The 115,831-nt window shown below is 39.3% G+C and overlaps 4 protein-coding genes across 4 annotated transcripts; 1 reads left to right on the forward strand and 3 right to left on the reverse strand.

The window, feature by feature from the left end:
• Positions 1 to 773: 773 nt before the first annotated feature.
• On the reverse strand, positions 774 to 63,123 carry iqgap1 (IQ motif containing GTPase activating protein 1). The gene is made up of 37 exons (XM_036584359.1): positions 62,825 to 63,123; positions 59,351 to 59,453; positions 38,165 to 38,321; positions 37,972 to 38,049; positions 36,426 to 36,502; positions 31,866 to 31,933; positions 30,620 to 30,733; positions 29,875 to 30,053; positions 29,073 to 29,160; positions 28,811 to 28,983; positions 27,966 to 28,050; positions 27,639 to 27,802; positions 26,917 to 27,077; positions 25,677 to 25,801; positions 24,309 to 24,472; positions 19,083 to 19,173; positions 18,062 to 18,229; positions 17,702 to 17,844; positions 16,260 to 16,430; positions 15,011 to 15,094; positions 14,816 to 14,887; positions 13,485 to 13,554; positions 12,901 to 13,265; positions 12,517 to 12,680; positions 12,173 to 12,397; positions 10,952 to 11,092; positions 8,537 to 8,621; positions 7,179 to 7,411; positions 5,963 to 6,095; positions 5,758 to 5,860; positions 5,535 to 5,670; positions 4,686 to 4,773; positions 4,384 to 4,593; positions 3,246 to 3,412; positions 2,996 to 3,118; positions 2,452 to 2,560; positions 774 to 2,237 (listed from the first exon to the last, which is right to left on the reverse strand). The coding sequence occupies exons 1-37, from the start codon at positions 62,868 to 62,870 to the stop codon at positions 2,124 to 2,126; spliced, it is 4,977 nt and encodes a 1,658-aa protein (XP_036440252.1). The 5' UTR covers positions 62,871 to 63,123; the 3' UTR covers positions 774 to 2,123.
• Positions 63,124 to 67,160: 4,037 nt separating this feature from the next.
• cartl (cocaine- and amphetamine-regulated transcript-like) lies at positions 67,161 to 68,927 on the forward strand. The gene is made up of 3 exons (XM_036584049.1): positions 67,161 to 67,368; positions 67,717 to 67,791; positions 68,224 to 68,927. The coding sequence occupies exons 1-3, from the start codon at positions 67,237 to 67,239 to the stop codon at positions 68,329 to 68,331; spliced, it is 315 nt and encodes a 104-aa protein (XP_036439942.1). The 5' UTR covers positions 67,161 to 67,236; the 3' UTR covers positions 68,332 to 68,927.
• A 16,763-nt stretch (positions 68,928 to 85,690) lies between these two features.
• LOC118817318 (serine/threonine-protein kinase pim-2-like) lies at positions 85,691 to 88,544 on the reverse strand. Its single transcript, XM_036583885.1, has 8 exons — positions 88,358 to 88,544; positions 87,833 to 88,000; positions 87,330 to 87,497; positions 87,047 to 87,141; positions 86,862 to 86,912; positions 86,376 to 86,754; positions 86,052 to 86,228; positions 85,691 to 85,797 (listed from the first exon to the last, which is right to left on the reverse strand). Exons 1-8 carry the CDS (start codon positions 88,542 to 88,544, stop codon positions 85,691 to 85,693), a joined length of 1,332 nt encoding a protein of 443 aa, XP_036439778.1.
• Positions 88,545 to 99,484: 10,940 nt separating this feature from the next.
• Positions 99,485 to 101,797, reverse strand: LOC118817319 (serine/threonine-protein kinase pim-2-like). Its single transcript, XM_036583886.1, has 7 exons — positions 101,611 to 101,797; positions 101,085 to 101,198; positions 100,802 to 100,896; positions 100,616 to 100,666; positions 100,130 to 100,508; positions 99,806 to 99,982; positions 99,485 to 99,591 (listed from the first exon to the last, which is right to left on the reverse strand). The coding sequence occupies exons 1-7, from the start codon at positions 101,795 to 101,797 to the stop codon at positions 99,485 to 99,487; spliced, it is 1,110 nt and encodes a 369-aa protein (XP_036439779.1).
• Positions 101,798 to 115,831: the final 14,034 nt, after the last annotated feature.

Here is a 115,831-nt window from a genome sequence, read left to right on the forward strand (position 1 = left end):
AGAGAGAGGAGAAAATCAAGCTGCTTCAGATCTGGAAACATCCACAGGTGTTTCTGTCCATCCTTCCACTGTGAGAAGACGACTCAGCGCTATGAGTCTGAAAGGATGTGTAGCTGTCAAGAAGCCCTCACTGAAGAGTGGTCTCTGAATTTTGAACAGTCCTGTATATATAAAAACTATAAATCACTTAATATTATAATTTATTTTAACATAGCTTCAAGCTATTTCCAGTTCAGGTTGAACCTCAGTCTTAAAATGAATATATAGAGTTCTTGTTTTTTGTGTCCGTCTGCTTTGGTGATCATGTAAATATAGTTGTGCAAGCACTTAAATGTTGACCTGACAACAAAAAGCCTCCTACCAAATGGTTGTCGTTGTTTCTGGTCGTCCATTCCAACTACTTGATTTTGCTCATTTTTCACTGGGCTGGGCTTCTAAGACTGAGTATAAGATGCAGAGCAACCTGGACAATTATCAGTAGTTTAGCTGCAGTGAGATGCCCCATGTTGTCCACTACCTTTCTTTATTATTAGATATTACTGGTTTCAATAAGGCTTGCTGGCAGCAGCTGTAGGCTTACATGTGCACTCTGACAACAAGGTGCTCAAGTTCCCACTGTTTGAGGCAGTAACACTACAGTATGAATCACTAATGAAAAACATGTCTTACTATTATATAAGATGTTGTAAATTGGCAAGCGTGTCATCTCATGGGAAAAGAATTGGAGATCCAGATTCTGGAAAATAACAATAAAGAATCAGAAACATGAAGCAAAAGTGGCTAAATTATTTTCCTGTTTATTTGTTTTCAATGTATTTAGTTTTATTCATGATTGTGTTGCTCCTGGGGCCATTTAACATAAGGTATTTGGAAAAATGGCAGCATACTGTTAGGTAAAAAAGTAAGCATTTAAGTGTGCACATTTAAGTGTGCACGTTTAAGTGTGCACTTCAGCATTCAAGTTCTGTTCAAGAATGACAATATACAGCAAATGCATGTGAAAGGGCAACATATGTCAAAAGGTGGCATCGGTTCTTAAAAGTAACAGTAAAAATAGGACTACAAAACGACACCAATCAGATGGCAGAGTAGTCAGATGCCACTATATACTACAAACACCATGAACAGACACATCATGTAGAAGTTAACTGAAGAAGCCTTTGAATTGTACAGCCCTTTTATTATCTTAATTTATTCATGTGACCAACCTGCATTTAGGTAAGAACAGCTAAGCTGATCCTCATGCTTGCGCAAGATTTATGCCTCTATGCAACTTCCCTTCCATTTCCAGCAGTAACTGGATTTGTTTCAAAGACGCAGAGTAAAAAAGCACTGTATGACTGTGACAGGACTGTCCTCATTTGGCTAACATACATCAGTAGAAATGTAAGAGCCCCCTTAAGATTAAACGATCACTTCTTTCACCCAACAATTTATTCAAGTTAAGGCAATATAAAAGAAAAATCAGGAAAAAAAAGGTTTTTCAGGACAAGCTAATAGGAAATTAGAAGGACGTAAACGTAAAATCCATCCAGCATAAAGCGTCTGAGAGCTGGGAGAGAAATATCTACTTTTTTTTTCCCAATAAATTACAATTTGACAAGATAATACAACCCAGGTCTGCGTTACAACACTTTGAGTAAGGTTTGTGACAAAGATTCCTCCGATAAACATTTTAACTGCCTAATGGGACTGAATGGTTGAATTCTCCACCTGAAAACGTCCTATATAGGACAGGGATACTAAGAAGCATGTTCTGTTCTCCCAAAGTATAAAATTTATAGGTAACAAAAACACTCTTTACATATACATAGTATTGAAAACTCAGGCAAGCACAGTTGCAAGAGAGCAAAAGCTAACTAGGGTAGATCTATTTAAATGCTGACTGAAACAAATGGAATAATGAAAAACAATACATTTCCAGAAACTGTGGAATGGTCCTCAACGATGCATTCATGAACATACATCAAAGGAAATATCCTAAGAGAGCAAGGCACATACAGGTATACAGGCATATTCCAAGTAGTGCAGAAAAGACAAATTATAGTACTGCAGGAACAGGCGTTGTGTTGTGGGCATAATGTCATATGCAAAAGTCCGTAAAGCCCTTCTCGAAGCCTCTTCTATTTGCCATAAAACTTCTTATTAAGCAGGAAAATGAGCAGGTTGACGTTTACGGTGGCTCGGTCAAAGAGTTTCATGACTGCCACTCCCTCATATTGTAACTGCAGAAGATCCTGCAATTAAAAGAACAACAAATGCATTTTACATTTGTATTGGGAAAGGAGAAGTATCTTCACAACAGCAAAAACATTTAGCAGAAAATGTTATAGGTTCATTAAATTAGCAGAAAATACAAATAAATAACACGAATGCTTGTGAAGTAAAGGATATGAGAGAAAAGTACAGCATATAAAAGAATAAATTTTAATAAACAGAATAAAATTTTACCTGGTATTCTAACATTAGCGTCTCCAAATGTACTCCCATAAACTTGGCTTTTATTTCAAACACTCCTACAACCTCAGATGGGGAGATCTCAAAATGCACATTCTTAAATCTGTGAAAAATTGGAAAAAGCAGATATGCATTAATATAATGTAAATTTTAGGGGCATCAAGACTGCTCAATAAAATATTTAGAAATCAATGTTTCAAACTTACTTTCATTATGAATCGCCAATGATTTTGCATAATGATAATGCATTATTTTTAAATCTCCTGCTAGCCTGTCTTAGACTAAGAGTCTGATGGACACAACCAATTTTATGCAGTTTTTGCAACATATTAAAAGTATTTAGGAATTTTTGAAAGGCTATGCAATTAATAACTGTTTTCAGTTAAGTCCATCTTCATTATTCGGGTTTTTTCATAAAACAGCTGATCTACGATACATCCTATGATTTTCATGGATTATTCAATTACTAATAAAGTTGATAGTAACAGCCCTAAAATATTTGAAACAAAAAAAGAAGACAATGCTGATGGAAACACACTGATTTGTCTGAAGATCCTCGATCTCGATCAGCACTCCCTTCTCATGCAGCCGCGCTGCCGTGTACTTCTGTGATGCCTGCTTGGTCTTCTTGGCCTTGTTGTCTCCAGGCTTCTTCGACACTCTGAGTAGAAAAAAAAGTCCATACACTCTGAATAAGCTCTGAATAGTTAACCCTCTAAATTACAATGACAACGACTAATCATACAGAACAATCATGCATAAAACAAGCAGATGGAATTCTCACTTACTTGCCCTTGCTGGCTAGATTGTCCATGCAGGTCTTGATGTATTGGTTGTAGTAGTCAATTTGCACATTATAGAAACTGGTCTTGGAGTTGAGGGCAGCATTGGTCTGCTGAAGCTTCACCAACTCGGCCTTCCTTCTCTGACGATACCTCCTCTGGTTTCTGATATCCTGCACAAATAAGACGAGAGTTTTCATATTTACAAAAAGTTACATTACAGCGGTGGTCATACCCAATACCTGGTTTGGCTAATCAATACTTCATTAAGTCAAGTGTGCCAATTGTGGATTTGAATACATCTATGCAATGGCTAGGAGAAATGCACTGGGGAGAAATCTGGAACCAAACACATTCTTCTGACTGCACTAGTGGGATCAAGACAAAAGTGCAAATGTACTAGTGGGGATATTGGCCATTATACACTATATGGACAAAAGTATTGGGACACCCCTCCTAATTATTGAGTTCAAGTGTTTTAGCTACCCCCATTGCTAACAGGTGGATATAATTAAGCACATAGCCATGCAGTCTCGATAGACAACACTGGCAGTATAATGTGTCATACAGATGAGTGACTTTAAACATGGCACTTTCATAGGATGCCACCTCTGCCACAGGTCAGTTTGTGAAATTTCTGTCTTGCTAGATCTGCCCCTGTCAACTGTAAGTGCTATGATTGTGAAATGGAAGCACCTACAACAGCTCAGCCACGAAGCGGGACCACGCAAACTCATAGAGTGGGACCACCGAGTGCTGAAGCGCACAGCGCCTATCCTCCGTTGAATCATTCACTGAAGAGTTGCCTCTGGAAGCAACATCAGCCAAAGAACTACACACAAGCCTAAACTCAAAATGCAAATGTCTATGGATTTAGAATGGGATGTTGAAAAAAGCTCCTGTAGGTGTAATGTGTTGGCGTCCCAATACTTTTGTCCATATAGTGTATATTACACAATAAGTACAAAAATAAATAATAAATATAAACCAGAGATTATACAACTAGAAGAATCCTGTTTCTCACTGTATATCAATCGAGTAGACCATTAAATATCTCAGCAGTAATGTTAATCTGGCATCTCCACTACGAATGCGCCTTAAATTCTACAACAAAAACACACGCCAAACACACTTGACACAGTACCTTAGCAATGTCATTGATAAGATCCTGGTATCTGTTCTCTGGATGGACTTTGCCCAGCTCTGCCAGTCTCTGGAGGTTGCTCTTGATCTTGTCCTTCTTGCCCTGCAAAGTGAGGCTGTCGTCCACCACTGGTTTGGCCTGCTTCATCTTTTCTGGGGTTTTAGCATCGCGAATGGCTCGCCGCTGCATGGCGCGCTGATACTCCACCTCCTGTAGTCCACACACAAATTCAGTCATCAATAAAAGAAGTGTCCAGCTGATTATCCTAGTTGCATACTTACATGTTCACTTTTGTTGTTTACCTGTTCTTGGGTTGCAGCAGTTTCCAGGATTTCAGAGAGTGTTTCCCCTGGCTGGAACCTGATCACATCCACAATGAGCCTCTTGGTGCTGAAAGGTGAATTATTTATTGTTACTATTGTTATAGTACACCAATGAGCAATAAAGAATGCTGACTGGTAGCGTAGCCACAGGTGTAGAGGTTAGTACATACAAACATGACATTCAGTTTCCTAGCAGTAATATTAGCTGCCTGGCTTCCTTTTGCATTAGTCAACTAACAGAAAGAAAAAAAAAAAACATTTCATACAGGTCTTGTCTCAAATATCCACATATCTGAATATCTAGGCACGTTTACAGGTGCAGTAATGGTGAAATTTGTAATTTTGGCCTGTGTGCCCTACTCAAGCTACTTTTGCTTGGTGAAGTACTATAACTCATAAGTGATGAGGCCTGTGATTTTAATTTAAATGTTCATTTCCAGAGTGAATTGCTTTCTGTAATGTGCTGCTCCCTCAGTAATAACAGTCATGCTTTAATTGAACTCCCAGTAGTATCGGGCAGTATGACAAAAAAAAAGGTATACTATATATATATATATATATATATATATATATATATATATATATATATATATACACATACATACACACACACACACACATAAATACACAAATATAAACCCTACAATCTGAAAGTATCTGCTGCACCATTTAAGGTGGAAGCAGCATTTCTAATACAAAACCACTTATTTTGGCAAATTACACAAGCGCTTTTATCCCATTTTAATTGTCCAATCAAATCCCACCTCTCTGAAAAACCAATCTAACACAAACACTGCTTTAACAGAAAGAATGAAAAGCAGAACACACTTCAGAAGAAGAGTCTTTGCATCCATTTCAGCATTGGCTTCACCAGGGACATCAAACTTGTTGGTGAGGGTGAGAGAGACCTCGGTTTTGCCCATCATCTCCTTATTAGGGTCATCAGGGGGCAGTGGATTCTCACCTGCAATTGTAGCATTGTAGCAGCTCATCCCAGCAAAGTAAATGACTCTTTAGTTACTATGTTCTGGATCTTTCCTTAGTAACTCACCTATCAGACTCTCGATGGTAGGCACCTCTCCCAAATCCTCCAGCAGCTCATGAATGGGGTCATTGTGCTCCGGAGCGATGGCATCCTGGTGATCTAGCAAGAGCTGTGAGAGATAAGGCACAGGAAAAAATATCCATTGAGTCATGAAAACAGATCACACTGGCGGGCAGGAGTGTGACTACTGTCACGTGATTCACGCACATACCGTGTGAGTATTGATGATTTCTCCGATGGAGATATAAATAACTGGCTTGGACACAGTGACCAGGTCTGAGTACTGATCCACATTAAATTTCTCCTCCAGTGACGGGACGTCACAAGCTGCCAAAAAGAAGCGTCTGTGGAGAACAAACAGGAGAATAAATTAACATAAAAAAAAATAATCAGATCTCATTTTGAATCGGATTGGCTGAGCTACATTTAAAGCCATTGTAAAATATGAAGTAAATTATGTATTACTGCAATAAGCTATTAGATTAGATTAATCTACTCTTAATAGACTACAATAATTAGTATTAGTTTCCAATTATTAATTAAAAGTATATGGGCATCAAACAGATGATGGATGTGTCAAATATTTGATGATGTATTTATCTGGAAAAGCAGAGTTTAGGTGATCCTGGGCCTCTGTGCTAGAATGAATAAAATGCAGATCATTTATTACATTTGCAAGCCTACAGACTCTTCTCTGTAATGCTGATCTAGTTAGATGTCTTTCAAATTTCTACATTTTATAAATGTTTCTGTATTGACATCAGCAGCAGAAACGTAAAAGAAAAATATCAGATATCGGCCCACCATGCCCAAATCAATGCATTTCTATCAATTACCATATTTGATGAATACTTGTGCATTTTATGATTCTATTCTGCCACTGTTTTGTAAAAGCAAAACCCACTCATGGCTTATTCCTTTAAGGCAGATCCAAAAATATGGTTATTTCTGTTTTCGGTTTTATCTACTCTTTCCTGTTAATGCAATTTCTGATTGCTGCTGTTATGTTTATCTGAACACGATCTAACAAAGCTGAAAACGGTGGGTTCTTATTCGGTGTGTTTCACAAGCTACTAACTACCATTTTCAACAAGAAAACATGTATAGAAATGTAAGGCACACATCAGTGCCATTTTGTCATTACTCTGCTTAAACAAACCAATAAGTGCTCATGGATCCGAATTCTGTACTGGAGAAGCTCACATGCTTTGATAAATACACTGTGGTACAAAGAAAGCTCTGGTTTTACACGCTGAAACTGCTAAAATAATTTTGCTGTCACCAAAGGGGACATGCATGCAGCATAACTCCTCTGGCAGTAGATTTAAACATGAGGTCTTTTTTTTTTTTATCCAGTTCATGTAGTTAACAGTAAAAAGAGAACAAACATACTGAGAGGTGATACAAAAAGAACACAAAGCCTCTACCTGAATTTCTGGTAGGAATTGGTGAGGTACTCATTAATAGGGTTGAGATGGGCGTTGTCCCCGAGGAACATCTTGTTTGAGGCAGCGTGCTGCAGCATTTTGGCGATGGAACCCAGGTTCCGACGCTGGTCAGTGGTCAGCTGACCTCCAGCTGAGAGATCGATGATATCAAAAGCATCGGGGGCCACAATGGCAGGGTTCATATAGCGGTAATATAGCAGGTTTCCAACAATCTGGAAATAGACAAAGACAATAAGACCGACTGGCAAACAAAGTTAAATTTAGTTGAAATGGAGTCTAACTGGCATTCTCAGGTGACCTATTCCAGATACATCATGGAGAGTCAGTAAGGTTCTCTTGGGTAACAAGAATGGATGTCCCAATATTCAGAGTTCACTTTACACCAAGGCAGTCTTACATGTTATGATTAAAGAAATAAAATAACCTTTATTTCCAAGGCAAATCCACGTAAAAATATTAAAGCGGCTGGTTTTAACATTTTTACATGGATTTGCCCTGAAAATAAATAGGCTGGTTTTAACATTTTTACATGGATTTGCCCTGAAAATAAAGGCCATTTTATTTCTTCAACCATAACATGTAAGAGTGCCTTGGTGTGAAATAATATACGTTATATTTTTTATTACTGTAGAAAGGATGTACACATTTGAATCAAGCAAATTCACTGGATTACCGCTTTCATTGCGTGCAGCATGTCTATCTTTCGCAACCAATGCAATATTACAATTTGCCTAGGCAAACACAAATAAGGATGTCCATTTTTAATCTGTTCCTAATAAGGTTTGCAGGGCAGAGCAGGAAACAGGAGAGAGAGCACGAAAGAGTGAGACAGGGGTGTGGCTCACCTTGTATGGGCAGGCACAGAGGAGCAGAGGCCTCCAGAGAGCAGCGAAGGCAAGGCAAAGAGGGCAGCTGGAGCCAGGAGAGAGACAGAGAGGGGCCACAAGGACAGAGACAGAGGCAGCATTGACAGGAGCCAGGAGCACCACAGCAGATTAGAAGTAGTAGCAAGTTTCCCACAAGGATTTCAATGGGGAATCCCCATTCACAATGTAACTCAGTCCACAAACAGACTTAATCTGCGTGTGGAATACCACAGAATATCGCATAGAGATTAGGTCTATTCTTGGACAGATTGCCATTAGAATAGCACACAGAAAGGAGTGTTCGAGGCCACTTTTGTGCATGCAAAACGAAAAACAGGTCTGGGCCAGGAACTGGTGATGTTTTAAGTGTCCCAGGACGTCCGTAGAAAACGAATGTGCAAAGAAATGCATTTGATTTTGTACAAGAATGTACTGATGGCACAGCCCATGATGCTTTAGGGGGCGACAAACCTTTAAAAGCTCATCTTCAGTGGCGTCAGGGAACTTTTCATGAAGTGTATCCTTCAGCACTTTGGCAATGAAACGCATCCCGTACCTGCAGATGAACATAATCAGCCCCTGTCAGACAGTCTGTCAGTGACACTGAGAGCCTGAACAAAGACACAGGTCATATAACAGGTCTGTTTGAATATTCAAATATGAACATGCCAGTGGTCATTTTCATACATTAGGGGATGATTTACAGTAGGTGACAGATAAAGGCAGACACAGAGTGTAGATGAGGGCTGCTCAAAGTGTGGCCCCTGGTATAACGTATGGCCTGTAAAGACATTTCATTTGGCCTGCCAGAAAGTTACCCTAACTCCCGCCCCCCATCCAAATAGAGAACAAACATAATTTTATGCTATATACAACTCATCACATTCTTAGTTTCCTTTAGAAATTATATAAAGCAATGTAGTAATAAAATGTGTATAAAATACATTTTAAAATTTTTATTTGGAACCTTTCTACCTTCTTTATTTGTATATTGTTTGATCTTTTCGGCCTTTGGACCATCACAAATATTGAATTTCAGCCCCCCAAGACAAAAAGCTTGGGCATCCCTGGTGCAGACAGATCTCACATATAAACGCATCCAGTCATATGTAAAAGGGCACCCCTAGTCAAGTTATACATCCTCTACAGGGAACAAACACACTTCTGTACATTTTAATGCATATTTACTTTTTTACATATTTGCTGAAATTAACATATTGGAGGAAAAAAAAGTTTGTACTATGCAAATGTTATGGCACATTTTATATTTTAGGTTTTATTTTGGCATATTTAGATGTGTTCTCTGTAGGGGTGTAAGAAAATAGTTGTGATCGATATTTTATTAACAAGCAAACGCAAAAAAAAAAGAGAAAAACACGGGAACTATGTTCAAAAAGCCCAGGACATGCCCATAGAGCTTCCCACAACAAACATAGTACAGAGTCAACAATCATCGCTAGACATCAAAGACCGGCAACACCGGCGACGACAGCATTGATGGTCAGTGGCACACCCACACAAGAGGAAAAGACATACACACCAAAGCAAAAGACATATAAACAAATGAATACTTAAATAGACAAATGAATAAACTCAGTATACTGAAATTTCCACCCTCATATCAGTTAGCAAAGATTGCTATGCTCTCATTGCCTTTAACAATTTTCTCAGTATTTGACCAGGACACAACTGCTCTTATTTTGGCCTTATTTATTCTGGCTGTCGTACAGGGGTGTAAGAAAATATTGATGCACCTGAGTACTGCGATATTGTTTTGTGATACTGAATTGATTCTCAAAACCACAGGATCAATTTTTAGGTAATAGTTCACATGCAAAGATTCATGGCAGACCATAGTTCACTTTGTGTTGTGTTTAAACCCCCGACCATCACATGGTCCTACCTACTGAGTGTGCATGCCTATACCGTTACTATAGCATAATAACTTACATTTTTAATGTTAAATCAGACTTACTTCAAGTTTACAGTATATTGTATTATCCAGCTTAATATTCCTACTTTAGGCTATCAAAATATCTTACTTATTCTTTTAATGCTGGTAACATTTTCTGATAAGGAGATGTATTCGAGGCTAAAGTCAGATACCTATTTGCCAGCTTCTTGTTTGAATTTTCCTGTTCCACCTTAAATGGTGTAGCAGTTACATCCTGGTACCTAAGGCGTTGTAATAATAACTGCTGCACCATTTAAGGTGGAACAGGAAAATTCAAACAAAAAGCTGGCAAATAGGAAGCTGACTTTAGCTTCGTGTGATTTAGCCTTCAAAATGTCCTACCTATGGTTTTATGTGGGGAGGTACCTGTATTTATGCCCTATTAGCACAGTGTGTTAGAACAAGGCTTTTGTAATATGGTGAATACAACGGAGCCTCTTTACACCAGACCCTCCCTGACGCATCATTGTGTTCAAGTTGTACAAGAAGGTAAAAGCATACTTTTTTTATCAATATAGATAAATATTAATTCCTTTGTTCAGACTGCATAAAAAGTAGTGCTATGATGTTGGATGTTACAGGGATCGTGATAAATGAATTGCAGATCGCTGTTCTGACAGCATATGAACTGAACCTTTTCTTTTCCCCAGATTTTTGGCATATAGAGGTATGTTTTTATACCATGACAGTTTTCCTGACATTACATTTTTTAAAAAATATATTAACTCATAATCGAATCCCTGAATCACGATGCGCACCGTATCGCCAGGTTCTTGCTAATACACAGACCTAGTTCTCTGAAGAGGATGTGCTAATGCATTTTACTTAGAAAATCAACAAAGCATGTCATTTGACTAGGGGTGTTCAAATGTTTGCATACAACTCTACACACACATATAAGATCAGGATGCATCTAGGAGGCGGATACTTACGGGATTTTGTCAATAGAGACTACAATGGCCGACAGGAACTTGTCCGTGACTGTACGCATGTTCTTAATGGACGCCTCCAGGCGGTTGCGAACCTCCTCATGGCTCATTGCCTGCTCTGGTGTGACGTCATAAGGCAGTTTGCTGTATGGGGCAGAAGAGGAGTCCACTTTTAAATAAAAATAAATTATCCATCTGTGTCAATGCATATTAGCTAAGAGTCCATTTTACAGATCTATGGCATGTCCATCTGCTTCATGTGACAAATTCTGATTTTGCTGCTAGCTGCATACTGTTTTTTTGTTTTTTTTTATAGTGGAGAATCCTCAGGGCCTTCAAAGGCCTAATGGAATCTGGGAACTAAAACCACATGTCTAATTTTAGTTAATGTAATATAATTATTGTGCTTGCTGCATTGTAAACTCTACAAGTATTGCAGTAATACTCTTATTTCATTGTTAAATTGGGCACAAAAGGGTTAAAATCTTGAAACGTCTAACGTCAGGATTCTCGGTAGTATCTAGGTATATACAGCCAAGTGAGCTCTCCCATTGTTAAGACCTTAGGAGCCAGACTGAAAGTCTTATATGTTAGAGTTTTTACCAACATAATTAGGAGCTGACAGATAACTGGCAAGAACTAACAGATTTACAAAGGGTTGGACCAGTTTTGTGATGGGGGGGAGGTTTCTCTAGATCTTGGACTGGAAGTCCTAGAAATGTCACTAACTGCAAATACAAGCTGTAATCAAGTTTCAGTCAGTTGTTAGAAATGGAAAGCAGCAGCTGCAGCACTATGCCAGAGCTCTTTATTGGTAAAGTCACTGTAAAAGTGCAATATGTGTCAGTAATAAACTTCAAATGAAACATGGAATGCCTTTTACAATATCTATGTTTAATCTGCTATTAGACGCTAAAAATGTTTATTGTTAGTTTCTATTGGTATGCTAGTGCCAATATAACATATCAGAAGGCCCATAGGGATGCTCTCCACTGTTATTATTTAATTACTTATACTTTTCAAATACAGAGAGAATTCTTTCTCTCAACCCTCTTTAAATCCAGGGCTATTATTTCATTATTAAACTTCAGACTCTCAGTAACTGGTAAATATTAAGGCTTAATGGGTAAAAATGTGGTCCATTTCATTTAAATCTTGTATAGTGTCATCATTAATCGCTGTCTAAAAAGATTGCCTAAATATATACGGTAAAATAATTCTAACCTGGCTTCTCCTGTTTGAGACTCCATTTGGTTCACCCAGCTCTTGTAAATGTCCACTGGGTCGGTTTTGATGTTTAGCGTCTTGTCGTCCATGATTTCTTTTACGACGGGAGCCAGAATCTGCCTCAGGGCATTCTGACCCCGAGCTCCTCTGTTGAAGCTCACCACCATCTTGATGACTGTGGGGTTTCCAGTTACAATCTCCTGGATCTGGTCCACTTTTGATCTGTTCAAACAGGGCAAACGTTAGTCGTGATCTAGTGACTCACCCCCTAATGAAAACAATAAAATTCTCATGAATTTTCCCACATGTTCAAACATAGTTACACAGCCTGTGAGCCTTACTTGATTTCCTCTTGCAGCGCTGTTTTGAAAAGTTTGAGCAGCAGGTACTCCTCACGCTGGTTGGAGGCGTAGTTGTATAACGTGAAAATCACAGAGTCCATGAACTTGGTGGACTTGTTCTGGGGCATCTGGAAGATCAGCTTGGCCAGGTAGGTGGGATTGGTCTGGGAAAAGGTTGGAAAGGTTGCGAAAGGCGTTTGCATTTCAGCTTTTCAAAAGAATAAATCTGCAACATCTGAATCATTCACAATGAGCCCATTTGGAAAATTATAGGTCATTATAGATACAATGTGTTGGCTTATTTCCTATAACTGTCACTGTCAACAACTAATCAGATTTTATTAACTAATCACTGCAGCCCCACCTGGAAGAGGTGCAACATACCTGCAACAGGTAGAAAAGGTACTGATAGGCCTCCAGCTTCTCTCTCTTCTCTTTGCTGAGAGCCTTCAATCCTCCCTTCTGCTTGTTCATCATCATAAGATTGGACAGCTCTCCCTTGTTTTTCTTGGTCAGCTTCTTGCTGTGGGAGACCACCTCCTGCAGGGTGATCTTGTTCTTCACCAGCAGGCCGATCTTGATGTCCATCAGGTTGAGGTCGTTCTCCAGCTGCTGGTTGGAACGGATGTTGGTGATCACTTCCTCTCTCAGGCGCATTAGATCTAATTCTTCCTGGAAGTCCTGGTCACTGTGGTCCAGCAGGTGCACAAATTTACGGACAACCGCCATCGGAGGATCATCCGCGTTGACTGTATAGGAAGATTTGTCATTTTAAATATTAAAAATAAATAATACTGCAGCTTGGAAGTTCATTTTTATTAAAACGTTCTCAGGAAGACCTTTAATTGCATGTATGTATGTACATCACATCCTTCACCTATATACACACATATATGTATGATAAATCCTTTGCTAACATGGCCTGATTTGCATCCAGATAATAGAATGGTACGGAAGATCATCCTTACTGAGTGTCTTGTAGTCATCCCTCGCTTTATTGGCTCGGATGAAAGCTTGAATCTTCACCACATCATCAATCTATGATTTCAAAACAAATGCAAAGAAAAACATTTCAGCTGAAACACGACTCTGCAAGGACAAATAAACAAATAAACAAATATACAAGCACTTTCTGCAAATGCAAATCTAGAATCAGTTTCTGCAAATGCAAATGTGAATATAGAAAGCATATGGCCACTGTCCAAAAAACAAACAAACAAACAAAAACACCCAAAAAAACACATCTCCTTTGTTCTATGCAACAGTTACAATGGTTTTTTAGGGCCACTGTTAAAAAAAATGAGATAAAAAGTTGTACGGCATGATATTTTGAGAATAAAGTTGTAATATTTCGAGAAAATAGTTGTACAGTATGATACTTCGAGAATAAAGTCGTAATATTTTTGAGAATAAAATCAATAATGTCAATAAACGACATTAAAGTGGGATATTACCAGGAAAAGTTGCAATATTGTGGCCAAAGCCTTTGCAAAGGAAAGGCAGCACCTCCTTGTGTTAAAATGAGGGGCAGTGAGGAGGTGGTGGAGTTATACTTTCATATTGATTTCACCCATAAAGATGTCTCTCCTGGCACATCAGCACCAGCCTGTTATTAGTATAAGAAACAGCTGAATGAAACAGAGTTTATTTAGATGAAAGAACCAGACTGACTCGAAGAAAACTGTCTGTTTGTTGAAGAAGAACTCGCAGGCAGTGGCTACTGGTAGCCTTGTAGACAGCCATGCAATTCGAGGAGGGCATGTAGTTTCACAGGAGACAATGAGAATGATAATCAAAATGACTGATCCCGAAGGAGTGGAACTCTAGCGGCTCGCGTCTTCGTCGTCGCCAGTATGGCAACCGAGATCCCGACGCGTTATGGCAGCCCCCCCCTACAATTAGCCTACTTTATTATCAAAACATCACGAGTTAATTCTTGTAATTTTACAACTGTATTCTTGAAATATTATACTGTATGACGTTTTTATCTTGAAACACTTCTCAAAGTCTACTATTTTTATTTTTTTTAACAGCGGCCCTTCAACGCCATCGTACAACAGCTGCCTTTTACACCGTGTCAGCCGTTCATGAGGACCAGATCAATAGAAATGTTCCAAAACTTCTTAAAATCTTTTGACTTTATCTTATATTAAAAGTAAATACTTTTGCCTTTTCCTGAAATGCTCTAAATAAATCATCAGGTCCTTTTTTTCAAAAGCGATAATATGCTTTTTATTACGACAAACAGGGGTATAAAAATCATAAGATTCAAACACAGATGCTGAGGGAAGAGACTCACATGGTCTTTGAAATACTGCAGCCGGTCTCTGTACTTTTTGCGAGCCTGGTGCATCCTAACCATCGACTGGATCTGAGGAAGTTAACACAAACATAAAAATGAGCTCAGTCTGTTAAAGAATAATCACACTATTATCACTCAAACGAAACATCCTTCAGTGTCTTCTGCTTCATTCAACAGTTCATGGCTACATACCTTGACAGCATCTTCAGTGTGATCTTTCAAGTACTGCTTTCTGTCTTTGAATGCCTTCCTCTCTTTGTAACCCTTCCAGTGGGCCTGCAGATCACATTGAGGCAGAAGAGAAATTACAAAGACTGTTCGTCATCAATGATTAAGGAACTTGTGAAGGAGCCAGTGGTATTATTACTAACAAAAACTGGTACAATGAAGACTAGCAGAGAAAAAAAAATGTCAAAAAATAAATAAAAACATATAAACAGTTTTCAAAAAGAGGAAAACCAACTGTCCACTGCAACAGGAATCTAGAAAGCATTATGGAGGGGAAAACAATTTGCTGTTATTGGAAGAAAACCTCTTATCTCCAAAATGGTAACTTTACAGGAGAAGGAAAAAACCTACTTGACTTTTATTGTAAGTCAATGAAATCAGCATTTTTTTCCACGTCATTTTAAGCCGTTTCTTTTGGTCCATTCATCGTGAAATTTACACACAATGTAAAGCAAAACAGGGATTTTCAAATTATGTCAAAAACATTATGTGAAAAACAACAAAAATGAAGATACAAGGTTTTCTTCCGACAGCAACGAATTGTTTTCACTGTAGGAGGGATGGTCTAGAAGATGATTCATGTAATGATTAATGTAATGACAACGCCTTTGTCTTTGGAGGTGTCTTCACCTCTCTAAGGTGTTAGCCTATGTTTTTGATAATCAGGATTAACAGTAAACAAACACTTTATTACATAGAGTATTGTATATCACTTCTTTCAGCAAAGACGGGGATATTTGAACGCTGTAGACTCAAATGTGTCAGGCAACTGTATGAAAAGAAAAGGCAGTGAAAGCCGGAAACTCAAAACTGTTTTTCATGTTATGATATTGTTTTCACAATGGAACATGAAACCTTACACTTCTGAGTCATGAAATGCCTTCCGGGTATTTTATTTACAAACGAAACATCACACCCTCCAGAAAAGGCTCCTCAGAAAATGCTGCATGTGCACACAGTGCTTTCCAAAAAACCCAGACAATTAAAAACAAAAACAGTATTTCATCACAGAACAGTAAAAGCTATAAGCTGATTTGGAATCGTGATTTTCATTTTCTGGAAAGCCGTGGATCTGCGCACCAAAACATAATTTACAGCATCTCTTTATTGAGTTATTAAGGAAAGTGTGAGGCAAGCAACCTATCTGAGCATCATTCTAGACTCTCAGTGAATGTGTTTCTATAGTGCCAATAGGTTAAAGGGTGAGACCCACCTGAATGCATTTAATGGCTGGGTCCTGGCCTTTCAGGAAGTCAAGACGCTGTTTTAGACCTCGTCTCACCAGGTAACCACGGCAACGTGCCTGTAACTTGGCAATCAGGCTCTCATTGGCCAACCACAGCTGCTCACGGTTATAGGCAGCAGTTACTCCAGAAACAACAGACTGAAAAAGACAGAGAAAGGCATGAGGTGAAGCTGAGAGATAAAGCGATTCTACAAACTGATAGCTGCACATGACAATACCCACATTTCACTCTCAGGGCTGGGCGATATCTAATAACAACTATCATGATTTTCTTGATTAAAATATACAAACAAACAGAAAAAAACAACAAAAAAAAACCCATATCTGATCTTATTCACTACATCACCACCTATCCAAATGATCACTTAAGCCAAGGGTTACACTACACGACCTTTAGCCTGATTTTAGCCCCGATTCTCAGTCTGGCCGAGTCTGTGCTTGGTTGGCTCAAGTCTGCAGATTTTTGAGTCAGTCGGAGTCGACAGTTGGAGAGAGAGTCGAGTCGTGTGTGAGGAGCGCAGGCTCAGATTTTTTTGGCCTCTCAATTGGATTTCAGACCAGTCAGATTATCGTTATATCAAAAATGTTTAATTTTTTTCGACCCCGACTCTGGAAAGCGTGATCTAGCGAAAACTGAGAGTACAAAAGAACAAAAAAGAGCAAGTAAACAAAGAAAAAAGGGCGAAGTCACTCACATGTGGAGCAAAGCTTTTTAAAGAGCTGAGTTTAAGGCACAAGCACAATCGAGTTTTTATGCATTTAAAACTAAAAAAATGCCACACTGATCACATTTTTAAACCAATGAGCCTCACTTTAAATCCATGAGACTCACTTAAACATGTTTACCTGCTGCTTATTTACTGTGTCGGTGCAAACGGCAGAGAAAACAGCAGCAGCAATGAGCAGCTCCACATTTGTTTATATAACTTGAGAGTTAGTGTGAGTTCAAATGAGCTCTTGTGAGTTCGTGTGAGTTCAGTGAATTCCGTTCGGTTGCACAACAGCTTAAAAGGTGTGTAGTGTGTGATCCCTACATGTTTAGTGTGTGATCCCCAATATTTCGGTCACCCCAAAACCAATCATATAGTGTGAGATTTCCAGTCTTTTTATAATCTGTTAAGACTTTAAAAGTCACGTAGTGAACTCAAATCTTTAGACTACTGAAAATGCTTAGAATTTTCAGTGGACAGTTTGTAGCAATTTGGGAAACTCACAGCTGAAAGAATAATAATAAAAGGGAATAAAACATTACACTGAACCATTATTTAATATGCTCTGTTAAGATGTTACAAATTAAATTATGTATAACTCTATCAATTCTATTGGCAATTATCGTCTGTCAAAGATCAGCATCAGGTTACTTATCACTGTTGATATCCAATTACATCACCTCATCACCCAGTCCTCACCTGGATTTCATCCTTGTTTAGCTGTGTGTTGTTCTGCACAAAGTCAGCAGGCTCATCCCAAGTGCCCTCTTTAGTCTTCAGGTTGTAGTAATAGTTATGACCTCCTTTCACCCAGTGCTTCATCCACTCACTGCCATTATCACCTGAGAAATGCAGGCAATGTTTATGTCCAGTGCCATCTAATCACAGTGGTCTTTCTACAGATATAGACTATAATGATGCAATGAAATGAAATCATAATTGAGACAAGACAGCCAATGAAAATCCCCAAAACAAGCCAATGGACAGCGTCATCACTGAAACCTGTATATCAGTTCTACATCCAAACTCACATTCATCAAGCACACATCTCACTCTTACCCTCGTTCTTTTTGTCCTCCTTGATCTTGGTCAGGTCTTGCTGGTAGGTCTGGGCACACTCCGGGGTCACCCCGTACAGACTGGCACCAGGAGCACGCAGGGCAGCCAGCGTCTGGGCTGAATCCCCACTGTCCACAGCCTCGTTAATGGCCTGGATTGCCTGAGAGACTGTGGGTGACCATAACAAATATATTTTTCAATATATATTCAATGTATTATTATGGTGAGACACTACAGGTCAAAAGGGAACTTTTTAAAACAGAAGATATCACAATCTTTGCCAGGTGATTATTGTAGCTGTAACTCTTACAAATATTTTTTTGTATTAGAAGTTTTACAAAAAATACCTTTAAATGCACAAATGAGATGTTATCTACTTAATAATGCATACATTTGTAAATTTTGTACATTTTTCAACACCAAAAATCTAGTCTTTAGATGAGGACAGAATTAAATGTTTATTGCATTTTGAAGAGACGTATTATAAAATATTTTTCAGGCAATTCTGTAGTATAAAATCTTATTTTTTTATATAAATCCAGCTATGAGTAATAAACTAGGGATTCCTTCTGGAATATCTTTCAGAATATGGTTAGGAATGAACAGGGAATGCAAGTATTCTGGATCCTAGAGACTGTTTGTTCTGAATGTAGAGAAAAGCTTTTTCTGCATGACTTTATTGAGATAAACATATTTGGAAAGCAGAAAACAAGCTTTTCAATGACATACGACACAATGTGGCTGTACCAAGTTAATATTTGGAAAATACTGTTAGACTCAAGTCGATGCGAATACACCAAATCTGCTGAAATACACAAATTGTTGAGATTTTGCAATTTAAGAAAATGCTTGATGAGATTTCAACCTGTAAGGTAACAGCCATACAGCATTGTGTCACGTAATGCAACCACTTTTTCAAATATTCTATACTTCAAATATTAGTAAAAATAAAAAAGGCATTAACAGATATTAAAAAAAGAAAATGATTAGTTAGAAACAACTAGTTTTAAAGCATTCTTACACTGCACTGCCTCCTCTGTGTCTTTGTTGGCCCTGAGGATGGCCTCCTGAATCTCATCCAGCCAGAGGACAGCTGATGGGTCCCGGGTCTCCTACATCAACCAAAGGAAAATACATTGTTATCTCTCTGTCTCAGGTTCAAACTGTGACTTATTAGGTCAAAATAATGACATATTTTCTCAAGATTTTGATGACAAGTCAACAAAAATGAGTTATTACTCATTAAGAAAGGACGTGATTATTTCAACAAGTACTTATTTTAAGAAAATAAACATGAATGCAAATTAGAGTGCAACATATTAGTTTACAGGAAGTCCATCAGACATCTTTTCTCTTCAAAACAAGCTAAAGTGAAAGAAAAATTCTATTTACTAAAGTAATGCTACACTGAGACCACTAGAGGGTGAACGTTCATTCCCTCTTCAAGCACATTCAGTTTATACCCATCCATAACTGCTGTCAACAAAAATGAATTTGCTGAATCAGATATCTTTGATCAAAGACATTTTCAAAGTGAAAGACAAGGCCCTGTGATACCAATAAACTCCTAAGACTGAAGACACTGAGCTGTTATTAAATTAAACTCAACTGTGCATTAGAGCCACATGATGTCAGTCTGCATGACTGCTTCTGGCAAAGCGTGCAAACAACATGGAGCGATCGATGCACCAGATAAACTCTCCCTGGACGGAAAGCGAAGAGCCATAAATAAGAAAAGACTAAACGGGCTGATGTCAGTTTAGATAAAGCATGTTTGTCTGGCTGCCGTGTTCACTGTGGCACATTTCTACCACCAGGTGGCACTCTTTCTCTCCAACAGCCGCAGCCCACATGCTGAGCGTCGTTTCCGGAGTGCGCTGCTCTGTGCTAATTGGCTGAGAGCACAGGCCCCTCTTTGTACCTCTCCCTGCTGCTGGAGCCCGACACTAAACCTGAGGGTGTGGTGCTTTTAAATACAGAGAAACGTTGTCTTCTTGGAGATTGCAACAGGTCTTCGCATAAATAAGCCTGTAATTGGCTACTCTAACTACGCATTCACGCTTAGTCTGAGGGACAATGATGGGTTATTGTACAAATAGGGCTGTAGGCAGAGATAAGATGTGTTCAATGGGCTGTAACCAAAAAAAAACTAAAAAAATAAAAAATAAGGTTATCAGCACTTCTGACTGTTAATCACAATTGAGGAAGTGAAACAGGGTGTGGTGAAACGTCCGAGATTGCGTTTCTGCCTCTCCAGGGCCTGCCACAGTATGATATCACAACAATAAAGGAACTTACTATATCCCAAAGCTAATGGTTGTAAATGTATACTTAAACGTGGCTGTAACTAGCTGGCCTGAGGTAACACAGTCTATGAACAGCATTATGACTCACTTGCGTAAATGTATATAATGTATTTAAAATAAATTGCCATTTTCATGACAAGACACTGTTAGGCACAATTAAGCCCATCACAACTATGAAAGCTGGTAATTAGCTGACAATTAACTGACAACTGAACTGTCTCTTTTGTTCATTGTATGTAACTACTAAAGTACAAGCCTTTACTCACTGCTGCCCTCTACAGGTGCTACAGCACCAAGTCAGAAGTTAGAATTTTTGTATTTTTCATTAAACTTGCGATGTGTTATTTGTATTACTTACATGAGGGGTGTCAAACTCAAATTACCTGGGGGCCATTAGACAGGTGCTCTTCCCCAAAGGGCAAGGGCCGGTTGAAAAAATCAAGGGGAAAAAAAAGACCTAAGTATCTCCATTTTTGTAATTTTTCATTTTTTGACATATTTGAAAATGCCTGTTGTCCTTTACACTGTGTGCAAATTTCATGATGAATGGACCAAAAGAAACAGCCCAAAATTGCTTGGACAAAAAGTCTGGTTCTATTAACTTACATTAAAAGTAAAATATGATTTTTCTTCTCCTGTAAAATGATCATTTTGGAGATACAAGTTTTTGTTCAAATAGCAGTGATACACTCATTTATACACATCTTAATCAATATTTATTAGCAATTCTTCTGTCATCACAAATCACAACTACTACTACTACTGCTAATAATAGATGTAGTAGCACCAGTATAAATATATAGTGTTTGATACATATTTTAGTGTTCAATTAAATCAAGCACACATATTTAACAGTACAATTCTAGAGGACTCTTATTATGAAAACATTGATGTTTCAGCGAGTCTCGTGACGTTAATCTGCGTTTTCAGTGGTTTCATCCGATAATTCTATTTTTCCTTAATTTTGACAAGCTGAAAAGAAATTAAATGAATCCATGAAGGCAAATTTAACTATCAGTCTAAATTAGAATAATAGCTAAGTTAGCTGTGGCTAAATTACAGCCATGTCCACTCAGTGTGCAGCGCTTATGCTGTGTCAGGTTTTTGTTTAAATGGTTCCTCTTGCATACAACAATTTATTCTTGCCCTTTAACAACATAAAATCAGCTTAGGCTGTTGCTTTGGGTCAGTTAGCCTATGTTAGGTATTTTTGGGTCAGATTTAAGGATGAATTATAAGTGTACGCTGGGCTGTATAAAGCTGTCTCTGGGCCAGATGTGGTCCGTGGGCTGGTAGTTTGAAACCCCTGATTTACATGCATATCATCGCTGTATAATAAGAATCTGTAAACTGGTAACTTTACAGAAGAGGGCAAAACTGCTTTTACTTTTAGTGTAACTTAATGTAAATAAATTTTATTCTAAGTAATTTGCGAAAATTTCTATTGGTCCATTCATCAAGAAATTTTCACACAATGTAAAGAGCTGCTGCTGTGCTCAAATGATGTAGACAAACAAAAACCAAAAAAAGGTTATACTTGTTTTTTTGTTTTAACCAGATGATTTGCCTCAACTGAACAGATGAACATGGACCCAGTTCACATTCTATATTGCTACATAAACATAAACTGAAAGCTAAAAACTGGTGAAAATAACTGCAGTCAGCTCAAATCATTGCAGTCAGGCAATTATAGCATAACTGTGGCAGACCTACTCACAATAATCAGACACCAGAAAAAGAAGCAATGACTTCTTATGGCATTTCTAATTTTATATTAGAATGGAGCAAGTGCCAGACGATGGTCTGCTCTCCACCTGTTCCTGCCTGACTGTCTGAGTAAATCTCTCATGTCTCCTCACTTCCACCAGCTGCACTGCACATGACTTTGCAGAAATTTTTAGAAAAAAAAAGAACCACTTCCTCTGCCACTAGCAGATTTGGAGACATCTATGTAAGCCTCACACCCAGGAATCACCACTGAGAGTGAGCTCAGGGTCTAAAAACATGCTGCTCCAGGGTGGACGGCCAGAGTTTTGCCCTTTTAAGGCAGTGATGGAGTCATTGGCCCGTTATTTCCTACTGTTGTGAAAAGCGTCGCATAAAGGAAGACTTTGTTTTCATAGCCATTTTGAGTCTAGCGTGATTCAGAAATGGGGCATGGCAACAATTAAGGCTCGAATTTCAGGAACATGTACACAAAAGATAGATATCAGAGTTGAAAGCTGATCCAGTGCTGACCATGGATGAGGCCAATGAGAGTAGAAAATATACAATAACTTAAAAAATGCATGCAAAGAATATTAGATTCTGATTTACTTACAGCCAAAAGTGAGCTGACCATTTAAACTAAATGAACTTTATGTGTTCTGATCATGCTACTGAATGTTCTGATGTTCTGATTACCACTACTGAATACATCATACATTGAGTTTTTAAAAATGATTGACCAAATATGCTGATTGGGATAGTGACTGGAAGCAAGCAGCCATCAACCTGCATCATTACATTTTTTTAAACCTTAACAAAACCCTAATATGTGGCTGCTCAATGTCATTTATTGTTAGCAATGCTGGCTTTTCCCCTCACTGAACTTACTTTAAAAAAAAAAGCACTGATAGAAAGATTAACATGTCACCCAACAGCTGACACATCACTCTTACATCTCTATACATTCAGATAAGGTGGCAACTTGATCTCTAAGGAAACGACTTCTGTTCTAAACTCTCACCTGCATGGCAGCACTTTCAATTTCACTGGAGGGGGTGGCTGAACAGTGATTTCGTGCGGAACGTGGCATGAAAAGCTACCATACTGCCCACTAACCTTTCTCACGGGGCAGCTGGCTTATGAAAATCAGTCTGGGACAATTTAGCACTGAAGTGTTTTGTTTTGTCTCACTCATGAATGACATGTTTTTGGGGCAGTTCATACAACACTGCGCCAAAAGTTAGGACACCCTCCATTTTTCCTTTTTATCTACAGCTGGAACACCCTGGGGCTATTTCACAAGAGTATTTCTCAGTAAACTGGATAACTTAAGCAGAAGTTGATGATTGCCCAATAGGAATGTTCTAAGCTCTTCTCATCCTTTCCCTGTGAGAAGACAACTCAATGCTTTGGGGGAAAGGATGTGTGGCTATCAAGAAGCCCTTCCTGAGAAAAGGAAATAGGCAAGAAAAGAAAATTGCAAATCAAACAAAGAAGCTGCTGGTGTTCTCCAGTCCAGACCTCAACATCAATGAATGTTTTTGGGATTCCTTGGACGGTGAGAAACAAAGAAATACAACTTTAAGACTGGACTTTGGAGGTTTTTACAACAAGCATGGAAAAATATCCCTGCAAACAGTGAAAAAGTTGATATTATATTTAACTGTTGAGGCTTCTGTGTAATTTGCTGTTAAATATTTGTATATATAAAAGTGATTAACTTGTACTTAATGGCAATTTTGACTAAAAGTTAAATGAATAAATGAATGAAGGGAGATTTTTGTCCATAGTCCTGTATATAGCTGAAATGAATAATACTCTGACCAAAAGGACAGTCCATTTTAGGTGATTTAGGCAGATGGGAAACGGAAAAGCAAGGCTACAACAATGAGACTACACTAGAGGCGAGGGGGCGGGGGATGAGACAGAGCATGAGACAGAGTGAGTGTTAATGATGTCATCTGGCTGAAGTCATGGGGTACTGAATCACATGAAATGCAGCGTTCAGAGACAGCAGTGCTTCAGTGCTTCAACTGCTGGGGAAACCGACCAACCACAGGGACTGTCAAACTGAAACTATAAATATCGGAGATACTGATCTCTCAATTAGATGCAAACATCATTACTTTAAGGCGGAATGCAAAACTTCTTGCTGGTAGAATGGTAGAGTGATTTCGAGGAAGGCTATAATGCATATTGTACACTGTACAACTAGAACTTTGACGAGGACATACGTGAGCTTTCTCCCTGCGAGCCTCCAGGAGTTTGTCGAAATAATGCTGAGCGATTGATGGATCCACGTCCGTTAGCTTGGCTGCAGGGTGCTGCAAAGCTTCCAGAGTCTTCTTTGGGTCTCCCTCATCCAAGGCCTCGTTGATCAGACCGATAGCAGCAATTCCTGAATGCATGAGACAGCAGTAAGTTGTTAGAAATTATCTCAGTTCAAATCTGAGCGTTATCAGCTCAAAGGCTACATTCGTTCAGCCTTCTTGCTCAATTCGGACTTTTTGCTAAGATCCAATATCACTCTTTCTTGTCGGTCCACATTCATGTTTGTTAGTGACCCATCTCTGGCATTAGTGTATGTAGATGCGCTGTGAAAGGTCCCGCATGACCATGTTTTATTGTCAAGTTAAGGCCACTGCTAAAACGCTGCCCACAGTGATGTGCGAACACATGGTATATTGTGACGTCTGTATCAGAAAAAGCACTGCTGAGGCTGGCAACTTCAGTCATATCAGTAACACTATCACTTGAAGATGCCTTCAGTAGACTAGCCTGAACTATGAATAAATCAACAAACAACAAACTAACAAAAGCAACAGCAAAAATAGCTGTAGTTCCCCTCATTACATAGCGGTATGAGAGCGAGAGGGCTACAACTGAGGAGGAGCTGGATCGTGCAGTCAGTGTTGCGCCAACTGGACGTTGGTCATAAATACTGGAAGCTACATTCACTTTGCTTTCAAGTGATGTTCATGTGGTTCATGTGGAATTTTTGAAAGTAAAGTACTGCTTTTCAAATGGAGCAAATATGTCTTGACTAAAATTGAAACCAATAAAACATTGTTATTATTACAATTAACTATACAAACTAATGCAATAGCAATTATTTTAATTGCTTAACAGCTCTAACTATTTAATAAAAAACTATTTTTTTATTAATTCTATTCTGCTCACATTTCTTTTGTGATTGATCCCAATTAACTACATAAACTAACATGATTAATTACAAATAATTATTTAAATCACTTGACAGCTCTATGAATTCCAATTTGATCCCATTACCGTCACATGGCCAGATGACAGACATGCATCTAATCTAACACACAAGAGAGACTCAAACCAGATTTGAAAAGATCAGATTTCTTTTGCGACTAATCTGCGAATTAACTACTCAAACTAATGCAGTTTATCATTCATTATCTTAATCCCTTGACAGCCCTAAAAAATGACCACATAACAGACATGTATCAGATCTACACGCGCATATAAAAGACTTTTCATCTGATACGATTTTCATGTTAGATAAAAATCGCATTTATGGAACTTCAGTTCTATAACAAGAACGTAGTCATAGGTTTGTCATGTGTCTGACTCACTCTCATGCTCCTCTTGGACGGTGCTGTTGACCTGGTCCACACAGGCCTGGATGTCGTTCCAGGTCAGATAATCGCTGCCCTCTTCTCTTGCTGCAGCCTTGAGACGCATCAGCTCGTCCATATACCTGTATATGAAACCATATTAGCAAGGTCATGCATGTACTGGCACAACGACCAGACAAACAACCAACACAAAATTTTCTTTTTTTTTGGTAAAATATATTAAAGCAAGAAAGAAAGAAAGAAATAGATAAATAAATAAATCTAGCTTTCATTGTCTATATTCCAGTCTAGCACGCATCAATTATGCTCTCTTTGCAAAGATAAACGCAATTGGTCAGTGTTCTTTAAGTACTGATGATATCCACATGCTCAGAAAGCATTCTGTGACACAATTTATAATGATGATGATGAAATATTATACTCTCCAGCACTAATTCAGTGTATTATTTTAAAAAATGGATCACACTCAAATAACAAGGCATTTAATTTTTACCAAATGAATCCTAATTGAACGGAATTATTGTGAGCTCAGAGATCAGCACATCTAATTTGTCTATATTTCCTCTCCACCCTTGGTTTCTTCAAGTCTCTCTCCATCTCTCACTCTTCCTTCTTTCTGATCAGGAAAGTGTGACAGATGTCAGTTTTGCATGTGTTTCCTGAATCAAACGGTTACACTGAGGCAACATGGTTCCTGAAGTTGCAAATTTACTTTAAATAAGTCATTAGACTAGTTTAAAACATCAAAAGCAGACATGTTAATTTGCCTTGGTTGGGGGACGCTGTTCCTGTCTCACCTGCATGTGACCAACCTGACACTGTCGGTGATCCATGACAGCTAATGGCCTCAATGTTTATCTTAACAGCACAGTGTTTCACCTCGAGCAGTGTTATGACATGGCCTGTCATGAATTTGAATGTCTTAACTACATATTTCTGTAAAGATGTATAATAACCATGACCCCTGACCCTCACAGATGTTCAGCATCGACATGGGGACTCATGTCACACTTAATCATCAGAAAAGGGCACTTAGGCTTGTTTGGGCTTCTGCACAAAGTCCTGCACAAATGCAGTTGACTGTAATATTTTAAGTCGTGTATTTATATTATTCTGTCATGCACTCGTATTATTTCTTCCTGGCAGGCTTGAGGCTTCACTTGAGACTGTCTCTCAAGCACTTGACTTGTAACTGTTTTAAGTGACTTGTGTGTCTGTCTGGCTCCATGTGTCTCACCTCTGGGCGTACTCGTCCTCCACGTTGCTGAGGCCAGTGACGGAGCTGCTGAGCTGTTTCCACACAGCCGCTCGGTCTCCCACATTCAGAGCCTCGTTTATTAGGACCACCGATGACAGCATCTCCACGGCAACCAGCAGCTCCGGGTGCGTGAGTGAGCCCTGTTCAACCAGCCACAACACAGCAGTCAGTCCAACAGAACTAAATCCTACTGTGAGTCTAAGTGTATGTGGAGCATGTGGAGTTTTGGAGTTGAAAGAGCAAAAGCCACGATGATAAAACTGATTATGTATAGGGTGAGGTTCAGAAAATTCTGATTACATATAGGTGGTTACATATCATCACCGTTGGAACAAAACTTTGTATCCCCAAAATGTATGTAGAGATATAAAACAATAAAAAAAATGGAGATACAATGTTTTTCAGTTTTTGACGTAATTTGAAAATAACTGTTACTCTTTACATTGTATGTAAATTTCATGATGAATGGACTAAAAGAACTGACTCAAAATGACTTGGAAGAAAGTCTGGTTCCATTAAAAGTAAAGTAGGTTTTTCCCTTCTCCTGTAAAGTTACCATTTTGGAGATAAGAGGTTTTCTCCTGACAACAGTGATATACATAGTTACATTAGATTAGATTAGATTAGATTAGATTAGGGGCATATACATCACACAACATCCTGACATTGTACAAAAACAACCCAACTGAGCACTTTCTGACCTCGGCGCTTTGCTGTTGCAGGCTCAACAGTTCTCTCTGGTAGAGTTCTGCAGCAGTTGGGTAGACTTGCGGTAGCTGAGCCTCAGGGTTCATCAGCTCGTTCACTGTGTCCTCAGCCACACCCTTTCTAATGGCCGCATTTATCCTGTCTACAGCCCGCAGCACTGAGAAACACAACAAAAATATTTTCTTTCACAAAGCAGTAAAACACTGTAGGTGTAATAAACAGGCTGATGTAATGCAGGAAATTCTTCAGAATGATTTAAGTGGCATGATAAGGTGCAGCAACTGATGAATTTCCTTCTGATGAACTGATGAAGTTCATACTTTTCAGATAGCCTTCAGCAATGCCATTGGCCACATCCACCCCACTCTGCAGCTCTTCTTTGGTCAGTGCCTCTCCTGTTGTATTCTGAGTGAAATATGAAAGCACAAAATATCTAAAAATATAGAAACATTCAGCAGATAAACAAAAGTAAATTAATGAGTCACAACTGTACCTCATGAAACAGTAACTTCTGTTATTTACGAATCTACCCATCGATCTATCTATCCATCCATCATCCATTCTTCTATCAGTTTATCTATCAATTTATCTATTCATCTATCTAATCATCCATCCATTTATCTATTCATTTAACATCTCTCTTTATCAATATTTCTTTATTTATCTACACATCCATCCATCAATCTGTTCATACATCTTTATATAGATACATCAATCTATTTATCTATCCATCTGTTTTTTTGTACTGATGTATCTATCCATCCATCTCTGTCCAACCATCTATCCTTTAATTTATCTAGTGTATCTATCTATCATCTATCCATCTATTAATCTATCATCCATCCATTCATCATCCATCTGTCCATCTATATATCAGTCTATTTATCTGTCCTTCTGTCTGTCTCTCTGTCTGTCTATCCATTCATCCATCCACTCAAATGTAAATGTATCAGTTTGGCCAACAGGCTAATTGTTATCTACTATTTCAGATGCGTGATGTAATCCAAAAACAAAGCAGCAGAAAATTTACATACAGGTAAAACTAATCCTGTAACAACACACCAAAAAACAAACACAGATGGTGACAATTTACATGCACATACAAGCACACAAGACAGATCATGGCACAAAGAAAGAAAAATGAAGTAATATGTCCTTATCTGACCTCCATCACCTGCTCCTTAGCCTCACGATCAGCCATCAACTGTTTCAGGTACCATTCCTTGTTCTTTGCCTGCAAGGACTGCAGGCCCAAAGCCGGGGAGGAGAGGGCCTCAAAAAGCCTGTCTTGGTCACCGCTGAGTAGGGCCTGCTCTGTCGAACTCAAGGCATTGGCCACTAGAAAACATGAGGCAAAGATCTCAGGCAGGATAGCAAATAAAAAGATACAGAAATATCTCATAAATGGAGACTTGCAGGGAACCTACAGTTCACTTTGTTGACATTTCCCTGAATTTCAGCCTGTGTGAGCAGCTCCTCATAGACGTCCCTCTCTGCATCTGCGTTCTCCCCAATCTACAACAAACACAGATTATATAATACAGCTACATAGAGAGTATTCCACAGAATACGATCACTGGTCACTTTGTTAGAAACTCCTACATCGTAGGTCCACCTTGCCGACGTACAGTTAGAGACAGCAACCCACTTGTTACGATGAACAGTGTGTTCAATAACCTCTAGCCCTTCATCGGCGATCAATTGTCAACCACAGATCTGTTCTTGGCTGTGGGTGGGGAACCACTGTAGTTTTTAAGCCTGATATCCTTAGGTGTTTGCCGTCAGGTTTGTTTTTCTCGTAGCCCTGCTTTGAAAATCATCTGCTGTTTATTATTGGCTATTCTGCACGTGCATGAGCATAGCAGACAGCCATGATCAGGACAAAATGCACCAGATCGGTGTTGTAGTCGGGCGTATATGCACGTACATGCCATATCCTGACTTCTAATGATGCAGTTTTGCACATACCCACATGTATCAAGTCGCATCACAAATCAGCAACAACAAAAACATCAGCTTTGATTGGAGAGTTTCATATGGTGATTAATAAACCATTCTGACTGGTTTGTTTTCATCTGTTTCTAAGGATACCACCATAATGTTAAACTCTTCATCCAGCAGTCGGTCACAGATTTGCTGATACAATGTTAGGTAAAAATAGACAGACTGTGAATGAATTTGCCTCTAAATATTGTTCTGGATAAATAAAAGATCTTGAGACGTTCATACCCTCTTTCTGGAGTTGGCCACTTTCTCAGCCTTGGCCTGGAACAGTGTGTCCTGGTAGTGCTGGGCAGAGCTCTCGTCCAGGTTCAGCAACATAGCGTTGGGGTTCCTCATGGCTGCCAGTGTGCCCTGGGGTTCTCCATGGTCAATGGCATCATTGATGGCAATCACTGCAGCATGCACTGAATCAATGCAATAAAAGAAAATGATGACTCACTGCTCATGAAGAACGGGGGGACCTTCTTAACTTTACTATGCTGTTAATTTTGTGGCACTATACTGTAAAGCTACAGCAAAAAATTATGGTCTGCTATTATTATTACTGGTCATAGGAAAATGGAAAAAACAAGTCCCTTCAATTCATCTATGAACAGTCTATTCTCAGAGGGGCACAGAAAATAGCAGCTCACCCACTCCCATGTTCTTTATTCTGAATATTAGCTAATATTTTCTAGTAGAAGGTACAGGTTGCCAAGCTGTATGCTCAATCAATTTAAGTACTTTAAGTACTAAAGCCAAGTACAATTTAAGTATTTTTGCCAGCTTCAAAAAGCCTAGGCAACTGTGCAATACTGTCTGTGCTGTTGAGACCGTGCAATATAGTGATCACTGAAATTCAGGTAGGCAGACTGTGTAACTGCAGCTTTATCTTATCATACTTACATACATACTTATCGAACTCTTATATACTTTCACTATTATAAAAATATCATCATAGTTCAAAGAAGAACATGTAAACTGCTCTCACAAGCTGCCTCGTCCACAGAAAGCTCATTGGCCAGGATGCCACCAATCTTGCTGAACGCTGGCATCTGAATGTTGTACTTCTCCAGCTCACTCTTCATGTTGTTAATCTCCTCCTCTGTGAGACAGGGATTAGGCATGTACAGATTAAACATGACAACATGACACTAATAGCCAAAACATAAGGATTACTAGGATAGAAGGAACTTTTCAGAACTTATTATTTGTTTACACAAAGCTTTGCTTAAAAGCACTTGTGTAAACGTGTCATATCTGAGCTTCAGTAAGGGATGTTGGCCATTAATCGAGTAGGTCACGTTCTAATCTTTTTTTCAGTGTTTTTTCCTGGGCCTGGAGCTGAAGTGCTGGACATTGTTCTCAGCACGACTGTTAAATACCATTCCCCTGGCCATGAGCTTGGCAGTAAGAGAGGACTGGCCAAAATGACAGGAAACGCACACAATCACTAATGGCTTCCACACTGGGGGCAGCTCCCAAGCACCAGAAAGCACCAGAAAGTTCTGGAGCCTTATCACTGCTGATGAAAACAACTATAGAGGATCAGGAAAGCGGGCAGCTTTAAAAAAAGAAATATTTCAGGAAAAAAAAACAACAACACAACTTTCCACTTTCCACCCTAGATGTAGTCAATCAGCCAAGACATGTTCGGGGTCCAAAATTTGTTTGTTTAGTTTAGAACTGAAGTTTGTTAGCCTAACACTGCTAACAAACACTAGAACTCAATAGTCACCCAAATAGCCATAATCGTTTTTCTAAAAATACCTCCCCAAAACTTCTCACAGCCTGTTTGAACTGCATTTAGATCTTAATTAAGGTCACACAGACTAGTTGATGTGTTTTAGGACACAGTATGACTTGCTGTGAACTATAAAAATGAATGAATGAACGAATGAACGAACGAATGAATGAACGAATGCTAAAGGGCAATTATTTAACAAAACACCAGAACTGATATTCACAAAGCAGTTGCAAATTAGAGGAATTACAATAGTAAATCAGAGTCAAATTTGAGCAGTTGTTAATTAAGACCTGGATGCAGTTTGATTGGGTTGAGAGAAGTTTTGGGCTGTTTGATTGACTATTGTGTTTAAGTGTTCATCATCAATCTTAGCCTCACAGCTCCAGTTCTAAACTAAAGAATCAAACTCTGCACCATATCTAGGGTGAGAATATTGTGTAAATCATAAATTTCACTGAGCTTTTTCTCCCACTGACATCAGTGCACTCACCTGTGAAGGCGACCTTGCCATAGAGGTCTGTGATCTGGGGGGCAAGACCGAGCTTGAACAGGTAAAGGCTGAAAAGGAAAGGGGGAAAAAACAAGCTTTAGGGAAAAAGAGACTGAACTCCCTCAGCCATCCACCCCTGCATGGCTTTCAGTTTAACACACCTGATAAACATGTTTGTGCTGCATCTGTGTTCCACAGGGGGCCGTAAAAAAAGGAACAACTACACACCCAGCTAAAGGCCCCAAACACCCACTCAGCTTCTCTCGGCCCACGGTAGACCCCTGCCAACCTCTCGCCCCAGCTGGACTGTGTGACTTCCTGCTTCTGCAAGGCCAGATTTATGGCCTGTGGGCTGCACATACACTCTGTACAGGCCTGGAATGCACTGTTAAAACAGCCTTTGCGTCTGCTTCAGCTTTTCCACCATGGCGCTAAATACCACTGCAAGAGGTTTCCCCATCACTTAAGACTTAATTCCAAAACAGATCCCCAGCATTTCCCTGATTTTTCACATATTTGAGGCTGATAAGATATCCAGATGGCTGCATACCTTCACATCTCAAGTCTGGACTTTGTATGTATTGACTCTATATGGAAAAAGCAGCTGGCTCTTAGCCAATTAAAGTTTGCATTCAAAAGAAATGGTTCAGGTAAAATTACACAACTTTCACATTAGCCTAAATATAGTTGATCAGCCAAGAAACAGACGGTGTCCAAACTTTGCTTCGTTTTGCACTGGAACTACAAGGCTAATGAAGCTAACAAGTAATAAAAGCATATTGCTGCTGTTGGAAGAGAACCTCGTTTACACATTTTCGACGTTTTTCAGTTTTTGACATAATTTGAAAATGCCTGTTGCCCTTTACATTATGTGTAAATTTCATGATGAATGGACCAAAAGAAACAACCCAAAATGACTTGGAAAAAAATCTGGTTCCATTGACTCACATTAAAAGTACAGTATGTTTTTTCCTTCTCCTGTAAAGTTACCATTTTGGAGATACAAGGTTTTCTTCCGACAACAGCGATATGCAACACTGCACAAGCAACACGCATGCCTAATACCAGCCTCACACCACACGACTTTTCAAGCGATTTCACTGCTGCAGACAAATTTCCAATGTCGGAATAACATCATGAGAGTCTTGCTAAAGACTCTAGAGTTGCATTGCACTCGCGTCACCTCGATCGTTTAGTGTAAGGTGTTCAGGACGGCAGTCGGTCTTTTTCTCGTCTTGACGCTATGACAAAATCAACGATGTTTAATATTGTTATAAGTTTTAAGTCTTGGCTCATGCAAATAGCGACGTGCCATAGGTGTGCATGAGAGTGAGTGAGAGAGAGAGTTCAAGGGAGAAAATGCATGCATGAGTACCGGAATTCTCTGTTAAAAAAAAAAAAGAAGGGAAATCTGCTCCACTTTAAAACAAAAATCATATCAACTTAAAAACGTAAACTGGCTGTTTTAATATTTCAGCTTCACTGAGTGTAACAGTGATGTAAGGAAACGTGCAGAGGACTTTAAGAATGGCTTTGTTAAAGAATCATCAATGTGTTTTTTCTTTTGCTTTCTGTTAGTGATTTCTTATTTTATTTGTTTGTTTTTATGGTTTAGTTCTTAACATCCAGTCAACAACACTGAAACGATGATGTTTTGTTGATGTGTAAATCTTTATATTAAGTAAAAAAGTAACTGCACATTTTACATGTTAATTAAAACAATTCTGGGTGATGATTGGCCAGAATATACAGTTCTACAGTGAACTGAGCTGAGCCCCGGAGCTTTACATGTCCAGCTAACGTATCTTCTCATCTGTACCACTACAGAGTGGAGAAGGAAAAAGGTTTCTCTGTTTGTACATTTCCACCAGGTGCAATAATCAGAACAATCTAGTTGCAGTCTTGCAAATAGTGCCCCTGCAAGATCCCCAGTCTTTGCAAAATCATAGTCTGTGACTAAAAACAGTGACATTGTCTTTAGATGTGAGAGGGTGTCAGACTTCAGTCTTTCAAAAGTCTTTTCAAAGTCTTCTAGTGTATGGTTAGCTTAAATCATCACAAAGACCACATAGGCCCACTCTTATGCAGCTTTTAGAAAACTTGAATTCTCAGAAACAAGAAGATTTTCCCCTTTTTAATCTCTGGGTTCAGCAAGCTTAGCAAGCTCAAATCAGTCAAGTAATCTCAACAGACTAACTTATGTGGTTTCTGACACTGTAGTGTACACACTGTTAGCTATATTAGATAAAATTATGTCACATAGTTAAAACAGCAGTAGCTGCCATTCTGATTCCTAATGCTTTTGTCTAATTTATATTGTTGAACAACCACATGGAGTTATCCAATTAAGCTTCCATTACTTGTTATCTAAAATCAAGTTGTAGCTCCAGAACAAAACTACACAACCAAGGATACCATGTTTTTTATTTGATTAACTACATCTGGGGTATACGGAGCCCCGGAAGAGACGGCGGTAAAAAAAAATTGTGCAAACGTTTTGCAGTTCGTACACACATTTTATTTTATTTGTGGTAACGATTTCTTAAATCGTTCCCTCATTTTCTTTTAATCATGCGCACGTTTTCTTTACTTCGTGAGTACGTTTTCGTTTTCTTTCAATCGTTGTCATGTTTCATTTTTAACTGAACGCACGTTATTTTTTTGATTGGTGCACAAAATCAATGTAGTAGTAACTAACAGCTCCCTGAGACTGTCTGACGGGTTTTGATGAGTTAGACTGATGAGATAATGAACAGAAGTGCTCATCAGGTCTGATTTTGATTTGGGGGTTTTGAGGAAAGTGCAGCTCCTCTTCACAGAAAACGGCCCACAGATTCATTAGTGCAGCTGCAGTTTGGTGGTGAAATGAAGGAAGACAATAAACTACAATCACAATCTTCACTAAACTGCACTTTCTAATGATCACACTTAACAGAGATATAGACGCTTAGCGCTGTTTCTGCTCCTGCGACAAGCTGCGGTGTTAGAGATCATCACACAATTACAGGAAGAAATGGTCGGCGTCAATTTGTTTCAACAAACTCAAATTAAACACACACAGAAACATTAATGTGGGATGAGGTCAAATGGCGAGAGAGTTTAATAGATCTGTGGATTAGATGTAGATATGTTAATGTGAGGATGTTGAAACGCTGATCATTTCGTCCTGTAATTCTGTGATGGTCTCTAACGCCGCAGCTTGACCGGGAGCAGAAACACAGTGGGCCGTTTGCTGTGAAGAGGACCTACAGTTTCCTCATAACCCCCAAATCAAAATCAGACCTGATGAGCACCTCTGTTCATTTTCTTCATTATCAATCTAACACATCAAAACCCATCAGACGGTCTCAGGGAGCTGTTATCAAAATACAAACAACGTGCATTCAGTTCAAAATAAAACATGACCATGATTAAAAGAAAACGAGGGAACGAATTAGAAAATTGTGATCACGAATTAAAAAAAACGTACCCACGAAGTAAAGAAAACGTGCACACGATTACAAGAACACGAGGGAATGATTTAAGAAATCGTGACCATGAATAAAATAAAATGTGTGTACAAAATGCAAAACATTCGCTCAAATGATTTTTTTTGAGCGAATGTTTTGCACCTCCTTCCCCTCCGGGGGTCCGTAGGGGTAAGTACACAACCGTATAAATGAGATTTTTCTATGAACCACTGCTTTAACATGAATTCCAGCACAGACGGAGACTCTTGATCTGATTTATTATACATCTGAAGCTGTCATTTTGGATGTAAACCCATAATCCATGATCCAGATTGTTTCATATCTTCATATGTCAAACTTCGGATTTGTTAACAATATCACATGGAAAAAGCAGCTGGCTCTGGGTTTTCTACAGCTTGTATTTCAGCATGTGTACTGTCACAGTTAAGTAGTTATTAGCGCCTAAAGGGGACTTTTTTTTGTAATTTTTACATAATTCAATGGTGGAGATATGAAGATGTAGTGTAATATCATCCATCGTGATTTGATTGTCCACTGTAGAGAAACTTACTGACTCAGATTTCTTTACAGTGATGATGAGAGGAACCCAATGTCTACAACTCAAATATACTGCACTTATTTTCTATTTAAAACGACCAGTGAACCTACATGTGTATTTGAAATGTTTATGTAATGTTGATAATGTTGGTAAAATAGGGGTAAATCTAAAAAAATAAGTTTTCTTTGGGTGCCATTTGACCTTTCAACACCCTGCACATACCTCTCCACCATGAACTGACTTTTTAGGCCAAAACCGCCATCTCAGACATCAGGCAGCATATTTGTAATACTATTATGTGAGAGAATTATTGCAGACATTAAATTCTTCAGATGTCTGGTTCCTATGACTACCACTGTAAACAATTCTCACTCAGTACGTTTCTATAGAATGGGGCATTTTGCATCAAACCTCTCAAAATGACTCTTCATTAGGCAGAAATTTTGAAAAATCAGTGGAATTCCCCTTTATGCTCGGAAGACATTCTATTGGGGCTCAAATTTTGCAAAGTGGAAAGAGTCTGAGAGGCACATAAACAGAGACACTGTGTACCTGAGTGCATGGATGCAGTAAATGCAGCGAGGCATGTTCTTCCTGTCGTAGATGTCTGTAGTCTCAGGATAGAAAATCTGAGGAGGGGGAGGAGAGACAAGCAGGTTGGAGTGAGCGCTTTGATGAGGTTACACTGAGAGTGCTCTATTGTTAGAACACAATCAGCGTCTGGGCAAGTTGTATCACGTCTCAGGAGGCGAAATTCAGGCTACGGAGAGACATTTGTTTGGCTCACTGAACTGAAACCAATTCCTCTGCCTAAAAGCTAAATGTAACCTTTACTACACATCATCACTGTCATAAAAGAAAAGACTTACATCTCCAAAATGGTATCTTTATAGGAGAAGGGAAAACATCGCTGAGGTGTAATTATGACAACAAAACCAGTTTATTTTTACAGGACCATTTCCCATCATCTTTTATCTCTCAGAATTAAACAGGTTGTATATTACTACTGCGCCCTTAAGGCTAAATGACTTCTGTTCTGATTGGCTGCCCTGGTACTGCGCCTCATTCAAAGGGCTTAAGCTGAAACACTTCTTATAGCTTCAAAGTGAATGAGCAGAGCTAAACTGATGCAGACTGAACGGAAGGGCAGACTGAACGGAAGGAAGGATATACACTAGAGTTCAGAAGTTTGGAATCAGCATTTTTAAACATATGAACATTTTATTGCAAGTACATGTGTAAAATGATTCTAATATAATGCTATATATATATATATATATATCTATACTATATACTATATATATATATATATATATATATATATACACACACACACACACACACACACACACATACATATATATATATACACATGTGTATATGTATATGTGTGTGTATATATATGTATGTATATATATATACACACACACACACACACACACACACACACACACACACACACACACACACACAGTAGGAAGCTGTGATGCACTATAGATGTTTCCATAATTGAGAAAATTGAATATAATTGAGAGTCAATTTATAATAATTATATTATTAATATTAATACTTAATATCCAGAATGCATCATATTTTAAAATCTTGCTGATCAAACACCTATTCATAGTTCTCAATGTCAATTAATGACTAAAAAAGGATAATTACAGTTCATCATTATTAATCATTTTTACTATGTAACTAACTTCTTATTCCCAAAATACTCTAAAGCATAAATAAACCACCGGTTTACATTTTGGTGTCTAGTTTACCCACTTCTACCAAAACTAATAAGAACAGAAACACCTAAACTAAAATATAATGGGAGAAAAAAGGAAGCATATGCCTCTTCCACAGGGTTGCACAATTAATCATTTTCATATCAAAATTACAATTGGAAAGACTACAATTTTGACACTGCTGGAGATGCTATTTAATTATATCCTGCTTACACATTCCAAAAGGGCCTGGAGGTTCAATTATAGAAAATAACTGCATTTAAATCAAATTATTCAGCAGAAAAAATTGCAAACAGATATTTTCCCCAAATTGTACAGCCCTCTTGCACTCTTCATATCTAGATTTGAGTAAGACTGCTCACCTTGGGAAGGCCTTTATCAGCCATTGCATTCAGCCACTGGATGACATTGTCTGTGTGTCTGAAGTGGAGCCCAGTGGCCTGCAAGAAGTGCACAAAAACAATAAAAAACAGAACAAGGCCATGAATTCTTTGCACATGACAAAAACAGCACACCGCCCCTCGAGCAGAATACATTTTGAATCCGCTCTCTTACCTTGTAGCGCGTTTGCTCACGGTCATAGATCCTCTTCACAGACACGATGTGGGGGGCGAAGAAGTTGCCAAGCTTGGCCAGGTAGACGCCGTTCCGCAGGCCCTCCTCCAGCTCTGTGGTGGGCGGCAGCTCCTCATTCAGACAAGCCTCCATCCACCTGCAAAGCACAGAGATATAAGAGATTGAGCAAGATACAAGGAGATTAAGCTCTGGGGAAAAATCCCACTGTAAAACCAGTTTTCTAATAGCCAGATAAGATTTGGCATTAAAATAACTATGCAAATAAGAGCACTGAAAGACCACAGCTGGGATAGTTAAACTGAGTGTTGGTTTACAAAGATCACATCATTACAATGTGTTTGTAGAACCTACTACCCAATACGTTGTCCGATGATTTTAGCAACACCTTTGAATATCTTAACAAAGCTGGTAAAAACACCACCCACACCTACAAAGAGGCCAACTTCAATCGGCTTATCCTATCAATGCATCCTTATGCCAAATGGCCTTCATACCTTCAGCATCTAAATGATAATAAACTGGTGACAGCATATGCCACTCTTAATTGTACCACTCTCTTATTTATCCTTGAACGTCACTGGTTCGTCTGTTTCCATGAGTTAAAACAACATGCCAGCTGGTTATTTCACTTGCACAAGTTCTTCAAATTCTTGTAAACACTTCAAACCACTAAACTCACACATTTCAAAATATTCCCTGAAGGCCTGCAAGAGGTGGATCAGCTGCACAGCAACTCTTCTGTTCAATGTGGAGAGAAGTTAAGGACATTTCATCATAGAGTCAAAGTCAAGTGTTGAGTGAGGAGCGAAATATAGGTTCTCCAAAACACAGAGCTACTTTTAAGAGTAGAGCAGCAAACAACAAAAGACAGTTAATACAATAAATACAGGCAACACAAACACTAAACAAACACTCTTCTACACAATAAACAATAACTATACAACCATTAAGCACAGCACAGGAGAGGCTAGACAGTGTACAATGGGGTTGGGGAAAGAAATAGGCCAGCTGTAAATCCACAGCAGCAAAGATTGCTGTGCATGTATTATTATCAGTCCACTGATAGTTAGTAATAGTCCTTAGCAGCATAACCACAATTAGGCTACTTAGTTTGCTGTAATTGTGCATGAATTGTCTGCAGGTTTGCAGCTGAAACTTACAGTGCATTATATTCATATCTATATTACTATCAGAGTTTCCACAAGTAATTCTGATGCCAGTCACAAAAGGGTAAAATTTTGATATTGGTGTTATTGTTGCGCAAAGCCTACACTGTGTTATAACACAATATGACAGGCTAGTCCAAACATCCGCATTTTCATACATGGCTTTTGCCGACTTAACATCAAATGTACCTTAAGTTCAACAGTTTGATATGCATACGATTTAACCAGCACTCCTGAAGCCAGTTTCAAACTGGAGGGTCGCAGCACAAACAGCAAACTAAAGAGGCTTTATGAGCCTACTTTTCTAAGAGTGCATGTATCAGTCTGACTTTTCTGTGTTTTAGAGCAAAGGACAAAATGCAAATGTCTTTATTGACTGTCAAATCAGTGACCTTCTAAACATCATACTCCTATGATCAAATAAGCTTTAATACTCCTATGATCAAATAAGCTTTAATACTCCTATGATCAAATAAGGTTTAATACTCCTATGATCAAATAAGCTTTAATACTCCTATGATCAAATAAGCTTTAATACTCCTATGATCAAATAAGCTTTAATACTCCTATGATCAAATAAGGTTTAATACTCCTATGATCAAATAAGCTTTAATACTCATATGATCGAATAAACACAGCAACAGTTACATTCCATTGGGGTATCTTCCCTAAATGCAGAACAGCAGAGGGAGGGTTCACCGCAAGATTTCATTTGCTTTTAACGTAATATGGCGTTTTTAAATCGGCCAAATGCCTGTATTTACCATAAAAATGATTGCCATTTACCATATGTTGGTAATGTTGGTAAAATGTTTGTTTTTATGCTTCTCAGACGTTTGGTTTAAAAGGGCTGAAGCGACAGCCGGGTAAAAAATGTAGCAGATCAGCAAAGATATGTCTGGTGTCTGAAGTTTATTTCTTGCATTTTACACTGGAGCTACAAATCTAATGTTCTCACAAGTAATGGAACCTTCTACCCCACCGATTAGCATTACAGATTCATAGATAACAGTGTGTCATACAGTTTTAGAAACCACATAAGCAGGTCTATTACAGATTACTTAACAACTCCTCAAGGCAAATGTGCGATGATCTGGGTATGCGTATCTGCACAATGCTAGTTGGTGCGACATCTCCGTTATATATTAGCTGCCTTGCAGCTCTAGTGCAAAATATGAAGCAAACTTCAGACACCAATGTCTTGGTGTTTTTTAAGGAAATAAGTCCTGAAAAGTTGTATTTTTTGAGTAGGTCCTGCATCAGCATTGCGAAGCGCAACAGTGTAACTTCTATCTGGAGCATAAAATAAGTCACTCAATCTCTAGAAATGCAAAGTATTCTGTTTCTTCTCTGCTGAGAGGGGATCCTCCCCTCCCTAGCTGTGAGCACAACACTACTGAAGCTTGTCTGGGCAGTTACAGCAACTATATAACAGTTACAGCAACTGTGTAATAGAATTTCTCAATAGACTAATGTAAGAAAAACCACTGCTAGTGCACATGGCTAACAAGTACAACTCGCAAACAAACAGGCTGTCTCTCACACACACACACACACACTTTACACAAAACATAGTATTATACTGAGCCCCACCTTGGCCCCCAGGCCCCCACCCAGGAAGTGCCCATGCACTGTAGCCCCACACAAACTCCACATTGAGAGGGATAGTGGCCAGCCTTACAGCTTCAGGGGAACACGGTGAGACACAGTCGTCCTTTCACTCTCTCACACTGACATTCACTCACTAATAGCTCTTTATCAGGGACACGCCCGGCTGCGCACACACCAGGTCCACACCCACCAATTAGTCACCGCTGTGAGCGGGACTGGAGAACGTCCACAGTTAAATTCCAGCACGAGGACACGTGTCGGGGGTCAGAACCAAAGCTGGGTCATACGCAAATGTTTCTAAAGTGTGTCTGAGGTTTGGACAACACGGTATAATATAAAAGACATTTTCACACCGAAATGAGATCAGCTTCTCCTACTCACTTATTAATGTACTCATCTACAACAGGAATTCCACAGATTGTTCAAAAGTTCTGCATAATTCAAATGTTAAAATGTGAACAGTCATTCAGAATGTTTACAGTGGAGTTGATGGGAACCAGGGGTTGCAATGTCTCCAACACAAATGCAGCCATTTTATGTACTAACCAACACTGTTTTATACGTAAATGTTGATAAAGGTGAAATTGTGCTAGATCTGAAGAAAATAGGTTTTCTTTGAGGACTACTTTGTCTTAGAACAGCCTACGTGTAGCCTACTCTCCACCACAATGACTTCAGAAAATGTGTTTTAGGCTAAAGATTTCTCTCAAAACTATTATCAAACAATTTCTCAGGCATCAGGCAGCGTATTCAATATCATTTCATGTAGTATCTTTGAGGGACCTTTTAGAGGCATTAAATGATTCAGATGTCTGGTTCCCATCACCACCACTGTGAACAATTCTGACCCGTTAAGTTTCTGCAGAACAAAGCATTTCATATCAAACCACTCGGAATGACTGTTTACAGTTTTAATTAATTATAATAAAATGTGAGCCAATTTCAATTAAAGCAGTTGTAGCCAAAACATGGTCCATCGGCCTCGACATGTGGGTCTCTTAAGTTTGCCTTATTAGTTTTACACTGGAGCTATGAGGCTAATGTTGCTAACAGGTAACGTAAGCATACACCCCACCAATTAGCAGTTGTTTGGAGGTCTGAGGAGAATAAATACAATGCCCCAGGCAAGCCACATTTAAAAACTGCAATCAAAACAGGACTCTGCATTCATACGGCATTATAAACATGATTATAAACATTTATAAAAATGAATTACACTAATTAAATGAATTATAAATGAATGAATTATAGCTATGTTTGTAATACATTATGAATTGTTAATATAATGCATTATAAGTAGTGTCGATAACATGTTATACTATCAGTGTCAATGAAGTCAGTCCCAGCTTGGAGAGCGTAAAGTAAAGACAAATACCAAGCTAACGGTGGTGTACACTGACTTTCCCACATTGGGTAAAACACTGATGGCAGCACTAGTGTAAACTCTGACATTTGAAGCCTGTAATGTGCTTTACTGTGTATGTTTTAGTGTTTCAGTAAATCCTTCAGTAAATACTTCAACTCAAAGCCTCACCCTTAACACTGGAGGAGGCTTTGGTACAGTATGCTTCACTTTACTTAGAGCGGACAAATACGACTTATGAGCTCTTATAATTTGTTATGATCAGTACTTATAATGTATTATGTTAACAATTCATAACGCATAAAAAGCATGGCTATAACGTGTAGTGCATTTTTATAAATATTTATAGCCATGTTTATAATGCCTTATGAATGCATTGTAACATGTTATGAACGTGTTTATAGATGATTACAAAGGTGACATTCATAGAAAGTGTTACCCTCTCGTCATTGCCAGGATTCAAACTTGCAATCTTTTGCCACTTATTTTAATGAAACATACAGTTGGTCAGTGCTGTTAAAGTATTAAAAGCACCAACAATATACTCAGAAAGGCTTCTCATGATGTAATGTATTGTGATAATCCCATATCACCGTAATGCTATCACCCACGTATGAAACCGGAGGTGAATGTGTGAATAGGGGCAGTAAAAGAATAACCAAGCAGGCAGGCTTTCTTTTCATATGACAGGAAGCCACAAGCCATGAAGTTCGGAGGTCACTCCAATAGGAAGAGGCCAGCGCGAGACCAGTGTCTGCAGAGGAAGAAACATAGAGCCATTCTCCTTATTCATCACAGCGTCCAGCGCACACAGAGACAAAGCTCTATCAGCAACACTCCCTATCAGCACAGACTCAGTCCAGATGCTAGGACTGCAGGTCAAGCCCTAAGGATCTCAACGCATACAAACGTAAACACAACGCGCGGCCTGCACATTTTTCCCATTCAGTTCTAGAGCCTTCCACAGCTGCCGACCACAAACAGCCATTTCCGTGCTTACACAAGGACTTCAAAGTATCTGCTGCTCACTCCACCAATCAGAACATGGCTGTGAGTGAGGGGGCGGAGAACCGAGAGAAAGTCCATAAACGCAACTGCTTATTATGCACTCACAGGGAAAGTGTGATGAAACGGCTGAATACGCACCTCAACAAAGAGTTTGTTTTATCGATGTAAGTCTCTCGCCTCATTATGAGTCAATTACACTATGAGTCATCATGAAATCGGTAGATTCCTTCGGCACAAACTGGAATGCATGGAATACAGTGGCATTGAAAATAAAAAGAGACCATCTTTCATTTATTTAATCCAGGGAAAAATAGCAATTAAGTACAAGTTATTCATTTTTAGGATTTATTTCTGAGGACATTAGATATAAGATAGGAAATCCACTTGCTTAAGGAAGGAGAAAGGAAGCCAGAAAGCTTCTATAATTAGACGGAAACTATGTGGAGTATGTCTTAATGGACTGATGAGTCTAAACAGAAAATGCAACCAACTTCTAAGACTGAACTTAATGTCCTGAAATAACCCTGCAGATGTCTTTGAAAAACTGAAAGCAAGCTTTCTGAAAACTTTTCATTCTTCTGAAAAGAATGAAATCAAAGGGTGGACACACTAAACACTGAAACATCTGTTATAATATGTAATTTTTTGGGTTTTTGTGTAATTTTCTGTTACATATATGCTTTCTGGTTCTGAAACATGAAGCTTATACTGGCCCCTTTGACTGGAAATGAAGTAAATGTAAGTAAAAGGTTGGTCTCTGCTTTTCTCTTAGTACTGTATAGAAATGCGACTGAAGAACTATTCACACGGTAGTAGATTATAGAAAATAAAAGTATTTTAAGAGTATTTTATTATTGCTTTTGACCCTTGAAAATAGACTGAGAATCAATTCTAACACTGGAACAGCTGAATCACCTCAGATTAATACATTATAATGCAATGATGCACCTTAACATCCCCAGTTTGTGTGGCTGTGTGTGTCTGTCTGTCGGCCAGTGTTTCTAGGAGTGTCCATGTTTACCTTAGTGCTAAACTGTGAGGAGAGGCAAATGTGTGGTGAACGTTATCAGCCTACAGTGAAATGTGGAGGTAAAAGGCACACCTGTCCTTGTGGCTCTGGCTCTTTTTCTCTCTCTCTCCTGTGCCTCCTTTGTCTCAGCCCAGCAGTTCAGCTCGGCTCTGGAGTGACACTGAGACCGGGCTGAAAAGGTCCGTATTGTGTGTGAGCGACCGAGTGGAAACGAATGGGAGAGAGATGAGAACGAATTACCACAAAATTGCCCTGACAATTCACAAAGGCTCTTCCTCAATTCCCTGTCATAACACTCTGCAGGAAAACATCAGCGAGAGAACAATGAGAAAAAGAGAGAGTGAGAGGGTAAAAAAAAATAAATAAATAAAGCCGAGGCACAAAAGAGAAACTGGAAAAATAAATGTGTGAAAGTTTGAGAGTGACGTGATCAAGTGCTCCACAGCGTGCCAAACTCTGGTAGGGGAATTCAGGAGCTCATTCTGACGCCTGTGGTAACACTATCCCCCTTTGATCCTTCACTGACACTGGACTGAGTTTTCCTCGCAGTTTTGCAGTGTATAGATTCACTTTATTACGGTTCTTTAGGAAACAAGTACACGGAAAGGGCAATTTCACCAATTTTTCTAAATTTCTACATTATGAAATCATTGAGATGAAAACAGTCATTTAGATTTATTTAAACTGAAATGTGCTGTTATAAAGGAACATACTGAGTCAGAATTGTTCCCAGTAATGGTTCTAGGAGGCAGCACCTTTTCAAAACCTAATGTATTAAAACAGAGCAATAAAATAAAAAGCCTGGAGATGAGACGGGGTGTGTGGAGTCAAAACACCTTCGAAGATATCATTTCAATGGATTATGGTACAATTTGTCCCCTGACTAAAGGTACTGAGCTGTACCCTTGATGGTCCCACCCCAGTGACAAGAGGGGCACAACCCCAGTGACAGCTTCAGACCTTTTTTTCTGAGAGTGTATGGCAAAATAGCACCTAAAGAAAACTTCCCCGTTTACCGTTATCAACATTACATATACAAACTCACATACTGACATAAAAACTCATATGTAGACATATGCTTATAAAGACACATAGATTCATTGGTTCTTCTGGATAGTAAATAATAGCTATTTGTATTGCAGACATCACAGCGGAGAGGTGCTGAAAGACAAAACAGTCCCCAAAGAGAATTTATTTTCAGAGTAACGCTATTTTGCCATCATCAAAAATGACATGTAAACACTTAGAAGACACCCATAGATTCACTGGTCACTGGTAATAGTAAATAAAATGGATATAGTTGTGTTGTAGGTATTGTGACTCCTGGTTCCTATCATCACCACTGCAAAGAGTGGGCAAGTTTCTCTACAGTGCATCATTTCACATCAAACCGCTCAATGATTACGATTAGACGAAATTGTGTGAAATTATAACAAATCCCCTTGCATAACCAAATGTGACTGGAGGAAATACAGAGAAATGGAATAAACAATTAAAACATTATATTTGAATTATGAAAGTAGCCAGAGAAATATATTTTAAATATGTTTAAAAAAACGAGCGCATACTTTACTGAATATTACTGAAACATTACAAAATTGATGAGGCTGAAACATCATGTTCAGAACAATGCAACACAATGCATCAAAGCATTTTACAACCCTCCTTCTCAGAGCTACCAATCAACGAAATGAGTTTATGGGGTTATTAACTGATGGGTTTATGGTGGTATAAAGCTGCAGAGCGCATAGGAAACAGTACAGCGTCACTGGGATATTCCCCACTCATCTGGAATTGTGCATCCTGCCTATAACAGACTCAGTGTGTGCTCTTCACATTGATAACACAGCTGTGTGGTCAGCAGAGCATGCTCACTTCCTCTGCATGACACCCGAGGAGCAAAAAGAGCCATTCACTGGATCATAGGCGACATCATTACACGCCTACATGCCGTCAATAGTTAAAACGAATGGTAAACCAACAACCAGTTGACCCCTGAGGCCAGGGCAAGCAGGTCATGGGGACAGGGCAGCCCACGGATGAGTAACTTCACCAGTTTAAGCCAGAGACATTACTGGAGACACTTCAGTGGTTGAAATATCAGTGGAATAGCACAGGCTTTGATAGTTTGATGGAGCTGGGCGATATACCGCCTACATCAATATACTGATATACCGGCATCTGTATCGCACAACAATTTTAGTTGCAGCAATGTTGATAGACAACTAATATTATATCCATTATTTCACAAAATAGTAGTGTGGACGTTTGTTTTTTGCTTTTTAAAATTGTGTTTTGTGTATGTGTTCTAACAAATAGTCACCATTACCTGATAATTACGTGCAATTCATATAATTTGCTGCATCACAGATTATTGTACTGAATGTTTTTGTTACAGTAACTAGTGTGTTAGCTGTGGCTAGTGTTGGGGTGGGTGATGCGATGAAAATGTTGTCTCACATTTACACAACATACAATACGTATCAATATTTTGACACACAACGTACTAATAAAGCAACATCTAAAAACTTATCAAAAACTATTTTATTCAGAGTACAAAGCTTTTTAATTAACATTTCAAAGATGATAATATCCAAGATTTGTTCATAAAAGAGAACAAAAAAAATGTCATAGTCCCCATCGCAAGCTAGCGTGCCAGATCAGGACACTATAAAGCACAACTTTTGTTTCAAATATTGTTCTTTTGTAATGTTGAATGCTCTAATGTACTGAATACTGAAATATAAATTATCAATTGTTAATTATCAATCATTAATGTAAAGCACATTTTCAGCCACTCTATTTCTATTATATGGAAAAAAACATCAAATTGAGACACTACTGTACTGTATTAAACTGAATTCTGAATTTCATGAACGTTTACACCACTACGTTGAAGAAACAGCAAGTTTCCTTTCTGGAAATGTTTTCTGAGTAGTTAACATTTACAATACAAGGTTTCCTGTAAAGGCGAAACTTTAAGAAAGGCAGAACAGAAAAAAACAAAGCTATGTCAGGATTCTAGGACATTACTTTAGCATAGTATAGCATGAGTTAAATAACTTGTGCTGTATTACAGTAAGTCCCGCCCTTTAATAAAAAGAGCCAATAACCTTGTCTGTAAAGGCGGAACCAGGAAAAAGCCAGACATATTCTTACACTGACGCAAGAACAGATTTAAGCTATTGCTGTGTTTGGCTTTTGACTAATTTTAACACAGTGCTTACACATCACTGAGGAGAAATCATCAACACAGCAATAAAGAAAGCCCACCCCACCTGTGTTGTGGAGATGCATGTGTATATGTGCCATTTTTGCCAGATCTGGCCAAAATCTGTAACATCAGATGGGGCTTTATATCTTTCCTCATTCACATAGATCAGAACCTGGTCATGTTTGAGTGGAAGAGAGTGCTTGGGGGCTCAGAGCAGACAGACTTGCCTATAAAGGACTTTGTCTGAGCTCAGAGTCTGGCCTGCCTATTTCTGCACGACCTTTCAATCGAGGTCAGGAGGAGGCAGTCCCAGGGCCTGTCAGTGCAGTAGTAGGCAGGGAGGGAAGGAAAGTGAGCGAAAAAAGAGGGATGAAGGGAGGGGAAGACAAACAACAGGGCGTGTGCCCTTTCCTGCCCAAACAAGGCAGAGGCTTGGGGGGAAAGAACAAGTAAGCAGCAAAGCAAAGGAGACACTGACACTGCAGCAGAAAGTTACTACAGACTCTCGCATGGTAAACCACCAGCGTAGCTTCCCCCAGGTACAACAACCAAGCAAGTTCCTCAGCCCACACCCTCTACCATCAGCTGACCACATAATGTGCTGTCACGCAATGCTGTTCTGATCTCTTAAAATCGGCTATTTGCAAGTGAAGGTCAGTAATACGGCAAACAAATAGCATCAGGACATTTTCAACTTGTTTTCTGGGGTACAGTTAGAACAGACAGTTCAGCACCAGTACCACTACATTCAATTATGCAGGGCTAGATATGCTCTCTTGCAGGACTAAGACCATTTCTCGATTTATCAATAATCACTGATAACTGCCACAAAATTGCTAAGTAGGATTTATTTGTTTATTTGTTCCAGCCCAACTCAACATCGTCCAGATTCAAGCACACAGCCTCCCAAACATCTTTGCCAGATACGTCACATAGGAGCTCCATCTAAATGTCTTTTTAATGAATCCTGTTCCTCAAACTTGTTCTTTCCATCAAAACCTCAATTCTACAGAAGTACAAGAGGGAGTGACATTTCATTGTTTCTGTGCAGTGCTGTTCAGATAGTGCACCAACCACCACCACCACCACCACCACCGCTCCCATGAGGGAGCCAGGCCAAAGCTTTACGCATTCAAAGTGATTCTCTATTGACATTCACTGCCCGAGTTAAAAGCAGTGAGCTGAAGCGTAAGGTTAGAATTGTTCTATACAAATAATGTCTGCTTTCTCATTGTGGACATGTTCACATGCTGTGGCACGACCTGAAGCAGGCAGATCAAACAAGACATCATATTACACATGATATAGTTCTATATAGAGGAATTCACTGTTGTAAAATCAGCTTACAGTGTAGGATGCGTTTATGCAGAAATCCAGATCATTTCTAATTCTTCTCAGAAATATACCTAATTCATAATAAAGGGCCCATATCTTATATTTTTGAAGTTATAAGTGTGTGGTATGCCCAAAAATACATGTCATGGTGTAATTTAAATTTCTGAAGGTTATTGTTTATGGTTCTGATGGTGCATGGCATTTATCACCGCATTTATAAATAAAACATTTTAAATACTTGAGAAAACCAATTTTTGCAGGTCAATAATGCCTTGTTATTCTAAGATATCCCTTCACATTTTAATAAGAACAATTTTTAACAACCAAAGAAAAACTGAAATATTTTTATTGTGCAAAATAGTAAAAACAGTAGCCCTGCAGGCCTAGCAAAAAAAAATGCTAAATGTTGAGTCATGTCTGAACTTCTACAAAGCCGGCTTCTTATTTGGCAGCTTTCTGCTTCATATTTTCTGTTCCACCTTTATGGGGCACCTGCACAGGCACTTGAATGTAACTGCTGTACCGTTTAAGGTGGAATGGGAAATTTGAATAAGAAGCCAACTTTAGCTTCAATGAACTTCAGGTCATTTCATTCATACATGCGTCCCGTATACATGTGCCTCTGACCGTCAGACACTACTGGAATTTGGAAACTGTTACAGTCATGTCATTATCAGTACCAGCTGATCCAAGACTTGTTGCATAGACAAGGCCAAGAGGCTGTCTGGTGCAGCTGACCGAGTCAGGCAGCTCCTCAGCCAGGCCTCATCAATCTGGTGTCCATGTTAGGCTAAAGCGAACCCCAAAGATGTGTGATTTCTATATGTCCGCTGCCTCAAAAACAAAGAGCACTACTTCAAACTGTTTTCGTTTTCATTTGAAACGTGACAAACATTCCTGGATCAGCCAGGCAGCAAAATGGGATAACGTTTGCGTGGTTTGCTTTGTTTGTACTTGTGTTGTCTGCGCTTGTTTGTGGTATACTGGTATAACAGTTCCGATGAAACTCACACCTGTGTAGGAATTTCCATTTTGTATATCAAAAACAGTAACAGTTCATTTTTCATGAGCAACCTCACTTTATCTCTTAGAATTAAACAGGTGGATTTTTTGTTACTGTGCCTTTAAGGCCGATCTATATAAATCAGTATCTGTTCTGACTGGTGGGCCTGCACTGTACTAGATTAAAAAAGCAGTCCAGACAGATACGTTCCTTACTTATGTAAATACATTGGTTTTTGTGAACACAAAACATTTAACTAAAAACAGAACTTTTTGAGGCTTAGTTGCCATTAAAGGACTACATGGACTGAGGAGCGACTGTTTACAGACTGCATCAAACTTATTTAAAAAAAAAGAATAAGTTTCTGTTATATGGGCCCTTTAAATTGCAAGTATTTAGCCTATTAACAAAATCTACAGTATGAATAGGAAAGTGACACTGACATTGAGTTGAGGTACAAACATGGGAAAAGGGCAGCGCACTATAGAGCCTACAGCGCCTGCATTGTTATCCACAGAACCCTACTCCCCATAGACTGCCAGTGAGATGAGGGTTCGGCTGCAAAGCCTGTCTCACAGCACAACAGGAAATTACATAAAAATGGTCTTGCAATAGGAACAACCATGGGCAATGGTTTCACCAGACGACAGAAAAGAGAGAGAAAACAGGCAGCTCAACACCGAAACTCTTTATTTATAACATTAATAAATAGTTGTGCTTGGGAGTTGAATTCCTCTCTTATCAGACATCATCAGATGGTCTGCTTCAGCTCGACTCTCTCGGGAGAATAATCTAGTCTGCGGCGGCTCAAATATTTTCAAATCTCATTTCAGCATTTTGTGTTTATAGCTTGCAAAAACGCGCAAGAGCTTCAATACATCAGTAAATTGTCTCTCCTGCATCAGTAAAGCTAACTATGGCTCATTTTCTGACTCAGGAAGGTCATCGTGAAGAATTATGAGCCATTATTGCTCATTTATAATGTCACCCGATGGTGTGTTATGTCTGCAGAGCCTTTGGAAAATACGACACATAACCACGTTATTTTTTCCCCCTGTCTTGATGGTATGCGTGAGGGTATTGCATTTTTTCCCCGAGCACAGCTCTGAGGCCTATGCTCCAGTCTTTGCAATACTCAAGTTCTTCTGTGAAAACCCATCACTGAATAAAACCACTGCGAAGTTAAGTCTGTGGTAAAGGCCTACATCTGAGTGATGAAAGAGAGTGGTTCTCCCTTATCGCTAGACTGGATTAGTTTTGAGCGGCTGTGCCTGCTGCTACACCTGCACATAAGTTTCCACAATATGGAAAAAACACCATGATTCCATTACACTGCTTCATATTGAGATATGCCTTGTAATGTACAACAAAATCATGTGGCTACAGGGGGATTCCATTGTATTTCCAAAGCTTCAACATAATTAAATCATTAAGATGTAAACAAAGTCATTCAGAGTGGTCTGAAGTGAAGTGCTCTGTTCTAGGGAAACTTATCGTGTCAGAATTGTTTACAGTGGTGGTGATGGGAACCAGACGTCTGAAGAGTTTAATGCTTCTGAAAGCTCCCTCACAGAAAGATATTACATTAAATGGTTATGGAGAGAGGTTCTTGTTGCAAAGTCCACAAAAGTGCAGTCATTTTTTTTTTTTTGCATTTTACCACTATCAACATTGCACATGAAGACACTTGTAGGTTCACTAGTTGTTTTGTATAGTAAATAAAATAGCTATATATTGTTGTACACATCTGGTATTCCCATTTAAAGGGCCATCATGATGGAAAACCAAATATCCACTCATTCAGTCCACAGCAGTTTAACTCCACCCATTCGTGTTTAAGTCATAAGAACTGTTTCAGCCCGCACTGCTTTTTGAATGAGGTACAATGTAGGGCAGCCAATCAGATTGGAGACCGTCTTACATACATATTTAAGGTATAATAAACAACAACAAAAGCCTGTTCAAAATACGTTGATTTTGTACATAAACCACAAAAACGTTATAAACGGATTTCAAGGAGTCCTTCAAAGACCGGCCTGCACTATTTTGACCGCATTTACTCATGTTTTTGATGGACCATCTGAATGCCTTTATTTATCCATTAACACCTGTGAGGATCAGGATCATTTAGCACACATTTAGCTCTACAGGCTTCAGTTCTCATTCCCTTCAGTTCTCATTCCCATGCCTCTGTGTCTATACCCTCTCCTCTACTCCACACTTACCGCAGGCAAACCTGCAATCAACACGGGGCAAATGAGAGGTTTAGAGTAATACTCTGACGAGCAGCAGTGGGTGGCCTGATAGGAGAGGCCACACACTGCATGCTGTGTTCACAAACTAGCTAACATAAACTTCTCAACATGTTTCACACTTCACTGGCAAATGATGTGCCCAAGAAGAAGCCATTGCATCAACGCTCAGAGTACATGACGAGTGCATAAAAGGAAGTCACACTACTGCACGCTACAACGAAACAATCCACAGAGCTGATGTTACAATGCACAAAGAAAAGGGCCAGACAGAACAGTTAGATGACCACGATGACACAGTGACTGAAATGTCTACCGGCCAGGAGTCCGTTGTTTAAAAGAAAAACAAGTATGGACACATCTACTCACAGGGTTCATAATAAAATAAGGGTTTTCCTTATTTTAGTCCCACCAAATACATTTGTTTTTAAATTGAACCTTCTTGTTTTAGAAATAATCTATCAGCATCACTGGTGTTATTTGTATTAAAAACTAATTCCAAGACTTAAGCATAAGTAGTTAGATTCAAATGTCTTTAATCTAATGAAAAAAGGATTTTCAGCTAGGTGTGTCTAAACTTTTGACTTGGGATGTGCACAGGTACTAGAGTACTTGGCTAAGCATTAGAATACTAAAATCACTCTTTGGGTGTTCAAAAAAACTGAGAAAATAAACAAATATTACAGTGAAACACTAATGTTATGCTTTAAAGACGCATTATGTATTTCTTTCAGTTAAAACTGAAAGTCATAGCATTAATGAGTCAGAAGCAAAAACACTGTAAAATATGTGCGTGCGCTGCTACGAGTCGACCTGTAAAGTCTCAAATAATAATTTTAATGTTAGGCGTGTTGAGATGGATTTCGAAGGAGTTTGTCACATCTTTATGCATAAATGTCACACGCACAGACTCAAAAAGAAGATCCAGTATGATGCTTAAGTCTCAAATGCAAATTCAACATTATAATGATGAAGATATGATGACAATAGCAGATAACTGACTTACATGCTCAGAAGACACACCCTGCGCCCTGCAAGCTTTGACTGAGTTCTCTTTGAATACTCTTTCAACTCTCTAGCAATAGATTCATCCACTCGCGGGGGTCGAAAGTACAACTGACGAAACAAAATTTTTCTTTGCACACTCCACACAATTACACATTTCCACCAGAGAGGTCTCCAAATCCCCAAATGTGCTTTAAATCTCCAAATGTGCTTTAACAGGACTGTTTCGTATTTGTGAGTAAGTATGTTTCGTAATACTTTTATATTACTACCTGTAAGTACTCATCAGAATCCTGTGTTGTGCTGGTTAGCTCTGTTAGCCCATTAGCTCCTATGAAGAATAGCCTCCTTTAGTCACCCAACACAAAAACCTACTGACTTTCCCTTGGCCATTTTCGAACAATCAAACATATTTTAAAATATGTTCCTCTTCGTACTGCGGCAACAGAGCTGCCAGAAAAAAAGTGAGCCTACAGCTCTGAATTAATGTTGGCCAAAGTCCTTTTGTCCTTGTTTTTTTTCCTTCCCTGTGGTTAACTGATTTTCCGTTCATCAAGCCTTGCCGATTAGTCGGAACGCACATTCCTGTTTTTGACTTGTACTAGGGGTGGGCAATATGACAATATTTTATTGTTGTCATGATAAGTAACATCACAATATGTTTCTCTGAGCATATTGTGGATATCGTCAGTACTTAAAGAAAGGCCAACTGCATATTTCATTACAAAGAGAGCATTATTCAGTATGTATCAGTGGATTAAGTGTGGTACAGTCTGAAATACTGAATAAAAATCGTTGTATTTATAGTTCTTATAGTAATTTTTTAACAGCTCTGGTCATGTTTTCTGATCCAACCCATCAAACTCTAAAAACTCAAAATTTAAATATTGTTGTAAATAGTGTATATTGTGAAAATGTCTCCAAATATCATGATATTATATTTTTGCCATATCGCCCATCCCTAACTGGTACTGTATATAGCCTGTGTGTAATATCAACTTACACACATTATTTTCCAGTTTTATGTACAACTATGTTAAAGTGAAACCTATCAATAATAGTTAAGAGTATATTTAGAGGTGTATTTCTACAAGATCAACACACTGTGAAGCTTGTAAGATGAGAGAAGGTTTCCAACAGACTGTAAAGACACACACCTTTCTATATGTGCCTCAAGTGTAGTGCCACAGTTGAAGTCATTCACACCGGCTGTCCCAAAATAGCACCAACACTGAAAGTAGGAGGTGACACTAAATTTGCTCTGATGTAAACCGTAAACCTACAAACATTCACAGCATGCAGGGAGCACAAGACTATTATGCTGACACAGAACGTAGAAAAAAGGAGCACTACTATATCACTGTGGTGAAAGGGTGGTCACACTGAAGTCAGCAGTTTTGGTCCTGAGCTTCTCTCTCTGTCTCTCTCAGCCATGTTGATTTTCAAGGTTTCTTTTCGTATTGAAAATAATAATCCTTATTTGAACTTCATATCTAAACATTACTCACATATTACCTTCATGAAATGAGGACCGCGAACGGCCGTGCCAACAAAAGCAGCAATGCATGGAAATACAAAAGATAAAGGGGGAGAGATTTGCATTGCAGAGCTAACTGACACTACAGCACATCGAGGACACATGCAAGCACATACACAGGTACAAATACAGGCCAAAACAGACACTCCTACCGATTACCACATAACATAAGGATCAACAGACTCCTCCCTACTGCTGACAGGCACTGATAAAATTAAATACGACAACACTTCCTAATATATCACAGTAGCAGACGACATTTAAGTTTGCTTTAATAAAGTTAATGACCTCATGTTTCCTGAGAGCAGCTGCTCTGGGCCTAAAGAGTGTCTTACATATCTGATATTGCCCATTTTGTTCTCTTAAAATTACAACAAACAGAGCCTTGCGCAGTCTTGTGAATGTTACGTGGCCCTCGCCTTTTTAGAATAAAAGTTTATACTATGTAAATATTGTTAAAGGAACATACAGTTCACACAGACCATATATGGAAACGAAGAATGCATGTGATGTCATAAAAACCAATGCATTTTACATATATATCCACCAAACTCTGCCTACAGCAGTTTAGCTCCACCCTTTCACACTGAAGTTATAAGGAGTGTTTCAGCCCAGACTGCTACTCGTATGATAAACAACACAGGGCAGCCAATCAGAACAGAGGTCACTTATGTATATCAGTCTCAAAGGCACAGCAACAAAAACAGCATGTTTGATTCTAAGAGATAAAGCATGGCTGGAAAATGGTCATGTAAAAATTAAGTGTAGCACACAAACTTTATAACTGGACCAAAAAATAACATGAGAAGAATGTAGGATTTGGGCCCTTTAAGCAGACAGAAAGCCAGAAATCTTCTTAGTGTTTATGCATTTTCATGTGCTTTGAAAACAAAAGAACTGCAGGAGACATGCGTTGCAGTTAATTAAGGCTCTGTTATCCATCAGTACCACTTAAATTAAAAATCAGTACTGTTGTGCGACCAGTACTGGTATACATTACGTGTCATCCAGCACTGCTCCACACCTAATCATGACTGCCAACAAGCCAAAAGTTTAAATTCAGACATGACTACACAGTCCTAAGAATCCCTGCAGGTAAATTCTCTTCATACTAGCATGCAGAGCACTTTGCACGACCACATACATACTGCCCATACATACCGTGCATTCCAGAGCCAAACCTGAGCAGGAATGCCTACGGCCTTTAAAACTCCAGCTGAGTCACCTTCTCTCACACTCAGGGTTAAAGCTCTCCTATGATGTATGACATAGCAGTGCAGGCATAGAGTGTGAAGCATTATGTTTTGACGTTTTGAGTTATTGCTGGTGCAAAATGAACATGATATTATGCAGAAATCCAGAGACATTAAAAGTGTGAATAATCAAAAAATCTAATTTACATCATTTCCCCCTCAAACGTAGTTAATCGGCCAGGTTTATTCAATCATAAACCAGTTTATTCAGTATCCCCTTTTACTGTGAACCTAGTCATTTAGTAAAGACATGCCTGGTGTCTGAAGTTTAGTTCTGAAGTTTTGCTTGAAGCTTTAAGCAAAGAGGCTAATGTAGCTAATAAGTAATCAAGGTAGGTCACTCAATATCTTTTTGGGTGACACAGACTTTCACCACATTATCCACTAACACATGACACACTAAACGCCTTATTTTATATTTAGCGTCCACACTCTAAATGATTTGTTACGATCAAACATATAAAAGCAATAGTAAAAATAACTCAAATAGAATCCCACCAATTTTTCAAAATTTCTGCATAATTATTTTATTAAGATGTAAAGAAAGTCAGGCAGAGTGATTTGGTGTGAAACGCTCCATTCTAGGGAAACTTGCTTGAACCAGAATTGTTCACAGTGGTGGTGACAGGAACCAGATGTCCGAAGAATCACAGAAAGTTGTTACATGAAATGGTTATAAATGTGCTGCATTATGCTGGAGACGCTGTTTTATGATAGGTTCGAAATTAGATTTTGGCTTAAGACATACATCAATCTAATGAAATTAACTTTTTTGTTTAATTTTTCCACTATTTTGCCATTATCAACATTGCATATAAAAGCTCAAAAAGGCTCACTGGTCATTTTGGATAGCAAATAAATCAGCTATATTTGCATTGTGTCCCCTGGATCTCTTCACCACCACTGTAAAGAAACATAATTCACATTGAATTATGCAGAAATGTTGAAAAAATTTGAGGAATTCCTCCTAAATTCAAAAACAGAACATGTTCACCGCATCTTTATATCATTAAATATAAAATGTTGATATTAAATCAAAATAAAAATGGCAAATTTAATCAATCATTTGAGACTAATCTGATCATGCACAAAGCCTCGGCATGATTAATAAGTCCTTCACTGTGTCATTCTGTTACTCGCTCTCTACCTCAAACACAGACTAACTAACAGAAGAGACGTACACCGGAACCAGTCTCCATGACAACCAACCGTTTCTATGGCTACAGTCTGAGATACTGAAAATCAACAGAGACCAAGTCACTTCCTCTTGCACTTACAGAGTGTGTACGTGTGCATGCGCGTGTTTATGTGTGTGTGTGTGTGTGTGTGTGTGTCGGGTGTGTGAGGGACGAGTGCTGACAAACTAAAGTCTTTCCACACCAGGCCACTGCAGCTGCCTGAAGGTTCCACATTCTCCAGAAGATTGGGAAAAATACATATTGCACAATACCAAGGGGAGTCAGTGCTCTGCTGTGTCAACGAAGTACTGACTCACACAAACAACCCTGACACTCAAGGCCCTACTGCCATGGACTAAAGCCACATCAGCTTCTTCATTATATATAACAACCTGTAATGTACTGTAGTTATCCACTCCCTCTGACTGAAGCTTTCCCTTTCTTTGACGTTCTACTCAACCAAACCACAACTGGCCACAATCAAGATCAACTGCTGAAGCTAAAACTGGCAGGGACGCACTGCTATGGGAAATGTGGGGGCGGTGCCAATATCCCAATATTTTTCCGAGTGCACACTTGCTGATACCAATGCACATACATAAACATTATAAAATGTAGTAATCTGGGACTAAACCAACTTGGATTACTATTTTGCACATGTTTAACATAATTTGACAAGGAGGAGCCCAAACTTTTGCATGTGTGTACATCTAAAACGTCTGAGAGGACACTAGCTGCTTTAGAAAATTTAGTGCCTTAGCTGGCACCTTTTACGAAATAATGCCCAGTGTAAAACTACACATTATATGGACATAATATCCCTTACGTGTCGAACATTTAACATGACTTCTTGCATTTTAGCTAAACCAGTGGTCACCAACTCACTAGCTCCATCCTGCATCTCACATCCTGCCGCCCCCAGTGCAGGTCAGGTGGTCGTTTTTTCTGAAGAGGAACTCATTCATCCGACACGTTCTTGTGGTTTATGCGGCAGGTAAACAAAGGGTTTGTTAGCTGGTATTTTTGGCCTTTGGCATTTTTCTTAACTTAAACATAGCAGAAATAAGATGTGGGTTAATTGTATGTGTTTAAGATTTACTTCACCATTATCATTTACTATAACTGTACAATGTTATTTGATTACACTGACCGACTCTGCTTTTTCTTCATGATGAGAACAGTGTCAATTCGGGCTGCAGCGAAAATTTCATCGTATCATCCGACTCTGAAGGTGACCACTGTGCTAAACAATGCATCATTTCACATCCGAGCACTCTGGCTGTTTACCTCAAACATAGGATTACGCAGAAATTTACGCAGGTTTTAAAAAGGCATTATAGACTTTACAGGAAGGTAAACCTCTAAGACCAGGGTTGGTGACCACTGTGCTAAACAAGACCTAATGCATAATGCATATTATGGGGACATACAGGGGTGGGCAATAAGGCAAAAATATCATATCACAATACTTTATAAGACATTTTCACGATATGCATCACGATATTTTGAAACACACACAATGCACTAGTAAAGTCACATTGAAAAACTGCAATGAAACATGCCTACTTATACTCTTCTTTTAATAAAAATATGGACAATCTCCATGACATGCTCACAAAAGCATATTGCTTATCACAATGACATTTCTCATGATAACATATCTCACGAAATTGATAAAATATTGTCATACTGTCCACCTCTAGGGGCATGAAATCCAAAAATGAGCTTTTGACTATACTCTAGGATCCGGCTACAGTTCCAACCAATCAAGATGATGCCCACACTCTGCCATCCATCCTGGATCTGCATGTACTGCATATATAGCTGGTGAACCACCTTAAATAATCTACAGATCAACCAGCTATGTACTGTGATTCTTCCATAATTTAAATGATTCAAGAGTAACATGGAAATCAGATTATCTGGAAACAAAAATAAACCCAGAGCCTGACAAATAAACCTATCAGATTATCCAGACAGTCTATTTTTTGTCTTTTATGCAGGCAAGCAGTAACCTATAGTGGCATGTTGTGGAAACAGCAAACATCATTGCCAATGGTGGGAAACCGGCTCTGTCTTTACAGAACCAAAACGATTTGTCTTACTAACTGCTCCCACACCAGCACTGCTGCCTCTGTTAGTATAGCACTGGCTTTACTGTAGTTGGAATGATCTGATCCCATGCCAGCTATATAAAAGTTTTGGCCTACCGTTTAGCCTCCTCCAGGTGGCACAGATACTCATATGCCATGTTCTGCTGCCGCCGCTCGTCCATCTCTTCGGCTGTGAGCCGCTCCACTCCATCCAGAACGGCTGTACAACAGAGCAAAAAAGCATTTTCCATGATAAACTGTCACAATGTGCTTTTCTATCATGGTAATTGTCAACACTGAACAACTGCAAACATTATAATAAAGATGCATGCAAACAACAAACAGTGTACAGTAACTGTATAAAGTGCAAAATGTAGCTAGAAAGGAGCTAGAAGTGGCACTGATGCCAGGTATCAGTTTTAGGCCAAATGGGATATCACAGAGAAAAATAATGAATGTGTTCCTATCCTGTAACAAATCTGTACTGAAACTGCATGATGGCCTACTTTTACATGCTCATCTTAACTGAAGTGCAGTCTTTCCCACACATAGGCTGTGCTTGAACAAGTTTTTTCCCATTAGAATAATTTCCAACTGTCATTTTGTCCTATTTGAACAAATTTTTATATTGTTTTGTATAAAGAAGGTACACATTAAAAAATTAGAAGATAATGCACAACTTATTACCATACATTCTGGATATATGCATATGTCAGAATACAATTTAAACCCCCCAACCTATCCCACACATGCTCCCCACGCTCCCTCTGCTCTCCCCAGGGTTATTTCAGGCCTGTGGGAGACATTAAAGTGTTTCAATTAAAAACAGCTAATTTTAAAGGTCACCAGTTTATTAAGAAGAAATGCCACATTGGCATTGATGCTGACACTAAAGGTTTGAAAATCGGTATCAGAAAGAAAACCATGAACTTTTTTATTAATTTATTTTTACTAACAGTTTGTTTATTTGTGTTATTTAAGGCAACATACCTGGCCTTTTTTTCCCAAATGTGGTGCTACAGTTGTTCTGGTGCATTGTTTATATGCCTATTTGTTTGCAAAACTAAATACCATGATACATATAGTGTAGTGTGAACATGTCAAGCATGGTTATACTGTGTTTTTAACATATTGCACACCATTTGCTCAGACTAGGCCAATTGTTACATAATCACCTGAAAGCAATTACTGACGCTGATCGAAATCAAACTCAGCAGCTCATAGCTTTCACAACCATATAATTACGCTGACAATGAAGATAATATGATTCTGTGCCTTCTTACATTGTAAATAAAAGAAAGCAGAAAGCATATTTACTGAGACACGTCATGTGCACCAACTTCTAACACCATTCGAGGGCTGTGGTGGGTAATGTTTGTTTATTTGAGCCTGAGCTGTTTCTGTCAGCATCTGGGAGCCACTAAGTATCGAGAACTAGGAAGCAAGATAGCTAATCAGTGTCTGCACACTTTAGATTTGAACTTTAATTGTTGCAACCAATGAACAAAAAAGCCAGTTCAATTATTAAACACAATTATTTCTATGGCAGTTAATTGTCAGTGAAGGTCATGATCGTGACAGCCCTAGCTCACACACTCAAAATGCAAAAAGTCATGCGCCACCACAGCAACAAACCAGCATAAACAGACATAGCTATGACTGAACCTCTCTGAAGCGCTTTTATGAGGGCACGGGTGTTAGGAAAGCAGGCCACAACAATAGCGATGCATTGTTTGCTATAATAATCAAATTGAAACATCAAACACTTCATTCTTTAAACCGCTGTGCCATACACTAATTTACATCCAGGCTGCTTTGGGAGCCGATGCACTACGTATTACGTAACTTGGCTGCAGCGCCTGGCTTTTAGCTTCCTCGAGCTCTATGGTTCCACATGCTGAAATGATTTAGGGGCCTGAAGTCTTGTGGAAAGCCAACGCAAATCTATTCAATTCCGTGCTCCTAGTATTCCAGCCTAGAGATAAAAGATACATTTCATCCGAATATCCAATGAAACCTGGCAGAAACACATGCATTTTTCGGTAGGGCTCTTTGTAGTAGGAGATTGTGGTACAGAAGATAAAATGGAAATATACAAGTAATTTTTTATGGTGGAGGATGTTTTGAGCAAATATCCAAAGTAACAACTGGAATAATAGGTTTACCCTTTTCAGTGTTTTGCAGAACTTTTGGGGAACCATTTTCACACCAAAGTACAGTAACAGTACTTTACATATAAAACTCAGTAGCAAGTTGGCTAAAATATTTTCACATCAAAGTAATTTTGGACCATTTCTGTTTGTCTATTCCTCACAAGAGTTTGACACAGTGTTAAGGGAAGCTGATATTCCCAAAAGGTGTCAAAAAAGGCAAAACTGGAGATACAAGGTTTTGTCCTGACAGCATTAGTATCCTATGGGAAGGAGATTAACTTGCAAAGACTTTATAATGGGACAAAATTACCCAAACTGGAGGGGGAGCTTTTTATCCATTTATAAGAGCGCTCTAAAGGAGACAAAGAAAATATGAATCATAGGATCCTGATAGAGACCGAAAAAGAGACAGACAGACAGAGAGAGAGAACGAAAGAGAGGTGTGCCCCTTCAACCATCCACTAGCACTGTAGTAAAGGCCGGAAACACTGCACTCTTCCCGCCAGCGCTGCAGCTCAACATAAAATACAAAAAAATAAAGAAAGAGAAAATAAACACCAGCATGCTCCCAAAACATTTCTCTCTTTTTCTTTCAGAAAAGAGGCCGACTGACCTACCCTGTGACCTTACAGGTGCTAAATAGATTAGCACTGCTACTACAGATAAGCTCTTCATACCAGACCAAAGTTAAAGGACTGGTTCAGTGAAAAATCAAATTTCACAGTTTCCCCTCTTACCTTAAATGTAATCAACTGGCCAAGACATGGTTTGTGAAATTTGCTTCAGTTCTGCACTGGACCATGAACCTATGAGGCTACTATAACAGAAGCCTGGGTCACCTAAAATCTATTTTTGTAGCTCTAGTGCAAAACTTCAAATGTAAATTTGATTTTTTTTTCACTGAACCACTCCTTTAAGAGCCTTGCGATCAGAAATGTGATCAGTCAGGACATGCATGGCCTGCCTTCACAAAGCTGGGCTCCATTTTGGGTCAGATTTATGAATTAAACAGTTGCAATGTGCAGTTTTTTTGTTTTTTTTTTTTGTTATTACCAAACCAAACAACTTCAAGCACTTAAGTTTGATGAGGTTCAAGTAAAGGGTTAATGGTGCTAACCTGTCACCCAGAGGTTAAAAAGATGATCATTTTAGTTAAGAACTTTCATAAAAAGGAGAACAAACAGATGCAAACGTGTTTTAATAACTGTGAAAGAGCACTGAGGTGTTCAGAGACTTGAAACGCGGAAGTCCTTCAGCACGTTGATTCAGTGCAGCAGCAGCTAAAGTTACAAAAATAACACCAGGAGTGAAAAAACTGAGAGAAACTGAAAGCCTGAGCGCTACATTTGCGAGGTTTTGAAGCCTGGAGGAGCTTCCTGAGCTCAGCCAAAGCCCTGAGTGGAGACAGTTAGGCTCCACACACAGCGGCGATACTCACAGCCATATCGTGGGCGCAGCGCGTCATTTTCATCCGAAGTTGACATGTTTTACAAAGTTGCCCAGTCAGTGCTCCTCTCTCTCTCACTCTCCCTCTCTTGGGCGTTTCTCCTCCGTGTAGATGCGTTCACTTTTCTGATATTTCCTTCTCCTCGGACGGGCGAAGGCGCCTCTCTGGCCACCTTAGTTCCTCGCTGCACTGCACGGTCTCCTCCGAAACTTTCTGGGGTTTTTTTCTCTCTCTCTTTTTTTTTCTTCAAAGCTCAGAGCTCTGGGTGTGTTCCTGCCTCAATCCTAAAGTATGCGCTCCAGGAAAGAGGCTGAGCTGAGAGGGACTGCAGCGCCCCCTGCTGGACACTCAGAGGAACATCCTGAGAGAATAGGAGAGGAGGACGGTCAGGAAAAAGAGGAGGATACTACTGAAGACGCAGCAGAGAGGAACACAGTGATAAAATACAAGAGGATAAAGGAAATCACTGATGAAGATACACGGAGAGAAATACAGAGGATGGCACTGTGGAGATAATGACTAAATATGAGATACTAAATACCTAAAGGAAAAATCCACCGATTTCCAATAACTAAAATAAATAAATGGTTAAGCAGTAAACAAAGTTTACCTTGTTTTCGAGTGTCACTTTGCCCATTGGAACTGAGTCACAAGGGGTAGTGGTTGAAATCTTCCCCACGAAATGGGACCCTCAAATAAAGAAGAGCATTACTTCATTAACAGCTACCAGCGCTGCTCTGTAGGCGACCCTGCCAGTCTGCAGTGATAGCAGAGGAGGGTAGTTCAGCTCCTCACTGCTGGACTTAAGTTACATTTAGGGAATCATATGTCTTAAAGAGGGGGGGGGGGTGCAATTATTTATTATCACCCACCCCTAATTCTTCAGTGATATGAAGCTGAAGTCAGTAATTTGCAGCTTCTTGTTCAAATTTTCCCGTTCCACCTTAAATGGTGGGACAGGAAATTTAGCGACCGAGACATCAGCATAATACTGGTGATTTTTTATGCTTGTTACGAAGAAAAGGACCCATGATACATTGAAGCGGCATTAAACTAAGATAATACAATGGTTATCACATTTTTTATTTGAGAAAATGCTCACATTTGTGTTTCGGTCGCTCGCGCAGCCATCCTGCCAGTTTTTCTGGGTTTGTCATGACGCTTCGTTTGGAGTGCGTCTCTGAAAAACATGTAGCCCAACCCGTCCATCTCAACAAAAATCGGGACACCCTACCCCGTAGGCATGAACGCAGAAAACAGGGGTGGGGCTAAGTGGTAGGGGCGAGGGGTGAAATCGATTGGGCCAAAGTCACTCAGAGTGGTCTGATAGGAAATGCTCTATTGAAGAGAATTAATGGAGAGTCAGTTGTTGACAGTGGTGGTGATGGGAACTAGATGTCCGAAGCGTTTAATGCCTCCAAAAGCAACTTCACGGAGAGTTATTATGGAAATGAAATGGTTATGAATACGCTGCATCTTCACTGAGACCTTGTTTTATGATAGCTTTGTGATAAAGTTTTGGCCTGAAATGTACTTTTTAAAATCCATTCACGGTGATTGTTCACAGTTGAGGTACATGCAGGACATTTTAAGGCAAAATAGACCCAAAAAAAACTAGATTCATCACTTTCACTTTTTATCAGTATTTATCAACACTGCATGTAAAAACTCTGTGTGTAGGTTCACTAGTCATTTTGGATAGTAAATAAAATGGCTATATTTGTGTTGTGACCCCTGGTTCCCATCACCACCACTCTAAAGATATTAGAGCTTCAGTAGTGCCACATTTCAACAATACTGTCAAAAACGATTAATACAATGATTTTCATTGTGTTTCACATACAGTGCTGCCCTAAATCCAGCTAAACAAGACAATATCCACGACATGCTGAGAAAAAGATATTATGATGTAATTGATCACGATAACAGTATTGTCATATTGCCATCCCCTACACTGAAGAAGATGCTAAGGAAGAATAAAAATAAAATAAAATAAAATGAAAATTAAAATACAAAAATATTGAGAAAGATATTAGAAAAATTAAGGAAGATTTTTAAAAAATGTAAGCGTTCCATTACAAAACATATTGCAAAACACTTTAACTTTTTTGTGATCTACATTGTTGGGAAAGAGCTTTGCACATACATTTAATACCACTTTCATTAGTGAAATAAAATATGTTTTCCATTATATGTCAGCTGTTATACTCTTCAAAATTGTGTCTTATTCAAAATTGTTTTAAACAGATATACAGTATTTTGGAGTTAATTTCCTCATATAAAGGGGAAGATATGACATTTATATATATATATGTGTATATATATATATATATATATATATATATATATATATATCAGTGATTATTGCTGAGTTACACTTTAAATTACAGATGACCTTCTCAGCATTCTCGATCTAGGTCTCTGTCTCACTACACAGCATTTCTTTCTTATCCAGCTAACTTTAAGCTTAGTTTGATCTAACTCTGATGATCATGGTGTCATCATGGTTAACCATCATAAATGCTTCACTTTCTACATATTTAGGTAGAAGTTGAACCACCTTTGACCTCAGCTCCACTACTTCTTGTTGTCCAACTGCAAGCCAAAAGAAAAGCCACACCATCACCACAAAAAAAAACTTTATTTTTAAGCTTATCTCTTTTTCTTTTCTGTTTTCGGGATCCAGAAGTGTACATTCTTTTTAAAGAAAAATCAGTTTCTTTCTTCCCCTTCACTTAGGCATCTTACAACATAATGTTATAGCAATAACCCAGAAGTTTTCTAGCGGTTCCCCTGGTGGCCACGGGGCCCTAAGCAGCTGCTTGTGTTGCTTTTTGGGTAGAGTTGGCACTGTATGTATTATAAGGCTGCTGTTTGGCCTGTTACGACTAAGGCCAGTATTAAAACACATGACTCAGCCTAAAGACCCGGACCATAATAAAAGGATGAAACCATTGTGGTGTCCTACCTCTTTTCAGTCTGGATAGATTTTCTTTGCAAAAGCCAAATGCTAAGCTCAACTTCCTGTTTTAAACTGTTTAATAGTGAAACAAAAAGCATTCAAGCATTTTAGAAAACACACAGTTCTCAGTTCCTTAATACTGATAGAGCCACATATGGCTCTGTGTTTGTGTTCTTTTCTCTCATACATGCAGTCATGCATTTGTGACTGAATACATTTCAGCAGGACTCTTGACCGCACAGTGTTTAGCAATGCTGCAATCTGAGACATTATTATGACTACAGGCTTTGAGAGATTGTACGCTTAAAGGAAAACTTCAGCATTTTTTAACCTCATCTCAATACCACAGACATTTTTACATGTTTCCCTGTACTCACAAAACAACCTGTTGACTCAAGCACATTTATAACAGATGAGGTAGCTGCCTCTTCTGTGGAGTTTTGCAGCCCTTTAAACACTGAATCAGACCACAGTAATACAGTGTTTTAGTTCAAACTGTACAGATGAAAAATAAACCGGAGTCACACCGATTGATCGTGTGACTATTTACATAAAATTCAATTGTATGTAATTAGATGCATTTAATTTATTTACATATTATTGTAGTATGCTGAAGTGTATAACAGTATATGGAAAAAAAACATTCTTTCTTTAATATTAGCAGTATAATAAGCACACAGCATACAGGGTTTTGCGCTATGACAGAGAATTACACAAAACTGTGTAACTGTAAAGTTGTATCTTGAGAGATAACTGGACTCAAAGGGAAAACTTTCACTTTAAAATCGTAAAGTTAGCTCTTTAATATAGTAAATATAGAAGTACATGTTCATAGAGTTCCTGTATTTGGAAGAAAATTGCAGTTCATAGATCTACTGTACATCTTTATTCCTTTACAGAGAGTTTAAGCATATTATTCCGGTTTTATTCAGTTTACACTGGCTTCCTGTTAAGTTCACATTGGCTACAAGCTCTTGCTTATGACATTTAAAGTCCTCAATGGCCTAGATCCAGCATATCTTACTGACCTGTTTAAGTGCTGACCGCTGCTAGGCAGGCTTACTGTAAACATCTAGGATCTCTTACAGCTCAGTTGGTTGTGGATCATTCCATTATTTAGCTTCCAGAAATAAAAGCTGTTACAGTTTGGGTCCTTGGTTGTCACAGTATTAAAGCCAGAATAGAATCATGTCATTTGCTATAAGTGAGAGGTAACTGGTGAACAATGCAGCACACTGGTAATGTCTGCTGTTGAATAGCTCTGCATAGAAAAGCAGTCTGCCTATTACAGCCCATGATGCGGAGCTGGAGGGCGGGGGCTTCGCACTTTATAAAGCGAGCTTTGGGCCGGAGTGAGACCGTTTGAGTGGGTTTTGTTGACCTCCCACCCCTCAGTGTGTGTGTGTGTGATAGCTGAGTGTGAACAGCGCGTCTCAGGACCATGGAGAGCTCAGGGCTTCTCTCTGCACTCCTCTTCATCGCTCTGTTCATCTTCATCTGCAGCGGGCAGGCTTCACCTGAGATATCTGCAGAGGATGGCAGGAACGCCGAGGTGACCCCTGAGAAAGAACTGGTAAGTAAAGATGATTTACCTACAGGAGCATTACAGAACTAACAAATGACTTAGCATCAAACATGATGATATTTACAACATTTAGTGTCGAGATATGATTATTTAGCATGAAGCTTTTACATAAATTAGAGATGATTTAGTACTAAAACATGACTTAGCATCAAATATTTATAAAATATCGAAGTAAGTGCTCCTCATTTAGCACAGTGGGTTACTGGATTGTGATAAGGAAGTTGTATGAAAGACAGACAGACTGATAGATAGATAGATAGATAGATAGATAGATAGATGATAGATAGATAGATAGATTTTGTTCATCTAAGTAACAATGTATTATATGTATTGCAGATTGAAGCAATGGAGGAACTTCTGGGGAGATTTCAGGACAAACTGCCATCCACAGAGAAACGAGCCATTCCCAGGGCAAGTACTGCTTACATTTCTTCTTCCTCTTCTTGTTCTTGTTCTTCTTCATTTTCTCCTTTTACCTCTTCTTTACATCCTCCCGATCAATCTTCTTCTTCTTTTTGTCCATCTCATGTCCTGATGATGATGACGATCATCATCAGGACATGAGATGGACAAAAAGATGATGATGATGATGATGATGATGATAATGATCATCTTCTTCTTCTTCTTCTTCTTCTTCTTCTTCTTCTTCATTCTCTTCCTCTCTTCCTCATCTTCTTTTATTCACTGTGCTCTTCTTCATCTTCTTTTTCTTATTATTATCTTTATATCTTTATAAATTCACAGTAATACTCAATACAATTCAAAAAGAGTTTCTCAAAATGTTCTGTTATAAAGTACTAAATATTTTGAGTTAATTATGAAATCTAAACATTTTCTGTTTAGTGTTTGGTTGGGTCTCGCTGTGCGATGAGGTTGGGTCCACGCTTCGGTCCGCTGTGTGAATGCAGCCGAGGAAGCTACTGCAACTCGATCCTGCTCAAGTGCATCTGAAGCTCCAGCAGAGTCTCTGAGCTCCATCACTGCCTGAACTACACCACTGCACGCTTTGGCATACGAGATACATTTAGGGGGATATTCTAACAGGAAATGTGTTGCATTTGGAGATTTTTTGCCTTATTTAGCTAGTGAGCATGAGTTTTCGGTTTTTGTCTGTTTGTTTTTTAGGGCTTATGCACTTGGTGGTTTGCTTTCTTAATAGTCTCTTGTAAGTAAAACTGTACAACATTTGTGTAGTTAACAACACATGAAAAACACAAATTTAGGAGTTTTTTTTTGACTACATTCACTGTAGAATTAGTAAAGAAGCAATTTAGACACATCTTCATCACACAGCTTTTAATGCATTCAAGCTTCTCTCACTGCAGTTTCTGAGTTTTTCAGAGGGAGCAATACAAATGTTGTACCTTCTAGTGGTTTCCACTGTTTTACAGGTTGTTGATTGAAAGCTTCTGTTGCTGAAGCACAGCAGCTTGACAGCTGGAGCAGTTCTGAATAGGAACAATGGATGGCATGTAACACTGAAGTAATTATATAATATAGAGTAATCTTTTCACAATAAACACCTGTTTTCATTTACTCAGCACTTGAATTGTCCTTATCATTATTTAATTTAGTGCTGAATTTGCTTTGTCTTTCTACAGATCTCCCACTTTGAGTGGCTCTTTAGTTTAGAGAGATGCTCTATTCTTACAGCTGGTCGGCACAATTATTAATTCATGGTCTATTATTCCCTTAACATCACAGTCAGGAGCAGGAACAGCACTGCAGCCCCAGGACTAATCCTGAGTGTATTAACATGGAGCAATGCAGAACAATGCCGTGTGATAGTGTGACTGTTTGGAAAGCTCTACTGTTCTTTATGCAATGCCAGAGAAGGACCACCTTTGGTTCTCTAAAGAACCTTCCAATGGATGGCTCTTTACAGAACCATTTTTATACATGAGATGAAGTAAACATTCTAGGAAGAAGAGTTAAAGGGGAATTCCACCACATTTTCAAAATAGTGTTAATAATAATTTAAAAATAGCAATAATAATAATTTCAAAATGATGACGTTGGTTTGATGTGCTCAATTCTTGAGAAACTTACTGACTCAAAATTGTTCACAGTGGTGGTGATAGGAACCAGATGTCCGCCACTAAAACCTTCTTCACAGAAAATTATCACATGCAGTGGTTATGAATGCACTGGATGATTTCATAGCCATTTTTTTATAATAGTATTGATAAGCCCTAAAACATATTTTATAAAGCTATTTAGACTTTAGAAATATGTCTAAAATATATCTTTAAAACGCATTAAAGACTGAGAGGTACATGCAAGGTGTTCTAAGGCAAAATAGTCCCCATAAATGTAATTTTTAAGATTTAAGATTATTTTACCATCATCAACTTAACATATAAAAACTCAGGAGACAAGTTTAGGTTCACTGCTTGTTTTTGATAGTAAATAAAATGCCTATATTTGCATTGTAGACTTTGAGACCCCTGGTTTCTATCACCACCACAGTAAAGTATCAGTGTCAGTAAGTTTCTCTACAGTGAATCATTTCATACCAGTCCATTCATCCACATCTCAATGACTGAATTATACAGACATTTTAAAAATCTGTGGAATTCCCTTTTCAGCTGGCATGGAACAATTACATTAGGTTCTTTAAATATTTAGAGATATTTTCCTCACATGCACAAATCTCCTTTTTAAATGTGGTGAGGGAACCAAAAGTGGTTCTTCTATGGCATGCCCAAAGTATCCTCTGTGCCATTTTTAAGACTGTAGTTCCAAGGATTAGCCTGCACTCTTAAAAAAACTGCTACTAAAAGGTTCTTGGCTTGGAAGTATTGTTCTATCCGAGGTCTTCCACCAATTTTCTGAATTTCTGTGCAATTCAGTTGAGATGGGAACATGGTCATTCAGAGTGGTTTGATGTTAAATGGTTAATTGTAGAGGACTCAGATTGACTCAGATTTCTTAGGAACCAGGGGTCACCATGTCTACCACACAAATATAGCCATTTCATTTACTGTCCACAACGATCCATAAACTTACACGTGTCTACTGGGTTTTTATAAGTCATGATAAAAATGGTAAAATCTGAAAAAATTGGTTTACTTTAGGGGCTACTTTGCCTTACAAGGCTCTGCATGTATCTCTCCTCCATGAATGGACTTCAACAATAGGTGACACTTTATTTTAAGTGATCCTTTTAGATGAAACAAACACTCAACAGACTCTCAGTAACATGTTAAAAACATATGAGGGTGAGGGTTAGGTTTTGGGTTGAGGTTAAGGTTAGGGTTAGGGTTAGGTTTTGGGTTGAGGTTAAGGTTAGGGTTAGGATTAGGGCCAGGGTTAGGTTTTGGGTTGAGGTTAAGGTTAGGGTTAGGATTAGGGCCAGGGTGAGAGTTACGTTTTAGTAAGGTTGGCAAGGTTGGGTTTTGCGTAATGGAAGTAACACATTAACAGTACATCTACTTAATGTAAGTAATGTATCAGCAGAACATCTTCAAGATATTTGCCTCAGTGTATTCAGCCTCACTACTGCTCCTTCACTGATATGCTGTTGATGTGTTACTGATAATCTGTCCACTCCACTCCAAATAAAGTGTTGCCCAAAACATCAGCTTCTCTCAAATCTCTCTCAGGCAGAGTAGTTGTAACCATTTTAAGTAAAAGCTTTCCAAGAATCAGTTTAAGGATACATTAAACTCTTCAGACGTCTGGTTCCTATCTCCACTGTGAACAATTCTGACTTGGTCTGTTCCTCTAAAACAGAGCATTTCACATCAAACCACTCTGAATAACTGTTTACATCGGTTTATTTATTCAGATAGTGATAATAAATTATATTATATGGACCATCTTAAACTGTAAGAGTCCTCGTGCCCACAAAAAATCATGTTTACAAAAATGGTTCTTTAAAGATCCATCCACTAAAAAAAATTGTTAATCGTTCTTCTATGTTGACAAAGAACCCTTTCTAGCACCTTTTTTAAGATTGTGCCACAAAATAATCATAATTTGCTAAAATTCACTGTTAGAAATAAAGGTTCTGTGCAGGTACATTTTCGTTCATCAAGGTACAAACAATGTAAATGTTCCCAAAGGTACAACAGTGGTTTTAAGGTCCAATTGTGTACCTTAAGTAAGTTTTTTTTCCAGTGAAAAAATACATATTTGTGCCTTTTCATAAGCGAATGTTTTAAAACAGAACAATAAAATGAAAAGCCTGGAGACGAGACGGGGTGTGTGGAGTCAGTACAGCTTAGACAATATAATTTCAGTGGATTATGGTTCAGTTATGTTCCCTGACTAAAGGTACTGAGATGAACCCTTGAGGGTACCAGCCCAGTGACAGGAGGGGAACTGCCCCAGTGACTGTGTTTTACCTTTTTTTCCAAGAGTGTATACTGTATAGGCCATAAAACATAAAAAGCAGCACCACTGACCTTTGCTTGTGAGATACATTATATGTTAGCATTGAAATGGACTGCATAGATTTTAAATGACTCAATTTGGTCTGACTGTGATCTGGATAGCAAAATATGGTATGATTGAGTCTGGAAATATAAAGGCAAGTGTTCACTAGAGAATGAACTGTGCCAAATGAGGCAAATCAGAGATTTGAATCACTGACTAGTGGGCTACGGCCCTCCGAGAGATGCAGCAGGATCGATTTGAGCTATAGGCATACATGCAGCAAATCTTTAAAAGTCAATAAGCTATGAAATGACTCCTTTAACGCGTATGTGTTTTTGCTTCAGGGAAAACAATGCCTCTCCAGCCAGGCATCATTTCAGACAATGCAATAAAACCAAATCAATACGGCGCTGCATCTTTTTGTGTTATAGGGCTCTCTTGCTGACAGACATGGATCCAGGGCAGTAAGGTTTACACGTTTCTCTCCTTATTATTGTTTATCAGGGTAAAAACCCAGGGGCCTGATAAAAGAATTTATAAATCGCCCCGTCATAAGAAAGAAGACCACGTATTTGCTATATGGTAACTATAAGAAAAGGGAAAAAAACATTCTTGACTGTATCCATTCTGCAGGGGCTGTAGTAGCCATTCCATCGTCAGAATGGAAATCAACTCAGATAGGTTTAATTAATATAATCAAATATATATTCTTCCCTGTAACTCTATTATCAGATGAACTAGGACACTCTTGGTTCTCTGTGTGCGAAGTTTTGTGACTGGGTGTAATGATGGGTTAAGGGGGAGGGGTGATAACCTTCTTCGGTGAAAACAATTCACAGCAACTATAAGCCACAAAGAAACACAAACTTCCACAATAAAAATAGCATTTAAATGCAATTAAAACACTTTCTTATACGTTGACTTGCTTGTTTGTTTATAGAGTTCACTTCCGGTTTATTACCTTCACACAAATGTGTTCCATTAAAGTTACTAAAGAAGAAAAAGGCATGAGGGACGTCCAAAACAGGTGGAAATTGTATTGTATGGCTACTGTGAAAGAGTTTAAATACAGTGATGCACAGAGTAATTGTGGGCCACACGGTGTAAAAGGCAGCTGCTGTGTTCAAATATGTAAAAATAATAGAAATAATATAAAAGGTTTTACTATGACAAACGATGAAAAGATATCCAATGCATCTATTCCTTCGCCCCACTGACCAAGAACAAGAATAATGTCCTTCTCTCCAATTAGTCAGTGAAAGCAGCACACTGCACCTAATTAGACCATTCCTAATTTCCTAAAAACCACAATAACAGGTAATGAAACAAAGAGCAGCAGAGATCTGTAAGGCTGTGCACCCAGCCTGCTGTTAGCCAGGCTACGCTACAGTTTTGAAGTGTTATTAAAAGGCAAATGGAGTATGAATGCTCCCTTTGAGGCCTAATAAAGGCCGGTTTGCCTACAGTTAGCTGCTCTCTGTAGACTCAGGCCTGCCACGACTCCGTACAGCCTGCTGCTAAACACAGAGGCCCCAGAGCCTCCCTGATTACATTACAGCTCACTAAAGGAGACAAGAGGAGCTTTGTGTGTTAATGACTGCCCTGATAAAGCTATGCTCTCTCTCTCTCTCTCTCTCTCTCTCTCTCTCTCTCTCTCTCTCTCTCTCTCTCTCTCTGAACTAGCTCAGAAGCTCATGAGATGGTGTTAACAGTGTTAAGCAGCACAATGCATTTTTTAAAGTCTCACCTGGCCAATCTAAGAAGGCAAAGCAACCATTTATTATCTTTGATGCAAACTTCTCAGCTTTCAGATTGAAGAGTGTTACTGCATTTATTGCTGTTTTCATTCCCCATAATGTCTTGATGGGTGAAAATTACGAATAAATCTGATCGTACGATATGACTCTTTCTTTTCCGATACCAATACAATACATTGAGCACTAGCTGATCTACACAGGTTGAGCTTTAAGAGCTTTAAAATGAGCTATTTAGCTATTTAGTTAATTGAAACACTTTGCTTAAAAGTGCTACTAAAAGAACCACACTCAAACGGCTCAGCTGCTCACTCTACTATTATACAGGAAATGTGCAGCCAAAAATATGACTAATCTAGGGTGTGACCTTGTGATATCGCTATGCAAAGATGCAACACTGTGCGATGTGGATATGTCACAATGCATAAACTTACTATTAATTATGCCCAGGGATGGATTATTAAACAGTGAGGCCAGACTGGTGCAACTCAAAGACTGGGGACAATCAGCTGCAGATAAACAAATACATGTAATGACAAAAAAATGAAATAAATCAAGAAAGAGAAAAAAGACATTTACATTTTTTTGTTCAAAATATCATCAGAATATTAAACTGTGAACCCAGTATTATGAATTGAATCAAGTTCAAGATGCACTCTTATGACTCAAACAACTTCACAACTTTTTCAGTTTTAAATTAAAAGTTATTGCATGGCTCATTAGGCAACATGAGGCCCTAGGGCTGTTTCTGCACATTTGGGGGCCCTTAGTGATCCGTCCTTTCCGGGCCTACTACAACCGATCTATCTTTTATGCAAGAGTAGAAAGTAATATCTTATTGTAAAATAAATAGGAAAATCTCTGGACTAACTGCATTGTTGTTTTTTTTTGTGTTTGTTTGTTTGTTTTTTTTTGCAAATGTAACTAAATAAATTTTACATAGTACATATTTGGAACTGCTGACTGGCGGGCAGTTAGCGACTGCTAATACTGCTCATAAAAAGAAACCACCACCACGCTGCCACGTGGCCTTCATTCTACATTGCACTACAGCCAGTTAAGTGATATTTCAGTCTGTTACAGAATCAGATTAGATTCTTTTTTCCTCTGATGTCCGATCCACCATTTTCAGCTGGTATTGACCCGATACTGGGTCAGCGCCATCTCTGTTATCAGTGATCATTGGCATTTGTTAGTAAACAGCTTTCTTTCAGCTCTTACATCAGGAACCGTAACGATGAGTGTGGTTTTAATGTTTCTCTTGAGAGAAAAGCTGAGCCAATATGCAGAGTCAACATGTCAATATGGTAAAATGGACAGTTTTCTGACCTGCAGCTGAAGAAATTTTAATGATTCCCCTGAGAGACACTTGTGCATAATTTACATTTCTTCTACACTGCTGTACACAGACAAACTAACATTAAGGTCCATTCTCAATCAGAATGCCCAAAGTGGTGGACATTGTGCTCAGCGCTGAATGGTAAAGCTATACCTGGTGTTCACTCACAGTGCTCCTACTTGTTTACTATCTAACTACATACAGCGAACTAGCTAGCAAAACTCTTAGATAACAATTTTGAGATAAAGAACTAATTTTTTTAACAAATAGTGGAAATAGCAGAAGGTACCTTAGAAGCTCAGGCTAAACGGATGTGTTAACATGGTGGAGGCAGCTAGCAACCTATTGGTTAGTTAGCTAGCAAGAAGAATTACAGCTAAAGTTAGCAGATAGCCGAGCATACATTAAAACAACATTCTACACAAGTAATCTGCGCTACACAGGACACGTACTTTTCAACTACAAGACTAAGCAAACTTAGTGTTAAGTTAAAGCTAAAGCTAGCTTAATGTAATTTTTTTTTATTATTCCAAGCAATTTTGGAGCATTTCTATTGTTCATGAAATGTTTACACAGCGTAAAGGGCAGCTGCCGGGCTAAAATGAAGTAGAAAAATAAAAATAAAAAAAATGGAGATAAAATTGATATATCATATATTTCATTCCAAATGGGATTTGCTTTCACTATGCAATGAGGAAGTCAAGAGACAGTTTCAGCAGTTGTAGGCCCGCTACAGGGGAACTGAAAAAATAACTCAGGTCCCTATAACTTGTGACTATTTTGTTTATTTCCTATCATTAGGGATTAAAGTCAGCCAAAATCCCCTGTAATTCACACCCTGACCCAACAGTGGAATTTGTTGCATGAGATGCCTTATGTAACTGTACTAAATCTAAGGATTATAATCTAAGGATTTTTCAGAGTACATTCTTTAAAGTCTCAGAGAACACAGAGTAAAATATTAAAAATGTTTGCATGACACTATAATTACACAAATGAGTGTTATGTTAAACATCCAGCAAAGCTTGAATGAAAAATATAAGCTATAAAACTGATAAAACACGGTTTAAAACCCGCTGTGTGAATGGTGTGGGCGTGGCTAATCAGCAGCTAGATTGACAGCTCTCTGTCCAGCACTCCCAGCCTTCTCCACCCTGTAAACAGAACTAAAATCATTTTCCAGCTTGTATGTGAATATGAAGTGACAGAAAAAGTTACGGACAAACAGATGTGCAGACAGACGGATGGATGGACAAATCGATGGGTGAAGCAACACGTGAATGAAAGAACAGATGAACGAACAATGTTGGTGTATGGATAAACGAATGAACGGGCGACTGGCAGCGACAGACAAGCGGTCTAGCCTGCTAGCTTTTGGTTATGCTGGGTTAACTTTAGCTTGCTAACTTTCTCTGACTCTAACACTGTTTTGTGTGGGCGGGGCAAGAGACATCAGCCTTGTGATTGGTCAGGGGAAGGCTTACAGAACCCTTACCCAAGATTAGGACCGCCCAGTTTACATTGAGAGGAGAGAAATGTGGAGAAATGTATCAGTCATTTACTGGTCATTGGAACATTTTTTAGTACATGTTTACTGTTTGCCTCAAGAACAAGATTAACCTAATTAGAAAGAAACACAGATTTAGGCTCCATGGGTCTTTACATTTCTTTACCCTTATTAAGACAGAATGAATTCAAGCCAGTGACAAGCCTGAATAGTCCTCTGGTTTGCTGTTGCCTCTATTTACGCAAAGCCTTTAGTCTCAAGAGCTTTATCCGTACTTTAATTACACTCTACATTATTAATTTACTGAAGGTGTTTGATAAGCAATGAGGAAACAAAGCAATGTGTCACAGCCATGTAATTACATTGTTTTTCGACCTGTAATGAATAAGGATATGAATTTTCTCAATTTTACATCAGTTTGTTCTCTAAACTCATAAAGGAGAGAGACTAAGCACTAATCATCTGCTTATTTGCATGAGAAATTGAACATAATGAATAAAAATGCTGAAAATATTTCAGCTTTGTTTACTAGGGGTGCTTCAGTGTTGGGAGAGATCGGCTGCAATTTTACTAAACGACCTGTGGGATTAGCAAATTTTCCCTTTGGCCTTCCACATCAATATTTCAGCACGGTACTTCTACAAATGGTTACTTCATGCTATATGAAAAAGATCCATCACTATCCAAGGCTGGGAAATTACACAGTGAGCACTGAGTAATTCACAATCTCCCCAAAATCTATCAGAGCAAAGGAACCACATCGTTCATTCTTCATAATAAAGACTGCTAAACGATTCTTGGCTTGGATGTACAGATCCAGGAAAAAGCTGTCATTGGAATAGAACCTTTACACTATATGAAGGAACTTTAAAAAGGTTCTTTAAACATATACAGTGGTGTGAAAAAGTGTTTGCCCCCTTCCTGATTTCTTATTCTTTTGCATGTTTGTCACACTTAAATGTTTCAGATCACCAAACATTAGACAAAAAAATATTAGACAAAGATAACACAAGTAAACACAAAATGCAGTTTATAAATGAAGGTCTTTATTACTAAGGGAAAAAGAAATCCAAACCTACAGCCCCCGCTCCCCCCACCCCCCGTGCCCGGTTAAAACATAAATTAACTGTGGTTTATCACATCTTTGGAAAGCTGAGTTCAATTTCCCTAGCCACACCCAGGCCTGATTACTGCCACACCTATTCTCAATCATGAAATCACTTAAATAGGACCTGCCTGACAAAGTGAAGATGACCAAAAGATCCTCAAAAGCTAGACATCCTGCTGCGATCCAAAGAAATTCAGGAACAAATGAGAAACAAAGTAATTGAGATCTATCAGTCTGGAAAAGGTTATAAAGCCATTTCTAAAGCTTTGAGACTCCAGCGACCCACAGTGAGAGCCATTATCCACAAATGGCGAAAACATGGAACAGTGGTGAACCTTCCCAGGAGTGGCTGGCTGACCAAAATTACCCCAAGAGCACAGCAATGACTCATCCAAGTGGTCACAAAAGACCCCACAACAACATCCAAAGAACTGCAGGCCTCACTAGCCTCAGTTAAGGTCAGTGTTCACGACTCCACCATAAGAAAGAGACTGGGCAAAAATGGCCTGCATGGCAGAGTTCCAAAACGAAAACCACCGCTGAGCAAAAAGAACATAAGGCTCATCTCAGTTTTGCCAGAAAACATCTCGATGATCCCCAAGACTTTTGGGAGAATACTCTGTGGACTGACGATACGAAAAGTTTCACTTTTTGGAAGGTGTATGTCCCATTACATCTGGCGTAGAAGTAACACACTTCGGTTCATGCTCGGAAACCCTCCAATGTGGCTGAATTACAATAATTCTGCAAAGATGAGTGGGCCAAAATTCCTCCACAGCGCTGTGAAAGACTCATTGCCAGTTACTGCAAACGCTTGACTGCAGTTGTTGCTGCTAAGGGTGGCCCAACCGGTTATTAGGTTTAGGGGGCAATCACTTTTTCACACAGGGCTCTGTAGGTTTGGATTTCTTTTTTTTTTACAGCACACCACTGTAGGTCATTTACAAAAATGGTTCTTCAAACCATCACCTATTGAAAGAGTGTTTAAAGGGTAATTTGTTCTAGATTTAGCATAATTAACTGGTTAAGATGTAATGTCATCCAGAGAGGTTTGATATAAAATGCTCAATTTTTGAGAAACGTTACAGAGAGCATTCTTCACAGTGGTGCTGATAGGAACCGGACGCTTGAAAAGTTTAATGCCTCTAAAAGGTCCCTCAAAGAAAGTTAATACATGAAATGGTTATGAATGGACTGCCTGATACCTGAGACACTGTTTTAGGTTTTAGTTTTAGGTTTTAGTTTTAGGTTTTAGTTTGGCCTAAAACATTTTTTTTAATCTGTTTGTGGTGGAGAGGTGCATGCAGGGCTTTTGTAAGGGAAAATAGCCCTCAAAGTAAACTTAAGAAACAAAGAAAATCAGTAAAATATCAGATTCATCATTATTTTCTCACATTGTGGAAGTTTACATTTTAGTGCTCAGTACACAAAGCAACCATTGTTATATGTATTTAATCCTATTTATAATGCAACTGTACATAGACGATTGTGGACCCCTGCTCATCCAATGTTTCTTCTAAAATCAAGGCTATTACTTTGCTGCAGTTAACAGCCTTTACTCTTCTGAGAAGGCTTTGCATTAAATGTTAGAAGATTTGAATGTGAAGATAATTTGAAGACTGTATTCAGCCACAAGAGCATTCCCAGTTAGCAAAGGAGTGACAGCCGTCAGCCGACGTTAACTTACTATTCACTGTTCAATGAAAACAAAATTTTAACTGGGATGTTCAGTAGTGTCTCTAGTATTGAGGCAGACTGTGTTGGACTGCCTATTATTTCAGTAACCAAAACATGTTAAATAGGCCAACATACTGGCGTATCTCTGCAAGAAGTGATCCAGATCCATGGTTTTTTTAATATGGGTCACATCTGGCTCACATTCAGTGTGCCAGTGCTGACAGTGGGCCAGCAGTGCTATCTGTTTGCAAAAACTGGCACACAGGTACTGAAGTTGGATGGTTTGTTCTGAATCACAAACCCCTTTTATTCACTTTCTGGGGGCTAGCTGACACTTGGTACTGTGTATAGTGACCTTAGACTTGTGTGTGGCTGCTCCAGAGCATCCAGTCCCATTCTATTGGTAAATGCTCTTCCAAAGCGATTACACAAGCTGTGAGTGCACAGCCAAACCCCTGTGTCAGCAGTGGGTGCACCATAAAGTAGCTGAATTCCCAGTTAGAAGTGCCGTCTGGATACTTTTGCACATATATTGTACACATCATTCACATTATTTATGTATTTTTCTTAATTGTCTATTGTACATTTTGGTTTTAAACAAACACCAAGACAAAATCCTTTATGTCTGTACTTGAAATAAAGATTAAAATGTTCTTATTTGGATCCTTTTGTATCATTTTTTCATCATGAGTGGTTTCTAAACATTTCTCTCTATTGTAAATATTAGCTCTGTGAAATGAATGAAGTGTGAGGTTAGGAAGGGGTGAGTTCACATCTATTATGGTTCGTCTTTAAGTGTCCATCCAGCCATGTTTGAAATATGCTGTCATAATCTTGGACATTGTCCTCATTTAAAAGGGAACTCCCCTGATTTGTCTAAATATCTGCATAACTGTAACTGCGAGATATAAACAAAGTCTTTCAGAGAGATTTGATGTTAAATGGTTCATTGTAGAGAAATTTTGTTGATGGGAACTAGAGGTCACGATGACTAGTAGAACGCAGAATCATAATACACACACACACAGACATCTTCAAAACAAAACAAAAAAAAAAACACCTACACATGTCTTCTTAACGTGTAATGCTGACAACAGTAAAAATCTAAAGAAATGTTTTCTTTGAGGACTAGTTTGCCTATACAACTCCACCATAACTGGCTTTAAAATATACATGCTTTAGTTTAGAAACCTATCAAAACTAACTGTAAAATAATGTCTCAGGTATCAGGCAGTGGATTCATAACCATTTCATGTAATAACTTCCTGTGAGGGAGCTTTTAGAGACATTAAACTCTTCAGGCGTCTGGTTCCTATGAGTTTCTCTAGATCGGAGTATTTCACATCAAACCAGTCTGAATGAGTTTGTTTGCATATTTAAAATGTAATTATGCTAAAATTTTGAAAAAATTGGTGGAATTACCCTTCAAAATTTTCTGTGCTGTTTCCTTGGTTACTGCCATGCTCTCTTGTTTGTCAGACACTGCTTTAGAGCCCTGCAGAATGTATTGAACAACCCTGTGATACCACCTACTGGCCATTAACAGGTCCTACAACTACAGCAGCAGAATTTATTAAAGAAAACTGCATTTTGCACATGAAATACAAGCAGGACCACAAAAAGGCTAGAGCCTCCCCCCACCGCCCCCCTTACTAGCTGATGTATTGGACAGTTAAAAATTGCATATACCAGGCTGCTTTAACATTTGGAGTTAATTAAACCTCTAATAGTGCCTTATTTAGTTCTATACATTCACTAAACTTATAAATCCAGATTTGACCAGGGGTGTTTTTGCATACAACTATATATATGTATTTGTTTTATGCTTAGTACCTTTTATTCATTGAAAAATATGTACATATTTGAAGTAAATTTAGGATATCACTTTTTCAGTATAACCAAAAGAGTCTTTGTAAAAGAAACCAATGGGCAGTGGGTGCAAAAGTTTGAACACCCCTGGTAAAACTACATGTTTTGTTGATTTTATGAACTGAAACGGAAACGGACTTCTAACTGAAAATAAGTTAACACCAACTACAGAACACACTTCTGCAAAATTAATACAGTTTCTTTTTTTTTTTGCTGAATGTACCATATTGGGAAAAAGTTAAATATAAAATGTGCCATAATTTTTGCACAACTTCTTTTTTCTTAGTATGTTAAAATTAATAAATAAACAGTACTTGTGCATTAAAATGTGCAGAAGCATGTTCCCTGTAGAGGATGTTCATTTTAAGTCATAAAATCAACAAAACATGCCATTTGACCAGGAGCATCCAAACTTTAGTAGCGCTTTCACCTCATAGCAAGAAGGGCCTGGGTTCGATTTTCCCTGCCAGGTAGACCAGGGTCATTTCTGTGTTGAGTTTGCATGTTCTCCCATTCATCTTTAGTGAGTTTCTGACCCCAGAACCTGCTGTTATCCAGATATTATGTGAGTGGTGGTCTATTCTCAGCACTGCAGTGACACTGACTACCATGTCAGTGTCACTGTTCTGTAAAACATCACAAATTGCTGGTAGAGATGCTAATAGCAGCACTCCTAATGAGGGGGTCATTGGAATTGGATCTGGGAAGAGCAAAGGAGCAGCTTTTTTTTTGTCTTTTTAGTTAACAGGCTTATCCTACGCAATTTTCATATCATTAGATGAACAAAGCAGCTCAGCTGGAAGCCAAGAATTCAGTCAAAACCTTTACAATTACAAAGGATTTCTTTTCCCAGTTTAAAGCAAATTGTTCTACTTTGCCAGTTAAAGAATTAGCTGTCAGACTCAGTAGCTGCACAAACTCTCCAAGGGAAAACAATGAGTGATGTAAGTCATTACCCAGACTGCAGTGAACACAGCTTCCTTAATTATTTATCCAGTGTAACTGCAGTTTCTCATGGTGTTGGCAGTGGAGGATGGTGACTGCTGTAATGAGCTTTTTTTCCAGATACAAACACCAGGCCAAACCGAGGAAGCAAACACAGTTCCCAAGTGAGTAGTGAATGTAGATATGACACTTTGTTGTTGTATTAAAGGGCCCATATCATGGGAAAAAAGTTTTTTTTTTTCTAAATAAAAGGGTTCAACAAAAGTTCAACATGTATCATTCACTCCCAAGTACATACAATCCATGTATATGAACAAGCTGTCCCTTTTGGACTGCCTTGTTTTCATGATGTCAAAAAATACATTCACATATAGCCACCTGTTCTGCTTACAGTAGTTTAGCCCTGCCTATTGAACGTTTCAGCCTGTGCTGCTTTTTAAATGAGGCACAACACAGGACAGCCCATCAGACACATATATATATCTGTCTTAATGGGACAGTGACAAAAACAGACTGCTTAATTCTAAGGGATTAGGAGTAGCTGGAAAATGGTCCTGTAATAATGAATTACAGCTGTCTTTGATACATAAACCCACACAAACATCATAACTGAACCTCAGGGGGAATATATGATATGGGCCCTTTAAGGGATAACTGACCTGTCCATATTCCACCCACAAAAGCGTTTCATTCACAGAATAATAACACTTTTATCCCAATGAGAAACTGTGGCTCACATTTTGTCAGAACACATCAATTTAGAGTTATTAAATTATGTTTAGTTTGTATGCATGTGAAAAGTCACATGTTGAAATCACATGTAGATTCTTCATCATGTAATTGAGCTCATCTACGATCGGGATACATTAGCATGGTGTAAATTTCCTACCTGACTAGTTTTGATTAGCTACAACAGTATAGTCCAGTTGGTGCACTCAAAAAATGAGGTGTTGGATTTACTTTAAAATGTTATGTCAATTGGTTCCACTCAGCTGTGTTAAGCAGCTTTTAAGGTGCTCAGTTGAGTCATCTGTACTAATTAACCTTTTCAACTCCTTGAGACCACCAGTGGTTCCAAAACGCACTTCGTCATATTTTCATAACTTTCATATTTCATATGCTACATTCATAAGGTGGGTGTCATTTGAGAGCTGTAACTGTCTTCTTTCCAGGTAAATAGATGGGTAATGTAGTTTTAAACCCTTATAATAAAAGAAGCTGAACTCAGTTTTTTTTTGTCTACTGAAAGTCGACCCATTTTCCCACAAATCTTGGCTATAAACTATAAACAGATGGTGTCTCTTCAGTGATCTGCTCTGTAAACATTATTTTTATAAAATAATACAAAGGGTATCTAAGATTTTAGGCTTTCAGCAGTAAATTGTAAGCATATAGCAATATGTGTATGACCATAAAACACATGTTCTGTTAATTTGAGCTTTTAAAATAAATAAATAAATAAAACAAAAATTACATTTATTTCATGCAGTTACTGAATAATTTGCCTTATGATTTGGTCATGTAAATTCAGATTGAAAACCAAAATATACCCTGGTCAATAAGAGGTTAAAGTAGAAAAAGAGCATAAGTTGTTGCAAAGCTGTCATAGAATCACACTGATCAGTAGATTACATGGTAACTTGCATTTACTGACAGCATCAATGTGGCTAGACGGTTCACCTTGGGGTTTAAGAAAGATGTACACATAGTGGAAGGTAGGTCAGGGTGAAAGACAGGAAGAGGGTGAGTAAAAAACAAGTAAAACAATATACCAGGAGCCAACAGGAAAGATGTTGAGTTTTACTCAACAAGATCACGCTGACCAAACAAACACTTATGAAGTAAAACTCACTTAATTTCATTGAAACAACACAACTGACTCAGCTTCACTGACTTACATGCATTTGTTAACCAACAACAGAGTAACTTCTTTTTTTTGAGTGTAGTATAGCATTTTAAAGCATAGCATAGCATTGCAAACTCAACATCATGTAGCATCTCTAAATAAACATGTGCAAGATTGACTATTTAAAATCAGTTTCCAGTATGGAAAATAACATTATGGCATAACACTTGAAAAAGCTCATGCTAGCTAGGTTAATTAACTGGCTATCAGCTAAAGGTTTGCTTACGTTACCCATAATTGCTAGTGTTAATGTATTCCTTTCAAATGCACAGAGTAGTTAGCTAACTACTCCGATCATTTAAAAGGAATAAGTTAACACTAGTCACGACGAATTTGCAAGTATGGGTAACGTAAGTAAACCTTTAGCTGATAGCCAGTCAGCTAGACAGCCAACAAGAGCAGAGCTCATTTGCATATATCAGTTTTAAAGGTACAGTAAGAACAACAGTCTGTTGAATTCTAAGGGATAAAATGGTCATGTAGAAATGAATTAACACTGTTTTTGGTACATTGAACATGAAAGTCATCAGTGAACCTCGTTAAAAAAATACAAAAATGAAGGATATGAAACCGTTAATACACATCAGGCCAAAAGAAATTCAATCAGGCAATGTTTTTTATTTCTTGACATCAAATTTAACCAAAGACTTTTTCACTGATATTGTGTTTTTTCTCTCTTTGTCCGCTCTTCACTGTCGTTGTCCTTTGTCCACTGTCAATGTCCTTTATCCACTGTCACTGTCCTTTATCCAATGTTGTTGTCCTTTATCCAGTCACTGTCCTTTATCCACTGTCACTGTCCTTTATCCAATGTTGTTGTCCTTTATCCACTGTCACTGTCCTTTATCCACTGTCACTGTCCTTTATCCAATGTTGTTGTCCTTTATCCACTGTCACTGTCCTTTATCCACTGTCACTGTCCTTTATCCAATGTTGTTGTCCTTTATCCACTGTCACTGTCCTTTATCCACTGTCACTGTCCTTTATCCACGGTTGTTCTTTTGTTGTTCTTTTCTAACTGTCACTGTCCTTTATCCACTCTCACTGTCCTTTATCCAATGTTGTTGTCCTTTATCCACTGTCACTGTCCTTTATCCACTGTCACTGTCCTTTATCCAATGTTGTTGTCCTTTATCCACTGTCACTGTCCTTTATCCACTGTCATTGTCCTTTATCCACTGTTGTTCTGTTGTTGTTCTTTTCTAACTGTCATTGTCCTTCATCCACTGTCATTGTCCTTTTGTCACTGTTGTTGTCCTTTTTCATTGTCACTGACCTTTATCCTCTGTTGTTGTCCATTTTTTAACTATCATTGTCCTTCATCCACTGTTGCTGTCCTTTTTTAATGTCACTGTCCTTTATCTACTGTTGTTGTTCTTTTTCATTGTCATTGTCCTTTATCCACTGACATTGTCCTTTTGTCACTGCTGTTGTCCTTTTTCACTGTCAGTGTTCTACTTGCATTGTCATCATCCCTTTTCCATTGCACTTGTCCTTCTTCCATGGCTGTTGACTTTCTTCCACTACCTTTGTTCTTTTCACATTGTCGTTGTCCTTCATCATTCGTCACTGTTCTTTATCCAGTAGTCTTCGTTGACATGGAAAGGTGTTTTTTGTTGTTATGATCTCTCCTTAACAGCCCTTCATAACCTGAAACAAAAAGATATGCATTAGACTCTAAAGCTTTGAAATCTTAAGATTATTTATCTCAATCTTGATTTCCAGTTTACTCATGGCATGTATGTACACCACAGTATCTCCTCAACTGGCACTAGATGTTTTAGGCTTACTGCTTCTTCTCCTAGCCTCCCTGGCTAATCTGATCCTAGGCCCGGATGGTGCACCGGAGCCACTCATGCTGCTTGATCTGCTGCAAACTAGGCCTCTTGGAAGGGAACCACTGCAGGCACCAGGAAATCAGATTACGGCATTCTGTACAGAGTGACAGGATTGTATGGGAGTGAGACGCTTAACCACGAAATTTCAGAAGGACTACCAGTAAAAGGGTGGGATGTGAGTATGACATGAAAAGTACACTATTATAAAGGTATACATTTAGGAGCATCTGGCCTCTACTGCAAACTCTTGTTCTAACTATCGATTATGTGATCAGTTTTCCTTCCTCTGTACTGAGTTACCAGGTTAAAAGGATGCGTCTTTTGCTCAGACGTTCCCGTTTATCTTACCCTTTGACAGGCCGTCCTTGAAGTTAAAAATCCCCACCATGGTCTCTATTTTGTTAGCAAAGGGAAGGTGTCCGCAAACCATCCTGAACAGCAGGACACCAAGTGACCACACTGTTGCAGGATCAGCGTGATAATTCCGCTTCACAAAAAACTCAGGAGGGCAGTATCGAAACGTGCCTGAGAACATAAAAAAGAGAAAGAGCACAGATGAGCACAGTAATTCATTTAACAGCTAAGTGGCTACAGGACACAGTTCTCCTCTCAGGATCATTTCTTTAGAAGTGAAGCTCAACTTTTGCTTGAAGAAGTGTGTTAAAAATTTACCTGCATATCTGTCATACGGCGTTTTCTTGATCAGGTCACCACAACCAAAGTCAATAAGTTTGACCACTAAGGTGTCTGTGTTGATCAGTAAGTTCTCCCCTTTGACGTCGCGATGCAGGACACCACGCTTACTGCACTGGCTCACTGCCTTCACTGCTTGGACCATTACGGCTCGGGCCACGTCTTCATCCATGCAGTTCCCGAGATTTTTCAGTAAACTCTCCAAGTCCATGCAAGGGTCAGGGCGCTCCAGGATCAGGATGTATCTCTGAGGCTCATCAAACCACTCGATCAGCTGTACTATGTTCTTGCAGACGGGTGGCTGGCTCATTATCTGCATCAGAGCCACTTCTGCAGGCACGGCCTTGGACTCAACAGGCTGCAGGACAGTAGAGAGTCAGATGGTCAGGAGTGCAGAACATGAGGAGAAACTCATTGGGTTGGTTTGGGACCATCATGTGTTATGTGTTAAGTAGGTGCACTTACGCTCTCAAGATATCGCTCTGTTTTCTGTTTTAAGACAAACTTGATGGCCACCTGACAAAAAAATAGACAAAAAAAAGACAAAAAATATTAAGATATTAAAATAGTAAAATATTTAGAGACTAGCAGAGAAAAGAGAGAAGGGGAAATCATGACCAATAGAATGAAATCTGAGGTGTGAGCCGAACCTGTTGGCCATCAGAAATGCGTCTTCCTTTGAAGACAGATCCAAAGCCTCCTTGACCAAGTTTGTCTCCAACCACGTAGCGGGATTTAAAGGTGTCTATGGAAAACAAAATTACAAACATCAGCCCTCTTTAGATCAGTGATCAGGGATTAACCAATCATTCTGATTATGAAGGATGCAGTGGAATCTACTTTGTGTGAACTTCATTTAGATAATTACAGTTCTCTTAGAATGAAGTCAAATTAATCGGTCATGAGACGCAGTGGTCTGGCAACTGGACTGACCTGGCTCGGTGGCTTTCTTTTGTCCCTGAGTTGTTCCTTTGGGCCCGTTCACTGCTCCCTTCCGCTTCTTCCCTGCTGGAGCTTCAGTGTGGGGAAACTTGCTTGTTCCCTCTCCGACACTCTGGCGGTCTCCTTCCTCGACTCTCTTCCTCTTTCCTCGAGGAGCTTCTAAATACAGGATGATTACTGAATATTTAATGTTCTGGACCTGTGACTTTAGCCATAACCTGACCCACGATTGGACCTTCCAATGAACCCACCACTAGAGTGACCAGATCAGTTATTCAGTTGTAGGACAACAAAGCATCTACGATAATACTTACTGTACAATACTTTGTTTTTTGTTTCCTCCATTTTCTCTGTTTAGCAGTTCACTTTTGTCTTTTTTTTTGTTTTTTAGAGCCAGTGTCCAGCACTTTCTGCTGCACATTAGCTCTTTTTAACCAATCATATTTCCTCAGTGTCAGCATCTAATTTTACAGTATGGAGGTGAGTGGACTGACCTGTCTCGGTGGCTTTCTTCTGTCCTCGAGTTGTTGTTTTGGGCTGGGTCACTGCTCCCTTCCTCCTCTTCCCTGCTGGAGCTTCAAGGTTGGGAAACTTGCTTGTTCCCTCTCCGACATTTTGGATGTCTTCTTCCTCAGCTCTCTTCCTCTTTCCTCCAGGAGATTCTAAGTACAGGATCATTATTGAATGTTTAATGTTCTGGACGTGTGACTTTACCCACAACTTGACGCACAATTTCACCTGCCAATGGACCACTGGAGTGAAGCGATATACTTTGTCACAGTCTTAATATTGTAGACTATTTTGTAAAACAGAAATTACACAAATTTTTATGAGTTTCCTTCATTTTCTCGGTTTAGCAGTTTTCTTTTATTTGTTCTTTATTTTTTAGAGCCAGTGTCCATCACTTTCCTCTTTTTGTCCACCACCAACACTTTCTGCTGCATATTATATCTTTTTAACCAATCATATTTCCTCAGTGACAACATCTAATTTTACAGTATGGGGGTGAAAAGACTGACCTGGCTCGGTGGCGTTCTTCTCTCCTCGAGTTGTTCTTTTGGGCCGGGTCGCTGCGACCTTCCTCTTCTTTCTTGCTGGGGCCTCAGTGTTGGGAAACTTGCTTGTTCCCTCTTTGACACTCTGGCTGCATCCATCCTCTGCTCTCTTTCTCTTTCCTCGTGGGGCCTCTGAGTACAGAATGATCATTTGAATATTTAATGTCATTTCAAAGAACATAAGCTGCATATGTCTGTAGTAATAATAGTTATATGCTGATACACTGCATTATACTCTATATTGTTATTAAGGAATGCAGTGATATCTAAATGTGCTCATATTATTCCACTGTGTATATATACTGGTCATTTTATAAGAAATTTATATATATATATATATATATATATATATATACACCGATCAAGCATAACATTATGACCACCTCCTTGTTTCTACGCTCGTTGTCCATTTTATCAGCTCCACTTACTATATACGTGCACTGTGTAGTTCTACAATTACAATTCTACAATGTGTTCTTTTTTTGGTAATTTTCTAAGTCATCTGTTTAAAGATGCAGAGAGTTATTTACTTTTTATTTTTTGATGAGCTAAAATACAATAAATTTCAAGCTCAAAGCTACATTGTGTAGCCTGTGATTCTCCTACACAAACAGAATATGGCATTCTTTACCACACTGATTTACTGGTATCGTCTCTTTAAATGTTATGTAAGAAACAGAAACTAACAGTCAGATACTAACAGAGTCGCTAACAGAGCTTTCCTTTTAGAGTTCAACACTGAAAGTTCATGTTATTAATTTCACTGAATAATTTACTTATTTTTAAGTAGTTTGTTACATAACTATAATTTAAGAGTTTTTGCTGTTTTAAAATTTTAAAAAGTTCATGTACTGTTATATTGCTGTTTTAAATAAAAAAACATACATTGTTATTAAGGAATGCAGTGATATCTAAATGTGCTCGTATTGTGCTGATGACAAGTGAGAAATGAATAAACAAAAAATGATAAAAGTCAATGAACAATAAATAAATGAATAAATAAATAAACAAACCCAAACAGGAATGTGTGGAACCTGTAGCTGCAGAGTTCTGCTCCATCATCTTCTGCTGTCCTAATTTTCTTCCACTAAACTCGATTATAATTAACACAAATTAGCCGTGAGCTGCTTCGCTGTGTGTTTCTCATCGAACTGACAAAATTCTGAGTACGGAATGTTGTGACATCACTCATCCATTATGACATCATAATGGTGTTCTGCTTGAATGCACGTTGCCATAGTGCTAATTAGCTGTGTGTGTGTATGTGCACATATATATATATATATATATATATATATGAAATAATATATAATAATAATAATAATATATTATTATTATTATTATTATTATTATTATTATTATTATATGTATAAATATACATATATAAAACCCTATTTCCAAGAAAGTTGGGATGCTGTAAATAAAAATAAAAATGTAAATGTAAATAAAAATACAATGCAACAATGTGCAGAACATTTTTTAAGGAAAATACTACAAAGACAACATATCTTGTGCTGAAATTGTATTGTTTTTTGAAACATATATGCCCATTTTGAACACTCTGTAAGCGTTTGTGAACTGAGGAGACCGACTGCTGTAGTTTTGAAAGTGAAATGATTTCACATTCCTGTTTGATATAGGATTTTAGCTGCTCAGTAGTTCGGGGTCTCCTTTGCCGTATTTTTCATTTCATAATGCGCCAAATGGATGACAGGTCTGGACTGCAGGCAGGTCAGTTTAGCACCCAAACTCTTTTAATACAGAGCAATGCTGTTGTAATACATGCAGGATGTGGTTTTACATTGTCTTGCTGAAATAATCAAGGCCGTCCCTGAAAAAGACGTCAACTGGATGGCAGCAGATGTTGCCAAAACATTTATATAGCGTTCAGAATTAATGGTGCCTCCACAGATGTGGACATCACCCATGATATGTGCACTAATGCACCCCTATACCATCATGAATACTGGCTTTTGATCTGTGCACTGATAACAAGCTGAGTGGTCTGATTTTAATGCAGTACGGCCTGACAGCCCAAGGATCACGGCCATTAAATACTGTTTTTTGGCTTTGTCCCTTACATACAGAGATTTCTCCAGATTCTCTGAATCTTTTTATGTTATTATGTACCGCAGATGATAAAAAGCAAAAGTTCTTTGATATTTTATGGTGAGAAACATTATTCTTGTTGTTCTATTTGCTCGTGCAGTCTTTTACACAGTGGTGAATCTCTCCTTTTTACTATACCCAGTCATGTTACTGACCTGTTGCCAATCAACCACCAGGTGTTTTTTAGCATTAGACAACTTTACCAGCCTTTTTCTGCCCCCGTCACAAGTTTTTTGGAACGTGTTGTTGGTATCAAATTCAAAAAGGGCAAATTTTGTAAAAAACATTCAAATTTCTTAGTTTTAACATTTGATATGTCGTCTTTGTACTATTTTTTATTAAATTTAGGTTTTAAATTATTTGCATATCATTGCATTCCGGGTAGATGGAACTCGTTAGGCTGGGAGGGCAGTCCATCTAAGGGAAGGAAAACCCTGACAGAAAACCACTGAGGGGGTGGTGCTTACACTGCACCACGTCTAGGCGAAGGATCTGCTTCAGGTGGACAACGGCTAGAGGGCGGAGGAGACCCTAGACGGTTTCAACGGCCAAGTGTAAGGGAGTAAACCCTTCAAATCAGTAGTGGAGCCCACGAAGGCGGACCAGTGTGCAGTGCTAACTGACTCCGGCAGCTCCTGCAGCCAAGCTGGTGCCAAACGTATTGCTTCGCATTCCTTTGGATTACACTGGTGAGGCCGAGAGGGGGGTCTTGACGACTGGGCAACCCAGGACCTCCATATACTTCGCCCAGGCTTGCGCCCTGGAGAGGTCACTCCAGTGCCGCTGCTTCAGCAACAGAAACAACACGGGAGACAGCAGTTACGAGTTATAAGCCTAGAGCATATTGGCGTGAGCTCGGGCGCTACGGGTTGTCTCCGACGGTGGGAGGGATCCTCGCGTCCTCAAGCTGGGCAGCCCCCGGCCAATAAGATGCTGACCCGTCATGGTCTGCCCGCTTCATTGGGTGCTTGGAGCTCAGGACAAAAACCGAAGAGCAGACTGTAAACCGTGCACCAGGCAAAAAAGGAAGACAGACAAGAAAGCTGCCAGCGCTGAGACTGGCAACCTGGAACATCAGGACCATGTGTCCTGGCCTCTCTGACGACCTACAACAGATCAACGACGCGAGGAAGACGGCAGTCATCAGTCGCGAGCTCAAGAGACTTGCTATTGACATCGCAGCACTGCAAGAAACCAGACTTCCATCAAACGGCAGCCTTAAAGAAAAGGACTATACATTCTTTTGGCAAGGAAAAACCCCAGAGGAGCACCGTGTGCACGGCGTAGATTTTGCAGTTAGGAACTCTCTACTGCCTTCAATCGTACCGCCTTTAGAAGGCACAGATCGCATCCTTTCTCTTCGCCTCACAACCACCTCAGGTCCCGTTAACATCATGAGTGTCTATGCCCCAACACTATACTCTTCAGCAGAAGCGAAGGACGAGTTTTACGATGAGCTTGAGACCGCCATCAAGAAGTTCCCTGTCAGTGAACACTTGTTCCTGCTCGGTGACTTTAATTCACGGATTGGTTCCGATCACATCTCCTGGCCCCGATGCATCGGCCACTTTGGTGTCGGCAAACTCAATGAGAACGGGCAAAGACTCCTTGAGCTATGCTCCCTTCACGACCTCTGCATCACAAACACGTTCTATCCCACAAAGCCCAATCACAGAGTGTCCTGGCGACACCCCAGATCTCATCACTGGCACCAGCTGGATCACGTCATCACCAGAAGAACGTCGCTGAACTGCGTCCTCTCTACAAGCAGTTACCACAGCGCTGACTGCGACACCGATCACTCCATGGTCACCAGCAAGGCGCGTCTTCAGCCCAAGCGGATCCATCGATCAAAGCAAAAAGGACAACTCCAAATCAACACGGCCAAGACATCAGTCCCTGAACTGCGAGAACGTTTTGCAAACGCCATCCAAGAGGCCCTTAGCAACTGCCCAACAAGCAGTGTCAAAGAGAGATGGAACCATAGCCGTGACGCCACTTACAGGTCAGCTGTCGACTCGTTTGGCAAGAGGGAAAAGAAAAACCCTGACTGGTTTGAAGCCGGAATTGCGGAACTCGAGCCAGTCATCGCATCCAAAAGAACTGCCCTACTTGACTACAAACATGACCCCTGTGAGAGGACACTTGCTGCCCTTAGAAGGGCCAGAGGTGATGCCCAGCGGATCGCTAGACAGTGCGCTAACAACTACTGGCAGAACCTGTGTCAAAGCATCCAGCTGTACATTAGAGCCATGTATGAGGGTATGAAGAAGGCCTTCGGCCCTAGCGCCATCAAGATCGCCCCGTTAAAATCTACCTCCGGCGATATCATTATCACCGACCGTGGAAAGCAGATGGAGAGGTGGGTAGAACACTACCAAGAGCTGTACTCGAAAGAGTCCATTGTTACAGACACAGCGGTGGAAAATACGAGCCCCCTGCCCATCATGGAAGAGCTTGACATCCCACCCACCACTGAGGAGCTCAGCAAGGCATCGACTCTCTTGCCAGTGGCAAAGCTCCGGGAAACAATGGCATCCCTCCCGAGGTCATTAAAGCAGACAAACAGTCCAGCCTCCTCGATCACCTTCACAAACTCCTGCTACAGTGTTGGGAGGAAGGAACCGTGCCTCAGGACATGCGAGATGCCAATATTATCACGCTGTACAAAAACAAAGGCGACCGCAGCGACTGCAACAATTACCATGGAATATCCCTCCTAAGCACTGTCGGGAAGACCTTCGCTCGCGTCGTACTAAACAGACTGTGGTTGCTTGCAGAACGCGTCTACCCAGAGGCGCAGTGCGGATTCAGGGCTGAGAGATCTACTATTGACATGATCTTCACGCTAAGGCAGCTGCAAGAAAAATGCCGCGAGCAGAGATGCCCCTTGTACATTGCTTTCTTAGACCTGACCAAAGCATTCGACCTGGTCAGCAGGTCAGGCCTGTTCACACTCCTGCAGAGAATTGGATGTCCCCCTAAGCTTCTGAGGATCATCACCTCAGACCACGAGGACACGCAAGGCACTGTTCAGTACGATGGCTCTTCCTCGGAACCCTTCCTCATCAAGAGCGGAGTCAAACAGGGCTGTGTTCTCGCCCCGACACTCTTCGGCATCCTGTTCTCCTTGCTGCTGCGTTATGCCTTCAGTCAATCTGAGGAGGGAGTCTACATTCACACCAGAAGCAACGGCAGCCTGTTTAATCTCGCGCGCCTCCGTGCAAAGACAAAAGTGCGGAAAGTTCTCATTCATGAGATGTTGTTTGCTGACGATACCGCCTTGACGGCGCACACCAAGGCTGGCCTTCAAGAGCTCATCAACTGTTTCTCCGACGCTTGCAAAGAGTTCGGTCTCGCGATCAGCACCAAAAAGACCAAAGTCCTAGGTCAAGATGTCAGCTCGGCACCCTGCATCTCCATTGGTGATTGCACTCTCGACGTGGTGGAGGATTTCACCTACATTGGCTCCACCATTTCCAGCAGTCTCAACCTGGACACTGAGCTGAACTCCAGAATCAGCAAGGCCTCATCAGCAATGGCCCGCCTGTCAAAGAGAGCGTGGACAACTCCATGCTAACCACCAAGACAAAGATTACTGTATACCAAGCCTGTGTGCTGACCACTTTGCTGTATGGTAGCGAGTGCTGGACTCCCGCCAAGAGTGCAGACTCAATACATTTCACCTCCGCTGCCTCAGAAGAATCCTAGGCATCTCCTGGCAGGACCACATTCCCAACAAAGAGGTCTTAGCGTGGGCAGGAACCACCAGCATGTTTGCTCTGCTCACAAAGCGACGCTTGCGTTGGCTCGGCCATGTGACCCGCATGCAAGACGGCAGAATACCCAAAGATATTTTGTTTGGCGAGCTTGCCACTGGCTCTAGACCCACAGGAAGGCCCAAACTCCGCTACAAAGATACGTGCAAGCAGGACCTCAAAGCGGGTGGCATCGCATTATCAGGCATTGAAGCAGTGGCAGCAGAACGCAGCGCCTGGAAACTTGTCGTCAAGTCAGCTGTTAAGATGTCAGAGCAGGGGAGAGAAGAGCAGTGGGAGGAGAAAAGGGCACGCAGACGTGTGAAAGCAGAATCGGCACCTGCAGTACCAGTAACCGACTTCACTTGCAGCACCTGCAACAGGATCTGTCGCTCCAGGATCGGGCTCTACAGTCACAGCCGGCGCTGTAGTTCAACCACAGACTGATACCCATGGCGCAATCTCCATTGTCTCCCGAGACAGACGGATGCCAACAACAAGTGTGTGTGTGTGTGTGTGCGTATATATAAATTCTGGTTCCATTGACTTACATTAAAAGTAAAGTAGGTTTTTTTCTTTTCCTGTAAAGTTCTCATATCTATATATACATATATATTTATGTAAATCATTGCATAATCTTAAAGTGCCAGTTGACTTTTACATGGTGTGTAAATTTCAAGATTAATGGACCAAAAGAAACGACCCAAAATTACTTGGTAAAATTTCTGGTTCTCCATTGACTTACACTAAAAGTAAAGTATGTTTTTCCTTCTCCTGTAAAGTTATAATTTTGGAGATACAAGGTTTTTCTTCTGACAACAGCAAATACATATACATATGCATATATATATATATATATATATATATCTAACGAAGTGACCAGTAGACCAGACAACACTGCACTGACTGAAACAAAGGGCTTGATAAAGGCTAGAACGAAAGGGGAACACCTGGGAGAGGGAGGAGACAGAGACTACAGACAGGTGAGTATCCTAACAGGGAAGGCAGGGAAAAGGGCGGAGCACAGGAACCAAAAAAAACACTAGCACATGGCTAAAAAGAAAGAAACAGATAAAGACAGGGACAGAGGAAATCGTGACAGAACCCCCAATGAAGGTAACTGGGACCAGAACAGGGATAGAGACAGGAACGGGACAGACACAAAACTAGAAACAGGCACAAAAACATGAACATTAACAGGCACAGTGACAGAAACTGGTACAGAAACAAAACCTGGGGTAGAACACCGTCTAGACACACAGAGAAAAACAACAAATCTAAGTTCTTTGGCCGGGCAGGGGACTGCAAGGGCGGCCGGGCAGCTCCACAAACTTACCTGCACTCAGGCTGATTCAGAACAGACTCTGATAAGCTGATTTAGGCTATCAGAATATGCTAATTATTATTTTATTGCTGGTAACATTTTCTGAAGACATTTTCTCAGGATATTCGGCACAAAATTCCCGTTCCACCTTAAATGGTGAAGCAGTCACATTCTGAACTTCAGCAACATTTAAGGTGGAACAGGAACATTAGAATAAGCATCTGGTGAAAAAGAAGCTGACTTTTTTCATTCTAGCCATAGAGAAATCGAGCTTAGACCCAGATTTAATGTGGGCATAACACGGACTATAGCATGACGCAGGACTATCGATTTCTCTATAGCCAGAATGAACGGGGTTTTCGACAAATCGCCTCTATCACACCCTGTGGTAAATAAAAATGTTCAGAGCCCGATGCGTTTTGTCCTGTGTCCTGAATATCACTGGATCCTCTGAATTACGAGGTCGTTAAAGAGCCTTAACACTAATATTGCTACATGGAAGCTAAAACTGCTGCGAATCAGTTTGACGTCACTAAGCTACATGAAACTAAGGCGGGCTGTGATCTGACGAGCTGTGCTACCTTATTAAATGTTCTACTGTAGCGCATTTATAGGTCTGCCCGTAAATAAAACCTCTAGGTGGGACATTTCTAAGGGTCTAAAACTCCTCATCAAAAATACTACCAGTGTTAAAACTACAAGGCTTCTTTTTCGCCAGCTTCTTGTTCGACTTTTTCCCATTCCACCTTAAATGCTGCAGGACTTGTGATTAGCTAGCTAGCTATCACAAACATTAGCAAACGGGACCAAACAATACTGACTGAAACTGCAAAACTAAGTTAATTTTACACAGCTGTGAAGCAGAAATAGAGAAACCACCTTATATGCCTTTCGACTCTCTGAGGTCAGCTTGTTTTTCACCAGCTGTTTGTTCGAATTTCCCCGTTCCACCTTAAATGCTGCTGCAGTTCAGAATGCACTGAACTGCAGCAGCATTTAAGCCTAAATCAGCTTATCAGGGGGTCAGCAGTGACATTAAGCTGAGTCTGTACTGAATTACTGAGTGCAGGTAAGTTTGTAGAGCTTTTCTAAATCAAGATATGTACAGAATGGAAAGATCTGTCATGTTTCAGTGAGCATCAGATGAAGAACACATAACTGCAGGGAAACCTGCTTCTTTTGTTCTGACTTCTTTTCATCTGGCCTCAGTCTGTACTGAAATACACTGTCACACTGGCAAAGCATGCTTAAGGAAGCTGCCAGTCTAATGACGTCAATTCAGTGTACAGTATCATTAGCTTACATGTAGCAGTATTCATATTTCGACCCTTTAATGACCTCATAATTCAGAGGATTTAGTGATATTCGAGAGAAGAATGTTAACAGGACAAAACGTATTGAGTTCTAAACATTTATATCGACCACAATGTGCAATACAGGCGATTTTTCAAAAACCCTATTCATTCTGGCCATAGAGAAATCCAGCTTAGACCCAGAGTTCCTAATATGGGCATAAGAGCATGTCTTAGACTACAAAATGATGACATGACTTCAGTGCTCTATATACTTAAAACAGCACATTTACATACATTAACATTATTTGTGATGTGTAAGTTTGGTTAAGTCTGGTTGGATATTTAAAATGTTATGGTTTCAATATAGAAAATTAAAGTTATAACTATAGTTAACAACAGCATTATGGCATAACACTTGAAAAGCACATGCTAGTTAGGTTAATTAACTGGGAATCAGCTAAAGGTTTAGTTATATTACCCTTAATTGCTAATTCATTGTGGCTAGTGTTAACTTATTCCCTTTAAATGTTCAGAGTAGTTAGCTACCGTTATAGCTTGCGGGTTAGTGTGTTAGCTTGGAGCTTTTTGAAAATGTTTCTGTGTAGCACCAAAAAGCGTTCTTCTATTGTTAGAAGCTTGACAGAAAAACCCTTTTTATAGAACCATATACAACACACTGTCCATCAATCTGAAGAACCACTACACCATGCAAAGAACTGTTTAAGCATGAACTCATTCCATATAGAACTCCGGGAAGAAAAAAACAGGAACCAGGAAAAAACATCTTTTTTAAGAGTGTAGTTGCAGTTGCACTTAAATGTCTAGGCATGCATTTTTATTTAGCCTACGAAATGAGGATTTATTGAGGGAATGACATTCAGCTTAAACAACACTCACCCACTGTGAAATTTCTTAAAATTTTTAAAATAGTTGGCAGCTAGGTAACATTCTTGCTTTATGGCCCATCCCCTGTTCTTTACCTCACATGAACTTAAAGTTAGCTAGCTAACTTTACTTTAGGCCTAATCTTTATTTTAGCTAAAGTCCTGAAACAATTCCAGCAGTTCCTTTGCAGAGTGAGTAGCAGCCAAGGCCCGCCCCCAGGTCCGATATGATTGCCTTACAACCTACGAAGTCTGATATGAATGGCTTACAACTTACGAGGTCTGATATGATTGGCTGAGCTAGCCTTATATATGCTAAACAGCAGAGGATTGCCATCTCCTGTTGTTATGTTAGTAAATCTCTGGTAGCACCACTGAGGCAGCAGTGGATTAGAGCAGCAGCAGCATCTCATCCAGTTCACACCCTGCTATCACAGTACATTGTGAATTTGGAGATGGAACAATTAAATAATGATAAATAAATGCAAAACACTGCTGATGATTTGAACTAAAAATGTACGCTAATTTTTACATACGTTCAGTTTTAAAGGTACAATAAGAACAACAGCCTGTTGCTGAGGGATAAAGTGGTTGTGTAGAAATGGATTAAGACTATTTTTTGGTACATTGCACGTGAAAGTCATCACTGGACCTCATTAAAAAATATATGAAAAAAAGGATATGGAGCCTTTAATACACATCAGGCCAGAAGAAATGAAATCAAGCAGTGTTTTATTTCTTGACATCAAATTTCAAATTCACTGATATTGTGTGTTTTTCCTCTCTTTGTCCGCTCTTCACTGTCGTTGTCCTTTATCCACTGTCAATGTCTGTTATCCACTGTTGTTGTCCTTTTTTCACTGTCATTGTCCTTTATCCAGCGTTGCTGTCCTATTTTAATTGTCACTGTCCTTTATTCTCTGTTGTTGTCCTTTATTCACTGTCATGGTCCTTTATCCACTGTTGTTGTCCATTTTTCACTGTCATTGTCCTTTATCCACTGTCACTGTCCTTCATCCACTGTCATTGTTCTTTGTCCACTGTTCTTGTCCTTTTTCATTGTCATTGTCCTTTATCCTCTGTTGTTGTCCATTTTTTAACTATCATTGTCCTTCATCCACTGTTGGTGTCCTTTTTTTAACTGTCATTGTCCTTTATCCAGTGTTGCTGTCCTTTTTTTATTGTCACTCTCCTTTATTCTCTGTCGTTGTCCTTTATTCACTGTCACGGTCCTTTATCCACTGTCATTGTCCTTTATCCACTGTTGTTGTCCTTTTTCACTGTCATTGTCCTTTATCCACTGTCACTGTCCTTTATCCACTGTCATTGTTCTTTGTCCACTGTTGTTGTCCTTTTTTAACTGTCACTGTCCTTTATCCGTTGTCCTTCTTCCATGGCTGTTGACTTTCTTCCACTACCTTTGTTCTTTTCACATTGTCGTTGTCCTTCATCATTCGTCACTGTTCTTTATCCAGTAGTCTGTGTTGACATGGAAAGGTGTTTTTTGTTGTTATGAGCTCTCCTTAACAGCCCTTCATAACCTGAAACAAAAACCAAAGATATGCATTAGACTCTAAAGCTTTGAAATCTTAAGATTATTTATCTCAGTCTTGATTTCCAGTTTACTCATGGCATGTATGTACACCACAGTATCTCCTCAACTGGCACTAGATGTTTTAGGCTTACTGCTTCTTGTCCTAGCCTCCCTGGCTAATCTGATCCTAGTCCTGAATGGTGCACTCGAACCACTCATGCTGCTTGATCTGCTGCAAACTAGGCCTCTTTGAGGGGAGCCACTCCAGGCACCAGGCAATCAGATTACGGCATTCTGTGCAGAGTGACGGGATTTCATGTAAGTGAGACACTTAACCACAAAATTTCAGAAGGACTACCAGTAAAAGGGATGTAAGGGGAGCATTTGGCCTCTACTGCAAACTCTTCTACTTCTAACTAATGATTATGTGATCAATTGTCCTTCCTCTGTATTGAGTTACCAGGTTAAAAGGATGCGTCTTTTACTCAGACGTTCCCGTTTATCTTACCCTTCGACAGGCCGTCCTTGAAGACGAAAATCCCCACCATGGTCTCAAATTTGCTAGCAAAGGGAAGATTTCCATAAACCATCCTGAACAGCAGGACACCAAGTGACCACACTGTTGCAGGATCAGCGTCATAGCTCCCCTGCACAAAAAACTCAGGAGGGCAGTATCGAAACGTGCCTGAGAACACAAAAAAGAGGAAGAGCACAGATGAGCACAGTAATTCATTTAACAGCTAAGTGGCTACAGGACACAGTTCTCCTCTCAGGATCATTTCTTTAGAAGTGAAGCTCAACTTTTGCTTGAAGAAGTGTGTTAAAGATTTACCTGCATATCTGTCATACGGCGTTTTCTTGATCAGGTCACCACAACCAAAGTCAATAAGTTTGACCACTAAGGTGTCTGTGTTGATCAGAAAGTTGTCCCCTTTGAGGTCCCGATGCAGGACACCTCGCTTACTGCACTGGCTCGCTGCCTCCACTGCTTGGACCATTATGGCTCGGGCCACATCTTCATCCATGCAGTTTCCCTGTTTTTTCAGGAAACTCTCCAAGTCCATGCAAGGGTCAGGGCGCTCCAGGATCAGGATGTATCTCTGAGGCTCATCGAACCACTCGATCAGCTGTACTATGTTCTTGCAGACGGGTGGCTGGCTCATTATCTGCATCAGAGCCACTTCTGCAGGCACGGCCTTGGACTCAACAGGCTGCAGGACAGTAGAGAGTCAGATGGTCAGGAGTGAAGAATGTGAGGGGGAACTCATTGGGTTGGTTTGGGACCATCATGTGTTATGTGTTAAGTAGGTGCACTTACGCTGTAGAGATATCGGCCTGTTTTCCGTTTTGAGACAAACTTGATGGCCACCTGACAAAAAAATAGACAAAAAAAAAGACAAAAAATATTAAGATATTAAAATAGTAAAATATTTAGAGACTAGCAGAGAAAAGAGAGAAGGGGAAATCATGACCAATAGAATGAAATCTGAGGTGTGAGCCGAACCTGTAGGCCATCAGAAACGCGTCTTCCTTTGAAGACAGATCCAAAGCCTCCTTGACCAAGTTTGTCTCCAACCACGTAGTGGGATTTAAAGGTGTCTATGGAAAACAAAATTACAAACATCAGCCCTCTTTAGATCAGTGATCAGGGATTAACCAATCATTCTGATTATGAAGGATGCAGTGGAATCTACTCTGTGTGAACTTCATTTAGATAATTACAGTTCTCTTAGAATGAAGTCAAATTAATCGGTCATGTGATGCAGGGGTCTGGAAACTGGACTGACCTGGCTCGGTGGCTTTCCCTGCTGGAGCTTCAGTGTGGGGAAACTTGCTTGTTCCCTCTCTGAAACTCTTGCGGTCTCCTTCCTCAACTCTCTTCCTCTTTTCTCGAGGAGCTTCTAAACACAGGATGATTATTGAATATTTAATATTGTGGACCTGTGACTTTACCTACAACCTGACCCATGACTGAAACTACCAATGGACCCACCACTAGAGTGACCAGATCAGAGTTATTCAGTTGTAGGACAACGAAACATCTACGGTAATACTTACTGTACAACACTTTGTTACTTTCTGAATGTCGACTATTTTGTAAAAAAGAAATGGAGTTTCCTCCATTTTCTCGGTTTAACAGTTTTCTTTTATCTTTTTCTTTGTTTTTTAGAGCTTTTTCTTTGTTTTTTAGATCCATCACTTTCTTCTTTTTTCCACCATCAACACTTTCCGCTGCGCATTAGCTCTTTTTAACCAATCATATGTCTTCAAGAATGACGTCTAATTTTACAGTATGGGGGTGAATAGACTGACCTGGCTCGGTGGCGTTCTTCTCTCCTCGAGTTGTTCTTTTGGGCCGGGTCGCTGCGACCTTCCTCTTCTTTCTTGCTGGGGCCTCAGTGTTGGGAACCTTGCTTGTTCCCTCTTCGACACTCTGGCTGCATCCCTCCTCTGCTCTCTTCCTCTTTCCTCGTGGGGCCTCTGAGTACAGAATGATCATTTGAATATTTAATGTTATTTCAAAGAACATAACGCTGCTGTCGGAACAAAACCTTTTTTTCAGTTTTTGACATAATCAGAAAGTACCTGTTGTTATATATTTCATGATGAATGGACCAAACGAAATGGCCCAACATTACTTGGAAAAAAGTCTGGTTCCACTGACTTACATTAAAAGTATGTTTTTTCCTTATCTGTAAAGTTACCGTTTTGGAGATACAAGGTTTGTTTCTGACAAATAGTAATAGTAATAATAGTTCTATGCTGATAAGTTGCATTATATTCTATATTGTTATTAAGGAATGCAGTGATATCTAAATGTGCTCATATTGTGCTGGTGACAAAGAGAAAGTAACAAAAAAACATGAAAAAAATCGATAAACAAACAAAGAGACAAACACAGACACAAAGAATAAATAAATGAATAAATAAATAAACTCAAACAGGAATGTATGGAACCTGTGGCTGCAGAGTTCTGCTCCATCATCTTCTGCTGTCCTAAATTTCTTCCACTAAACTTTATAATTAACACAAATTAGTCGTGAGCTGCTTCGCTGTTTGTTTCTTCAAAATTTTGAGTATGGAATGTTGTGATGTCACTCATCCTTTATAACATCAAGATGAAGGTGTTCTGCTTGAATGCACATTGCCATGGCACATTGTACACACACACACACACACACACACATATATATATATAAATACACACACACACACATATATATATATATATATATATATACTTTTATATGTATATATATATATTTATATATATATATATATATGTTTATGTATATATATATATATATATATATGTATATATATATATATATATATATATATATATATATATATATATATATATATAATGCAATGATGTGCAAATTATTTAAACCCCATATTTAATTGAAAGTAGTATAAAGACAACATATCAAATGTTTATTGCTTTGTCAAACATATTTTCCAATTTTGAATTTTCTGCCAGCAACATATTTCTCAAATTTGGGATGGGGCAACAAAGCACTGGTAAAGTTGTGCAATGCTTAAAAAACACCTGGTGGTTAATTGGCAACAGGTTAGTAACACGACTGGGTATAAAAAAGAGTCTTTCAGAAGTAAAGATGAGGAGGGGTTCACCACTCTGTGAAAGACTGAGTGGACAAATACTGCAACAATTCAAGAATAATGTTTCTCAGTGTAAAATAGCGAAGAACTTGGGAATTTCATCATTTACAGTACATAATATCATTAAAAGTTTCAGAGAATCTGGAGAAATCTCTGTAAGGGATAAGGCTGAAAACCAGTATTGGCCTGCCATGATTTTTGGGTCCTAAGGTCCCATTAAAACCAGACGGTTCTGTAGTGGAAATCACTGAATGCAATCAGGAACACTTCTGAAAAACACTGTCTGTGAACACAGTTTGTAGTTGCATCCACAAATGCAAGTTAAAACTCTACCATGCAAAGAAGAAATAATATATGAACAGGTTTCAGGAATGACACCACCTCCTCTGGGCCCAAGATCATTTAAGATGGACTGAGGCAAAGTGGAGAAGTGTCCTGTGGTCCGACAAATCAAAACTGAAAATTCTTGTTTGGAAATCATGGACATTGCATCCTCTCACCTAAAGACCACCCAGCTTGTCATCAGCACACAGTTAAAAAGCCAGCATCCATAATGGTATGGAGAAGCATTAGCGCACATGACATAGGTGACGTGCACATCTGTGAAGCACCATTAATGCTGAACAATATACACCGGTTTTGGCAACATATGCTGCCATCCAGATGACGTCTTTTTCAGGAAAGGCCTTGTTTGTTACAGTAAGACAATGTCAAACCACATTCTATATACCACTATAATATTTCATGGACATTAATATATATGAAATTATCCTTGATATATATACAATGAACTTGATTTGTATGGAATGAACATTAACATATATCAAATAAACATTGATATATATTGAATGAACGTCACTGTTGAAGGGTTTGAGGATGGCTAACAAAAACTGTGCATCAATAAATGTCCATTAACAAACTCCAGGTGGAGCTTAAAGGGAGGGGTTTCTGATAAAAAAGACCAGTATATATACACAGTGATCCCTTGGGCAGAGTGATCTGAGAGTGGCTGATATATGATGTGAAGCTACAGATGGGTGGATCACAATGTCATCATTTGACATTGTGCAGAAGAATCAGAGTCAGATGAGCCCTAGCCCTACTCTTTCTTCTGATGGTTTCCAAACACATATGCACTCTAACTAACTCTGAGCTGGGCACAAAATAACACAATAAACACATACACACACTGTAACTGAAGAACAACAACATAACAACATTAAATAACAACATAAACAGTCTGTTTAGCAGGTCAAGCTTAAAGCTACATTGTGTAGCCTGTAATTTTCCTACCCAAGCAGATTATGGCGTTCATCTACACTGATACAGAAACTACACTGATAATTCTCTGGTATCGTCTCTTTAGATGTTTTGTAAAAAAAAAAAAACTATTCAGGAATGTGAAGCAGTTTTGAATAATACTTTCGGATGCTAACAGAGCTGCTAACAGACCTTTTCTTTCAGAGTTCAACAATGAAAGTTCATATTATTTATTTCAGTTTAATTTACATATAAAGCACAAATCATAATGTTATTTTTAAGCCTCTGTCACATAATGTCATAATCAAAAATGATCCAAAGCTGATAGATGTTGTTCTATGAGTATTCTTCTCTCGATTTTTCGAAGATCTCATTCAGCATATATATATATATATATATGCTGAATGAGATCTTTGCTGTTTTCCTGTAAAGCTTATCCACTGCTGCTGTGTTACACTATGCTATCCAGGCTCCTGGATAAATAAGAACAGTAGTCTGCAAGTGCTGGCTATTTTTCTGACCAGCTGGCCCAATTGTCCAGTCAGTTCTAACACCGTGACCTTGTGTCCACTGCATCTGAGCCAGATCTACGCTGTAATAGGCGACTTGAAAAAAAATGACACAACTTTTTTTCTAAATGTGGTGCTGACATTTCAGTAATTAGACTTTCTTCAAGTCGGTGTTTGTGCAGCCTAGCAGTGTGAGGATGTTTTCATAACCGAAATCCCGAGGATATGCACTTCTGAACAATAATTGCCTCATTTAGCACTTCCTGGAATAAATATTCGTCACTACACGAAGTGAAAATGTCATCTCTTCTGTCTTCTCATTAATCTGTTCAAGCCTAGAACAGAACAAAGACTTTTTCACAATATACAATGCTGTGCAACAGTTAGAGACCACACTAGAGGTCATTTATTCATTCAGTCAGAAAGAGCATTAAAATACAAGTTATTAATCTTTTAGGAGATGTTTCTGAGAACAATAGATATAAGATAGTCCACTTGCATAAGAAAGGATGAAACAAAGAAGAATCAGTGAGTGCGTTTACATGCACTCAATAATCCAATCATAATCGGATTTCTGCAGTTATCTGATTATTCAAACGGTCATGTAAACAGCATACTCTGATCTAGAAATCTGATTAAGAAATCCAATAAAAAGAGCTGGATTTTAGCATTGTAATCAGATTTCTCAGTGCATGTGAACTCTTACTCTGATTTCTTTCGGATTTCCCAGCCTGTGCATATGTTAAAACAGACAACCGTACCAGAAATGAGTAAACAGTGTTGCCAGAAGATGGCAGCAAAACTTTTTTGAAGTGACACTGAAACCAAACTACATTCTTAACGAAATGAAGGATTTAAATATTCTTTATTTTCTAGATGATGTACGTTCACAGTTTCAGATAAAGTGGTGCTATGTTTTTTGTTTTTTTAAAGCTGCAGTCCTGAGTTTGTGTTTACATTACGTTTACGTTACACCTTCTTCTGTGAGTTTATTGGCTGGTAGCAAAGCAGAAATCTGATTACTGTCTGACTCATGTAGACCCAGAATCTTTCCATTGTCTGATTACTCAAGTGCATATAAACGTGTTGATCGGATTACTGACAGACGTTTTCTGCAGTTATCAGATTATTAAGTGCATGTAAACACACTCAGTGAAAAAACTGGAGATCAAAAAGTGATTAAAAGCTACAGAGAAAATGGGACTCCTGACAACCACCTGCATGACCTGGTAGAGACCAACACTGTCCCCATGAGATAAACAGCACTTAGAGCTTTCATCTTTGAGAGAGAGGAGAAAATCAAACTGCTTCACATCTGAAAACATCCACAGGTGTTTCTGTCCATCTTTCCACTGTGAGAAGACAACTCAGTGCTGTGGGTCTGAAAGGATGTGTAGCTGTCAAGAAGCCCTTACTGAGAAAAGGAGACAGACACATCAAACAAAGAAGCTGGTGGTGGTCTCAGAACAATGGACTGACCACTCCAGAGTCCAGACCTCAACATCACTGAATGTGTCTGGGATTACTTGGACCATGAGAAGCAGAAAGTGCAACCAACTTCTAAGACTGAACTTTGGAGGTGTGGAAAAATATCCTTGCAGATTTCTTTAAAGAACTGAAAGCGAGTCTCCTGAAGATGTTATATTCAGTTGGACACTGAAAAGTGAATAAATTGAGCCTGAGGGTCATTTTTGATGGAACGTAAATAAATAAAGAGTGGTCTCTGAATTTTGCACAGTACTGTACTTCTTGCCGTATTTGTAAAATCAAAAAAGATAATCATTATATGAACTTAATCATGAATTAAATAGACTCAGCACATACAGACTGTGCTACTTCTTCATAAAAGGCAATTGTAATTAATACTGATATGTTTTCAGCTTGTGAGTCAGTTCATTTTGAGACAGCGCCACTGAGAATGTTATCATAGTGGTTTTTTTTTCCACCCTGACTAATCTGGAGGCCTGAACTTTAAGATGTAAGACTACTGACTAAAAAAGAACTATGTGGGTGTTGATGGGAGGAGACTTTTCACAAAATTTTAAGGGTTAATGCCACAGAACGGAGACTTTGTAGTGAGACAGTGCAATTAGAAAAATAAGCATGCGTCTCATCAGTACAAATAAAGCAGTGGAGGCAGGGCGAAAGCTTCAGCACTGAAGTCGATTTTTCAAAGACCCTTAATTACCTCATGATGACGCACGATGGGCTCGGCTGCGGACCCCCGGCCTCTTCCACACAGTGTTTCTGAAAAATGGTCTGTTGGGATGACAGCTGCCCCGGGCCATAAATTGCACAGGAGTGGACAGAGGTAAAGGCTCAGGAGAGACATGGAAAGGCTTTTTCGCTTCTCGTCCATAAACAGGACGACCTGTCCATTTCCTATGGGGATCACATGATTAACTCTCAACATATACAATATGTATGTAACATCTAATTTGAACCCATGGCATAAACTTCCCTGGGAGAGCTACTCGAAGGCCTGCTTCCAGCTGCTTAACTGATGCATCAGGACTAAAGCTGAAAAAGGGAAAGTATTAATTATTCAGTGCTGTTAACAGGAACCATTTATAGTGGAAAACATCTTGTCAAAATAAAGCTGATTCCAGCTGACAGGGAAAATCTAACAGCAGCTACGCCTTCTCCGCAAAGTTTGTCTGAGCTGGTGTGTTACGTAAACGAGGCACATGTTCCAGCTTCAACTTTTTGTTTTTCATCTTTCACAGCCTTTGATAAGCCGCGGGGAAGCGTTCCCATCCCATCATTGTTTCGGTTTGTTTTCCTCATTTCAGTCTGGTTATTTTTTTATTCTACAGACAAATACAAGATAAAAATCAATCCTCTGAGAATAGAAACACTTGAAAGTCTCTCTCGTTTTGATAGATAGATTCGTCCGTGTCCCGCTGCTTCTTTGCCAGCTTGCTTTGAGAGAAAACCTGAACCATCCGGAGCACAAAGAGCTCTCCTGCTGCTCTAACGAGAGTGCGTGTGACACCTGGGTCAGAAGAACTGGCTCTGATGTGTCTTCACAGTCTTAAATATGAAGTTTTCTAAATGGTTCTTGGCTTGGACATAATGATTTCAGGAGAAACCCTTAATTGGTGTACAAACCTCAATTCCAAAAAAAATGGTGACAGTATGATTACAGTTACAATGAAAGCAGCCCAAAAACATATCAAATATACACACGTTCCAAATTTGGTGCCTGCAACATCCCAAATGTTGTGACAGGAGCATGTTTACCCCGTGTTACATCACCTTTCCTTTTAACATTATCTAATAACCATTTGAGGACTAAAGGCACCAGTCAATCCAGTTTTGAAAGCAGAGTCTTCAGCTGCACAACCATATGGGGCCTTCAGTAGCCACATTCACATGCAGCCTGAAAATCCATTATTAATCTGACTAACAGCTTAATCAGAATAGAATACGTCCATGTAAACACCTCAATCGGACTAGACTAGTCTAATTGAGGCCATTCGGAATACAGTTTCTATCCGGTTGAACGAGGTGGGTAATCCTGTTAATAATCCATTAAATAGAAGAATAATAACCATGTAAACATCTGTACCTGATTACATTCCCAATTATAAAGTTTAAGTACGTTCTGCGCGTGTGCGCAGTATATAGCGTTGAACATGGCGGAGCAGAAACTGGTCTGCAGAGGAGACGAAGTTTATGCTCTGAGCTTTAAAAGACGGCGGTGGGACGGACGTCCAGCTTATGTGTCTCAGAACACGACGTCTTCCTCTCTGCCTTCTTTAATAAGAACATGAGAGTTCGTTTTCCTGAGTCTGACATCATTTAAAAGCAATTAAAAACACAAGCACTGCTCACTGCTGCTCATCTCACTCTGACTGGACTCACGTGATACTCATTGTCATGGTAACCGCTACATTACGTGTTATTCTATGCATGTGTGTAATTTTGGATTACTGGTAGTGAGCACGTAGACGGAGACTTTCCATCAGATTGTTGAGTAGAGTGCATATGAACACCTCAGTCTTACTTTATAATCAGAATGTATTCAGTCGGATTGGCAAAGTCTTTGCATGTAAACACAGCCAATGTCGTATTTTGCGCTTCATAATCCACCACAAATTTTCAATAGGAAACAGGACTGGACTGCAGGCTAGTCTAGCACCTGTACTCTGATTATGCAGCTATGTCTATAACCAATTGTCTGTCCATTCAGCCTCTTCGTCTGCAGTTTGTTTTACACAGTACTATAGCACACAGTACTAACTTAACATAACCAAACGTGTAGTAGTGAGAGAACCACTGATAGTTCACACCACATGAGGAAGGGGAAAACCGAATTCCCACCAGAACTTTGATATTTCCTGGAGGTTTACAGAGCTGGAAATCTAAACTGATGGTTCTTTGAAGAGCTATACTTTTAAAGCTTTGAAGATGTTAGTAAATTTGAAGATAACAGGAGGATAAAGATGTTTTTTTGAACATTTCACAAAGTTCCTAGTCTTATATTGCCTCTGTCCCAGTGTTTTTGGAAGGTGTTGCAGGCATCAATTTCAGAATGAGTGTATATTTATTTTACTTTAAAACAACTTCTGTAGGAAACCAAAAGTGGCTCCTCAATTCCAAAACACTCTAGATGGCACTTACAGCCCTTGGACACCCTGTTCTGGTCTTTTATCTAATAATGATATTCTCTGTTTTGACAGCTGTAGCATTTTCAAGTACTTTGCAGCTTTTGAAAAGAAACACAACGGCCAGGAAAAACACATAAAAAGGAGAACTTTTTTGGCCACTGTAAAGTCACTACTTTTAAAAAAGTTCCTAAATGGTTCTTGACTTGGATGAACAGGAGGACTTTTAACTGGTATAGAAGGTTTACATGTGAAGGTTGTTTAATCCCTTACATGGCCAGGAGCCCCCTGGTGGGCCCAAAGTTTTGTTACACACTTTGATGACCTAAGAATAGCTCAGCCAGTTTGATTTGAAGTCCCCGTAGTTACTGAATAATAAGCCTTAGTATGTAATAAGACTGGGATTTTAGGGGGTTAAACTTACTCTTACTCTCTTACCAACTCTTTAGACTTTTAAAAGGTTCCTCATTCATACACATCTGTTTAAAAACGTAAAGAACCGTCGACTGAATCATTGAGAAGCAAATGTGTTTTGTCTACGGAATCACTCCAAAGAAGACTTTAATTTTAAGAGTGTACATTAAGTGGAGGTCCTTTCAATTTTACAAAGGTTGTCCACACTTGCAGATCTATTCACAAACTTGGTTCTTTAAAAAACCATCCATTGGAAAGTGATGGTACAGTACAGTAAGTGGTTGGTATAGTGTAGTGGGTAACACCTCTGCCTTCTACACTGTAGACTGGGGTCCAGTCCCACCTGGGTAAGCACCCTACACTATACTAGTAAGAGTCCTTGGGCAAGACTCCTAACACTACCTTCACCTACCTGTGTAAAATGATCAAATTGTAAGTTGCTCTAGATAAGCTAGATGGCTGCCAAATCCATAAATGTAATGTAATGGAAGGGTTCTATAGATAAGATCAAATATTTTATTGTCATTGCACAGTACAACGAAACTGGGCAATTGAGACTATAGAATTTCAAATTATAAAACAGTAAAATACAAAGTAAAAATGATAAAATAATTAAATATAAAATTATAAAAAAGTAAAATAAGAAGTAAAGTAAAATAGTAAGGGTGTACATAAAAGAATGTAGTAGCTATGATACTGCATATGAGGGTATTGCCCTTATGTGGATGGTAGTGTTCATATTTACAAATAGTGCAGTTTAATAATAAATATAAAGTGCAAATGAATATAAACAATATCCCTTGAGTATGTTTTGAAAAGGTGCTGGTAGACGCTCTATTCTTGTGTTGTTGGTGCCTGGATGTACAATGTCAGCATTGGGCAGTGTTCAGTTCTCTTACTGCACTGAGGTAGAAGCTGTTCTTAAGTCTGTTTGTCTGTGATATGATGGACCTGTAGCCTCTGCCTGATGTTAACAGGTCGAACAGATGATGACCAGGATGAGATGGGTCGTTCAGCATGTTAGCTGCCCTGCTGAGGCAGCGGGACCTGAAGACCTCCTCCAAGGAGGGCAGCGAGCAGCCGATGATCTTCTGGGCTACCAAATGTGGTTCCTCTAAAGCATCATTACAAAGAAGTACTTTCAGCACCATTATATGTGGAGGTTCTTTAGACTTTATAAAGGTTCTTCACACGCACTTCTGTCTAACCCCATTTCACAGTAGCCATAAAATTTCTGTTAGTTTTGGAGTTGAACTATGCATTGATTTCATATTGATTAAATATATTTCAATGGAAATGTGAAGATTGTTCATTGAAGGGATCTTTGCAGAACCAAAAGCTTTTCTTCCAAGGCAGAGTCAATTCAGCATGTATGGACTTTATTACCTCATAACATTAAATCCAGTTGCAATTAATTTGATCTATTTTCAGTTTGTAAGTCAAACAACACTCCTGGTTTATTTTTTGCACTGGATTTGTTTTTAATCATTTTAGCACAGTGTTGATGTAAAGCCTAAGGAACTGTGGGAGGTGAATGGGAGGAGATTTCTATCAATATTGCATAAATAACCCTTTCGTCATCTCTATTTTTAATAAATAAAAAAATAAATTTTTAATAAGTGCCATCCTGAGTCACACACCTGCAGACTTCTGCTTCTGCTGGCCACTCAGACCCCCATAGCACATCAACACCATTTCACCCAGGCTCTGATATTTGTTCTTTGGTCAAACTCTGTGTCAGACTGTGTCAGAGTGTGTCAGCTCTGCAGGATATGCACAAACCCGCAGCAGTGATTTATGACAGACTGACTCAGAGAGTGCAGCCATTATTATTATCAGAATGACTTACGCAATCAGCAGACAATGCCACAGACGACACCTACTCACAGACTAATCTCCTTCACATTCACTTTAAGACGCAGTAATGACAGAGGTGAGAGATGAACTCAATCTCTTTCTCTCTTTCTCGATTTGTCTCACTTTCTCTGTCTCTCGTTCTCTCTCTTTCCTCTTTATTTCTTTCTCTCTCTTTCTCTCTCTCTTCTCTTTCTGTTTATCTGTTGCTTTTCTCTCTCTCTCTCTCTTTTCTCTTTAATTTTTTTTCTTTCTCTCTCTCTCTCTCTCTTCTCTTTCATTTTTTCTTTCTCTCTCCTCACTCTCTTCTCTTTCTGTTTATCTGCCCTCTTGTCTCTCTTCTCTCCCTCTCTTGCCTCTTCTCTTTCATTTTTTTTCTCTCCTCTCTCACTTTCTCTAACTCTCTCTTCTCTCCCTTGTTATCTCCCTGCTCTCCTCTCTCTCTTTCTCTCCCTTCTCCATCTATCTATCTATCTATCTATCTATCTATCTATCTATCTATCTATCTATCTATCTATCTATCTATCTATCTCTTCTCTTCCTGTTCATCTCTCTTCCTCTCTCTTCCTCTCTCTCTCTCTCTCTCTCTCTCTCTCTCTCTCTCTCTCAGAAAGCTACACCTCTCATCCTCTCATTACCAGCAGGTCACTTCACAGCATGATTACTGTAACTGTCAGAGTCAATCAAGTCTCATTTGCCTAAAACATTCCAGCTTCAGGGTCATAAAAGCTGAATTATCTTGACCGCTCTGCTCCTCCACCCTTCTCTGTCCTGAGCCTGCTATTTGATGGCCACTCCAGCGGCAGAGGAAGGCCTGAGGCTAACGAGACTCTCGGAGCGCCGCTGCGCTGCTCTGTTTAGAGTAATTAAAGCCCCGGTGTGGAAGTATCTCAGCCTTTTCTCTGATTAGTGAGGAGCCCATGATACCCCCCACAACCCTCCACTCCTCTGCACCCCCCCTCCGCTCCTCTGCACCCCCCTCCGCTCCTCTGCACCCCTCTCTGCTCCTCTGCACCCCTCTCCGCTCCTCTGCACCCCTCTCTGCTCCTCTGCACTCCCTCTCTGCTCCTCTGCACCCTTGTCTGCTCCTCTGCACCCCTCTCCGCTCCTCTGCACCCCCCTCTCTGCACCCCTCTCTGCTCCTCTCTACTCCTCTCTGCTCCTCTGCACCCGTCTGCTCCTCTGCACCCCTCTCCACTCTTCTGCACCCCTGTCTGCTCCTCTGCACCCCTGTCTGCTCTCTGCACCCCTCTCCACTCCTGTGCACCCCTCTTCACTCCTCTGCACCCTTCTCCGCTCCTCTGCAGTCCCCACAGCTGCCTTGCGTGATGTTTTAATCAGCGCTTTCTCCCCTCGGCCAACACTGACAAATTGTGACAGGGGTGAAAGGGTGAGAAAAAAAGTTCTAGAGGGCAGTTAGATGTCTCTCTCTCTCTCTCTCTCTCTCTCTCTCTCTTTGATATAAATCACAACAGCATTTCACTTTCACACTAAAAAATGATATCTTGCAATCAACACATGTAATATTTCCAATGAAATTATGAGACGTAAAAGAATATTATGAGATTATTCTGTTCAAAAGCCAGAGACCACCCTTCATTTATTTATTTGGTTAAAAAAATTCTTTTATCAGGATGTATTTCTGAGGTTAGATATAAGATTATTCACTTGCATAAGAAAGGAGAGAGTCGAAGGAAAATAACTAAAAACTGGAGTTCAGAAAATGGTTAAAAGCTACAGAGAAATTGGGAATCCTAACAACTGTGTAAGACCTGGTAGACACCAAAACTACCCCCATCAGATAAACAGCACTTCAAGCCTTCATCTTTTGAAGAAAATCAAGCTGCTTCAGATCTGAAAACATCCACGGGTGTTTCTGTCCATCCTTCCACTGTGAGAAGACGACTCGGCGCTGTGGGTCTGAAAGGATGTGTAGCTGTCAAGAAGCCCTTACTGAAAAAAGGAGACAGACACATCAAACAAAGAAGCTGAACAATGGACTGACCACCCCAGAGTCCAGACCTCAACATCACTGAATGTCTGAAAACAAATCCCTGCAGATTTCTTTGAAAGTGAGTCTCCTGAAAAGAATGGAAGCTGTAAGGCAAAGATTGGATTCTTTAAACGCTGAACAATTTGAAAACTGTGAAAATGCTAATTTATGTATTTATTTTTTTATCCTTTTTCCTGATGCTGAAAACTTCATGTCAGTTTACCTACATATAGTGATCTTACTGCGCCGGCTAGAAATTTTACTATTAAATAACTTAAAGAAGTAAAAAAGCTAAAAAATAGGATCTATAATCACATAATAATGAGAATATTAGATATGGTGCCTACATTCAAGATACGTTCACCTGTTTTCCTTCCTAGCAAATGTAAAGTAGTCAGCATTTTGTCTGATGAGCCATTAGTTTACTCTTCAAATGCAACTGAATGGAAATTCCGTGACAAGGAGATCCTCTGTTTAATTAAATGTGAATTACATAAGCAAATATGCCGCAAAACACAATCCCATAACCTAATCTCTGACGGAACTGGAGCATATTTGATTAATAAAGGCCAAACATGAATAGATGTGACTTCATATGAGCTTTTAACCCCTTAAACTCTAAAGGCCCACATCACTCACTCTTAATATCCTGTAACAAAAACTTACATGTCCATTTTTGTATTTTAAATATGCACAGATGTCATTTCTGCTAGGCCCACTGACATGCCCCAACCCTCTGGTCCTTCTCAGTCCCTCAGAGAACCATCATGCTTATTGTATTAGCAGATATAGACTACATTAACTCCAGCGTTTAAGACCATTTATTGTTGATACTCTGTTAGAATGACCAGAAGAGCTTTATTTTACTGCAAAGGAGGATTATTTTATTTTTACCTACAAATCTAATTCTGTTAAAACAGGGCAGTAAGAGAGCCGCATGTTGCTGACCCCTGCATCTAAATGCATATGTCACTTTAGTCTCTGCTCCTCTTGAAACACCAGCCAGTTGAGCAGTCTTTGTGATGGGAGCTCCTGCCGCCCCTGCTCCAATATTCTTGCCATCTTGATCCAAAACAGAGGTCAAGTGGGTCAGAAGTGATATTCTGAGGGATATCATTAATGACAAAACATTAAAATATCTGAAAGGAGAAGAATGTAATTACGCACCCACACGAAAATCAATTGCAGCCCAAGCTCTCATCAGCCGAAGTAATTGAACTCCCTAGGAGGGATCCATAAGGCAGGAAATAGGAGTGAGGGGGTGAAAGGGACGGGGGCACCGACACATGGTCAGGAATGGCTCAAGAAGGAAAACCGCCGACCTCGAGCTGTGTTGAGGAAGTTTAAGTGGAAGGAAAATGTAAATTGCGAGCGATAATGAATTCAGATCTCTCCCACACACCACGGCTGTGTCTCATTTGAGAGCTGACTTCAAAGTCACAGCCGCCCCTCTTCATCCGCAACACCGCAGAGATAAACACAAACAGTCGGCGCTGGGAATCCCTGCTTTATAGACGCCAATTATCTAAACACGGGCTAATTGTGAAAGCTTAAAAATCGAAGCTGTCTGCCATTCCTTTGTTCGGGAGATTACAGCTGTTTGGACAAAGAAAGGTCTTAGGCTTAAATTAAACCTTCCAGAATGCGCTTCAAATCAGGCGCCTTCAGCTACAAAGAGGGTCTCTGGCGGTTTGATGTGTCCTGAGGAAAAGCTCAGGGCAAAGTGAACGGAAGTTTAAACAGCAGCATGAAGTTTCAACTAGTTATCTGTGGACAATCTGTAAAAAATAAAAGAGGAAAAAAGAAAAGTCTTCTTCATATTCTCTTTAAAAAGGTGCCATAAAGGGTTTTTGAGCAATGCCATAGAAGAACCACTTGTGCTTCCCTAAAGAACCATGTCTGATAATAACATCTGTGAGTGTAAAGAACCTTTTAAAGGCTCTTATCCTACTTTCTTTTCCTCTGTGGTTCACCTGTGAGGTTAACATGGGTTTATGAACCAAATAATTCAACATAACATCAGCATTTTCCAATAACTCAGTATCCTTTAGATTCAAACAGACTGTTTTTGTTACTGTGCCTTTAAGATTGGTATGTGTAAATGATCTCCATTCTGATTCGCTGCCCTGTATTGCACGTCATTCAAAGCAGCACCATGCTGAAACGTTCTTTATAACTATGTTATAATGTTAATGGTTAAACTGCTGCATGCTGATTAGGCAGATGTATGTAAATGTGCTGATTTTTTTATGACATCACAAAAACAGTGA

Source organism: Colossoma macropomum, unplaced genomic scaffold (assembly GCF_904425465.1).
Source record: "Colossoma macropomum unplaced genomic scaffold, Colossoma_macropomum, whole genome shotgun sequence".
In the NCBI taxonomy this organism is placed as follows: Eukaryota; Metazoa; Chordata; class Actinopteri; order Characiformes; family Serrasalmidae; genus Colossoma; species Colossoma macropomum.

Excerpts from the sequence above, each read along its gene's own strand:
- iqgap1 (XM_036584359.1), bottom strand. The coding sequence starts at position 62,870 with ATGTCAACTTCGGATGAAAATGACGCGCTGCGCCCACGATATGGCT. Across the intron at positions 12,681-12,900 it reads ACCTTTTCTACCTGTTGCAG|ACCAATCCCACCTACCTGGC; the intron begins GTATGTTGCACC and ends ACCTTTTCCCAG. Across the intron at positions 11,093-12,172 it reads TCTCAAACAGGAGAAGCCAG|CAAACTGCCTTATGACGTCA; the intron begins GTTAGAATTATT and ends TGCCCCATACAG.
- cartl (XM_036584049.1), top strand. The coding sequence starts at position 67,237 with ATGGAGAGCTCAGGGCTTCTCTCTGCACTCCTCTTCATCGCTCTGTTC. Across the intron at positions 67,369-67,716 it reads TGACCCCTGAGAAAGAACTG|ATTGAAGCAATGGAGGAACT; the intron begins GTAAGTAAAGAT and ends TATGTATTGCAG. Across the intron at positions 67,792-68,223 it reads AGAAACGAGCCATTCCCAGG|TGTTTGGTTGGGTCTCGCTG; the intron begins GCAAGTACTGCT and ends TTTTCTGTTTAG.
- LOC118817318 (XM_036583885.1), bottom strand. The coding sequence starts at position 88,544 with ATGATCATTCTGTACTCAGAGGCCCCACGAGGAAAGAGAAAGAGAGCA. Across the intron at positions 87,142-87,329 it reads AAAGAAAGCCACCGAGCCAG|ACACCTTTAAATCCCGCTAC; the intron begins GTCAGTCCAGTT and ends TGTTTTCCATAG. Across the intron at positions 86,229-86,375 it reads GCCGTATGACAGATATGCAG|GCACGTTTCGATACTGCCCT; the intron begins GTAAATTTTTAA and ends TTATGTTCTCAG.
- LOC118817319 (XM_036583886.1), bottom strand. The coding sequence starts at position 101,797 with ATGATCATTCTGTACTCAGAGGCCCCACGAGGAAAGAGGAAGAGAGCA. Across the intron at positions 100,897-101,084 it reads AGGGAAAGCCACCGAGCCAG|ACACCTTTAAATCCCACTAC; the intron begins GTCAGTCCAGTT and ends TGTTTTCCATAG. Across the intron at positions 99,983-100,129 it reads GCCGTATGACAGATATGCAG|GCACGTTTCGATACTGCCCT; the intron begins GTAAATCTTTAA and ends TTGTGTTCTCAG.